At 44.5% G+C, this 144179-nt stretch overlaps 1 protein-coding gene across 2 annotated transcripts; it reads left to right on the top strand.

Moving 5' to 3' along the window:
- The first annotated feature begins 53772 nt into the window (after positions 1–53772).
- On the top strand, positions 53773–122077 carry LOC147456868 (DUF21 domain-containing protein At2g14520-like). 2 transcript variants are annotated; one of them, XM_086511980.1, is made up of 13 exons: positions 53773–54067; positions 117640–117716; positions 117804–117887; positions 118007–118120; positions 118196–118282; positions 118502–118641; positions 118728–118815; positions 119130–119206; positions 119865–120037; positions 120153–120424; positions 120508–120554; positions 120802–121067; positions 121152–122077. In XM_086511980.1, the coding sequence occupies exons 1-13, from the start codon at positions 53893–53895 to the stop codon at positions 121178–121180; spliced, it is 1629 nt and encodes a 542-aa protein (XP_086368106.1). In that variant the 5' UTR covers positions 53773–53892; the 3' UTR covers positions 121181–122077. The 2 variants fall into 2 exon arrangements, with proteins under 2 accessions (XP_086368106.1, XP_086368107.1); XM_086511981.1 differs by lacking the exon at positions 117640–117716 and having other exon boundaries at positions 53929–54067.
- The last annotated feature ends 22102 nt before the right edge of the window (positions 122078–144179 follow it).

Raw genomic sequence — 144179 nt, 5'->3', positions numbered from 1 at the left:
GGGTGTGAGGGAGAATTATTTCTGTAGAATTTACAAATGGCATGCCGTGGGGATAGAGAGATAGGGAGAAGAGGTGTTGCAAACTACTTGGTGTGTTCTCTAAGACGTCTCAATGATTGTGAAGCTTGCTATCAAGAGTGTGTATACATGTGTGCATCGACCATTGGAGTCAAGAGATGGACGTGGCTCCCTTCGCATGGTGCAATTCCCAAGGCAAACCCAACACACAAGCCCCCTCCCCGTGATGGTGATAGTGTCAACTCGTCCCACTACACTCTACTAAGTGCTGACTTCTCATGAACTCCCCCCCCCCCCCCCCCCCCCCCCGATAGTGGCCTCTCAGTGCCAATTTATAGGTGTTGTCTGCTTGGATTATGGTAATCTCTGTGTGATTAGGGTCAGCTTAATCGGGGAGAAAAAGCAAGTAGTGGGCCCGGTGTGGTTGACCCTTGCTTTGTTTTGGGAGGTTATTAAAAGATGAGAATCTCTAGGTGGGCCTTTGTGACCATCACCTAGAGAGAGGAAATTTACAAAAATGGGAATTTTACAATGGCTTGGGTGTAAACTGAAGAAATGATGAAAATAACCTATAAATTATTGAAATTGGCGTTGTGGTTACGTGTTACCGGAAAATGGTGTGTTGTCGGTGCGTCGGTGTAGCGTGTACTTCTTTTCGGGTCAGTCGGGGAATGCCTTCGACGCATTTTCCTCTTTTGTTGTTGGCAGCACGTGATTTGGGTTCCTTCCTTCTTTTGTCGATGACGATGATGTAGAATCCTCTTTTTTGTATATTTTTTTAAAGTGCGTGCGTATACACGTGTCGTGTGTATGTATGGGTGCGTGAAGGTATTTGTACATGTGCATGCAAGCGTGAGTGTGTGTATGTGTGCGCGCGAGCGTGCGTGGGAACGGGGGGAATGTATGTAATATATATATTTTTATTTTTATTTTCTTTTTTTTTGGTTTTTGGCAGTGCAGACAACGCACAGGGGGGGTTGAGGATGGTGAAGGGGGGGTAAGTATGTGTGTGTGCGCGTGCACAGCGGGTGTGTGTGTGTGTATGTGGGTGGTGTGTGTATGTGGGGATAGAGTGCGTGTATGTGTGTGGCAGTGTACAGGCGAGCTCACGGTGGTGTGGAGCCAGCCAATAGCGGGAGAGACAGAGCGTGAGAGAGAGTGAGAGTGGGGGGGGGGGAGATGGTGGGGGCGGGGGGGGGGGGGAAGAGGGGACAGGGGGTTGGGGGGTGTGGATGAGAGTGCACACGAGGGCGGCATTGTACAGCGCGAGGCCCGAGACGACAGGGGTAGCAACAACGCGCACGACAAGGAGGGGAGAGGGGGTGGTTATGCTTAGTCAACGGGCAGAAGAGAGAGGGAGAGAGTGAGGGGGGGGGGTGTGGTTCCCACCAAGGGGGGAGACGGGGAAGAGAGAGAGAGGGGTTGGGAAGAGATAGGGTAGAGAGAGGATATAGTGGGGGAGGATGTGTTGAGGGAGAGAGGAGGGAATGAGAGAGATAGAGGGGAGGAGAGGTGATACTTGCCCTAAGGCCCGCCGTAGCTAATTCTGAGAGAGAGGGAGAGAGATAGGTAGGTAGATAAGGGGGGGGGGGGGGGGGGGGGGGGGGGGGTGTTTTAGGCTAATGGTCCGCCAAAAAGGAGGGGGGGGGACGAAAACAGGGGGGGGTTATGAGGACGAGAGGAGGTGGGAGTACGGCCCATCGGGGTTGGAGTGTGGACAGAGAGAGAGAGAGAGAGAGAGAGAGAGAGAGAGAGAGAGAGAGAGAGAGAGAGAGAGAGAGAATATTTGGGAGAGAGAGGGAGGATACTATCTATGGCGGCCCGCCGGGGCTGGAGTGTGGAAAGAGATAGTATCCTCCCTCTCTCAATGATTGTGAAGCTTGCTATCAGGAGCGTGCATACGTGTGTGCATCGACCATTGGAGTCAAGAGATGGGCGTGGCTCCCTTCGCATGGTGCAATTCCCAAGGCAAACCTAGGACACAAGCCCCCTCACCATGATGGTGATAGTATCAACTCTTCCCACTACACTCTACCAAGTGCTGACTTCTCATGAAATGTCCCCCCCGATAGTGACCTCTCAGTGCCAATTTATAGGTGTTGGCTGCTTGGATTATGGTAATCCCAGTGTGATTAGGATAAGCTTAATCGGGGAGACAAAGCAAGTGGTGGGCCCGGTCTGGTTGACCCTTGCTTTGTTTTGGGAGGTTATTAAAAGATGAGAATCTCTGGGTGGGCCTTTGTGACCATCACCTAGAGAGAGGAAATTTACAAAAATGGCCGGAAAATGGTGTGTTGTCGGTGCGTCGGTGTAGCGTGTACTTGTTTTCGGGTCAGCCAAGGCATGCCTTCGGCGCATTTTCCTCTTTTGTTGTTGGCAGCACGTGATGAGGGTTCCTTCCTTCCCCCAATCAGCAGATTTAAGCATGTTTATCCCTAATCCTAAACCCTCTCAGAAACCTATATAAGGAGGCCTTCTCTCACTCAAAACCAACACTTCACCCCCTTCACCAAGCAATGAAGCTATGACGACATTACTCACAACGAGGAGCTATGGATGGAGCTCTACTCTCTCTCCCTCTCTCTCTCTCCCTCTAGTATGCTACATTACTAGCCCTAAAACCTAAATAAGGAGTCTTCTCTCATGCTCCATGGCCACCATCCTCGCCATCATTCTCTAAGGTATTGATGTGTTGCTAGTAGGATCATACCTACTTGCTGGGTTGATTGTTTTTGACAAGGGATTATGCCATCCTTGGCTTGCTTCTCTATATCCTTGTTATGTATGATCAGATGCCGTTGTATTGTTAAGCTGATGTCTTGTGTATATATATGCTACATAAGGTCCCTAAGCTTCGTTTCTATGTGTTTTGCCATATGTTTTGATACCATCATAATGCCAGCAGTCTCACTTGCCTATGTGCACTATGTGTGAGGTCCCTAAACCTCTTAATTTAGGGTGGTGCCCCCTTTGTTTTGTTCTTTGCTTGTTTGCATGAGGCGTGGTTTGTGGAGTGTACACAAGTACAGAGGCCACCTGATTGCACTGCTCTTTTTCTCGCTATCATTTTGGTGCCCCCACTGAGGAGGGCTACACAGACCTTCAGTCCACAAGCAATGAAGATGTGCAATCTACAATATGGATGAATGGTGTGAGGAGTTTGCAAATTGGAGAACAGAAGAGGAGAAGGCTTTAGAGGCCTTAAAAGCTTTCATCGAGGTCTTGTTACCAGGTTGCAGTATCATTGAAATTCAAGAAGTAAGTTCTTCTACATGCCTTGTTCGTGATCGTCGCCAACGAAGGAGAGTGAGAAGAAGAGCTTGATATACCTCTCCTCTCAACCTATGAGTGCTCCAAAAACCTCCAACCCACACGAGCTTGAAATATTCTACATCAACATACACGAAGGTACTGTGACACGCATTAAGGGAAGAGAAAGCATCACCAGACCTCTCTTTCCTGATGAGCCGACTAAGAGGAGGAAGATCACCTCTACACCTAAGTGGCCCAAGGCCGCAGCGCTTGCTCAAGCGTAAGGTAACATTTGGCTTAATCTCATTAATAAGGGATTACATGACCACTACAGGCAAGAAAAAGGCTAGTGAGCAATCAACTTCAACCTCCAACTTGCAACCACGACTCTCACCCCTAAATCCTCCTGAAGCAAAGAGGCTAAGGCTTGCCTACAAGATTGCCGCCCGTCTGCGAGTGCTCCCAGTGCACTTTGTGAATCCAGACACCACCAATCCCAAGCCAACCTCCTGTCCGCGTGAAGATCACTTTGGATATTGTCCAAAGTGCTTTGGAGACCGGGTGAAAAGCCTCCCTGCCCTACCTTTGCTGCTAATTTTCAAGAAGTTATCTCAATCTAAGGAAACTATCTTAGTTGATGATGTGCTGCACATTAATGGTGTCACTTTCATTCGTTATGCTGATTATGGTAATAGCATCCAATTGTTGCTTGCTAAAAGGCTCAGCATTGTACAAAGTGTTGCCATCACGCCTTACGTCTTCACAGATGCATCAGGAAGAGTCGAAGTGATCCGAGGTGCTGACCTTCTCTGGCTGATCAGGCTCATTGGTCCCAAGGTGGTGCAACTAAGCTAGGCTCTTGTGTGTAAGTATGGATGCCAATAATGAGAATGATGATCCCCGCATGTTTCCTTTCCATTGTGTGCATCATATCCGTGTGAATATTTGTATTGATAGAAAAATCTTTTATCAGCAAAGAATAGCCCTGTTGTTTGGAGCCGAGAGACTTGGGGAAATCTTGCGCTCTCCTCATCCTGTCATTCTACCCTTACTAGACTATTACCATTCCTTTGATGTGTCGATCTTCATCCTATTTTGAGCTAAGTTGTGCTAAAGCTCCAAATTGTAATTACCATACTCTATTTTAAAATAAATTGGAGCTGTTTGTGTAATTGTTTACTCTCTCACTTATGGCCTTCCCTAATTTTTAAGGTAAGCCTGGGGAGGTTGCTCCAGACTTTTTGGATAATTTGGAAATGGCCTTTCTGGTATCCGGAAGGGATGACGAAGCTACTAAGTTAAGGGCCTTTCCTTTGGTCTTGAGGGAAGGTGCAAAATTATGGTATCAAACTTTGGCACCTGAAGAAAAAAGAGACTGGGAGTCCTTAAAGATGGCCTTCATCGAAGAATTCCGCCGCCATGAGCCTCCAGAGGAGATATGGAGACAGCTCTTAGAGCTACGCCAAACATCACCCAATGACTATAGAAGCTATGAAGGAAAGTTTTCCAACTTGTGGGAGAAATGGTGTGCATCACTAGGTGAAGGAGAAAGGGCGCCAGAATGCCTAAAGAAGGACTGTTTCCTGGCAGGGGTTTACCCCATCCTTCTAGAAAAGGTAAAAGGTAAATTCCCAGTTACCTTTGATAAAGCTATGACTTATGCAAGGGAGAAGGATAGGAAGTTAAAATTCCAAGCTCAACTACAAGGGGGAATGGAGCCTCCACCGCTAGCTCAACCTACGGCAAGGGTAGTAGCAGGGACAGGAGCAACAGACCAAGAGTCCTCTCAACAAGAATTACTTCAACAAATCACCAATCAACTAGAGAGCCTGTCCATCAATCTGGTTCAAGGTGTAAGGGCTCCCCAGCCAGGAAATGAACGAAATAGACAAGAAGGACAAAGGCAAGCACGTGAGTACATTTGCTACAACTGTGGAGAGGTAGGTCACGGCATGTATTATTGCCCCCATCCACGACGCTATCAAGGAAATGGTAATCAAAGACGGCCTCCTCGCCAGCAAGTCACTCCTCCTCGAGCTAGGCCACTAAATGGACAAAATGCACACGTGGCTCCACCAATCCAAATATTGAGACCCCCTCCTCCACCACCACAAGCACCAGTAGAGATCCCTCCACTACCATCGGGAGGGGAGGACAGGGCTGTCTCTGTCATAAGTCTTGACAATGGTAAGGATAAAGGGAAAGAAAAAATGGAGGAACCTGTTGCCATGCCAATAAAGAGAGTTAGGAGACAAAGAACTGATGAAATGGAAGCTTCACAGCCGGATAAAGGGAATGAGGGTTCCTCCCAAGTGATAGGAGACAAGAAAAGGAAGAGTAGGTCAAGGAGGCACATAGGAGTTTAAGACTTTCCACTTGGGGTAGGATCCATACCTTACGACCCGGTAGCAGATGTGAGTAAGCAAGGACCAAAGATTTCATGGCAGCAACTCCTCCACCTTTCCCCAAAGATGCATAGAACCTGGTCTAAGATGGTCAGCACCAGGAGGGCTAAGGCAAAGTCAGTTGGGTCTATTAGTGCAAGAGGCATGAAGGATATCGTGCCAGTCATTGATGCAGAGATTAAGAGTCAGCGAGTCTCCAATGTGTACGTAGATGGTGGAGCCGAGATTTGTGTTATGACAGAGAAATTAATGCACAGGTTGGGTTTGGAAGTAAACGAGCAAACTTCCTTACAAGCTAAGATGGCAAATAATGTAAGGGTGGCTTGTGTGGGAAAGGTTAATGGAGTGAAGGTTTCAGCTTTTGGTGTGGCAATCTCAATTGATGCTTATGTGATCCCAACTAAGGGGGAGGGATATCCGCTAATCCTTGGAAGACCTTGGCTTATGGCTATGAAAGCTAGGCAAGATTGGGAGACAGGTTCCCTTGAGCTGCGACCAAATCATAAGGTAGGTGGCAAGCAACAAAAAATTGTGTATGACATGAAGCAGGGTAGACAACAAGACCTAGAGATGGAGACTTCTATGGATGAATGGAGCACAAGCAGCTGCTCTTCATCTGAGGATGAGTCGTCTGAGGAGGATGCTAGCTCTTTGGAAGTCATGGGTATAATACTGCGAAACCCAGAAGGAGAAGGTGGTCAAGACTCTCTAAACAAGGAAGAAGCCACAGGCTTAGAGGAGATGCTAGCTAAGGACCTACTAGAAGAAGAGAGAGAACCCTATTTGCAGGTACTAAAGAAGCATGCTGGCCTCTTTATAACTGATTACGAGCACATTAAAGGAGTGCCGGTAACCCAATACCATATCCAATTAAAGGAAGGTGCCAAACCAGTGGTGCAAAGGCTAAGGAGATTAGGGCTAGTGCAACAAGATGCACTCTTAAAAGAAGTAAAAAGATTACTCAAGGCAGGATTTATGTACCCAGTGGAAGATTCTGAGTAAGTGTCTCCAGTTGTGGTAGCACCAAAGAAAAATGGGAAGTGGAGGGTATGTGTGGATTACAAGCCTCTAAACGCAGCCACAAAAAGGGACCATTTTCCTTTGCCTTTTCAAGATGAAATACTAAATGAAGTGGTTGGTCATGAAAGGTACACAGTGTGTGATGGGTACTCAGGCTACTTCCAAATCAGAATTGCAGATGAAGACCAAAGAAAGACTACCTTCATAACACCTTGGGGGTGTTTTGCTTATAGAGTTTTGCCTTTTGGTTTAACTAATGTCCCAGCTACTTTCCAGAGGTTTATGAACTTGGTGTTTCAACCTTACTTTGGTAAGTCCATTCGAGTCTTCATTGATGATTTTTGCATTTACAGCTCTAGGGAAGTACATCTGTCCAAGGTTGATGAAGGTTTCACCCGTCTGGCCCAATTGGGTGGGCAATTGAATAAAGACAAGTGCCACATAGATGAGAGCAAGGTCACTCTACTAGGCCATGTTGTGTCTCAAGATGGTATTGAGGCTGACCCTGAAAAGGTAAAGACATTGTTAGCTTTACCTACTCCTTCAAACGTGAAGCAACTAGTCTCCTTCATTCAAAAGGTTCGCTACATGGGACGATTCATACATCTCCTTTCTCAGGCAATCTATCCTTTGCAGCAGCTCACTAAACACAGTACATTGACATGGAGTGAGGAGGGTGAAAGGTGCTTTCAAGAAGTTAAAACCATTTTGAGCTCATTGCCTGTCGTCCTACAACCCACATGGGGTGAATTATTCTATGTAAATCCTAGTGTAGGCCCAGAAGCTCTAGGAGCTGTCTTGATGCAAAAAGACCCAAAGACATCTCTCATGAGACCAGTCTACTTCTCTAGTAGAGTGATGACAGCTGCTGAAAAGGGTTTCAGTGCAACTGAGAAATTGGTGCTAGCTCTTAAGTTTGCAGTGGAGAAGTTTCGGGCTTACTTACTTCCGAAACAATTTGTGGTGATCACAACTGAGGAGGTTTTCCATATGCCCTACAACACATGGAATTGTCTCAAAGAATAGCAAAGTGGGTGGTGCAGCTTCAAGAGTTTGACTACACACTACAAGTAGAGGATTCCACCCGTGCTTGTTTGGCAGATGTCCTCACACAAAGGTGTTATGAGAAGGCCAAGAAAGAGGAACCTAGTAAGGTACCGCCTATCCCGGAGCCTGAAGTTCTACTGGGAACACACAGTCTGTATTTTGATGGGGCTTACAAGAGGACCAAAGACAAGGCATCATTAGGCATAGTAATATTAGGTCCAGAGAAGGAGAAGATCTTTGCAAAAGGGTTTCATCTAAAAGAGGTTCATTCTAACAATGAGGCAGAGTACCATGCCCTTGTTTTAGGGTTGCAGTGTTGTCTTCCTCAGGGCATCACAAAGCTAAATGTTTTTGGTGACTCCATGTTGATTGTTAAGCAAATGGTTGGTGTATGGGACTGTAAAAATGACAAATTGTCTGTTAAGATGAGGGAAGCAAAGGCCTTGTTGAAGGGTTTAAAAGAAGTTCGAGTGCACTTTGTACCTAGAGATCAAAATCGAGAAGCAGATGCCTTAGCAGGTGAAGAACTACAAACTCTCATAGTAGGTGCTATCCTTGTGAAAAGTCCTTTATACCAGGGAAAGGAGGAGCTGCATGATTTACTTTACTTTCTTGAGCATTGTGAAGCACCCTCTGGTATGAGTAAAAGTGAACGTAGGTGGTTGGCAAAAAAGGCTACCAGCTATAGCTTAGTGAATGAGGACTTGTATTGTAGAGGGAAAGATGCTGTCTTAAGGAGAGTTCCTGCATCCCAAGAGATAAAGGATATTTTGTTTAGTTGTCATGAAGGTGTGTGTGGTGGCCACTTTGCACAAGAGATTACTAGCAGAAAGATTTTACAAGCACGGTTCACGTGGCCAAGCCTCCATCAAGATGTACAACATTGGTGCTGCACATGTGAGGTTTGCCAAAAAGCTGGACCAAGGCGTCTTACCCATGAAAATCAACATCCAATCAAAACCTATGGGCCATTTGAAAAATGGGGGATAGATGCAATAGGGCCACTACCTTGCACTCAATCAGGGAAGGAATACATCATTATGGGGGTGGAGTACATGACCAGATGGGCAGAAGCTCGTCCCACAAAGCGCATCACAGCCAAGGACGTGAGTGATTTCATTTTTGAATGCCTTTGTTGCCGTTTTGGCACACCTTTGGAGATTCTCTCGGATAGGGGACCGGGATTTCGAGCTTATTTAGTCGGGCAATTGATGAGCAAGTTAAAAATCAAGCGCAGGCACTCTACACCATACTACCCTCAGTGCAATGGTCTTGTGGAAAAGGTAAATGGTCTTATATGTAAATTCATCACTAAGCAAGTGCATTTACATCCTAAGGCATGGGACAAACACCTAGATGGAGCACTTTGGGCCTACAGAACATCCTTTAAAACATCCTTGGGGTATACACCTTTTCACTTGGTTTACGGGCAAGAGGCACTATTGCCTATAGAAGTGGAGCTAGCGAGCCTCCGAGTTCTAAAAGCACATCAAGAGGATAGTCAAGAGAAGCAGGTGGAAGGAAGAATCATCGATTTGGAGAGGTTAGGGCTAGATCGACAGTCAACAGTGAAGTACTATGTAGCCCAGGCAGAGAAGAAACGAAAGAAGTTCAATCGCAACCTTGTCAAGAAAGGTATCAAGGAAGGTTCTTTAGTGCTCAGATACGACAATCGCTTTGATCGCAGGAAGGATGGTAAGTTCTTGCTTAAGTGGGAAGGCCCTTTTGTAGTGATACAGAGGTTCTCAAATGGTAGTTACCAACTAGGTGACCTAGATGGTAAGGTACATCAGACCCAGGTAAATGGTTGGCGATTGAAGGCCTACCAATGTCGTCTTTCACAGCAATATGCTGGTGAAATCAATGCTAAGGATGGTTCAGAGGGGAGCTCATCATATTCGAGCTCCGACTAAGGTAACAATCATGTACATAGTCGTTTCAAAAAAAAAAGAAGAGGAAAAAAAGAGAATGCTACCAGTGAAAGCGGATATTGACAATGGATGGGGTATGGCTTTCAAGGATCTAGGAGACCAGTTGTTAGTCATGGATGGATACAATTATTCATCAGAAAGGACTAAACAGGGTACATCAACCAATAAAGCAGTCACATGGCAAATTCAATTGGTACCAGGTAGGTAAGTATTCAAGAGAACCCTATTGTATCACAACCTACAGCTAGAGGCATCAAATACCTCTAGCTTAAGGGGAGGGCTATATGATGCATGGTTTTTAGGACCCCTTCTGAAGATGCAATAAAGGCACAGTCAGTTGTTGGGGAGATGAGGATACTCTAGTCCAAGGGATCTCGAAAGAGAAGAAAAATCTCCTTCACAAGCACCAAAGAGTAAAAAGTGCCATGGACAGAAGATACGTGAGAACGAGCTCTTATGCATGCCTAAAACCTATATCTTACAGAATAGCCCATTCTAGGTGTGAATTTCTAGTGAAATTTACACGAGGATGTTCGTGTGGACTCACAGCACAGCATACTCCGTTTTCACTTTTTTATCGACAGTAAAAAAAATTTACCACAGTAAATATTTTTTACCTACAGTAAATATTTTTCACCTACATGGTAAATACAAATCACTTTTTACCTACAGTAACTTGTTTTACCCATGGTAAATATTTTTTACTGCACCATAAGTATTTGGTAGGTAACAGTTCACTGTTACTAGAAGCAGTGATTGGGCATCAACAATGCAGTTACAGGAGGAGAAAAGGAGAAAATCTTATGGTAAAGGTGAGTCAACAGGGATAAAGACTTTTGAGTTGAAAAGAGACATGCTGATTTTTTCAAAGAACACATGTCAAAAGAAGCCATGGTTGAGGATTTTTTGAGAATTTAATATTCAGGAGGACCCAGCTGCCACCTCCCCCCCGCAGGTCCCCCCCTGACATGTGCAGAACCTCCAGTTTCAACAGCCACCTTATCTGCTCTTAAATGTTGGTCAAGGCCTTATCCCCATGTGTCACAATCAGAAAAATCAGCATTTACCCTCCCCTCTCACATCACTCTAGAGAATATCTTGATGGTGACATATCAGGTGACCTCAATCTGTTGACCACCCTAAGCAAAAAGTAACCCCAATCAGCTGATTTAAGCATGTTTATCCCTAATCCTAAACCCTCTCAGAAACCTATATAAGGAGGCCTTCTCTCACTCAAAACCAACACTTCACCCCCTTCACCAAGCAATGAAGCTATGAAGACATTGCTCACAACGAGGAGCTATGGATGGAGCTCTACTCTCTCTCCCTCTCTCTCTCTCCCTCTAGTATGCTACATTACTAGCCCTAAAACCTAAATAAGGAGTCTTCTCTCATGCTCCATGGCCACCATCCTCGCCATCATTCTCTAAGGTATTGATGTGTTGCTAGTAGGATCATACCTACTTGCTGGGTTGATTGTTTTTGACAAGGGATTATGCCATCCTTGGCTTGCTTCTCTATATCCTTGTTATGTATGATCAGATGCCGTTGTATTGTTAAGCTGATGTCTTGTGTATATATATGCTACATAAGGTCCCTAAGCTTCGTTTCTATGTGTTTTGCCATATGTTTTGATGCCATCATAATGCCAGAAGTCTCACTTGCCTATGTGCACTATGTGTGAGGTCCCTAAACCTCTTAATTTAGGGTGGTGCCCCCTTTGTTTTGTTCTTTGCTTGTTTGCATAAGGTGTGGTTTGTGGAGTGTGCACGAGTACAGAGGCCACCTGATTGCACTGCTATTTTTCCCGCTATCAAGTGTGTGTGCGATCGAGCATTACGAAGGCACGACGGCGGCGAAGCGATTGAGCGTGGCATGACTGCAGCTTCTTCTTCATCGTGGCGAGGAATCCACCACGAAGGCGAGCGTAGAGCGGTGAGTGACACACCCTTTGCTCTCTTGAGCTTGCTAGATTAGTCTTGTTGTGTGCTTGGAGCCATTTGTGGCTCGCACACGGTGTATCGGTAAGTCCCTTGCTTCGACAGTGCGGCAAGGAGCGCACACCTGCTCACTTTCTCCGATTACAGTGAGGTTTGGCAAGCGTTCGCAGGTCGGCAAATATTTTGGGAAAGGTCATAGAGTTAGATCTGCTCAGATTTTTTATTCGGGCTCATTTCGGCCTCCGTTTCCACTACAAGTAGGTCTGTACAAGCAATTTCATCATTTTGTGTAGAATTTCTGTCAGTGCCGATTTCTGCATAACATGTGCCTTACAGTCTTCTACGGTTTGTGCTATATAGCACGTGTTGTTCCCGCTCCGTTTCTCCTATTTTCGGGCAGTTTTCACATCAGGTGCAGCATTTATCATGGCTGATAACAACACAGATGTGTTCAAGATGTTTGCTGCTGAGGACAGGTTGGATGGGGCAATTCTCCTATGTGGGCCTACATGATGCAACGTGTTCTTGTGTCAAAGGGCGTCTTGAATATTGTGCAGGGCACTGATGTACGTCCTGGTTCTGAGGATGTAGGCGATGTTGAGGATGTTGCAGTTCTTGCTGCAAGGATTGCTTCTATTAGATTTTTTTTGCCTACGGCAGAACAATCTCGTTGGGATGTAAAGCATGCGTAGGCTCATGCATTGATTGCGTTTTTTGTGAAGCACACCATTGTTTCTCACATCCGTTCAACAAAATCTACAAAACAGGCTTGGGATATTTTGGCTGGTCTTTATGCAAGCCGCAATGAGGCTAAAATTGCTTTGTTGTGTAAAGAGCTGGAATCAAAGATTATGCATGAGGAAGATGATATGCACACTTTTCTTGCTGGTGTCAAGGATATCAATGAGCAACTTATTTCTGCAAGTGAAGTCATTTCAGACATTTCCCTTGTGTAGATTGTTCTTGATGCCTAACTAGATTCTTACCAGACTTTTGCTAGTACTTGGAGACTTATGACCCAAGGAAATCCTGAAGTTGTCAAGTTTGATGCATTATGCAGATTGTCGTTGCAAGAGTCACTTTCCAGAACAACCAAGACTAGGCAGCGTGCAGTTGAACAGGCTTTTGTTGCTTCTCAAAGAAAGGGTGGTAACAACAATGCAGCCACTTCTTATGGTTCTGCTGCGAGTGGCAAAAATTATGTTCCTAATGCTTCTGCTGGCAGCAATTCGTCTGAAATTTTGGTGACAAGGGCAAAAAGAAGATGCGTTGCCATTATTGTAAAGGTAATAATCACTTGATCAAGTCATGTCCTAAGTTGAAGGCCAAAGAGGCTAAGAAGAAAGAGGGTGGTTCCACTGCAAATGCTGGTTCCACTACAAATGCAGCCATTGTTGAGTCTTCTGTGAAAGGAGACTGTAATGCTGATGTTGATGCAGAATGGGCTTTTAGCACAGAGTGCACTTACAATCCTGTTGTCCATGATGCATGCTTGTCAGTTGCTGCAGATTCACATGTGTGGTATTTCGACAGTGGTGCTACAAAGCACATTACCTCACATCGTGAATTGTTTACCTCTCTCGAGTCTGTCCCTCATAGGAATTCATTCACTTGTGCCAACAACACCTCTTATCCAGTTCAGGGAGTTGGAAAGATTGTGCTCACTGCTGCTAATGGCAGCTCCTTCACACTTGTTGATGCACTTTATGTACCTGGGATCAAGAAGAATCTCTTGTCTGTATCCGCACTTGCTAGACTTGGACTTGTAGTCAAATTTGTGGATGACACATGTACAGTTCATGATCTCCGTTATGGTGATGAAATTGTTGCATCTGGGCTTTTGTGCCCTGGGCTGTATAAGCTCACTTTGTATGACAAGTGTGGACAAAATTTTGCAACTGCTGTTGCAGATTCAAGGGCTATTTCAGATGCAAAACTTTGGCATGCACATTTTGGTCATCTGAATTTTTCCAGTTTGCTGCGTTTGCAGAAATCTGATATGGTTGCTTCTTTGCCGCCTCTTGAAGCACCTGTCAAACATGTTTGTGAAGGCTGTATTCTAGGTAAAATGCAGCGTTCTAAGTTTCCAAAGGATGGTTCAGTTAGGGCCACATGCAGGTTGCAACTTGTGCATAGTGATGTTTGTGGGCCCATGCAAACTCCGTCCTTGGGCAATTACCTGTACTTCATGACTTTCATTGATGATTACTCCAGGCATGCATGGGTATTTCCGCTTAAAGCAAAGTCCGAAGTTTTTATGTGCTTCAAATAATTTCTGGATATGGCTGAAAATGTCTTGAAATGTACTATGGGAACCCTCCGTTCCGATCGAGGGGGGGAGTATATGTCTCATGAATTTAATGTATTTTTGGCTAGTCGTGGGATAAAACACCAATGTACAGTGCCTTATACACCTCAGCAAAATGGTGTTGCTGAGAGGAAAAAGTGGTCACTGCCGGAAATGGCACGATGTATGGTAAAAAGTCAAGCTTTGCCGCATTCTTTTTGGCTTGAGGCCATCATGTGTGCCACTTATGTACTTAACAGGTGTCCTACGAAAGCTTTGCAGTCTATTACTCCATATGACACATGGCATGATAGAAAGCCTTCTATTGAGCACATGCGTGTTTTTGGCTGTTTGGCATATGCTTTGGTGCCACAAACGCAGCGCAGAAAATTGGATGATAAGGCTGTCAAATGTATTTTTGTTGGTTATAGTGCTGAAAGCAAAGGTTACAAGTTGTATCATCCGCAAAAAAAGCGTATTCTAGTTTCACGGGATGTAGTGTTTGTGGAAGATTCTGTTCAACCCTTGTTGTCATGTACTAGAGACAGTAATGTAAGCTCACAGGACATTTATGACACTTGTTGCCTCTTTTCAGTGGTGGAAATAGGAATGTAAGTTCCAATGAGGCAAACGTACAGCCTATGGGGGTTTCTGAAAATGTTACAGATCAGCCTATTGCTGATGCAGATGTACATGATGTACTTGATGACGAAAGGGCTGAAAATGAGTACGCTAGAGGTATGCCAAAATGGCTAGTGCACACTTTGCGTGACAGTAAATTGGATGCACCTTTGTCTAGTCGTACTCGTTCAGGCTCTCGCCATGCATCGTATGCATCAGATTGTTATGCTTTGGCTGTGTCTAGCTTACATGATGTTGAGGAGCCTCTGTCTTTTGATGAAGCACAAAGTTCAAAAAATTGGATGGCTGCCATGAAATTAGAATATGATGCACTTATAGAAAATGACACATGGACTTTATGTGATTTGCCTCCTAGAAAAAAGGCCACTGGTATGAAGTGGGTTTACAAGTTGAAATACAATCCGAATGGTGAGATCGATCGCCATAAGGCTCGACTTGTTGCAAAGGGTTATGCACAGCAAAAAGGCATAGATTATGAAGAGACTTTTGCTCCCACTTGTCGTATGACTACTGTGCGTTTTCTATGTGCATCGGCAGCTCATTTTTGTTGGGATGTACAGCAATCAGACATTGTTACTGCTTTCTTGAATAGTGACATATTTGAGGAAGTATATGTAACGCAGCCTCACGGTTTTTTCATAAAAGGACAAGAGAACAAAGTGTGGAGATGTAAGAAATCTTTGTATGGGTTGAAGCAATCTCTTGTGCTTGGTATGAGAAAGTTGACACTCATTTGGTCAAACGAGGCTTTCGTAACAGTCCAACAGAAAGCACATTGTATGTAAAGCTTGAAGGTGATGTACTTCTCATTGTGGTTCTTTATGTAGATGATTTGCTGATCACTGGACCAAATGAGAGACATATTGCTGAATTTAAAGCTGATTTGAATTCTACTTTCAAGATGAAATATTTGGGGTTGTTGCATCATTACTTGGGTATATAGTTTAAGCAGCGTAATGGTGGTATTGCCTTGTGTCAGAAAGTTACATAGAGACATTACTATGTAAGTTTGGACTCGAGGATTGCAAACCTATTGCCACTCCCATGGAAACAGGTTTGAAGTTGAGTCTACATGATGCTGGTGATCCAGCTGATGTCACTCTTTACCAAACTGTTGTTGGATGCCTCATTTATGTATGCAACACGAGGCCAAATATTCAATTTGCAGTCTCACAGGTCAACAAATTTATGCATATCCCAGGGTCTAAGCATTGGCAGGCTGTCAAGAGGATTTTCTGCTACCTTAGTGGCACTTTACATCTTGGCTTGTTTTATCCCAAGGGGGGATCATTGCCGCCAGACTTACATGCTTTTTTGGACTCAGATTGGGCTGGTTGTTTTGATACACGAGTGTCCACAAGTGGTTTTTGTTTCATGCTTGGCAGTTCATGTATATCATGGTTGAGCAAGAAGCAACCTATTGTGGCCACTTTGAGTTGTGAGGCACACTACCAACACTATCTACACTGACAGTCCGAGCACATTAGCAGTTGCAAGAAACTGAATTTTTCATGCTCGCACAAAGCACATTGAGGTGCATTACCACTATGTCAGGGAGAGGCTCTCAGCAGGCAAGATCGGCTTGGCTTATGTGCCAACACAGGACAACCTTGCAGATCTTTTCATAAAGGCATTGTCTCATGAGAAGCTTGAAGCTTTCCGCAAATCTTTGGGCTTACTCCCCTTTTTGGACTGATCATGTCCTTAGGGCATGGCACTTCCCTTTACTCATGTGCCAGCTCTCATTCACCACATCACTCCAGGGGGGATTTGTTACCATATACATGTGGTAGTGATGTGTGTGAACACGCTAGGACCACCGGAGCATTTTTTCCCTCTTTAGGAGGTTTTTTCCCCCGAGCATTTTATATACGCCCATCACTCTAGGGCTATCTATCTTTCCATTGCACACTAAGTAACACACTCTCTATTGTGTGCCTTGAGCTTCCTTCGTCTTCTCCAAGTTGTGTGCGTTTCTCTGCAACCCTAATTCCAACAAAGTTTGCATCTAATTTTTAAAAAAGGTAACTAGCAAGATTATCTCTACTTTTGAAACAAATCTTCATAAACAAAGTTTAAATATGTGTTGCATTAAAATGAATTTTGAATGCAAGACATATTTAAACTTGCACAAAAACTAAAGTTTTTCTAAAAGTTAAGAGAAACCATTACAATAAACATGGGCAATCTATTTGCCAATTCTTCACAACAAAAAAATCCAAAACTTGGTCTTAATACTAAACTAAGCCCAAAGATCTATGGATTAGTTGGGAAACTCTTCTTCTTCCTCTCTGTCCTCCTCATCCTCTTCATGATTAGTTGGAGGAGAATCATCTTCACCACCATCACCATGACCGCTCCCATCTCCTGTATCCACCACATTTGGCTCCTCATAAGGTTCTACATCAACAAACTGCATTCCTTCATCTGGTCCAAAGGGAGGTTGTGGTTCGTCGCCTGATGCATCCACAACCCTTGGATGTGTGGCCATGTTTTTCATACCAGCTTCTTGAAATTCATCTGGCAACTCCTTGAGTGCCGTAACATGTTTTTGGATGAATCTTACTTGTAAAGGATCCATCTCAACGGCAACAACATTTCGTCCTTTCTTCAAAGCACTCACTGGAGTTGGTCCTTATATCAACAAATATACAAAATATGACATACCTTTATCAAAACAAATATCATCAATGTATAAATTTTAATATTGAGTAGTACTTGTTCCTGCAAAAAGATCTAAGATCCATTCTCCTTTTGTTGAGAGAAGGTCAATAAAATCCATCATCAACAGTTGTGGCTTTTGATACGGACTCATGATCTCACTTGAATCACCAGAAAGATCTCAAAGTTTTCTGCACACCCCTGGTCTATCAAAAATATTTTTGCGATTTGGTTTCGTAGCAAAATTGAAGCTACCTCTACAACTAAGACGAGAGGGAGAGAAAAATCCCACGGTAACAAACTCTGCAGCAAAGGATAACCTATCCAATTGATAGCCTTTTATGTTAGGTTTTTTCCTGTCAAAAAGACAAAACTACATCATCATCATGCACAAAAAAAAAGAATACTAAAAACATTATGAACCATCTGACTTACCAAATGCATAATTGATGGGTCATGGAGTTATCTGCAAAAACATTTTCAGCAGCAGAAATTTGATCATGAGCATGAAAGAATACTAACACTCAAGATTCAACGATTGCGACTTTTTTGAAAGTTTCTATGACCTTTTTGTAAGCACTAAGACCATATTTAACATCATCATTTACAGAATGAGGTGCTTTGAAGCCATAAGGAGCATCTGCAATTCCAAGAGTGTAGTGGCATTTGGGAACAAAGCTCTCCATGTTCTCAACTTTGCCTTCAAACACAAAGTATTGGACAAACAATGTAGTAACATCATCCGAAATAAATGTACAAATGTTAGGAGTGCTAAATGTTTTGAGCATCCTCAAGTCTTCTTCTCTCAGCTCTAGCTCATCCTAAATGTTGTTCAAATTCTTGAGGAATGCTTTTAATTGGAGATCTTGAACCAGGAGCAGAACTAGGAGCACCAGGACCAAGAAAAGAGGCTCTCCTTCTTCATGTTCAACTATTTCGTGAATCTCTTCAACATCTCTGCCACCATTTGAGTCATTGTCATCACTGTCTTCACTTTCATCTGAACCTTTAAAACTTGAATCACCTTCGGAACCACCTTTCATGTTGTAGATATTGTCTTCAAACTCAATAAAAGCTTGACGAAATGTCTAGCAAAAAGTTAGTCAAGAATAAGAAAAGTGACAAGAAATGCGAAGATAAATGTGTTTTAAAAATTTCCACTCAACTTAAAAATGTCCACTCAACTTCAAACGTCATCTTTGCAACTAGAAAGTAAAGATCAAGTGTAACACTCGTATTCTGGAATACAAGTGTAAAGCACTTGTATTCCAGAATACAAGTGCAAAGCACTTGTCTTATAAAATTCATAAGCTAATTACTTTGTTTCTAAAAGAAATGTGCTTCACACTAGTGTTTTAGAATGAAAGTGTTTGATACTTACATTCTAGTGTGCATTACATTTGTATTCTAGAATACAAGTCCAAAGAACTTGTATTCCAAAATACAAGTACAAAGTACTTGTCTTCCAAAATACAATTTTAGAGCACTTATTTTCTCTAAAACAAGTAGCATGCAACTCTATTTAACATATACATAAAACTAGTACTTGTTTTTCAGAACACAAAATTAAAAAAAGTTTAGTTTCACTTACTCGTTTCCTAGTAAGCATGGCACCTTTGAATTCTTCTTGTCAAGAAGTTGGATACACTTCTTCTATCTTGAAATTCTTGCGTGCAAGTTTGAAAGCATATTTCTTCTCTTTGTCATTCACAAATTGTTTTTCTTTCCCTTCTACAAGGCAATAGACAATGTCTTGCGAGGTATTTTCTCTAACAACAACAAGATGACCTACCACTTTGAAAACACTTTCCTCATTGATGGGACCTTTATCATCAACCACACAAAGAAATGGAGTGAGAGGTTCAACAATTGTTTGATTCTACCCAAAAACACCTACTCAAATTGACCAAGCATGACCTTCACGCTTCTTGTGTCGTGCATGCTCCCAGAGAACTTGAACATCATGAGCTCATGGTTTTTTTTTTTTTGAGAGGTAGTAAGGATACCTCTAGGGGGAACAATGGATCTTTCTAAAGGTATCTTTGGTAAAGTCTCATCAATATCTTGAGCTTGTTTTGGAAATCGATGAGCAGCTAATAATTTTCATATCAAGGAGCACCACTTTCAAAAGTGGGAGGAGGTGGAAGAAGCTGTCTTCTAGAATCTGCTCCGACAATTGACACACGTACTCTAGGTGCTTGAAAGTGAGGGATGATGGGAGCAGGCTTATGACGCGAGGGAGTGAGTGAACCTGTATGACCTGAACCAATTGGGACAGTTGGAACAGATGAAGATTGATTAACAAGAGTAGATTGTTGTCCTCTTCTCTTTCTTGGAAACGCGAGCATCACCAGAAGGAGAAGCCATTACGAAGAAGAAGCTGCAAACATTGACAAAAGAACCATAAATTCTTGTAATCAAGCATAGAAAATCCAAAATATTCACTTAAAAACAACAAGTTAAACATATTCAATTTACAAAAAATTAAACAAAGAAGATAAAAAAACTTAAGATGTGTATTTAAACAAAAAACAACCAAAGCATGTGTTTATGTCTTTATTTATGGCACAATAGATCTTTTATTTGTTAACAAAATGATACCAAAAGTAAGTGCATCATGCTAATCCCATCTCCTTTGCTCTAGGTCCCAACAACAGCAAGTACTATAATAATACTCACACTATCTCTTTGCAGAGTGGCTAGAGCAACACTCGACACTTGAATTTCCAAGCTTTAAGTACAAGGACAACCATAAGCTTTCGTGTGTCCTCTAAAGTATGTTCTCGAAGCACTACATCATCTGCACACAACAAAAGCATTATTACCGCATTGCAAATAGTGACCTCTTCAATGCCTTCTTCTTGCGTAAAGTTAAGTACCATTTGTTTCAATTGATCAATGCATGGACCAAAGAGAGTTGGTGACAACGGAAATCCTTGTTTAATCCCAATAGTGCTTGCAAAAAATTAAAGTATGTTCTCGAAGCACTACATCATCTGGATACAACAAAAGCATTATTACTGCATTGCAAATAGTGACCTCTTCAATGCCTTCTTCTTGCGTAAAGTTAAGTACCATTTGTTTCAATTGATCAATGCATGGACCAAAGAGAGTTGGTGACAACGGAAATCCTTGTTTAATCCCAATAGTGCTTGCAAAAAATTCTGAAATTCCTCTTCCCATGCGCAATTGACACATCACCTTCTCATAGATTTGAGAAACCGCAAGCATAAACTCACTTGGCACTTAGAGTTCTTCCATCCTTCTCCACAATTATCACGTGGAATAATAGAAAAGGCTTTATTAAAGTCCACAAAGCAATAATACAATCGCTTGCCTTTCAACAGACTTTCCTCCATGAGAACACAAAGAGTAAAAAGATTATCAATGGTACTATGAGTCGATAAAAACCCGCTTGTCCTTTTGCACGCTTGCCATTCTCTTCAGCCCAATCACTCTATTTTATCTCCATTGTGCACCCAAACAACTTTTCCATAAGAGAACCAATCCTCAGGCGATTCACCGTGGAAAACTTACCATACCACATAAGTGCAAGGGAGGGGGGTCTTTTAACAAGTTACATAAGCGTATAAGTTAGAGGCAGTCCCCCAATAATTTATCTCCCAAGCTTAAACATAAGGGAGGGGGTATCATATTTATGGGTTTGAGGGGGGGGGGGGGGGGGGGGGAGAAAAGGGAAAAATGAGAGGAAGTTTTTGTGTTTCAAAATCATGGCTTCCCAAAAGAGTCTACCCTCAAAACTTGTGATTCAATAGCTACAAAGATACATGCAAGAACTAACATTGGTTTGTATCAATTGCTTGTTTTGTTGAGGGATGAAAGGTATAAAAAGTTTTTATAGATGCAAATTTTGCACGAAGAACCTAACACAGCGCTATAACCATGTTTTTTGAGTAATTTAGATGGGCCAAAATTGGATGAGTAGCTAAAGTGCAGGCTGAATGGGCACATAGTTTGAAATTCAAATTAAGACACATTGAGGGTACATCTAGTTATCAACATAAGTGGTTCCTTAGTACGTTGCCAATCACTATGCTACACGCTCTTTGACTAGTTTTACTCAGTTAGATCATGTGAGATCTAAATTTTATATGTAAGATAGGGTATGATAGTTTTTTGCATTGATTGTCATATAAGCGTAGAAAGGGGGGTCATATTCCCTAATATGAGTCATATATAGGGGTTTTATCAAACTTGTTCACTCGTAGGTGGCGTCCTGTTTTGTATATAGAGTGAATCCCTTGGGACCCAAACATTATAGTCCGATAGTTATTTACATTCTTTACATCCATCCTTTATGAAAAGGTTTGACCCAATTAGTGTTCCAATCATAAGGCATACCATGTTGAAGTGCAAGGTTAAACATATCACACATCCACTCATGTGTAAAATCTCCAACTCATTTAATCATTTTTGGCTTGATACCTTGAGTGAAAAGTACTATCTAATGAGTTTTGAGAAGGGGAGAGAGGAGACACACACACACATAGCGAGAGAGAGAGAGAAGAAGAAGAAGAAGAATATAAGAAATTCACATGAGACCTAAAAAATGTAGCCGATGAGTTTTGATAGCGGGAAAAAGAGCAGTGCAATCGGGTGGCCTCTGTACTCGTGCACACTCCACAAACCACGCCTCATGCAAACAAGCAAAGAACAAAACAAAGGGGGCACCACCCTAAATTAAGAGGTTTAGGGACCTCACACATAGTGCACATAGGCAAGTGAGACTTCTGGCATTATGATGGCATCAAAACATATGGCAAAACACATAGAAACGAAGCTTAGGGACCTTATGTAGCATATATATACACAAGACATCAGCTTAACAATACAACGGCATCTGATCATACATAACAAGGATATAGAGAAGCAAGCCAAGGATGGCATAATCCCTTGTCAAAAACAATCAACCCAGCAAGTAGATATGATCCTACTAGCAACACATCAATACCTTAGAGAATTATGGCGAGGATGGTGGCCATGGAGCATGAGAGAAGACTCCTTATTTAGGTTTTAGGGCTAGTAATGTAGCATACTAGAGGGAGAGAGAGAGAGAGGGAGAGAGAGTAGAGCTCCATCCATAGCTCCTCGTTGTGAGCAATGTCGTCATAGCTTCGTTGCTTGGTGAAGTGGGTGAAGTGTTGGTTTTGAGTGAAAGAAGGCCTCCTTATATAGGTTTCTCAGAGGGTTTAGGTTTAGGGATAAACATGCTTAAATCCGCTGATTGGGGTTACTTTTTGCTTAGGGTGGTCAACAGATTGAGGTCACCTGATATGTCACCATCAAGATATTCTCTAGAGTGATGTGAGAGGGGAGGGTAAATACTGATTTTTCTGATTGTGACACATGGGCATAAGGCCTTGACCAACATTTAACAGCAGGTAAGGTGGCTGTTGAAACTAGAGGTTCTGCACATGTCAGGGGGGGACCTGCTGGGTCCTCCTGAATATCAAATTCTCAAAAAATCCTCAACCATGGCTTCTTCTGACATGTGTTCTTTGAAAAAATCAGCATGTCTCTCTTCAACTCAAAAGTCTTTATCCCTGTTGACTCACCTTTACCATAAGATTTTCTCCTTTTCTCCTCCTGTAACTGCATTGTTTATGCCCAATCACTGCTTCTAGTAACAGTGAACTGTTACCCACCAAATACTTATGGTGCAGTAAAAAAATATTTACCATGGGTAAAAAAAAGTTACTGTAGGTAAAAAGTGATTTGTATTTACCATGTAGGTGAAAAATATTTACTGTAGGTAAAAAATATTTACTGTTGGTAAAAAAGTGAAAACGGAGTATGCTGTGCTGTGAGTCCACACGAACATCCTCGTGTAAATTTCACTAGAAATTCACACCTAGAATGGGCTATTCTGTAAGATATAGGTTGTAGGCATGCATAAGTGCTCGTTCCCACGTATCTTCTGTCCATGGCACTTTTTACTCTTTGGTACTTGTGAAGTAGATTTTTCTTCTCTTTCGAGATCCCTTGGACTAGAGTATCCTCATCTCCCCAACAACTGACTGTGCCTTTATTGCACCTTCAGAAGGGGTCCTAAAAACCATGCATCATATAGCCCTCCCCTTACGCTAGAGGTATTTGATGCCTCTAGCTGTAGGTTGTGCTACAATAGGGTTCTCTTCAATACTTACCTACCTGGTACCAATTGAATTTGCCATGTTACTGCTTTATTGGCTGATGCACCCTGTTTAGTCCTTTCTGATGAATAATTGTATCCATCCATGACTAACAACTGGTCTCCTAGACCCTTGAAAGCCATACCCCATCCATTGTCAATATCCGCTTTCACTGGTAGCATTCTCTTTATTTCTTTTTTTCTTCTCTTTTTTTTTTCTTTTTTTTGTCCTCTTCGTCTTTTTTTTTTTTTTTGAAACGACTATGTACATGATTGTTACCTTAGTTGGAGCTCGAATATGATGAGCTCCCCTCTGAACCATCCTTAGCATTGATTTCACCAGCATATTGCTGTGAAAGACCACATTGGTAGGCCTTCAATCGCCAACCATTTACCTGGGTCTGATGTACCTTACCATCTAGGTCACCTAGTTGGTAACTACCATTTGAGAACCTCTATATCACTACAAAAGGGCCTTCCCACTTAAGCAAGAACTTACCATCCTTCCTGCGATCAAAGCGATTGTTGTATCTGAGCACTAAAGAACCTTCCTTGATACCTTTCTTGACAAGGTTGCGATTGAACTTCTTTCGTTTCTTCTCTGCCTGGGCTACATAGTACTTCACTGTTGACTGTCGATCTAGCCCTAACCTCTCCAAATTGATGATTCTTCCTTCCACCTACTTCTCTTGACTATCCTCTTGATGTGCTTTTAGAACTCGGAGGCTCGCTAGCTCCACTTCTATAGGCAATAGTGCCTCTTGCCCGTAAACCAAGTGAAAAGGTGTATACCCCAAGGATGTTTTAAAGGATGTTCTGTAGGCCCAAAGTGCTCCATCTAGGTGTTTGTCCCATGCCTTAGGATGTAAATGCACTTGCTTAGTGATGAATTTACATATAAGACCATTTACCTTTTCCACAAGACCATTGCACTGAGGGTAGTATGGTGTAGAGTGCCTGCGCTTGATTTTTAACTTGCTCATCAATTGCCCGACTAAATCAGCTCGAAATCCCGGTCCCCTATCCGAGAGAATCTCCAAAGGTGTGCCAAAACGGCAACAAAGGCATTCAAAAATGAAATCACTCACGTCCTTGGCTGTGATGCGCTTTGTGGGACGAGCTTCTGCCCATCTGGTCATGTACTCCACCCCCATAATGATGTATTCCTTCCCTGATTGAGTGCAAGGTAGTGGCCCTATTGCATCTATCCCCCATTTTTCAAATGGCCCATAGGTTTTGATTGGATGTTGATTTTCATGGGTAAGACGCCTTGGTCCAGCTTTTTGGCAAACCTCACATGTGCAGCACCAATGTTGTACATCTCGATGGAGGCTTGGCCAGGTGAACCCTGCTTGTAAAATCTTTCTGCTAGTAATCTCTTGTGCAAAGTGGCCACCACACACACCTCCATGACAACTAAACAAAATATCCTTTATCTCTTGGGATGCAGGAACTCTCCTTAAGACAGCATCTTTCCCTCTACAATACAAGTCCTCAGTCACTAAGCTATAGCTGGTAGCCTTTTTTGCCAACCACCTACGTTCACTTTTACTCATACCAGAGGGTGCTTCACAATGCTCAAGAAAGTAAAGTAAATCATGCAGCTCCTCCTTTCCCTGGTATAAAGGACTTTTCACAAGGATAGCACCTACTATGAGAGTTTGTAGTTCTTCACCTGCTAAGGCATCTGCTTCTCGATTTTGATCTCTAGGTACAAAGTGCACTCGAACTTCTTTAAAACCCTTCAACAAGGCCTTTGCTTCCCTCATCTTAACAGACAATTTGTCATTTTTACAGTCCCATACACTAACCATTTGCTTAACAATCAACATGGAGTCACCAAAAACATTTAGCTTTGTGATGCCCTGAGAAAGACAACACTGCAACCCTAAAACAAGGGCATGGTACTCTGCCTCATTGTTAGAATGAACCTCTTTTAGATGAAACCCTTTTGCAAAGATCTTCTCCTTCTCTGGACCTAATATTACTATGCCTGCTGATGCCTTGTCTTTGGTCCTCTTGTAATCCCCATCAAAATACAGACTGTGTGCTCCCAGTAGAACTTCAGGCTCCGGGATAGGCGATACCTTACTAGGTTCCTCTTTCTTGGCCTTCTCATAACACCTTTGTGTGAGGACATCTGCCAAACAAGCACGGGTGGAATCCTCTACTTGTAGTGTGTAGTCAAACTCTTGAAGCTGCACCACCCACTTTGCTATTCTTTGAGACAATTCCATGTGTTGTAGGGCATATGGAAAAACCTCCTCAGTTGTGATCACCACAAATTGTTTCGGAAGTAAGTAAGCCCGAAACTTCTCCACTGCAAACTTAAGAGCTAGCACCAATTGCTCAGTTGCATTGAAACCCTTTTCAGCAGCTGTCATCACTCTACTAGAGAAGTAGACTGGTCTCATGAGAGATGTCTTTGGGTCTTTTTGCATCAAGACAGCTCCTAGAGCTTCTGGGCCTACACTAGGATTTACATAGAATAATTCACCCCATGTGGGTTGTAGGACGACAGGCAATGAGCTCAAAATGGTTTTAACTTCTTGAAAGCACCTTTCACCCTCCTCACTCCATGTCAATGTAGTGTGTTTAGTGAGCTGCTGCAAAGGATAGATTGCCTGAGAAAGGAGATGTATGAATCGTCCCATGTAGCGAACTTTTTGAATGAAGGAGACTAGTTGCTTCACGTTTGAAGGAGTAGGTAAAGCTAACAATGTCTTTACCTTTTCAGGGTCAGCCTCAATACCATCTAGAGACACAACATGGCCTAGTAGAGTGACCTTGCTCTCACCTATGTGGCACTTGTCTTTATTCAATTGCCCACCCAATTGGGCCAAACGGGTGAAACCTTCATCAACCTTGGACAGATGTACTTCCCTAGAGTTGTAAATGCAAAAATCATCAATGAAGACTCGTATGGACTTACCAAAGTAAGGTTGAAACACCAAGTTCATAAACCTCTGGAAAGTAGCTGGGGCATTAGTTAAACCATAAGGCAAAACTCTATAAGCAAAACACCCCCAAGGTGTTATGAAGGTAGTCTTTCTTTGGTCTTCATCTGCAATTCTGATTTGGAAGTAGCCTGAGTACCCATCACACACTGTGTACCTTTCATGACCAACCACTTCATTTAGTATTTCATCTTGAAAAGGCAAAGGAAAATGGTCCCTTTTTGTGGCTGCGTTTAGAGGCTTGTAATCCACACATACCCTCCACTTCCCATTTTTCTTTGGTGCTACCACAACTGGAGACACTTACTCAGAATCTTCCACTGGGTACATAAATCCTGCCTTGAGTAATCTTTTTACTTCTTTTAAGAGTGCATCTTGTTGCACTAGCCCTAATCTCCTTAGCCTTTGCACCACTGGTTTGGCACCTTCCTTTAATTGGATATGGTGTTGGGTTATCGTCACTCCTTTAATGTGCTCGTAATCAGTTATAAAGAGGCCAGCATGCTTCTTTAGTACCTGCAAATAGGGTTCTCTCTCTTCTTCTAGTAGGTCCTTAGCTAGCATCTCCTCTAAGCCTGTGGCTTCTTCCTTGTTTAGAGAGTCTTGACCACCTTCTCCTTCTGGTTTTCGCAGTATTATACCCATGACTTCCAAAGAGCTAGCATCCTCCTCAGATGACTCATCCTCAGATGAAGAGCAGCTGCTTGTGCTCCATTCATCCATAGAAGTCTCCATCTCTAGGTCTTGTTGTCTACCCTGCTTCATGTCATACACAATTTTTTGTTACTTGCCACCTACCTTATGATTTGATCGCAACTCAAGGGAACCTGTCTCCCAATCTTGCCTAGCTTTCATAGCCATAAGCCAAGGTCTTCCAAGGATTAGCGGATATCCCTCCCCCTTAGTTGGGATCACATAAGCACCAATTGAGATTGCCACACCAAAAGCTGAAACCTTCTCCATTAACCTTTCCCACACAAGCCACCCTTACATTATTTGCCATCTTAGCTTGTAAGGAAGTTTGCTCGTTTACTTCCAAACCCAACCTGTGCATTAATTTCTCTGTCATAACACAAATCTCGGCTCCACCATCTACGTACACATTGGAGACTCGCTGACTCTTAATCTCTGCATCAATGACTGGCACGATATCCTTCATGCCTCTTGCACTAATAGACCCAACTGACTTTGCCTTAGCCCTCCTCGTGCTGACCATCTTAGACCAGGTTCTACGCATCTTTGGGGAAAGGTGGAGGAGTTGCTGCCATGAAATCTTTGGTCCTTGCTTACTCACATCTGCTACCGGGTCATAAGGTATGGATCCTACCCCAAGTGGAAAGTCTTCTACTCCTATGTGCCTCCTTGACCTACTCTTCCTTTTCTTGTCTCCTATCACTTGGGAGGAACCCTCATTCCCTTTATCCGACTGTGAAGCTTCCATTTCATCAATTCTTTGTCTCCTAACTCTCTTTATCGGCATGGCAACAGCTTCCTCCATTTTTTCTTTCCCTTTATCCTTACCATTGTCAAGACTTATGACAGAGACAGCCCTGTCCTCCCCTCCCGATGGTAGTGGAGGGATCTCTACTGGTGCTTGTGGTGGTGGAGGAGGGGGTCTCAATATTTGGATTGGTGGAGCCACGTGTGCATTTTGTCCATTTAGTGGCCTAGCTCGAGGAGGAGTGACTTGCTGGCGAGGAGGCCGTCTTTGATTACCATTTCCTTGATAGCGTCGTGGATGGGGGCAATAATACATGCCGTGACCTACCTCTCCACAGTTGTAGCAAATGTACTCACGTGCTTGCCTTTGTCCTTCTTGTCTATTTCGTTCGTTTCCTGGCTGGGGAGCCCTTACACCTTGAACCAGATTGATGGACAGGCTCTCTAGTTGATTGGTGATTTGTTGAAGTAATTCTTGTTGAGAGGACTCTTGGTCTGTTGCTCCTGTCCCTACTACTACCCTTGCCGTAGGTTGAGCTAGCGGTGGAGGCTCCATTCCCCCTTGTAGTTGAGCTTGGAATTTTAACTTCCTATCCTTCTCCCTTGCATAAGTCATAGCTTTATCAAAGGTATCTGGGAATTTACCTTTTACCTTTTCTCGAAGGATGGGGTAAAGCCCTGCCAGGAAACAGTCCTTCTTTAGGCATTCTGGCGCCCTTTCTCCTTCACCTAGTGATGCACACCATTTCTCCCACAGGTTGGAGCTTCTATAGTCATTGGGTGATGTTTGGCGTAGCTCTAAGAGCTGTCTCCATATCTCCTCTGGAGGCTCATGGCGGCGGAATTCTTCGATGAAGGCCATCTTTAAGGACTCCCAGTCTCTTCTTTCTTCAGGTGCCAAAGTTTGATACCATAATTTTGCACCTTCCCTCAAGACCAAAGGAAAGGCCCTTAACTTAGTAGCTTCGTCATCCCTTCCCGATACCAGAAAGGCCATTTCCAAATTATCCAAAAACTCTGGAGCAACCTCCCCAGGCTTACCATATAAATTAGGGAAGGCCATAAGTGAGAGAGTAAAAAATTACACAAACAGCTCCAATTTATTTTAAAATAGAGTATGGTAATTACAATTTGGAGCTTTAGCACAACTTAGCTCAAAATAGGATGAAGATCGACACATCAAAGGAATGGTAATAGTCTAGTAAGGGTAGAATGAAAGGATGAGGAGAGCGCAAGATTTCCCAAGTCTTTCGGCTCCAAACAATAGGGCTATTCTTTGCTGATAAAAGATTTTTCTATCAATACAAATATTCACACGGATATGACGCACAAAATGGAAAGGAAACATGCGGGGATCATCATTCTCATTATTGGCACCATACTTACACACAAGAGCCTAGCTTAGTTGCACCACCTTGGGACCAATGAGCCCGATCAGCCACAGAAGGTCAGCACCTCGGATCACTTCGACTCTTCCTGATGCATCTGTGAAGACGTAAGGCGTGATGGCAACACTTTGTACAATGCTGAGCCTTTTAGCAAGCAACAATTGGATGCTATTACCATAATCAGCATGACGAATGAAAGTGACACCATTAATGTGCAGCACATCATCAACTAAGATAGTTTCCTTAGATTGAGATAACTTCTTGAAAATTAGCAGCAAAGGTAGGGCAGGGAGGCTTTTCACCGGGTCTCCAAAGCACTTTGGACAATATCCAAAGTGATCTTCACGCGGACAGGAGGTTGGCTTGGGATTGGTGGTGTCTGGATTCACAAAGTGCACTGGGAGCACTCGCAGACGGGCGGCAATCTTGTAGGCAAGCCTTCGCCTCTTTGCTTCAGGAGGATTTAGGGGTGAGAGTCGTGGTTGCAAGTTGGAGGTTGAAGTTGATTGCTCACTAGCCTTTTTCTTTCCTGTAGTGGTCATGTAATCCCTTAATAATGAGATTAAGCCAAATGTTACCTTACGCTTGAGCACGCGCTGCGGCCTTGGGCCACTTAGGTGTAGAGGTGATCTTCCTCCTCTTAGTCGGCTCCTCAGGAAAGAGAGGTCTGGTGATGCTTTCTCTTCCCTTAATGTGTGTCACAGTACCTTCGTGTATGTTGATGTAGAATATTTCAAGCTCGTGTGCGTTGGAGGTTTTTGGAGCACTCATAGGTTGAGAGGAGAGGTATATCAAGCTCTTCTTCTCACTCTCCTTCGTTGGCGACGATCACGAACAAGGCATGTAGAAGAACTTACCTCTTGAATTTCAATGACACTGCAACCTAGTAACAAGACCTCGATGAAAGCTTTTAAGGCCTCTAAAGCCTCCTCCTCTTCTGTTCTCCAATTTGCAAACTCCTCACGCCATTCGTCCATGTTGTAGATTGCACATCTTCATTGCTTGTGGACTGAAGGTCTGTGTAGCCCTCCTCAGTGGGGGCACCGAGTTTTGATAGCGGAAAAAAGAGCAGTGCAATCGGGTGGCCTCTGTACTCGTGCACACTCCACAAACCACGCCTCATGCAAACAAGCAAAGAACAAAACAAAGGGGGCACCACCCTAAATTAAGAGGTTTAGGGACCTCACACATAGTGCACATAGGCAAGTGAGACTTCTGGCATTATGATGGCATCAAAACATATGGCAAAACACATAGAAACGAAGCTTAGGGACCTTATGTAGCATATATATACACAAGACATCAGCTTAACAATACAACGGCATCTGATCATACATAACAAGGATATAGAGAAGCAAGCCAAGGATGGCATAATCCCTTGTCAAAAACAATCAACCCAGCAAGTAGATATGATCCTACTAGCAACACATCAATACCTTAGAGAATGATGCCGAGGATGGTGGCCATGGAGCATGAGAGAAGACTCCTTATTTAGGGTTTAGGGCTAGTAATGTAGCATACTAGAGGGAGAGAGAGAGAGAGGGAGAGAGACTAGAGCTCCATCCATAGCTCCTCGTTGTGAGCAATGTCGTCATAGCTTCGTTGCTTGGTGAAGTGGGTGAAGTGTTGGTTTTGAGTGAGAGAAGGCCTCCTTATATAGGTTTCTGAGAGGGTTTAGGATTAGGGATAAACATGCTTAAATCAGCTGATTGGGGTTACTTTTTGCTTAGGGTGGTCAACAGATTGAGGTCACCTGATATGTCACCATCAAGATATTCTCTAGAGTGATGTGAGAGGGGAGGGTAAATACTGATTTTTCTGATTGTGACACATGGGGATAAGGCCTTGACCAACATTTAAGAGCAGGTAAGGTGGCTGTTGAAACTGGAGGTTCTGCACATGTCAGGGGGGGGCCTGCTGGGTCCTCTTGAATATCAAATTCTCAAAAAATCCTCAACCATGGCTTCTTTTGACATGTGTTCTTTGAAAAAATCAGCATGTCTCTTTTCAACTCAAAAGTCTTTATCCCTATTGACTCACCTTTACCATAAGATTTTCTCCTTTTCTCCTCCTGTAACTGCATTGTTGATGCCCAATCACTGCTTCTAGTAACAGTGAGCTGTTACCTTCCAAATAGTTATGGTGCAGTAAAAAAATATTTACCATGGGTAAAAAAAAGTTATTGTAGGTAAAAAGTGATTTGTATTTACCATGTAGGTGAAAAATATTTACTGTAGGTAAAAAATATTTACTGTGGTAAAAAATATTTACTATCGGTAAAAAAGTGAAAACGGAGTATGCTGTGCTGTGAGTCCACACGAATATCCTCGTGTAAATTTCACTAGAAATTCACACCTAGAATGGGCTATTCTGTAAGATATAGGTTGTAGGCATGCGTAAGAGCTCGTTCCCACGTATCTTCTGTCCATGGCACTTTTTACTCTTTGGTGCTTGTGAAGTAGATTTTTCTTCTCTTTCGAGATCCCTTGGACTAGAGTATCCTCATCTCCCCAGCAACTGACTGTGCCTTTATTGCATCTTCAGAATGGGTCCTAAAAACCATGCATCAAGTTTTGACTCTTGATACATGCTTGCATATTTTTTCAAGGAGGGAGAGGGGGTAGAAACAATCACAATGGTCTTAGAGAGAGAGAGGGAGGGAGAGAGAGAAATTTATACACTCAAACATGTAAATTATTGAATACAACTTGCTCTCTTAAAGAGGAACATGGTTTTAAATTTGAAGAGAGAGATCAATGACATACATGATTTCAAGTCAAAGCCTGAATTTTGCACTATGTCCTTTAGTTTAACATAATGGCCAAAACTCTTGCAAAAATAAACAATTGAGCGACCTTATTTTACTTTCATTTCTAGCACATTAGATAAAAATGGCATGAAAGTGTGATGAACAAATAGTGTGCACCTTTTCATACTAAGCTATTTATGCATTGTTGTGATTAGTTGATGTTGTACACTATTACCATGCTTGTGCACAAAACATAGATAGAGATGTAAGCAAGTGAGGCATCTACAGAGAAACATAGATAGAAGGGTCAATCACATTCTTTATATTAAAGAAAACTAGATAATCTCTTTCAAACTTGAAGCTCTCTTGGTACATTAGAAATTATGAGACCTAATGTTTTCACAATTCCACTGTTAGACATGAAATGTTTTATGATTACACAGTGTAGTAGCAGTTATGGGCCTTCATCTTCAAAAACTTGCTGACTCACCCAATTTGTTCTAGATTTGGTAGCATTTTTTCCAACCCTAGGTAGAACAAGGGAAAGATGTCCTTCCTACTCTATAGGAGGTTATGATGGACACTACTACCATGACTTGCTCACAAGAAAGATTCAATGTTAGAAGCAAGTGAGAGAGTGGAGCAGATAATTTGAATCCAATTGTGTTCCCATTGTTGAAACCGATTCTGAAACCCACTCCATTTTCAAACAATTTTTTTATGATTACATTGACTTTTCTTATCTTTAATCTCTTCACACCATGCTAACTTATCTATGTTGTATAATCAAGCTTTGTAGAATTGTTAGACCAAGCTGGACCAAAAAGAGAACTCTCTCTCTCTCTCTCTCTCTCTCTCTCTCTCTCTCTCTCTCTCTCACCCGCCCCGCCCCCACCCACCTTAATAAAGGTAGAACACTCCCAAGTTTGTTGAACAAGGGCTAGCACCTCATAAACAAGGTGAAGAGATATGAAAGGCTGCTAAGGGGAGATGAGGGAAAGTAAGTTTAATTAAGTGCCTACAATCACATGGAATTTCATTGTGTTTTAATATAAAATTATATAATCTTTTTTTTTAAGTTCTCAGCTGATCTTGAATTGTATTAAACACAGAAGGTTACAAACTGCCCCGGCATATCCTTTGCATAGGGTTCTCCATAAAGTAATACATCAAAGGGGATCGCATCTCCACGATTATATTTGCATGAAAAACTTGCAGTTTTAGTTTCTTTTACATAGTAGTTTCCACCGACACATTTCTAGAACAACATTGGTGTCTAGAGGATCACACTTCTTTTGAAAAAGTAGCCCAGTTTTGGAGTGCCAAATTGCTCTCAACACAGTAGCTCTTACTATGCAGACGTCCGTTTGGAGATCCATATTGTTGATGTGTCTAGATCCCATAGCTAGGTATCATATAAAGAAAGGAGTTCGCAAATGTGTGTACACCCATTTTCCAATAGAGCCCATGAAAAATATGACTTTCGGACCCCCAGAATAGGTGTGTGAAGCATTCATTTGGGTGCTTGTATCTGACATAGGTACCATCAGCTATACCTCTTGCTTTGTCCTTATCCTCGGTGGGGATGAAACCCCAAAGAGTAATCTCCAAAGAAACACTTTATCTTTCCCTTTTCAATTGGCCTTCCAAATATTCACAATTACTTGGTTACATTTGGTAGCAGCCCTTGGTAGCAGCCCACTTCTTGGACCAGATCTTGTTCAGGTGATCTATCCATACTCTTGAGGAGCAAAGTTTTTCATAAAGTGATTTCCTCTTGGGCAAGCAAAATAGACTTTATCTAGGCCATTTCCAAGCCTTCCAATCAAGCAGTGTGGAGCAAGGAGGAAGGGTAAGGTTTGAGAATTTTTCAAGTAGTTTTTTGATGAGGATTTCCTCCTGGAGCAAGAGATTGCTGCAGAGCTTCATATGCTCAAAGGAATGACAATCTCCTTTTTGAAAATCCCAAAGAGAATCCAAGGTGACAGACCCTTGTTGTTAAGGTTCCTAGCTATTTCAATCCAGTGGTTATTAAGGCCCAAGCCTTCCACAACGGGACCCCACGGGGACCAGTGTCGGACTACCTTATCACTTCCTTCCACTTGAGTGCATCTACGGCTGTACAAAATTTTTCAATAAATTTCCCAGTAAAACCTCCTACTTGAGCCATTACTCCAAAGAGGGGGAGAAGTCTACGTTGTATGTCGAGGTTGGTCCATGAACCTCCTTTAGACCTCATGGGGGCTGCCATTACCATTTCACTTACCATCACTGCCTAGCTCTCTTCTGAAATGGCAAGGGTGTGAACAAATTTGGCACATAAAGCTATATCATGGGTGACAAGGTCAAGGATGCCAAGTCCACCTTGAGCTTTCAGTTTAGCAATATCTGCCCATTTACCCCATTGCCACGGTTTGCCAACAAAAATTTTATTTCTCCACAAAAACTCCTTGATTGGTATCAAGAAGGAGTTCCAAATTTTTTGGGATAATTGTAGAAAATGGTGATGTGAAGGCTATATACGAGATGAAGAAGGTGTTAATTATCATAGCTCTATAGTGGAAGGGAACTGCCAATGCTTAATTTTCTTTCTGATTTTTTCTTAAACCTAGTCAAAGGCAATCTTGTGAGTAATTCCTTCCCAAATGAGCACCCCTACGTGATGAACCATGTTGCCTCTCTTCACAACCTCTCCAATCCACCTTGAAGAATCGAAACTATCTTCTTACGAGAAAGAAATAAGCCTTGATTTTTCTATGTTGCATTGTGAACCTGACGCCATGGCATACATCTAGACAATCTCCAAGGCTTGTCTACCATTATTCCCCTTTGCTTGGAGGAAGAGTAGAGAGTCATCAACAAACATCTTGATAAGCAATTGTTTGCCATTCTGAGCTTGAATCCCTTTAATCTCTCCTCTTATAGCCGCTTGCTCCAACATAGCAATAAGCGGGTGGGTGCAGGCTGCAAACCAAAGTGGTGCCAAGGGGCACCCTTGACAAATGGACCTTTTGACATCAAAGCAACCAACTATTCTTGAATTGAACAGCAGTTTTAAGGAGCTCCCTTCCCCAAGAGTACTTATTGCTTGAGAGATTTGTGGGTTGAACCCCAAATTCTGCAATGTTTCTTGCACAAATGACTAGGTGATCCTATCATACGCCTTATCCAGATCCAGCTATAGAAGGATACATTATTATTTCTTGAACTTGGCATATTCCATCCCTATAATTGCTGCTAGGATATTCTCATAAATTGATATTTCTTTGATAAAACCATGTTGGTGGGGAGAGATGACATCAGCTAACACTGGGTTCATCCTTTCAGTAATGAGTTTAGCCAAAACCTTGTACACCGATGTCATCATTGTAATTGGTCTCTAGTGTTTGAGTTGAGAGCATGCTAGTTTCTTGGGGATGAGTTTAATTATTCCTTTCTTCACCACTGATTCAAGGGTACCTTTAGTACAGGCGTTGTTGACCATATGCAAAAAATATGGACCCAGAACCTCCCAAAACCCTTGACAAAACTTGGTCATTATCCCATCCTATCCTAGTGAATTTTCTTTGCCCAGCTTTTTGAGTGTCCTCTAGCATTCCTCCAAGGTAAAGGGTCTCTCTAAGTAGCTCTCTTGATCAAGGTTTACTAATGTTGGGGTGGTAGAAAGAATCTCAGTCCTGGCTTCTGTGATTATGGGAGAGGGAGAGTCTTTCTTTCCAATGAATTGGCTGAGATGATCTAGCATCACTTTGCCCATTTGATCAAGGTTGTTAATCAGGACCCCTTGGTTGTCGATCAAGGAAGAGATGGTAGCCTGATGTTTTCTTACCTTGATCATTCTGAGTAGTTAACTTTTGTTAGCTTCCTCGGTCTTAATGCACTTCTCCTTGGCTTGAAGCCTAAGGAGGTTAGTCTCCTCCATTTCCCTTTCACGCAAAGTCTACTTGATCTTCAGTCATTTTGTATGTTCTTGGTCGAGGCCTCACCTTGCATTTTCTTATGGCCTAGCTCCTCAAATCTTATGGCCTTGCATTTTTGTATGGTTGTTAGCCTTTTTGAGCATATGCCCTACTATCTTGATTGCAGTTTGGATTTTTTTACTAAATCTTTTCCATGCATCGACCCTTTCCAAGGTGATGTCTTAGCTCAATTCTTTTGTAGCCCTAGACACCAAAGCCTTGAAGTGAGCATCTTTGAATAGATTTGGGTACGTGATAAGTAATTTCTTGGCACCCTGTGGCTCATGTATGTCCTCAACAGAAAACACCACAAGGATCCAAGAAGAGAAAAATGGTATGAGATATTTTCATTCACAAGGACTTGCATACACAATGAAGAAGGCACCCAATCACTATTGTGAGAGAAGTCTAGACGTAGATGGGGAGGATTGGAGACTATGATAAGTGAACCCCGCATCATCCTTCCAAGGGACAGCCTTCCAGGCATCAACCAGATCCCCTTCTAGGAAAACCCATTCTTTACTCTCACTCCCAACAAGAATGCTTGAAGGGCCTTGTCTACCTTGTTTGGAGCAAACCATATCAAAGTCTCCTACCAAGAAAAAATCCCCCTCCAATTGCATTAGAGAGAGTTCATTCCATAGCATCATCCTACCTTTGAAATCATTAGGAGCGTAAATGTTGACAATAGTGAGCAAGTTGTTATGTACCTTAATAGACACCGCAAGCTCCCTTCTGGATGGGTGTTGAAAAACAACTTTAGGATCTAGATCCATGTGGACTCCTATCATCACTCCACTAAATCCATCAAGAGTGGTGCCATAAAAATAAGCATTTCTCCAAGCATTTGTTTTCTTGACACTAAAGCATCAAGGTAGTGTTCTCGCAGACACCAACAATTGACATATTTTCCCCTCTTCATGCACTGCCAAAGGTTTTCTTGCTTTTCTTTTGTTCTTATGCCCTTCATATTCCTGGATAGCATTTGTAATGTGGGATTCATGGGGAGAGGAGGGACAAATTCCTCAATATCTGACCCTTGCCCAATCACCATAGTTATGCTCCCTGGAGAATCCGAAGGCTCTTCATAGTGGAGGGACTTCTTTTCTTGAAGTATTTCAAAGGGATTGTGGATTGGGATGCCACAAGTCCCTTCTTTTAGTAGAACGGGGGATGGAGAGGTGCCTTTCCCTTTCAAGGCGTCAATAGCTTTTAGTGTCATGGATTCTCTTGCCATTGCCTTCACCCTTTTGATTCTCTTCAGCCATGGGACTTGTACAACCAATGTTGTTGTTATTGTCAAAAACTTAAAAACAAAAGTCGGAGAGACAAACACATTTCCATTGGAAGGGCATTCAAGAATTTGCGGTGTGACCTTTTTCATCTCCACAGCCTTCACCTGCACTAAGGTGTCCTCTTTGTTACAAATCATAGCCTCTTTTTCATCCCTTGCACTTGTGACCTTGTTACTCCTTACATGTTTCTCACTCTCTTCCAAATTTTTTTCCTTAGGAGGGGCTAGATTGCCATCCCTTGGGGGAAGAGTTGCACATGAAAACACTTCGAGGCATTTTCTAAGATATAACCCTTGTAGGAACATATGGGGTGGCCTACAAGGATAGGTTTATGAAATTGGGTAAAAGGAAAAAGGGACAAGGTTTGGGAAAAGATTGAGAGGAGGAGAGGATGAACGATCTCTCTTTGGAAGGGAGGAGATGGAAGTGTGTAACAATGGAAAAAAGAGTGGATTGGACAAACAGCAATGGAGGTGTGGAGATAGGAGAGTAGGTGAGAGGGTCCAAGAGATGGCGTAGAGCTTCTTTAGTGTACCAAAATTGGGAGAGAATGAAGGGGCTAAGGTTCTTATTGGCCGGTTTAATTATAATATTATGATCATTTTTTAGGGAAGAAATGGCGTCTAACAAGAAGGGTTTAGCAAGGAAAGGTGGAGAAAGATTAAGGAGGGGTTTTAAACGAGAGAAAGTACAATCAAATGCAAGCCTAATGGTGGTGGAGTGAGAAGGAGGGTTCCAAGAGAGATTGGGGAGAGAAAAGGAAGGAAAGAGATCATTGAAAAAAATCTTGAGTTGTAGGCTCCTCTTGAGATTGGAATACGCCCCAAAGATAGAAGAAGAAGGCAGAGGAGGGGAGGGGGGAATGTAGTTCAGTCCAAGGCCTAATTGTTTACCTTCCAAGGAGGAGAGAGAGCAATTAGCTAAGTTATGAAAGGAGAGGTTGGTTATCTTATGCTCATGAGTAAAAAAAAATTGCTTACCCAAGGCTAAGATTTTGTAGAGATGCGGGTTGGTGAGGGGGAGCCAATACTTCGACCTTTTTCTATTATTGTGGTAAGAGAGGGGAAGAAAAAATGAGTTACATGGAGGAGGGGTCCAAAGGTGAGGAAAGAGAGGGGTTCGGGAGAAGAGCAAGTGGACCCAAGAGGAAGGGTGCTCTAAACCTATTTCTTCCTCCTCCATTGCAAGTTTTTTCACATTCTAAGATTTTTAAGGAGGCTATGCTTTGGATGGGGATGTTGAAGGTGAGGGAAAGGGGTGGAAGTAGAAAAAGGGCTCAAAGGGTAATTAGGTGTTTTCAAAAGGGGAGGAACAAAGGTGAGGTTGGGAGAGGGGGGAGGAAAATGGTGCTCTTGGGGGAGGAAGTATGGGGAGGTTTACAAGGGGAGGAGGAGGAAAAGAGGATCCCCAGGGAAGAGGATTTGGGCTTTTTGAAGGGTTGATGTATGACCTCTTCATAAGAGTCTCTTGCCAAAGGGAGGGGTTTTTTATTGTGGACTACACGATGGGAGGCTTTATGGTTAGGAGGCCTCTTTGGGGTAGGTGAGAGAAGGTTCTTCATTTGAGTGGTGACCTCATGATGCACCAATTTTCCCACCATTTCTTCTTTGGGTAGAGACTCTACTTCCTCCAAAATGGTAGCTTGTGCCCTCTTCCTTGCATTATGAGCCGCCGTGTTCAAGGAAGAGGCCAAATGGGTTTGGAGGATCGAATTTGGAAGTTGAGCATCAAATTCATGAACATCGATTTGGTAGTAATTTTATAGGCCACTGACATCATGGTTATGGTGCACCAATGTTTCAATTGGGAACAACAAAGTTGTATGGGGATAGGTTTGATGAGGCCCCTTTTAATGATTGATTCAAGGACTCCCTTGATCAGGGCTTGGTTAGCCCTAATCAAGGGCTAACCAAGCCCTGATCATGAGATTGGCTTGGTTAGCCAATCTCATGATTGGGGAATTTAGATCGTACCACGATCCTTTGAAAAATTTGGTAGTCAAACCATCCCACCCTGGGGACTTCTCTTTTCCTAGAGCTTTTAGTGCAAAGAGCATTCCTCCTCTATGAAACCCCTCTCCAAAAGGTTGGTGTCTAAGAGGAAAACTACTTTTTAACACTTCCAAGAAGAGTAGCTTTGGCTTCATCAAAATTCGGTGAGTGGAACTCATACTGACCTATGATTTGTAGTAAGTGATCAAGCATTAATTGGGCCATTTCATCCTGGTCATTAATAACCCCTATCATTAGTGAGCGAGTGGACCAGGACCCGATTTCTCTTAAGGGCCCTGAAGAAGTGAGCTTGTTTAGCCTTGCAGGAGGAAGGTTTCTCTAGATAGAATTCTAGCCTTTCTCACCTCTTCAAGTTGTTGTTTGACCAATTCACACTTAGCTTCAAGCCGCTTTTTATGCTCAATTTCAAAAGCCAATCTTGTGAGTTTTTTAGTTGTTAACCACTACACTTCAACAGCCAGCTGCTTCAGGTGCTTCTTGTAGTATTTCTTCCTTCTAGGACCTGTAGTTTTGATAGCCTTTTTAATATCCTTGGCAAAGACATCCCAGGCCCTAGGACTTGCCGAGTCCACATCTTTGTGAAGCTTATTAATAGTTTTCAAGGTGGTCTTTAAAAAGATGAGCCCCTCTTGAGAGAAGCTTCTTAGAGCTTTGGGGATAATGCCCTTCTCCTTTGTTTTGTTTTAATTTCATGCTTAAAGGCGGGTGGTTTGAGAGGCATTGATAAGTTACTACCTTCATTTCAAGCCACGAGGGCAGCCAATCGGCTTGCTGAGAACAGTAGTAGCAATCTAGTCGAGAGGCAATTCCAGCATACTGTAGGCTGGTGTATGTGAATCCTAGCATGCTATTCCAAGGGCCCACCTCCCACAAGTTCGTTAGCGCCAAATTCTCACACATAGGCTCAACCATTTGGTCCTTTTGGAACAAGCTAACATGTTTGAGGATCCATTTTTGTCTTTTCTCTTCTCCACCATATTGAAGTCTCCCACTAGTAGCCATTCCCCTTCAACATGAATATCTTTCAGGTGCTCCCATAGTTTGGCCCTTTCCTTCACCAAGTAGGGTCCATAGATGTTTAACATAGTAATATGTTGATCCACCCACTTGATCTTCACTCCTAGAGCTCTCCTAGAAGGGTGATTGAAGACCACCTTGGGCTCTAATTCCTTGTCCACTATATAGAGATTTCCATTGACTCCACCTCTCCATAGAAGACCAGCTTCTTCCCTATTGCTTGCTTTCTTTTACTTGTAACATCAAGATGATGATCCTAGATCGCCCATAGTTGATATCCTCATATTATTTCTAGAAGAGTGAGCTCTTCTTCTGGGTTTTAAGTCCCTTCACATTCAAGGATTGTAGAACAAACTCTTCCATTACTGAGAGAGGGGTACAAACTCCTCCACCTCAAGGAACTTGTCTTCCATGCCCTCTTTCTTATGTCCTCCTCCATTGGGCCTTTCCTCTTATCCTCAGTGGAATTGGAGCTGATCTCTTGAGACAGCTAATTCCAGTGTTGAAGGATTTCAGCTACTAGTGTGGGAAGATTTCAGACAGTAGATTGGACAGAAATCTGAGACTAGACTGAAATGTGGATACTGAAATAAGAATCAGACTTATAGACTGGAATAAGGTTCAGATTCAGATTCAGATTCAGAAGACTGGACAAGAAGTAAGTATCACTGAAATATATGCCATGATTGAGATTACAGATCAAGATTACAACGAATATGATTACAGAGGGAAAGTACAGCCGACAATACTGCCACTGATGCTCAAGTACAATGATAGCCCAAAGCGCTAATACAAGTGATAACAATTCCCAACCCGATAATAATGTAATGGGCCCTATTTATACACTTCGGGTTTACTGTAGTAATTACTAAGTAATTCGTTGCCCATCTTCTAAGAACACGTTCCCACATGGTGATTATCCAGCCGTCTACATCCTTCCCTTCTTTCTTGAATTTTGGCAAGATTCCAAAATTTCTGAAAATTTCCCCTGTCTGATTCTGATGTTAGACTGAAAAATCCATCGTCTGGTCCTGATGTTGGGATGCCAGCTTGACCACATAGAGAATGGCCATTCAAAGATTACGAGTAGGAGTTCAAGAAGGACCAAGGATTGCAGGAGGCAGCGGAAAAGGCCAAGGTGGAGCTCTCACCAGGCCAAGGTGGAGCTGTCATCAGGCCAAGGTAGAGCTGTCATCGTTCCCTGCCTGCTGAGAAGAAAAGTTGCCACTGAATTCTGAGATGGAACTACCCAGTATCCTTCCATTGGACCGTCTTCCTTTTGCCTTTGCTCTTTGACCGGGATGGTGCCTGAGAAGTCCCAGCACCAGCATTCTCCTTCTGAATCAGTCGGTAAATGGTCTCCTGCTCAAGCTGATCCCGCCGGTCTGTGGTCATCTCTACCTTATAAGGTGTGAGAGAATGATAGGTTTTGGTGTCAAGATCATAGAGTGTTTGCCTGCCCTTGCTCAGTCTGGTTCTGGCCAGCTTATGACAATGCGAAGCAGTATGGATCCATCCTTATGGAAGAGGCTGATTTGTTTTGATGCGAGCTTCGAAAAGAATCTCAACCATCTCCCTGTACTGCGGTGCCAGACCCGGCTTTGCTGCAATGTCTTTTTCAGGCAATTTGGAAGATTCGACTGTGAGTTGTAGCAACTGATTAGTAATCCTGGTCAATCCTATGACTTGAATCTTCCACTGGCCCATAATCCTATGCAGCTCCTCTTTCATTGCCTGAATGTCATTGATTGGAGAGCATCATTGAGCAATGTCTGCCAAGTCTTCCATTTCACAGTTGATCGCTCATACCAATCCTGAAGCTCATCAGTTATTTTGAAATATGTGAGTCGATCAACTGGTTCTTGATGTTGAGGATACAGCGCTAGAAAGAATCTTGGTAGCTCAGTTTCTCTTGCTGGAACAACATACAAGAGAACTGGAGAATCGGGCACAAATTCCAAGAAATTGAGAACAACATGGTTTTCCTGCTGCATCATCTTTCTAGTGATTCTCACTAGCTGGAACAGGGTTCGGAGAGCAGTTGCCTGTGCTCCTACTGACATTCGCTTTTGAGGTCCTCTGCTAGTAGCTGTCTGGTCCTCAAGAATGGCTTTGACTCTCTGATCCAAAACACCTCTTGCAGCTTGCATTTGTACCAGAACTTCCTTGAGTTGTACCTTAACATCCTTCATGCAGCGGTAAGTTGGTTTGTTACCCAGCAGAAGTTCCAGTTCTAGAGCTAAGGACTGACAATCTGCAGTAGACTGCCTTTTCCAGTGCGGGTTTGCCACTTTCTCATCAGCATTGAGTATCCATTCCGGAACTCGTTCCAACAGCTGGACTGTACTGGGATGTGCAGGTAGTCTACAAGCTTCTTTATCATGGAAAGCAGTTGATTTCCAATGTTCTACCATTTCCCTGGCTCCCACATATAGTCTTTGAAATCTTTCCAAGTCAGTCTAGAGAGCATCATCCTCCAGATACTGTCTGGTGATGGAGGCCTGTTGATGTCTCAATTGCTTATTCAAAGTAATGAGCTGCAGTGAATGCTGATGATCAGCCACTGGTCCCTCATCCTGAACTTTCATCTTCCCTTTAGCCTCTTTGCTGTGATGGGACTGATTAGTTGGCTGATTTCCAGTGTTACTGGGCTGCTGCTCTCCAGTCTCGGCTGATTACTCGACTGGTGCTCTTTATCCTATCCTTTCTGCTGACCCTCATTCTGGTCTGGCTGTGACTGGCCTCCTTCATCTGGCCCTGTCCCACCAGTACCAGGTCCTGGAGGTGGAGATGGTGGTGGGGCATCATCATCGTCCTTTGTATGCCCAGTTTCTTGATCATCCTCCTCCTAATCCATCCTTGTAATAATTACCACTGGCGTGCCGTTTGACTGTTGGGCGCTTAAAATTTGGAAAGTGTGTCCATACTGGTACTGAACTGATTCCCAGTCTGGTGCGACCATACTGGTACTGATTCTAAGATCAGACTGATCTGGTCCTTCTAGTACTGGTTTTGAAACTGGAACTGGTTGCACATGAAAAAGTCCAAAAATATCGGATTCCGGTATCTCTTGATCAGCAACCTCTAGTTCCTTAGTTCCTTGTTCTAACCCAGTTTCTATGGTCTCTGAATAATAGAGCTTGATCTTTGCTCCATTATACACTCTCGGCAACATTAGTCCAGATAAATCTTTCAATCTGACTGTGCCATTGGAGAAGACCGAATCGACCTCAAAAGGTCCTGCCCAGGCAATCTTCAAATTCGGCTTCTTTGGACCCAATCGAGACTGATATAGAAGCACTAAGTCTCCTTTCTGGGATTCTCGAACTTTAATTCGGCGATCATGCCAGTGCTTCCTTCGTTGTTGAACAATTTCTTGTTCCAATATAGCCCTTTGCCTGAGTTCGTCTAACTGCATCAGTTCATCCAGCCTTTTCTTAAGATTATGGTTGAAGTCTAATCCATACTTCACAGCCATTCTCAGACTGGGGATTACAAACTCCATAGGAACCACAACTTTAGTACCATACACCATTCTGAATGGTGTCATTCCAGTAGTTACCTTATAAGCTGTCCTATAAGCCCATAGAGCAGTCTGAAGCTTCAAATCCCACTGGTCTGGTTTCTTTTGCACCACCTTAGTGAGAATAGTCTTTATTGTCTTGTTGCTACTTTCAGCCTGTCCATTGCATCTAGGATAGTAAGGAGTAGATTTCCGATGCTTGACTGAAAGCATATCCAATAGGATTTCCATAGTATCATTGATAAAATGTGTTCCTTGATCAAATAGAAACCTTGCAATTGACTTGGCTGTGTTGTCAGGAAGAGCCTTAGCTTCAACCCACTTGGTAACATAACAAGTAGCCATCACGATGTACTTGTTCTTCCTGGGAGTCACCTTCTTGAAAGGTCCCATAAAATCCAGTCCCCATTTCATGAATACTCCCAATGGTTGTATTGGCATTAAGGGAGTCATGTCTGCAGCTGTTGGTCGGCCCATTCTTTGGCATATGTCACAAGTTTTACAAAAAAATCTGACATCAGCAATCAGTGTTTGCCACCACAGACTTGCTTGCAGAATCTTCTTGTAGGTTACTTCGTTGGAAAAGTGTCCACCAGACTCACCATTATGCGCTTTTGAAATCACTTGCATTCTTCCTTCCATAGGGACACATCGTCGAAGTATACCATCCACACCTAGTCGATAAAGTACTCCTCCGATGATGCTAAATTTCAGGCTTTTTATGATCAGAGCTTTCTTCTGATTCTGTTTCCAATCCTCTGGAAAGGCACCTTGGGAAAGAAATTGATAAATATCATACCATTCAAGATCCACTGATTCTTCTGCTTCTAACTGAAATAAATCAGCATCCATTGGCTCATCTCTCAGAGGTGATTCCGAATATCCCTCCGTACTTCTGGAAAGAAAGTCGGCTCCACAGTGGTTTCGGCCAGGCTTATGGAAAGTTCTGAATTCAAATTCCATAAGGAACATCATCCATCTTATCAGTCTTCCTTGAATAATAACTTTGTTAATTAGAAACAGAAGAGCTTGATGATCCACATAAAAATGGAATAACTTCCCCAATAGGTAATGCTTGAACTTCGTAGCGCTAAAAACCATTCCGAGGGCTTCTCTTTCAGTAGTCGTATAGCCTTGTTCAGCCTGACTGAATTTGCGACTAGCAAAATAGACCGGATAGTCTGTTCTGCCATCTGGCTGAGCTAATATTGCCCCCATTGCCAATCCTGAAGCATCTACATGTACATGAAAAATAATATCCCAATTCGGCTGCCTAAGGACTGGTTTACTGGTAATGGCTTTTTTCAAATTCTGGAAACTCTCCTCACACTCAGCAGTCCAGTTGAACTTACTGGTCTTCTTTGTAAGCTCATATAGTGGTACTGCTTGAGAAGCAAACTTGTGTACAAATCTTCTATAGAAATTCACATAACCCAAGAAAGAACTCAACTCTGAAGCAGTTCTGGGTGCTTTAGCTTGCTGGACACACTGTATTTTGTCATTAGCCATCTCTATTCCATTGCGGGAAACCACATGTCCCAGTAGCTGTCCCTTCCAGACTAGAAATACAGATTTGAATGGATTCAAACAAATCCTCTTCTCCTGACAGCGTTTAAAAACCATCTCTAGGAATAGAAGGTGTTGTTCCTCATCTGAATAGACAGTGAAGTCATCCATGAAAATGGCGAGGAACCGATGAAGAAATTCATTAAACATCTCCATCATACACCGCTGAAAAGTAGCTGGTGCATTGCACAGGCCAAAAGGCATCACCAGATACATGAATGCTCCCCACTTAGTGATAAAAGTGGTCTTGGCCCTATCTTTAGGAGCGATCTATAACTGGTTATAGCCGCTATAACCATCCATGAAGTTATACATCTCATATCTTGCGATCTCATCAAGCAACATATCAGTAAAAGGTAAGGGAAATGGATCCTTAATAGTCTGGGCATTTAGTTTCCTATAGTCGACACAAACTCTTAATTTCCCATTCTTCTTAGGAACGAAGACTATGGGAAATAACCAATCACTGCTTGCTACTTCCGTAATGAACCCAGCCTTGAGAAGATTATCAATCTCCTCCTTGACCTTCTTTGCATAGTTGGGGTTCATCCGGTATCTTTGCAATCTTACTGGCCTAGCATCCGGTTTCAGAGGTATTCGATGCTGACAGACTTCAGGATCTACTCCCTTCAAATCTGTATGTTCCCAGGCAAACACATCTTTATAGTTCTGGAACATTTTCCGTGCCTTTTCCTTCATTGCCGGTTTGAGGTGCTTGTTGACTTTGATCATTCTGGGATTTTCCTCTGATCCCAGGTTCCACTCCTCTACTTCCTGATCATCTGGAAGCAACCAGTTTGGTCTGCCTCCTTTTCGTTTGGTCGATTCTTCAGCGTAGTCCCAAGAAGGTCCATTCATTTCTGAATCATTATTCTGATCCAGTGGGTACTCTTCAAAACATACTGGTTCTTCCATTATACCAGTATCAGCTGGTTCCTCCATTCTTCCAGTTGGCTGAACTGTTATTTCCCCTGCATTGACTTCAGTAAATTGATCAGAGAATTGTCTCTTCTGCTTGTCAGCTTGCTCTTTGTTCAGCAGGACTGCATTCAAATCGATTTCTGCCAAAGGAAATATGTTCATAGCTGCTAGCATTCGCTCAATTTTCTTGGCTCTGTATTTCTGATACAACTCCTTCGGCCTCAGTTCCTTTTTCCAGCTCCTGGTGTTGATGGTTCGGATTTTGATTCTGCCACTGGCCCCTTATATGGTCAAAGTTTGGTTTGCAAAGTCATGAACAACATGTGTTGTTCTTAACCATGGGCGGCCTAGTAGCATTCCATATGCTCCCTGCACATCCAAGACTAGGAAACTGGTTTTGAATTTCTCCCTCCCAACTCTTATCTGCATGTTTTCAATCATACCGGTCGCCTGTACGACTCGATGATCTACCATTCTTACTTTGAATGGTGCTGGTTTCATGTCAGTGATACCCATTCTTTGCTGAAGATGGGCTCCCATTATGTTGACTCCTGCTCCTCCATCCAGTATGACTCTTGAGAGAGGTTCCCACTGCTTCCTGACCTTGTAGTCTACCTGAATAAGTGGAACTTCATCATCCCGGACAGCCGTCAGGTCCACTGTTTTGGCCTCTGCCTCAGTCTTCCTACATTGTTTGATAAAGTTGGCCACCTCAGGCAAGGTCTTTCTTATATCCTCCAGCTCTACAATCAGCTTCTGGATTCTATCACAAATTTTCACATGAATTTCCTCTCACTCTTGGTCAGACTGATTGTCAGAGCTTGAAGAACTGGTGTCTTCACACTGCCATTCTTCTTTAGCAGTACTTCTACTCTTTCCATCCACTCCCATTTCATCAGCTAGTCCATGTACTACAGCCAGCATGGTCTCTGTCATGGCCGGTACTGACTGATCTTTATCAATCGATTGGGCTGGTATCTTCTGAATGACTCTAGCTTCAGAACTTTCTGGCTGCTCTGGCAGCTTCTTAGCTAAATCCTCTGTGATTTTAGCTGCTAGTTCCCGCTGCTCTTGCCACTCATCTACCACCTTTTCTTTACCTTTGGGCTTCCAAACTTCCCTTTGTTGAGCCCACTTGCTGCTGTTAGGATTGACTGGTACTTCTGAAATGTCTGGAATTTCTTCAATGATTACTCCCTTGCTCCTGGTAACCACTCTGACTAGGACTTAGTAGCAGTCGTTACCGGTGCATCTGGACATTGGGCTGCAAAATGACCATACTTCCCACAGGTATAGCAATTCATGCTCCTGGTCTGGAAGTTGCCTCTTCCTCTTCCTCTGCCCATTCTTGGTGGGTATCTGCCACGTCCTTGACCAATACCATTGGTACCTGGCAACCACTGATAGATCCTTTCCTTTCTTAAAATGGTGAATTTTGATGCCACAATTATTCCATAGGTGACCAAAGGCCTTGCAGTAGGTACATTGTGGACATTCAGTGGAGATGTGGTCCTTGGATGTACATCTTGAACACCAAGTCTCCATCTTTCGGATCGGCTGTCTTGTGTGGCTAATTTTTGCAATCTGCCTAGCCATTTATTCAATCTTCTTGGTCCATGATCCCTTCTTTGATTTCTCCTTTGTTCGTTCATTGGAGCTGCTCTCGGAGTTGCTAGATGTTGCACTGGAATCAGAAGCTTCAGTAGTCGAGCTACTGCTACTGGTCCTTCGCTTCTTGTGGCTCTTCTCTTTCTTAGCCTGCTGTTCCAGCTTTAATGCTCTTTGGACTAGGTCATTGATTTTTTTTTTAGGGGCTGGTACTTCTTGTTCCCTAAGCTTCTTGCTTCTGAACCCATTCAGAAACCATGCCCTCAATCTCTTCTCAGATGGCGGTTCTTGCAACTGCCTGGTCAGTTCTTTTATCTTTTCTACATAGCTGCGGACTGACAAATTCCTCTGTTTGATCTGATCCAATTCATAGAGAATATCCTCGTCCCCTCGATTGTCGGAATATTCCAACCTGAAGGCCTTAAGTAATTTGTTATATGATCTCAGCTGGCATGCAGGGTAATGGTAATACCATTTCCTCGCTGCCTCCTTCAAGGTTTGTGGAAAATATTCCCCCCAATCATCTTCATCAATGTTTTTTAGGTCAGCATACTGCTCGAAAGCTTGTATGTGAACATCTGGATCATCCTTTTTCCCTCCTTTGAACATGGGAAAGGAAATCTTCAGGGAAGCTGCGTAATCATTTCGATTACTGCTGCTGATCCCACCACTTCTCTTCTTGGCTTCAGAATGACGCTTGGGAGCCTTCTTGCAATTGTTAGTGTCAGCATCCCAATCAATCTCTGTCTCTGTCTCAGTATCAGTATCTTCTCTGTTTTGTCTGCTAGAAGTACTGTGACTTCCCTTTCTGCCCTTGATATGCTCATCTCTCTGGCGAGACTGAGAATTCTTGGAACTCTTTGCCTTTCGTGCTTCCCGTTCTGCCCGTCGGCGTCGAGAATGACTAGAGTCTTGTGAGTCTTGCGCCTCATCAGCCTGACTATGCTCCTCCTGAACCTCAGTGTCAGTCATTTTCTCTTGCTTGGGGTCAGACTCTCTTCCTGAATCCGAGTAATGGGGTCCACACGAATGGTAGATTTCCGGCCACGATTGGATTTTGGTGCCATTGCTGAAAACTTCAACTGGGAGAAGAGTCTTTCAGTCAACGAGCTTCAGCTCGAGCCACCGTGATCGCCAAAATGGAATTGGAGCTGATCTCTTGAGACAGCTAATTCCAGTGTTGAAGGATTTCAACTACTAGTGTGGGAAGATTTCAGACAGTAGATTGGACAGAAATCAAAGACTAGACTGAAATGTGGATACTGAAATAAGAATCAGACTTATAGACTTGAATAAGGTTCAGATTCAGATTCAGATTCAGAAGACTGGACAAGAAGTAAGTATCACTGAAATATATGCCATGATTGAGGTTACAGATCAAGATTACAGCGAATATGATTACAGAGGGAAAGTACAGCCGACAATACTGCCACTGATGCTCAAGTACAATGATAGCCCAAAGCGCTAATACAAGTGATAACAATTGCCAACCCGATAATAATGTAATGGGCCCTATTTATACACTTCGGGTTTACTGTAGTAATTACTCTAGTAATTACTAAGTAATTCGCTGCCCATCTTCTAAGAACACGTTCCCACATGGTGATTATCCAGCCGTCTACACTCAGCTACCTTGAGGTTTTTCAGGTTGGCATCCCACAAAACATCAAAGATCATAGAGGAAGGGGGTTTTGGGGATATTTGATAGGACTTCTTTTATCCACCCAACCTCTAGGGCTTGGGATTCAGACCGCTTGCATGAAATAGTTGAGCTTTGTTGCCAACCTTCATCTTTTTTTAAAAACCAAAAGTGGGAGATAAAACTATCTTCTAAAATAATGGGGATGCGGTTTTTTCTCGGTTTTTTGGATAGCGGATGTAAAGCGGTATATGGGGGGTGGCCATTCTATTGTCATGATGGACTTTGGTGGGATTCTCCAACATCTTTGAGGTTTCCTTACTTGCATTAGCCAACCCATCTTATTGCACCTTCTCATTGTCATTTGGATGAGGATTCATTGATTCAGATTCATTCTGGAGTGTGGCAGGCTTGATCTTTTCACCAACTGAGGCCAAGACGATTGGACGCACCCTTGCAAAGTGCCTGAATTTATTACACTTAAAGCAAGCACCAAAGAAGGTGCCAAATTTCAGAGGAATGACCTTAAGACCAGCCCCCATGTTAGCAACTAGATTCGTAGGCTAGGGCTTTCTGATATCCCACCAAATACATACCTTATTTGCAGTGGTACCAATCACTTTTCTTGATGGAACAAACAACGGGGTACCTAGGGTTGTTGCCAAGTCTTTCTAGTTGCTTCTCAACCATAGAGGTAGGTTGAAAAATTTCACCCATACCGGGCACATATCTTGGAATGACTATAGGAATTCAAATGAGGGATCCCAAGGGAGCACACACAAAAGTGACCAATTGAGAAACAATGGGCTTTTGGCCAATACTTTAGCTACTGATGCTTTGGGCCATTGAATTGCACCAAAAAAAAATCCTTTTGCAAGATATTGAGCATTGGAAACTGAACCCCTGCTTCAGGAAATTGACATAATCTTAGTCTTGGTCCGTACAATGTGTAAGCATACCTATATAATGTTCACATGGTGGAATTGACATCAATCTTAGTCTTGGTCCATACAATCTGTAAGCATACCTATATAATGTTCACATCCTTTTTCTTTGCATGTATCTTTTCTTCTTTTTTGCCAAACTCACAAATTGTGAGCCATAAATGTATTAAAACCAAAAAATTTACGAATAAATCATGCTCACATCGAGTTATGGCATCTACAAACACCACAACATCAACCCAGAACCCAATAAAACAAAAGTTATACCTTGAGGTTGCCACAATAGCCCAGAGGACTTGCACCCCCCACTAGACCACCCCTTTAAGGAATAAAAGTTCACATAAACATCTACATCATAAGAGACTGGTGAACAGGGGAGGCACCCCATTATAATCAACCAATAGACCATAATAGAGCCAAACAATGGAGGCTAAATATACCTTGGGTGCCAGAGAAGAGAAGCCACCTATCATCTACAACCCTTTCTCCAAAGTAAGAAAAGCTTGCCAAAATTTGGGTGGGGTCCAATGCCCCCATCACCAACCCAAGAACACCAAGGAACAAAAAGAAGTGAGCCATGGATGGCCTATAGAAGCAACCCATTGAACACCCTTATCCCACACATCTAGGATTTTTTGCAAAGCCTCGTATTGTCAGAGCATGAAGCAACAGAGCCCAAGACTACCACGAGTGACCCACTGCTAAGACAAAAAAAACAAGCACTTGTGAACGTTGTTCACTCTTCCTCTCTAGTTAATTTTGCCAAACCAACACTTGAGTTTTTAGGGGGCATCTACACAGTGTGACTAAGTTTTTTGGAATGATGTGAGCAATCTTTTTTTTTTGGGCAAATCTCACAAATATGCGAGAGGTTATATTAAAATGAGAGAACCTATCACATCAGCACCATGCTCAATCCAAGCCATGGCCGCATATATTCCATTGAAGACTAACAATCAACCCTCAAGATGTCGTGGAATTGATGCCTAGAGTTATCCACTTCCATTCGTCAGAAGTTCTATTTTTTCGAATCGCATGGATAATAACCTTGCTAGCTTGGATGATCTTTGTATAGCTAGCTTGAGAGAGATCTTGGGCAAACACACGGCCATTCTTGGCCTTCCAAAAATGGCGATAGAAGCACCTAACCACCTGAGTACATAAGAGGACCGGCAAGCTTTCAATTTTGTTTCCCTCCAAAGAGCAGATCATTCTTGGAGAACCGAATCTTCCAAGTCCTTTGGATCATTTTGCATACTTTCCCTCCTAGTCCTCTAACTCTCAGACATTCCAAGAATAAGTGGGGCAGGTCCTCCTGAGCAGTTCTGCAGCTCAAACACCTATCGGGGCTGATACCTCGAGCTAATACCTTGATACATGTTGGCAGGGCCCCCCATAAAACCTTCCAAAAAAAGATCTTCATGGACAAGGGAAGTTGAGGGTTCCATATGTTCTTTGTAGATGCCATCCATCGAGCCTCTAGCCACCGCTTGCCGCCCCATTGTTTATTCAAGGGGGCGAACCAGTCGGCCCTATACATCATGCCTAAGTAAATTCCCTTGGTGTGTGGTTTGAGAAAGTGGATGCTCTGTGGCCATCGCGAGGCTTTCCACTCAAAGTTAGGAATGCGCATTATTAGACTACCCAAGCTATCTAAGACTTTGTTAATCATTAGCCTTTCCGTGCCATTAAGGTCGAACTGGGTAGCCACCAAGTCTACCTCTCTCCAGTTCATGTTGAAGTCCTCCTGTAGAGCCACGTGGGTAAGACGATGCACTCCTTTGTTGTTCACCTTTCTAGCAATATCCCTCCAGTAAGAATTCAAAAGTAGCCCAGTTGCCTGAGAGAGCCAAGGGGACCAAGTGATATAGAGTTCTGGAAGTATCTGTTAATCTCCCCCCATTCCAAGACCTTTGTTGCACTTGCGCACCATCTCTCTCATAGTACCGCTCATTTTCAAGTGAGTCCACTGAGGGGCAAGAAGTTTGTCGTGAACTTCAATCCCTTTCCACCCCCCCCTCTAAGTAGAGCTTCTCTCTGTCCACCAAATCATGGGTCATAATAGCATGGGCTTGGTTTTGTTTCGCAATCGAGACCACAACCTTGGCACACATGGCCTTCGTATGAACAGCCAGGTTGAGGATCCCTACCCCACCTTGCTCAATTGGTCTAGTGACTACATCCCATTTTTCCCATTGCCAATGGGTCGAGGCTTTGGTGTTATTTTTCCACAAAACCTTTTAATGGTTTCAAGAACTCTTTCCACTTACTTTTGGCTATTTTGAGAAGCGGGCTCACAAAGGCAATGTAGGGGATCATGAAGGAGTTGATCACTTTGACACGGCTAGGGAAAGGCCTTTTGTAGCAAACTATTTTATTGAAAATGGTCAGGCTTGTCACTTATGGTGTCAACTTTGTAGCTTCAAGCACTGCTTTGTTTAAACTAGACTTCAAGCAAGGTGCCATGATTAGTGTGCGCGTGGTAATCAAATCTTGGAAACAATTCACGGTTATTGAGTTCTCTATTAGAAGAAAATATTATATCCTTATATGTTAGTAGAGAGAATATTCAACTTCTAGGTAATATTACTCATACTTTTTTATTATGAGATTCAAGTTTTTGCTTACGGTTATTTACTTAAAGCTGTATCTAATCTACAATATCCAACATATTGGGTCAAAAACTCTCAAGGCAATTAATTTGTGCCGAAGATTCCCAAGGAATCTACAAATCCTAAGGCAAAACAAAGGAGCTATCTCCATCATCTCTCCCCTTCCAAATCCGTGATCTCACATGTGCCGCCTCTCTCTCTCTCTCTCTCTCTCTATCCGCCTGCAATCTCCCTCTCATGTGTGTGTGTGTGTGTGTGTGTGTGTGAGAGAGAGAGAGAGAGAGAGAGAGAGAGAGAGAGAGAGAGGTTTAAATATCATAGGAATACACTAAGAGACCTCAAATTTCTAACCTAACTCGTCAATTTAATAGTTGGTTTTTAAGAGGGAATTGTGATAACCAATCCACCACACTCAATGGTTATTATACTTTCCTCTTTTTATTCACTAAGAGAGATCTCAAAGGTATGCTTGACAAGTCTCGACCTCAAAATCGTGTGCCATGTGCGTGTGAGAGAGAGAGAGAGAGAGAGAGAGAGAGAGAGAGAGAGAGAGAGAGAGAGAGGGGGGGGGGTGTGGAGGAAGGGAGAGAGAAGAAGAAGAGATTTTTTATTGATCCGAATAGATATCAAAGATCTACTCGACAAATTTTGATCTCAAGATGTGAGAGAGAGAGAGAGAGAGAGAGAGAGAGAGAGAAAAAGAAAATTGTGTGTGTGTGTGAGAGAGACCCATTGGCGATGCACGTCAGGGTCAAACACTAGTGTGAAAGGCGGTTCTAAATTAAAATTTGAACAGAGATGTAGGGTCACAACGGCTGGGTGGCGGGAGCGCACTGAGAGAGAGAGAGAGAGAGAGAGAGAGAGAGAGCAGAGGTAGAAGGGGGGCGGGGGGGCGTGGGAAGGACAGGATGGTCGAGCACAGTTGCTGCAAGTTCTCGTTCTGGCTCTACCTCCTGATCGTAGCTGCCCTCGTGATTTTCGCAGGCCTTATGTCTGGCCTTACTCTAGGCCTCATGTCCCTGGGCCTTGTCGATCTTGAAGTTCTTCTCAAGTCTGGATCAGAGAAAGACCGAAAATACGCAGGTATGCTTATCTCATTTTCTTCATGCGTCCCAGAATTTCTATGATTGGAGGTCATACCTTTGTTCTTGTCTCAAATAATGAGGAATGTGTATGTGTAGGCGTGCAACCGAAATCTGTTTTCTTAGGAGGCCTTGTGATATCTTTCGTTCTTGCTTGTACATGCATGACCGAGTGAGGATAATGCATGGCATTTGCTCACACCTAGGTTTGCTCTTGAGCATGAGCAGCAACCCACCCAACTTTCACAGCAAACAACTATGATTTTATGGATGAATGTGATTGTATGGCTGAAGTAATTCTACTAGCTTGCTAGGAACATGGCCTCCAAGTGCTATGGCATCCTGACAGAGCTCATCAAGAGCTGTTCTTCTTCTTCTCAAAGCCCCAATTAACTTGTACAGTGAGCGTGCTACTGGACCCATGTGGTGGAACACACATAACTACACTTGCTATGCTGCTTGGCAGTACCATATGTAATGTTGTTGAGACTTCACCAGCCAATGACTCTTCTCAAAAGTCTGCAAAACCCAAAATGTGGTCTAAATATCATGTAGCAGATTCTTTGCTCAAGGTGTTGTCTATGCTAACACTTAATAGCAACTGAAATGGCTTAAGTCTAGCATCTACTTTGGTTTATTCAAGCTGTGCACATCAAGAAAGGAATTTTGGTTTTACAGTTGGGGCAAACAAGTCCCTCCAAAACCACTCTCCTAGTTTTTGATGCCCATGATGGCCGAAAATTACCCAATGCGGAAGCGTACATACGAGATCCTTTTAACCACAGCTTCATGGTTGATGCAGATCGAGAGGTCAAGAGTTATGATGCTCTCATCTATTGTCAGCAACAAACCCTCAATTCCACATGATATTATCATAGCGGAGATGGCTGTGCAACTCATGTTAGTGGAGGCCATATTCCAAACAAAGCTAGTAGAGACAGGGGAGAGCATATTTGGCATGTGCCAATGACGCTGTGGTATAGTGCACATGCCCTGGATATCGATTCTTACAGTATGACATGGCTCATCTTTCATCTCTCACACATTGAGAGCAACCAGATCCTCATACAAGATTCTGGTAGCTTTGACCCATACACTGTACAATATCTTCCACGTGTATCAAACATAACAGCAAGTAGAGAGTCTAATCCTACAGGCGACCCCAAGCATTGGAATAAAAGTGCGTGCAAAATTGAGTTTCAGCAGGTAGTTTCAACATAGTTGACATGCACATTCTGTACAAATCAAGCACTCTCTGTCGTTTCAAGATGAACTTCACAACTTGTTGCATTGTGTCAATTATTTTGGCGAACCATTTGGTTTGTTCTCTAGTATACCAATCCTTTAGCACCAAGTTTAAGCTGTGCGTATTACAACCATTGACAAAAATGTATGGAAAGGACTTTTTTATTAATTTGCTAGCATTTTTACAGTTCTTTGCATTGTCCATGAGTACTTGAACGACATGTTTAGCACCGATTTCTTTAATTACATTAATCAAAAGGGCAATTAGAAAGATCCAGGGCGTGACATCAATAGACCAGACAAGAGAGGGTAGATCAAGCTTTCAGATCTTGCTCCTATCCTTTGGCGATTCTTCATCCCATACTCGCCCATTTCCTAGTCAGAGAATCAGAATGTCTCCAATCTCACTGCTCTAGGTCATCACGTCTTTTCGGCATCCAAACAAATTTGGAATGCAACAAAACTTGAGGAGAAGTATTACAACACCTAGGGACACAATCCTACCAAGTTTTGCAACCATATGGGAAGGTACATAAATCAGGATCCATCACAAAAAATGTGCAAAAGACTGAAACAATTCTACACGGAAAGGTCCCCCTTAAGCATAGAAACACTTATGCATGGTCAAAACATCAAAAAACAACCATTTAAACCTTCAAATAAACGCATTTAGCTCACAAGCAATGCATCACGAACCACATCAAAATTGAGAATGGTTATACTTAATTTGTAGAGCAAGAGATGAGGAACACAATGTGCTATTTGGAAATGAATTCTGATTACCAATCTAGGAGAAAAGTGGATTATAACTTGTAGCAGCAAGAAGCTTCTTACAGTGCACGTTCAAAACTCTCCTTAGCTAATGATATCCTTTAGTCTAAAACTAAGGGTTTTTACTTAAAGCTTTCCTATAGCCATTCGGCCACTTAGAAGGGTGTAGACTCAGAAAGGTTGAGAGGGTATGCCAAATGTTGTCAAACCCTCCTCCAAGGTCCCCTCTCTCTATGGCGAGAGCGGTCTACTATTGATTGCACAAATCTCTACAATGCTTGGACTTGCCGACGATGTCGACGATGTCGACGATGAGAACGATAACGAGACGGGCTGAAATCTGAAAACGCTAATGGCTGAATTTGCAAATCTTTATCTGTTGAATTCTAACTCTATGTCGGTGACGATGTTGATGGCAACCATGCGACGACGATAGGCTGAAAATGCAGATGTTGAAATCTGCGTTTTCCGGGTTAAAACTGCAAACTACGCTGGATCTGACCGTGTGGCGAGGATCTGCTGCGGGAAGGTGAGATCTGCGAGGTTTGGGGGTTCTACTGTGATGTCTGACTGCTGAAAACTGAAAACGCTGGTGCTTAATGAGGTCTTGTCGTGACGGAACTGCAAAATGCTGGTTGTTATGCTGCTCCAAAAATGCTAGGCTTAAAATGGTCCTGCTGTGGAAATCTGCTAACGCTAGGGCTGATCTGCTGTTGCAAGCTGCTAAGGCTAGGCTGATCTGTCTTCTGTTGTTGCCGGGCTGATCTTGTCCAAAAACGCTAGCTTCCTTGCTGTGGTGCAAAAACGATGTCGTGCAGCTCCGCTTCCATGGCAAGAAAATGAGCAAAGGGATGCCAATCAAGTTTATTTGAATCCTATATGATTATTCAGTAACAATAAGGGCTTGATAACAAGCCAATTTTAAGCCAAAAGTATGTCGGATGCGGCTCTAAAGGGCTAAAATATGTCTTGTTAATGCTAACAATGAGTATGCTTGAAGTGGTCATAGTTGGGATTTTATTCATCAGAGTTGTAGTACTTGAAGTGCTTTATAGGCCTGTCTTTACGGCTCGTCAATTGGAGCTGCAGATAGGAAGTTATGTCAGTTTGAAGTTGAGTCAGTAGCAGATCCGTACCGGATTGGGCAGCTGCTGATAAAGGGTCAAAGATGATATGAATGCATGGGTATGAACTGCTCACTTTGAGGAGCGTGTCGGTCATTCTTGTTCGTCAATCAAAGTTCCGGTTGTCAAGATATGGACAGTTTAAGTTTCATCAGGGATCGGGTCCGTACCGGTCTGGTCGGCTCAGTTGGTGTCTCAACTGGGAGTTTTTGTCTTTTGTCCAGGTTTTGGAATGCATGAGCAGTAATTGCTTTGAGGAGTCTGGTGTCCGGAATGTAATCTCTTGGAATGCATTGACTGCGGGATATAACCAACAAGGCAAGGTCAAGAAGAAACTTGCATCTTGATGGTTGTGGTGGCGTTCGACACACAAGGTGGCAACAGAATTCACGGTGATATTACTAGTTAGGGGATGTTGGAAAGTGGTGTCATGCAAGGCATTGCCTTGGCCGATATGTGTGCCAAATGTGATGCCCTTCAAATAGTGCCCATATGTTATGGCAGACCACCAAGGGACTGGCTGCCCAAAATTTGGCAAGGCCGCCCATTGTAAACAAATTAAAGGGCTTAAGTGGGAAAAAGAAGAAAAACAAGGAGGGCATGGCGGATTTGAGCGCCGTAGGCAGTGTGGAGGGAGAGAAAGAGTAGCGCAGACCGTTGGAGTGCTCGGACGAGCTCGCGGCAATAGCGGAAGTTTCTCAGGAGCTCGAGGCGATCCTTTTTGGCATCAGTCGCGTGTGGAACGGTGCAGATCGACGGCCGGGCTGCCACGTCAGCAAGGGACCGTGCCCATTAGCAATATCGCTAATGGGTTGGCCGTAAATAGCAAGAGGAGTTCCCCATGCAAACTCCCAAGCACGCTTGTATAAAAAAAAAGAGGGATGAGGCCTCATTCTTGCTCTCTTCTTCTCACTCGTACAAGTTTGAAACCCCTTAGCCATTATAATCCTAAGCCTCTTGAATCCAAGCTTCCTAGACCGCTTAATCTAAGCCTCCATAACCATGGTAATCCGAAGCATGCAAGTCTAATCCAAGCTTTTCTACACCCATCATAACACTAATCCTAAACTTCTTTCATAATCCTAAGCTACACTCCTAAGTCGCTTTAGTCTAATCCTATGCTAAACCACCATGGCCATTGTAATCGGAATCCAAGCCTATATGGCCATTTTAGCCCTAAGATAAGCCGGCATAAGCCATTCTAATTCGAAGTCTAAGCCAAATTTCCAAAACCCGCTCCTAAGCAAAAACTCCATAGCCTAAGCTAAGCTTCTTCTAGCCAACTTGATTCAAAGCTTGCTAAGCTTACTCAAATCCAAGCTCCCATAGCCATAGCTAAAGAGAAAATCAAACTCTCTCTCGACCTTGAAGCAGCAGAGGGAAAACGAAGAAGATAAAGGCAAGCTTGACAGACCAATTAAGACAAAGGATCATATTCGGTACTGTTATCATTGGACTGGACATTATCATCATTACTGAAGTTTGATTTTCTTTATTGTCACCTGCATTAAGGAAGATTAAACCATGTAAGGAGCTTAAACTCCACAATTAATATTTGATTAAGCAGCGATACTGTTAACTCTCCATTTTGGGTTATCAAGCTTCAGTATTTGGTACAAACTATCTGTTTTAAGCCTTGTCTCCATTAATTGTGTCTGTTGCAACTCTCTTCCTCACACCTCTCTCAGCCAGAGGCCCCGTGCCTTCTTGGCTCACCTTTCGACCACAAATCCCACGGCAACGCTAGAGCATATTGGGGTCCTGTTGAGAAGTTGCCTGTTGAGCACGTGCTCCTGCTGCCTCTTCTGCCAGAATTGCTGGCGCTAGGTTTTTCTTATATAGCCACTTACTGAATTTGCCCTACCTAGTTTCCAACAAAAGTCACTTAAAAATAATAAATGAAAAATGTCAAAAATAGGGAAAACAGGTCTATGCATTGTAAAAATCTCCTGATGGGTTCTGATGGAAATCTGATGATCATGCTGTGTGTAACCAGAGGATATGCATCTACTCTAAGTGTCTGGACATGCACGATCTGCGAACAGACTCACAAAAGTGCCAGATCACTTCCTATTCTAGACTGACTTGATTGAACTGACCCCTGGACGTGCTGTAGCTTGTCTATGTATACATAGGGTTAGATGTGCACGTGACACTAAATGTCGAGAGAGTATGGCTCGAATCCTTTGTTGTAGTCTCCGTCGATGCTATGTAGCCTCTCTCCTCAATCGTGGCCGTCTGGATCTCCGTAGCTCCAGTGCTCGGTCGATGAGAGTGTCGATAGTGGTCGAATGAGTGTGGGCCAAACTCTACAGTGATGGCTGCTCCTGTGGCTGAAAACGCAGATGCTGAAATCTGCGTTTTCCGGGCTGAAACTGCAAACTACGCTGGATCTGACCGTGCGATGAGGATCTGTTGCGGGAAGGTGAGATTTGCGAGGTTTGGGGATTCTATTGTGATGTTTGATTGCTGAAAACTGAAAACGTTGGTGCTTAATGAGATCTTGTCGTGACAGAACTGCAAAACGGTGGCTGTTATGCTGCTCCAAAACGCTAGCTTCCCTGCTGTGGTGCAAAAACACTAGAGCATATTGGGGGTCCTGATGAGAAGTTGCCTGTTGAGCAAGTGCTCCTATCTCTTCTGCCAGAATTGCTAGCGCTAGGTTTTTCTTATATAGTCACTTACTGAATTTGCCCTACCTAGTTTCCAACAAAAGTCACTTAAAAATAATAAGTGAAAAATGTCAAAAATAGGTCTATGCACTGTAAAAATGACTCTGATGGGTTCTGATGGAAATCTGATGATCATGCTGTGTGCAACCAGAGGATATGCATCTACTCTTAAGTGTTTGGACATGCACGATCTGCGAACAGACTCACAAAAGTGCTAGATCACTTTCTATTCTAGATTGATTTGACTGAACTGAACCTTGGTCGTGCTGTAGCTTGTCCACGTACACATAATGTTAGATGTGCAAGTGACATCCCCTCCTTTTCAAAGTGAGGTACTGGTACCGAACTGTATGGCGTCGAGGGAGATCGCCAACAGCGTTTGAAATCTTGGAAAGGACTCTTCGCCGGCCCACTCTGATGCGTGGGTTGTGCGATACTTAAACTTCATAAAGGTCTGCACCGCTTGCTTCTTTGGGCCGCGCCGAAAGTGACACAAAGTCATCTGTGGCTCCTTCAATGCTTGAACTTTGTCTATGGTCATGCGTCTATCGTCTTCAAGAATCTCTGAGGATGAAAATTCCTGAAACCACTTCCAACGCAAAAACATGAACATACCCATTCCATGTAAAGTGACTGGAAAAATTCTAGTCTTCTTTAAAGACTGTGCATGTAATGCAAATGAACAAAGTGACAGAGTGCCAAACCATTCATCAAACACAAGCAAACAATGGGGTTGAATCTTGATTTTTTGATCTAAATCAATCAATTGTTGCAAAACACAATGGAAATGCCTATGCTTGATGCTCAATCCTTGTTGTGCTCTTTCTGATACTGTGTCATGCCAAGGAAGAGACATGGAATGTGAATTCCTTGAATGCAAACATTTCATCTTTCCATGAATCATCCGCATACATCCGTGTTCATTCATGAGTGAATCGTGTTCATCGTGCAATATGTCATGCCTATGAAAAGGGATCACATAAGGACGGTGACTAAAATACAGGAAAGCATCACGAATGGAACACTCTAACAAGGCGTACTGACTAATCATTCGTACACATAATACTTCCTGTGGGGGTTCTTTGGACCTAGGCTTGAGAGCCAAGATCGGTTCTTTTTGAGGGGGTTCTTTGGACCTAGGCTCGAGAACCAAGATCAGTGCTTCGTGATTGATCGTCTCTGCAATGAGGTTTGCTTCACTAGAGAAAGTATCAACTAACACATCATCTTCATTCTTGGGTTTCCAGTCACTCTTCAAAAACACGACTAGGAATCGACACGCCCAAGAGAACTTGGGTTACATGCGACCGCAACAAGCAAAAAAAATTCTGTGGTTCTAATTTTGAGTGATACAGAACACTACCAAAGCTCTGATACCAATGTAAGGTGCAACGGAAGTGAATGTTGAACTTTGCTCTAGATGAGTGCTCCGAATTGTGCTCAAGGTTCCTTTTACTTACAGAAAGGAGAGCCTTCCGTTCCTTTAGTGAGAGAGTGCAATGGACACAAACAAAGTGGTGAACACTGTGATGAAGGTGCTGAAACTGAGAGATAGAGAGAAGAATACGACACCAGAATGTTTTCAAATCCTCCTCCAAGGGCCCCTCTCTCTATGGTGAGAGCGGTCTACTATTGATTGCACAAATCTCTACAATGCTTGGACTTGCCGACGATGAGGACGATGACGGGCTGAAATCTGAAAACGCTAATGGCTGAAATCTGCAAATCTTTATCTGTTGAATTTTGACTCTATATCGGTGATGATGTCTGTCACAAAGTGATGACGTGGCTGCCCGAGAGGAAACCCTGACTGTTGCTGAAAACCCTAAATTTGCAAACCCTAATCCTAAAACCTCCAAACCCTAAAATTTGCCAGAAATCCTAACCCTAAATTCTGTCCATTCGGGATGGCTACTTGATGAGAAAAACCATGTTGTGCGTTACACAGCCGTTGAGGGAAAAGGTTATAACCAAATGCCACTGTCCACCTTTTACAGGTCACCGCGGTTGTCACCAGGAGGTGTATTTTTCCTGTTGCCTTCCGTAAATAAGTACTAGATATTTTTATTTATTTTATTTTTACTTGTTTTCCCCGGAACCCTTGAAAAGGTGCAAGTGGACATTGCATGGCTAGTGTGAAACGGCTGCGGCCGAATAGGTTTCTCACAGCGGGAGTCTGGGTCGGTCAGTCTGGGATTGGTCGGGCCAGTTAGCACTGAATTTTGATGAGTATGGAAGCCTATGTGCGCCAAATGAAGTCTGGGCCACTCGGAAAGTCACTTATAACTTTATAAGTCAGTGGGAACTAGAGAATTAACTCAAAAGGGGCAAACTGGACACATGGCGGCTCCAGGTAGTTTTGCCACTTCCAGCATGAAGAGGGGGCGCCCAATTTGAGAGAGGAGGCTGATTTTTGATCATAAGTGAGCTACAGTGTGTGTGTGAGTAGTGGGTGCAGGTCTACAGCTTTAATGGAAAGCTTGCCTTCTCCTCTGTCTCATGTAGCGCGATGATTTGCTCTCGTGTATCTCTCTCTCCCCTTTTGCACATATGGTAATGCCCCGCTAGATGGGCTACTCAGATGAACATGTACAGTTCTGGGGGTTTATGCGTGTTTGCGAAGGCAAGAGCCTTCTGAACAGGAACCGGACTAGCTAATTGCTAATCCCCCACAGGTATGCACAGTTCCATCGTGAACGATTGCGAGTTCGGAGAGTTTTCTCGCGTGAAAACTCGTCCAATTCACAGGGGAACTGTCCCATTGTGTGCAGGAGTCCTCGGGACACGCGTAGGCGTGTTCGCTCCGCTAAAAACGATCCGAAACAGCGAATTATAGCCTGCTGTGTTTTTTTGCAGGTTTAGGGTTTCACACCTAAACTGCAAGGGAACACCACACAGGTGCTTTTGACCTACAGGGGTTTTTGCGCCGTTACGTTGCCAAATCAGGTCGAAAACCTGCATTTTCAGCCCTCGCCAAGTTTGGACAGCTTTGTGAAAGCTTGTGCTAAGTGGTCGGATCGTCTACCTTAATTTGAATAAAGATATACCGAAAGGGGCGCCGGTCTTTGGGGCCTACAGGGTGTCGGTCTCGTGTGCGCAGTGACATTCTAGTTACGGGACGCAATTGAGTTCTCTTTCCTTCTCAGTGCTCTGTGTAAAGTTAACAGGTAATTGAAATAGTACCGCCCTCTACGTTGTACAGGCCGGCTATATGGTTCCATCGACGGGATAGTCACTTTTTCTTCAAAAAGTGCAGCGTGGATTGTTGTGGGTGAAAGCAACACAGAGCTTGTCGATATGGCAGAGAAGAGAGACCAAGTACCTGAAGAGGGATCTTCCTCACATGGCACGCAGAAAGTTCCTTCAACTCTTTAAGAAGAGGACAGGTTGTTTAGAACTGCGTTGTTGCATGGACATGTTTCAGCAGTTGGCTAACAACCCAAGGATGCAGGAGTTCTTACATGCTCCGACACAGGGTATTCAGCCTCCTACGCAGGGCATGACTGAGCTGTTGCAGGAAAAGGAGATTTCCAATGCGCAGAGGACTCATGATGCTCGAGGGAAAGCCCATGTGGTTGAGCAACTAGCGGTGTCCAATGATCCAAAGCAACTTGCTTTAGCTGGACAGGAACCGTTTGTGAATGGTCAAGGGAGTAATGAACACGCTATGTGTCAGACCCTTCCATTACCTAATACTTATCCTGGTTATTTTGGAGGTGGTTCAGTGTTTCAAGCTATGGTTGGACCTTCCACAGGTTATATGCCAGGGAATGTGTTCGGGACAATGCAAACAGGCATGGGTAACCCTATGTACGCGAACATGGGTGTCCAACCAGGTTTTCAGGGTGCCTATGGCTAGTTTCGAGTGCCTGGAACACAATTTGGTATGGCTGGTTTTTCGTAGCCATACGTACAAAATGCAGATATGATAGGTAAAACAGTTGATGCGAGTGCTGGAATGAACAATCATGGAGCACCACTGTTACAGGTACCTGTTTATGATAATGTGGCTCCTTTGAGTCAGCCTAAGGATTACAAGGAAGGTGGGCAGGGAGTGAAGTTTGAAACTTTCAGAGGAACTGAGGATCAATTGAAGGCTTTGACCTTCATACAGCAGTTCGATGCAGCTTATGTTGGAGGAAACTTCACGGAATCTTCAAAGATACGCAAGGCTGCCACTTTCTTGAAAGGGAATGCGCTTCAATGGTGGACCGCATTGTTGAACCAGGGTCAAGCCCCAACAACGTGGGTCCAATTCAAACAGCTTTTTGTGCCTACATGGTTGACAAACACTTTTGAAGTGGATGTGATGACAGAATGGCACGAGTTGAATGCTAAACAGTGTGCGAATCTGGAAGAGCACAATAAACAGTTTTGGGCCGCACTGTTGCCAGTCACCTCTTACAGGTTTGTGCTATTTTCAGAACAGATTGAGAAGTACTATTGCGGATTGCCCAAGAAAATCAGGGACTATTGCACAAAGACTACTGTCATGAATATGTTTCAATTGATAGAGAATGCAAGAGTGGCCAGCAATCTATCAAAGGGAGATTCCGATGGATTTAATAGCCACAAGAAAGGGTCCCAGGGCAAACAATTTTCAGCCAAGGGCAATGTTGCAACAAAGCCTTCTGAGCCTCCCACAAAGAAGCCCTCCACTGAAGAAGGTGATACGTCCAAGAAGCAATCTAAGTCTTCTTCGGGACGAGGACAAGGACAAAAGAGACATTTTTCTGGCAAAACTTTTGAAGAACGGAAAGCTCTTAGGGAGGCCAAGAAATGCTACATTTGTGAACAGGAAGGACATTTTGCGAATGAATGCCCACAGAAGAAGTCACAGGATAAGGATGACAAGTCAGACCATAAAGGGAAGAAGCCAAAGCCAAGTGCAGGACTTGTTCCAGATTTGGTTGGAGACCAGCCAAACACAGATGCCACGCCAAACACAGATGCCACGGAGCTGTACAGAGCTTGGGGCAAAGTTAGAGACCAGACATTGTTGGTTTTCTTTGATCCAGCAGCCCGTGCAAATTTCATATCACCAGAATTGGCATCAAAGTTGGGCATTCGTGCAGAGGAGATGGGTATGACAGGGGAAGCAGGTTTGGCATGTCCAGGTCATTTAGAGCCTGTTACTCCCATTTTGGGGAAGCTTCGTCTGCACATTCAGAGCTATGTGGATGCGGAAGAATTTCATATTATGCCACTTGAGGGCTGTGATGTGTTACTGGGTATCCCATGGTGTTACTGGTTGCATGCTATGGTGGATACTTACAACAACAAGATTACCCTTGTACATAGAGGAAAGACTCATGTCCTTGATGTAAAGCTTAAAGGCGAGTCTGTTCCAGTTGTTTTTGCTTCTGCTATTTCATCTGTAATAAAGAATCATCTTTCTGCGTACTTGATCTTTGCAAAAGAAGTACCTCAAGTTGTATCTAATTTGTCTACCTTAGATAAAGACAGGTCAACTTTTTTGAGTGGTTTCAGTGATTGTTTTTCAGACTCTTTGCCAGGGGAGTTACCTCCTGAGAGACCTGAGGATCATACTATAGATCTTGTGCCAGGTTCTAGTCCACCGAATAGACCACCATACAGGGTTAGTGCAGCCCAGCAGAAAGAGATTATGAGTCACGTCAACGAGCTTTTAGAGAAGGGGCTGATTCAGCCCAGTTCATCCCCTTTTTGTTCGCCTGTACTCTTAGTGCAGAAGAAGGATGGTTCATGGCGCATGTGCATTGACTATCGCGCCTTGAATAAGAATACCATCAAGAACAGGTTCCCCATACCGAGGATAGATGACATTCTTGATCGGCTTGAGGGAGCGTCATTGATGATTGTTTACAAGAATAGACCTAAAGAGAGGGTATCATCAGATACGCATTAGGCCAGAAGATGTCCATAAGACTGCGTTCAAGACAACATTTGGTCTCTATGAGTTTCTTGTTATGCCATTTGGTCTCACAAATGCTCCTGCCACGTTTAATAGAATGATGGACAAAATTTTTAGACCACATAGAAACTTCGTGGGTACCTTCTTTGATGACATGATTGTCTATTCGAAGTCCGAAGAGGAGCATAGGGATCACTTGACTGCAGTTTTCAATGAGTTACGTAAGAACAGACTACTCATTAATGCGAAGAAGAGTGAATTCTTTTTGCAAGAGATTCACTTCCTTGGGCACATTGTTTCAAAGGATGGGGTACGCATGGATCCCGCTAAAGTGGAAGCAATTAGGTCATGTCCAGACTTGAAGTCCGTACATGACAACCGAAGCTTTCTAGGCTTATGTTCCTACTACATGAGGTTCATCCGAAATTTTGCTGAGATTGCTTCTCCACTCCATGCACTACAAGGAAAAGGAGTTACTTTCAAGTGGACAGCCAAGGAAATTTTAGCGTTCAAACACTTAAAGAGAAGCTGACTTCAGATCTGGTAATCATTTTGCCAGATCTTTCGAAACCTTTTGTGGTTCAATGTGATGTATGTGGCCATAGTCTTGGTGCAGTTCTAATGCAGAATGGTCGAGTAGTCGCATATGAGAGCAGAATTCTTTTGAAGACTGAAAGGAACTTGCAAGTCTATGAGAAAGAATTGTTGGCAGTAATTCATGCTCTCACTAGTTGGAAACACTATCTGCTAGGGGCTGATTTTGTTGTCCAAACGGATCATCAAACCTTGCGATATTTTCTCACACAGACGAAGTTGTCTGAGAAGCACATGCGATGGGCAAACATCTTGTCAATGTTCCATTTTCAGATTGTGCATGTGCAAGGGAAAAAGAACGTGGTGGTTGATGCATTGTCACGAAAGCCCCAAATTTCAGCAGTGTCAATTCCGTACCATTGTGAACTAGACGAAATGAAGACACAATATGCTGAAGATTCAGATTTTGCAAGGATCTATGACCAGCTTGTTGATGGGCAACATCATGAGCACTATATGCTTAAGAATGACTCTCTCATGATGCATGGAAAGTTATGCGTTACCAAACAGTTACGGCCCAAGATTTTGATGGAAAGTCATGCTCCACCTTATGCTGGGCATCGTGGAATTGATGCGACAGTGAAAGGGGTTGAGGCATTCTTCTATTGGCCAGCTTTGCGTCAAGATGTTGACACATTTGTAAGATCATGCTTAGTATGCCAAAAAGTCAAATTTGATAGACAAAAGCAACCAGGATTGTTGCAGCCATTGCCGATCCCAGATAGGCCATGGGAAAGCATAGCAATGGACTTTATCTTTGATCTTCCAAGGACGCAAACAAGCAATGATGGGATTTGGACTATCATTTGTAGGTTCAATAAACAGGCCCATTTCATTCCTGTGAGGAAGAAGATAAAGCCAGAACACATGGTCAAGATATTTATGAGCAATATCTTTAAATATCACGGGATGCCTCAGTCAATTGTCAGTGACAGAGATCCACGTATGACGAGTCTTTTCTAGAAGGCATTGTTTGAGAACATGGGCACTACGCTAAAGTTCTCTTCTTCCTTTCATCTGCAAATTGATGGACAGTCAGAAGAGGCAAATTCTACTGTCCTGGACCTGCTCAAATGTTATGTGTCAGAGCACAAGGCAACTTGGGAACACCATCTTCCATTGGTTGAATATGCTTACAATAACACTGTGCATACGTCAACAGGTAAGGCACCATTTTAGATAGTGGAAGGAGGGAAGAAAGTCTCGCCCATTTTGCAGACTAAGGACAAGATTTTTGAGGCAGACAAGTATGTGCAAGATATGGATGAAACATATAGGAAGATAAAGATTGCTCTTGAGAAGACTCAGGCTAAGCAAAAGAAAGCTGCTGATCGTCACCGTCGTGCACTTGTATTTTCACTTGGTGATTGGGTGCTTTTGCGCTTTGAAAAGGCCAGGTTAAGGAAAAGGAAAAGCAAGGAACACTTGTTTCCTAAGCTCAGTATGCGATATTATGGTCCTTTTCAAATTTCAGAAAAGATCAGCGATGTAGCTTACAGGTTAAAGCTACCAGAAGGCTGGAAAATACATAATGCTTTTCATGTCAGCCTTCTAAGACCCTTTGTTGGTGATGTGCCAGAGAATATGCTTGATGAGGAACAACCCGAAGTGGAAGAATTGGATGAAATCCTTGTTCCTGAACAAATATTGGCACATAAAGAAAGAAAGGTTGCAAGACGCTATTTGGTGAAGTTCAAGAACTATCCATCGTTGGATGCCAAATGGATGGAAGAGTCTGAATTGGTTGATTCACCTCAGCTATTGCAATTGTATCTTGAAGCCTTTCAGATGGAACCCACAGTGACTTGATGTAGCCTTTTCTAGAGCAAGGCAAGAGCATGGTTCATGATGCTCAAGAGAGTAGTTAAGCAATTGTATCCACTCTTTCCATACAGAATTTAGCTAGAGAAGTTTGTGCTTGAGAGTACACTAGAAGACTTCTATGCTTGATATATGTGTCGTAGCCACGTTGGTGGGATTGTTTAATCGTCCAACGCTACATTTCCGGAAGCATGTATATCTTGGATTCCCATCATAGAATATATGTGATATCAGGAGATATTGCATGTATTATTGGCATGCAAGCGAGGTCGCTTGCAGTATTTCAAGGGTGGGGTGTGTCACCAGGAGGTGTATTTTTCTTGTTGCCTTCCGTAAATAAGTACTAGATATTTTTATGTATTTTATTTTTACTTGTTTTCCTCGGAACCCTTGAAAAGGTGCAAGTGGACATTGCATGGCCAGTGTGAAATGGCTGCGGCCGAATAGGTTTCTCACAGCGGGAGTCTGGGTCGGTCAGTCTGGGACTGGTCGGGCCAATTAGCACTGAATTCTGATGAGTATGGAAGCCTGTGTGCGCCAAATGAAGTCTGGGCCACTCGGAAAGTCACTTATAACTTTATAAGTCAGTGGGAACTAGAGAATTCACTCAAAAGGGGCAAACTGGACACATGGCGGCTCCAGGCAGTTTTGCCACTTCCAGCATGAAGAGGGGGTGCCCAATTTGAGAGAGGAGGCTGATTTTTGATCATAAGTGAGCTACAGTGTGTGTGTGAGTAGTGGGTGCAGGTCTACAGCTTTAATGGAAAGCTTGCCTTCTCCTCTGTCTCATGTAGCACGATGATTTGCTCTCGTGCATCTCTCTCTCCCCTTTGGCACATATGGTAATGCCCCGCTAGATGGGCTACTCAGATGAACATGTACAGTTCTGGGGGTTTATGCGCGTTTGCCAAGGCAAGAGCCTTCTGAACAAGAACCGGATTAGCTAATTGCTAATCCCCCACATGTACGCACAGTTCCATCGCGAACGATTGCGAGTTCGGAGAGTTTTCTCGCGTGAAAACTCGTCCAATTCACAGGGGAACTGTCCCATTGCGTGCGGGAGCCCTTGGGACACGCGTAGGCGTGTTCGCTCCGCTAAAAACGATCCGAAACAACGAATTACAGCCTGCTGTGTTTTTCTGCAGGTTAAGGGTTTCGCACCTAAACTGCAAGGGAACACCGGGGGAGCCTCGTGAGAGCCTTGGGATGCGTGTACAGGCTTTTGGGCACCCGGCAGTGAAAAACAGGGAATTACAGCCCGCTGAATTTCTGTGACAGCTCACCAAAAAGCTTCCAGATAGCGAGGGAATCCGTCCTACACAGGTGCTTTTGACCTACAGGGGTTTTTGCTTCGTTACGTTGCCAAAATCAGGTCGAAAACCTGCGTTTTCAGCCCTCGCCAGGTTTGGACAGCTTTGTGAAAGCTTGTGCTAAGTGGTCGGATCGTCTACCTTAATTTGAATAAAGAAATACTGAAAGGGGCGCCGGTCTTTGGGGCCTACAGGGTGTCGGTCTCGTGTGCGCAGTGACATTCTAGTCGCCGCTGGACGCAATTGTGTTCTCTTTCCTTCTCAGTGCTTTGTGTAAAGTTAACAAGTAATTGAAATAGTACCGCCCTCTACGTTGTACAAGCCGGTTATAGCGGCATTGCTACCACCATGAAAGGGGTAGAGAGATACTTCTTTTGGCCGAGACTCAAGAAGGATGTGGAAGAGTTTGTGCGTAGTTGCTTGGTATGCTAGAAGGTCAAGTTTGACATGCATAAAGCACAGGGATTGTTACAGCATTTGCCCATACCCACCCGCCCCTGGGAAAGTATTGCAATGGATTTCATTTTTGATCTCTTGAGAACACAGAGTGGTCACGATGGTATCTGGACTGTTATTGACTGATTTAGCAAACATGCTCATTTTATTCCAATGAAGAAAACAGTCAAGCCGGATCACTTAGCGAGACTGTTTGTGGCCCAGATCTTCGGATTACATGCATGCTTGAGACGATTGTCTCCGATAGGGACCCCAAATTTACGAGTTTGTTTTGGAAGGCAGTTTGGGAGAACATTGGCACGCGGTTGCAATTCTCGTCATCGTTCCACCCACAGACTGACGGGGCAATTTGAGATTGCCAATTCAGTGGTTTTAGATTTATCGAAGTCTTATATCTCGGATCAGAAGACTCAATGGAGAAAAGTACCTACCTTTGGTGGAATTTGCCTACAATAACACGATACACTCTTCGACGGGGAAGGCGCCATTTGAGATTGTTGAAGGTGTTGCGAAGGTTCCATCCTTCCTAAGCACGAAAGATAAGATTTTTGAAGCGGATGAATATACGCGAGACTTAGATACAGCTTTTGCCAAGGTTCGCGAGACTTTGCAGAAATCTCAAGAACGACAGAAAGAGGCAGCGGATAGCCATCGTCGTGACTTGAAATTGAAGGAGGATGATTGGGTGCTCTTACGTTTTGAGAAGGCACGCCTGAGAAAGAAAAAGGGAAAGAAGAGGCTTTTTCCAAAGCTTAGTATGCGATACTACGGACCTTTCCAGATCTCTGAAAAGATTAATGACGTCTCCTTCCGATTGAAACTGCCTGACACTTGGAGGATTCACAATGCATTTCATGTGAGTCTCTTGAAACCTTTTAAAGGTGATGTGCTTGATGATGGGAGCCTGATGAGCAACCCGAAGTGGAAGAAAACGAGGAGATCCTTGTTCCTGAACAGATTTTGGCACATAAGGATACGAAGAATAAAGGTAAAGTCCGAAGGCGGTTCTTGGTTAAGTTCAAGAACTATCTTGCATTGGATGCGAAGTGGATGGAGGAGAAGGACCTAGCAGATACTCCTCAGATTGTGAAACTTTACCTCGAGGCTTTTGGTTTAGCATAGTCTACTCCAAATGGAACCCAGAACTCAGCTTGGCCGGAGATCTGGTGTAGTGGGATGCACAAGAGGGGAGTTACTCCGCTCCTTTGTCAACAGATGCCTTGATTTTGATACTAGAGTCACTGATGTCTCTTTGAGCTTCAAGGATACTGAAAGCTGATAGTATTCTGTGGTATGACTTTATGAAATGGAATTCCTGATTATGTTACTGATTTGTTCTTGACTTCTTTTAAGTGCAGGAACTGATAGACAAAATGATTGCAGCATTTTGGTCTGATTGATCTCGAATAGACATGGTTGCAATAGGGGTTAGTCAATCGGACATATATGATGTCTCGATTGGATCTAGATGCGATTGCTAGCTACCATTGCCGATAAATCATGATCTAAGATCCGAATGAATGTTGAATGTCATGTGATGTCGTGTGATGTGACTGTCGATTGGTACATGTGCTAGATGTGTGTTCCTAGTACGTAGGTACTAACAATCGGTGTCTGCTAAGATGGTTTATGGCCTCTGTCTGTTTTGCAGGCGTAATCAAGGGTGATTACAATGCTTTCAAGAGGGGGGTATGTCACAAAGTGATGACGTGGCTGCTCGAGAGGAAACCTTGATTGCTACTGAAAACCCTAAATCTGCAAACCCTAACCCTGAAACGTGCAAATCCTAAAATTTGCCAAAAACCCTAACCCTAAATTCTGCCCTGACCTAACCCTAACCCTAACCATCAAAGGCAGCAGGGGCAGAACCCGTGAGATGCGCAACATGTTGACGTTGCACTGTACGGCAGTCCCGTAATTTGCGACAGCTTGCTTTTCTCTACGCAAGTATGAGAAAGAGAGAGAGAAAGAGAAGTCTTTTGCTTTAGTTTAAAACCAAGAGAGAGCTTGAGAGAGGAAAGAGCCTTTGCTTTTATTTAGGCTTTTTGATTTGAAGCTTTTCGAGGCTTTGCTTTTGGCATCCCTTGTAAACATTAGATAAGTGGTTTGGGCTCCCACTCTGCAGAGCATCTGGACGCAGAGTCTGAGAGTGAGACCCAAACCACTCTTGTACTTTGAACATTGATTAATACATAAAGAAATACCGAAAGGGGTGCTAGTCTTTGGGGCCAATATCTTTAGGCACGGAACTTCGCCGGGCCAGTGCAAATCTATTGTGACCTGTGAACTGTTTTGAAGTGGTTATTTAGTGCTGTCGTGATTGATTCTTGACTTGGAGTGTCCAAGTCTGTTACAATGTCAATGGCAACGATGCGACAACGATGCGCTGAAAACGCAGATGTTGAAATCTGCGTTTTCCGGGCTGAAACTGCAAACTACGCTGGATCTGATCGTGCGGCGAGGATCTGTTGTGGGAAGGGTGAGATCTGCGAGGTTTGGGGATTCTATTGCGATGTCTGACTGCTGAAAACTGAAAACGCTGGTGCTTAATGAGATCTTGTAGTGACAGAACTGCGCAACGGTGGCTGTTATGCTGCTCCAAAAACGCTAGCTTCCCTGCTGTGGTGCAAAAACACTAGAGCATATTGGGGGTCCTGTTGAGAAGTTGCCTGTTGAGCAAGTGCTCCTGCCTCTTCTGCCAGAATTGCTAGCGCTAGGTTTTTCTTATATAGTCACTTACTGAATTTGCCCTACCTAGTTTCCAACAAAAGTCACTTAAAAATAATAAGTGAAAAATGTCAAAAATAGGTCTATGAATGTAAAAATGCTCCTGATGGGTTCTGATGGAAATCTGATAATCATGCTGTGTGCAACCAGAGGGTATGCATCTACTCTAAGTGTCTGGACATGCACGATCTGCGAACAGACTCACAAAAGTGTCAGATCACGTCCTATTCTAGACTGACTTGACTGAACTGAACCCTGGTCGTGCTGTAGCTTGTCCACGTACACATAGGGTTAGATGTGCACGTGACACTAAATGTGGAGAGAGTATGGCTTGAATCCTTTGTTGTAGTCTCCATCGATGCTGTGTAGCCCCTCTCCTCAATCATGGCCGTCTGGATCTCCGTAGCTCCAGTGCTTGGTCAATGAGAGTGCCGATAGTGGTCGAATGAGTGTGGGCCGAACTCTACAGTGATGGTTGCTCCTGTGGCTGTCCCATATCTAGTGAAAAGAAATTTGTAATCTGTCTATGGGACTGTCTCTCTCTATCTTGATCTTTAAAAAATTTTGGCGGAGGGGGTGCACCTATCAAAAATTTGTTACATCGTCACGAGGGGCAAAGAGAGAGAGAGAGAGAGAGAGAGGGAGAGAGAGAGAGAGAGAGAGAGAGAGAGAGAGAGAGAGAGAGAGAGAGAGAGAGAGAGAGTTGAAACGGCACGGCACGGTGGAGTTCCGAGCCAAGACGCAATGGCCCCAAAGACTGGCGTTCCTCTTGGTATTTCTTTATTATTGCCCTTCACAAAGTGTAACTCGCGAGGATCAATCTCTCTTTGAGACTCTGTGTCTAGATGCTCTCCGACAAGTGGCCCCCTGGACACTTATAAACTTACATGTGATGCCCAAAAGCATCAGATCCAAAAGCATTCACACCCAAAAGAATTTGGTACCAAAAGCTCACGCAAACCCGCTAAAATCTGCCAACACAAAACGCAGAAATCTGCCTTGTCTACCACGTCATTAGTCAATGCAATTTTATGGAAATCAGGCTAGAGTTCAAGCTTTTGATATTTTTGGGTTTAGGCCCACGGCCGATGCTCATAAGTTCCTCTTGGCCAGTTCTTCCCAGTTGGGCATGCCATGTCATCACTTAGTGATATTCCCCTTTTGAAAGAATTGTAATCGCCCTCGATTATGCCTGCAAATCAGCCAAAGAACAAAAACTTTCTTTAGTGGACAGTGACTCTATGCACCGATGCACTAGACTCCACCAATCCACCACTTCAACAAAGACATCAGTCACTGACCAATCACATTTTTGTTGAGGGTCTCATATATAAATCTTGATCATAACCATTTAACAATCACATCTAGACCGCGTTGATCTTTTCACGGATGTCTTGATCTACTAAATCTTGCTACTATCAGATTCATATACTTTCTTTTCACATTTCAATCAAGCAAACCATGCCTATGACCATCCCCACAAGACAATACATCCACATAGCGTGTAGTTCACAAATCACACACTTAGTTCACACTGAACACCGTGTTTCAATCATTCAATCTAGCCATGTAACAAACTTGGACACCCCAAGTCAAGATTCTACCGAGACACAACAAAGATTCACTTCAAAACAGTTCACAAAGTTGACACGTCCCATCATAGTTCCGTGCCATGAGGTATTGGCCCCAAAGACTGGCGCTTTCTTTTTATATTAATCTGTGTTCAAAGTACAAGAGAGTAGGCATGTGCTCACTCTCAGACTCTGCTTCCAGATACTCTGAGAAGTGAGGCCTTGCCCACTTATTTATAAGTACAAGGGATGCCCAAAAGCAGAGCCCCAAAAATCTTTAAACTCAAAAGCAATTCCTTCCAAAATCTCTTATCAAAAAGCTGCTAAAAACGGCCAGTGTAATTTGCGCACTTCTGTACGGCCTGCCACGTCATCATTGTGATATCCACCGCGTTTTTCGGCGATCCATACGGCCTGTTCGGGATCGAGTCAACAGGAGTGTGTGTGTCCAGGGCCTAGCCACGTCACCAATTTGTGACATGCCCCCCTCTTGAAAGAATTGTAATCGCCCTCGATTATGCTTGCAAAAACAAACAAAGGCCATAAACTGTCTTAGTAGACACTGATTGTTAGTACCGACACACTAGGCACAACACATCTAGCACATGTACCAATCGACAGTCACATCACCGGACATCACTTGACATCACAGGACATCACATGACAAACCACATTCAAATTTACTCCAAATCTCAGACCATGATTAATCGGCAACATATTTAGTAATCGCATCTAAATCCAATCGGGACCTCACAGATGCTCGATTAACTAATCCATATTGCAATCATGTCTATAGAGATTTATGGGACCGAAAGGCTGCAGCCATTTCGTTTTTCAATTCCTGCACTCAAACAAGTCAAATACAAACCAATCAGTATCATTTTCATTTTCGGGAATTCCAGTTCATAAAGTCATACAACGGAATACTGTCAGCCCAGCAATATCCTTGCAACCCAACAGGACATCAGTGACTATATCAAAAATCGGGGTAATCTGTTGACAAAGGAGCGGAGCAACTCCCCTCTTGTGCAAGCCCGTTGCACTAGATTCACCCATGCTGAAATCGTGGTTCTATCGGAGTAGACTATGCTAAACTGAATGCTTTAAGGTAAAGTTCCAAATCTGAAGAGTATCTGCTAGGTCCTCCTCCTCCATCCACTTCGCATCCAATGCAGGATAGTTCTTGAATTTAACCAAGAACCTCCTAATCACTCTACCTTTAATCTTTCTATCTTTATGTGCCAATATTTGTTCTGGAACGAGTATCTCCTCGCTTTCCTCCACTTCGGGTTGGTCATCTGGCTCCCCATCATCGGACACATCGCCTTTAAAAGGCTTCAAGATACTCACATGAAAAGCATTGTGAATTCGCCAAGTATTGGGCAACTTCTGTCTAAAGGAGACATCATTTATCTTTTCTTTTATCTGGAAAGGTCCATAGTATCTTATGCTAAGCTTTGGAAAAAGCCGCTCCTTTCCCTTTTTCTTTCTTAGACGTGCCTTCTCAAAACGTAAGAGCACCCATTGTCTTCCTTTAATTTCAAATTGCGACGGTGTCGATCTGCTGCCTTCTTGTGTCTTTCTTGAGCTTTCGCTAAAGCCTCCCGGACCTTGGCAAAAGAAGTGTCCAAGTCCCTCGTGTACTGGTCGGCTTCAAAAAATCTTATCTTTCGTGCTTAGGAAGGGTGGAATCTTTGTAGCACCTTCAATAATCTCAAATCGAAGAGTGGATTGTGTTATTGTAGGAAAATTCTACGAAGGGCAAGTTTTTTTCCCTTTGAGTCTTCTGATTAGAAATGTAAGACTTCAATAAATCCAGTACGATTGAATTTGCAATCTCAGATTGCCTATCTGTCTGCGGGTGGAAAGATGACGAGAACTGCAACCATGTACATGCCAATGTTCTCCCAAATAGTCTTTCAAAACAAACTCGTGAATCGGGGATCTCTGTTAGAGACTATTGTCTCAGGCATGCCATGTAATCGAAATATCTGGGCAATGAACAATCTCGCTAAATGGTTTGGCTTGACTGTTTTCTTCACTGGAATGAAATGAGCTTGCTTGCTAAATATGTCAATAACAGTCCAGATACCATCGTGCCTACTCTGTGTCTTCGGGAGATAAAAAATGAAATCGATTGCAATACTTTCCCAGGGGCGGGTGGAAATGGGTAAAGGCTGTAACAATCCCTGTGCTTTATGCTTGTCAAACTTGACCTTCTAGCATACTTGTCACATGACACATCCAACCCTATGTGTCCGTGGACAAGCTACAGCATGACCAGGGTTCAGTTCAGTCAAGTCAATCTAGAAGAGGAAGTGATCTGGCACTTTTGTGAGTCTGTTTGCAGACCGTGCATGTCTAGACACTTAGATTAGATACATATCCTCTGGTTGCACACAACATGATCATAAGCATTCCCATCAGAATCCTTCAAGGGAATTTTCTAGTGCTTTTAGCCTATTTTCCCTATTTTTGACATTTTTCACTTATTATTTTTAAGTGACTTTTGTTGGAAAGTAGGTAGGGCAAATTGAGTAAGTTTGTATATAAGCAAACCTAGACTAGCACTATTTGGCAGAAGAGGCAACAGGAGTACCTTGCTCAACAGGCAACTTCTCAGCAAGACCAACCCCCGCGACAACTTTGGCGTTTTCTCTCAACAGAAGGCCTAGCGTTTTTGCACCAGATCAGCCAGTGGTTTTGCAATTGCAGATTCCCGGCGACAGTAGACAGCAGATCAGCCCTAGCGTTAGCAGATTTCCACAGCGACACAACAGATTTCCGAGTGTTAGCAGATTTCCCGGCAAGGTCAGTTCTCAGCCCTAGCGTTTTTGGTTTGCAGATCAACTTCATCGCTTTTGCAGATCATCGCGACAGAATCAGCCATAAGACCAGCGTTTTCAGTTTTCAGCCTTTAGACACCACAGATCAAGTCCCGAACCTCGCAGATTTCACCTTCCCGCAGCAGTTCCTCGCCGCATGGTGGGATCCATCGAAGTTTGCAATTTCAGCCCGGAAAACGCAGATTTCAGCATCTGCGTTTTCAGCGCTTCGTCGTTGCATCGTCGTCATCGACATCGTCACCGACATAGTGTCAAAATTCAGCAGATAAAGATTTGCAGATTTCAGCCCTTAGCATTTTCAGATTTGAGCCCGTCTCGTCGTCCTCATCGTCGTCGACATCGTCGGCAAGTCCAAGCATTGTAGAGATTTGTGCAATCATAAGTAGACCACTCTCGCCATAGAGAGTGGGGCCTTCGGAGGAGGGTCTTACAACGTCTCTGGTGTCGTATTCTCTTCTCTATCTCTTAGTCTCATGCACTTCCATTCACGGTGTCCATCCACTTTGTTTGTGTCCATTGCACTCTCTCACTAAAGGAACGGAAGGCTCTCCCTTCCGTAAGTAAAAGGAATCTTGAGCATAGTTTGGAGCACTCATCTTGAGCAAAGTTCAAACATTCATTCTGCTGCACCTAACAATACCAAGCAACTACGTACAAAGTCGTCCACATCCTTCTTGAGTCTCGGCCAAAAGAAGTAACGCTCCATACCTTTCAAGGTGGTGTCAATGCCGCGGTGACCCCTTAAAGGTGGACAATGGCATTCAATTTGAACCTTTTCCCTCAATGGTTGTGTCACGCACAACATCGTTTTCTTCATCAAGTAGCCATCTTGTATGGAATATCTCGCTACTACCTCCCCATTCTGTATTCAAGTGAATACATCAAAAAAATTTGGATCTGTGGCATATTGATCGACCATGTCCTCGAAGCTTCTATGGTGAATCTCGAAAATAGCCAAGACTAACGGCTTCCGGGACAAAGCATCTGCCACCAAGTTCTCTGGTCCCTGTACATGGATAATCTGGAGATTGGAAGTGAAACTGTGACAAGATGTTAGTCCACCGCATCTGATTCTCTGAAAGCTGCTCCTGTGACAAGAAGTAGCATAAACTCTGATGATCAGTGAAGACTGTAAAATTGGCTCCGAGTAAGTAATGTCGCCACTGAGTAAGAGCATGGATAACCGCCAAAAACTCTTTCTCATAAATCTTGCCTTTTTTGCCACGTTCCTCTGTTGCTGTCGAACTCTTTGACCTGGCTTCATTCTGTTCTTGGTGTGCCTTTTTAGGGCACTTCGCGGAGACGTGTCCATGATCCCTGCATCCAAAACACTTCCTCTCTTTGATGAAATTGGCTCTCTCTCGAAGAGTGAGCCGGGGTTGTGTATCCTTGTCTTTCTTTTCTTGGGAACTCTTTCTCTTTCTACTTTCATTGTTAGAAGTCTGTTGGGTTCTCTGAGTCAAGTTCTCATCAGTGGGGTAAGTCAAATTTCCCGAATGTATCACAAAACCCCATTTCGCATGACCCATTAATTCTTGAATAGAATTTGACTTTTGTTCCAAGCAGTATTCTCGGATCTCTGTAGGAAGTCCGCAGCAAAACCGCTCAATCTGTTCCTTAAATGAGACCTTCTTAAATGAAGAGGTTGGTAGAAAAGAGTTCCGAATCTCTCGCAATAAGCGTCCAAAGAATCTCCCTTGGTCATCCTAAGATGATTCCACGCGGTTCGTATATCTCGTTCATACTTCCAAGTCAGCCAAGAAGAGTCCAAGAGCCTTTTGAATTTCAACCATTTAATTGGAGCTTCCTTCCTCAAAAGAAGAGTGGACCACCATGTTTGAGCATTTCCCTTGAAGAAAGAGGTAGCGCTCCTAATCTTGGAGTGCTCTGAGTAATGCCCTCTAGAGAAAGCTATGTCAAACTGTTGAATGAAGGCCAAAGTCCTCGGAGCATCTCGGAATCCAAAAAAAGAGTCAAAATTAATCGACTGTCCACCTTCTTTGAATTCTTTTACTTTCTTTCTTTTATCTTCGAGGAAGTCATATTGGTTGGCTCTGTAAAAATGCTTCTTCTTTGCATAAAACATGTGATCGTCAGAGTCCGAACTGTTTGAGGATGACTCCTCTGTAGGACTGTCAAAAACTGGGCGAAATCTAGGCTTCTTTGCCTTTTTCTTGCCCTTTCCAAAGCTTTGCTTTTTGCTTCTCTTTTTACCTTTTCTGTCTTCTTCGCTCGAGTCAGAAGAGCCAGAAGAACTGTCAGAAGAAGAAGAAGAATTGGGTAGTCCTTCAAATCGTACACGCTTCTTCTGCTTTCTTGCCGATACAAAAGAAGATTGACGACCCAAATAACCGGGAAGGCAGTCCCTTTCTTATGCTTTTTCTCTTGCTTTTTGGATTTGTGGTTTGCGTCCAAAAGCTAATTAATCTCTGCCTGAACCACCTCTTGTAATTTTTGCTGTGTAAACATCCTTGGAGGAGGTTTCTGATTGCTGGTTTGATGGGTGGTTGTGTGGCTTTCTGCCACTGAGTGTGTACTTCTGCGATGGATTGCCGAGACAAAAGTTTGGCAAATTTCGGATCCTTCACAATTTTAATCATTTGCTTTGTTGCCTCGTCAACCATCTCTTCAATCTCGAACTGAGTAGGCCGAGGTGGCCCGTTTTGTTTGTTCATCAAAATCTTCTTCGGGATCTCCTCTCGCATTAGCAGATGCAGAAGAAGTCGACCGATTCTTGTTGGAATCCATAAGTGTCGTGAGAAAAGGATTGGATTTCCCTGTAGAAGAGAAATTGGCCGTGCTCTGATACCACTGTAACAAACTTGGACACCCCAAGTCAATATTCTACCGTGACACAACAGAGATTCACTTCAAAACAGTCCACAAAGATGACACGGCCCGGCGTAGTTCCGTGCCAAGAGGTACTGGCCCCAAAGACTGGCGCCCCTTTCGGTATTTCGTTTTATATTAATCTGTGTTCAAAGTACAAGAGAGTAGGCAAGTGTTCACTCTCAGACTTTGCATCCAGAAGCTCTGAGAAGTGAGGCCTTGTCCACTTATTTATAAGTACAAGGGATGCCCAAAAGCAGAGCCCCAAAAATCTTTAAACTCAAAAGCAATTCCTTCCAAAATCTCTTATCAAAAAGCTGCCAAAAACAGCCAGCATTATTTGCGCACTTTCGTACGGCCTGCCACGTTAGTAGCGTGATTTTCGGCGGAAAATCCGGGCGTCCGTATTGGTTGCCACCAAAGTTACCCGGAACGGGAACGGGGAACAGGAACGGGGGCCTCCGGAACGTTTCCGGAACGCCCCCCCCCAAAAAGGCGGAACGGGAACGGGGCCCTTAACGGTAAGTTTAAAATATGCTTAAATTAGGTTGTATTTGACCTATATGTTAGTAGAGAGCCATACACACCCATTAGTCCAAGTAGAATCCTATTCAGGGCCCAGGTATGCTCTGCAATGATTCTTCAGTCTTAAGGGCCAAGGCTTACACACGATTGCGCAATACACAATACATGAATTGGGATCATCCTTCACAAAAGCATCTTGAATCTTGATCCTTCATAGAAAGAACATTAACTCAGAGTTGAAGAATAGAATCTAGAGTCCATGCTCTACACAAAAGCTTGGAGGAAAAAGATGATAGATCATAGATTATAAAGATGGCTTACAAGGCCAGCCAAGGCGCTACAAAAAGACATGTAGAGGCTAAGAGTGCTAAATAACAACTGTAAGAGTCAATAGGTGACATGTCAAGACTCAATCACTCATATGGTAGTGCAATACAAAAAGGGGGCAAAGCCGGCGGCCACAAAGGAAACAAATATCAAAAACCAATGAGCAATGAGTCATGACTCATGATTGAAGTTCACCTCTAGGTAGGGGCAGAAGAGCATCCCCCCTCCCAATTTGTAGTGGAGTCCTGGACGTCGTGAATATCATCCCAATCCTCCTGCATAGGCTCATCCTCATGCGTAGATCCTCCTACCTCTCCAAGCACCTTTGCCTCTGCCTCCATCTCCCACTGTAGAAAGGAATCTGCCACTTTGGATGCTGACTTGCAAAGCATTTTTAAGTTTGCACTGACAAAAACAAGGTCATTTGCTTTCTCCACTCCAAGTCGGTTCCTCTTTCTAGATGCAATGTGGCTATATACACTCCACAATTGCTCGAAGCAAGAGGAGCTAACCGCTTGGCTAAGAATGTGGACGGCAAGTCGCTGAAGATCAGGACCATCTGAACCATTTTCTTGCCACCACAAGACAGAGGAAATCTTGGTGTGATCAATTTGGGCATCGGCTGTCCCAAATGATCCTCGCATATCCCTGTAAAATGCAAGCTGATCCTTTATCTTGCGTTGCATGTCACGTTCAGGGTGAAGCTTCTTCAAGATGGTGTTTCAATGTGTATTTACCTCCGAATCATGCTCCTGTCCTGCACCTTGGAACTCTGGGTCCAACACAAAAGCTGCACCATGAAGAGGTGAACTATAGGCATTCCACCTGCTATTGCAAAGCTCTTTGATTTCTTCGAGCCTATCTTGGTCCTGCTCATACTCTTCAAGGGCCTCGACCATGCGATCCATTGCTTCATAGACCTTGCCAATGCAAGGTTGCATACCATCCATTACTCTAAGCAAGTGGATCATTGGTTTCACCATTTTGTCAATACTCTTTAGGGACTCCCAGAACTCGGGATCCTCCACCTTCCCTGTACAAATGATCCCTGCGACTGTACTTGCATGGGTAGTCTGAGCAAACTCTGTACTGATGAAGAGCTGCCGCACTGCACTTTGACACTCTACAAAGCGGCTCACCATTAGATAGTTGTAGGCGAAGCGGGTCTCACAATACTTTAGAAGCACTTTGCCCCCCGATCGCTTCAAGAACTCGGCTCGAAGTATGTTGTGGTTGTTGATGAAAGCAACCACCTTGGACGTGGATGCAATGAGAGGCTCTATCCAAGGTAGTTTGCCGAAATCCTTCAAGAGGTTGTTAAGGCAATGTGCCATGCAAAAAGACACCGTGATGTGAGGATAAGTGCCTTCCAAAATAGCTCCGGCTGCCCTGTTTGATGCCTCCCCATCGGTGACCAAACCTATCACAAGGTCCGACCCAATGGTCTCTACGGCGGAGGCCCACTCACCCGCAAGGACATCTGCTGATTTTCCCGTCTCTGTGGCGTCATGGGAGTGGGCAAAATACATCTCCCCTTTGGAATAGGCAACAATGCCATGGATGGACCTCCTCCTAGTGTCGCTCCATCCATCCGCAATGAGGGTCACTCCATACTTCGTCCATTGCCTCTTCATGTTGAGGGTTGCCATCTCCACTACGGCTTTCTCTCTATCGAGTAGAGTAGTGCGGAGGGCCTCGGAAGAGGGTGGCACGTAGCGTGCCCTATACTCTCCAATCCTCGTGCACATGGTCCTGAAGTACTCTGACCTAGACATTGCACACAAGAGGTATTAGTATTTACTATTTAATTGAGAATTTACTATTTGATTGTATTGAAAATGATAGTAAGTCTTACCGAGCCTTTATGAAGGGGATGTGATCGTGATAGAAAAAGCGGGCAACACTTGCATCCACATCCTCCTTCCTTTTTGGATCCCAAGTGGTATGTAGGGTGAGTTGTTGAGAGTTGGGGGTGGAGACCGGAGTAGTATCAGGCATTGAAAATGTCGAGCGAAAAGATGTCGCCGCCGTCTCCGTCGTTGTCGCATTGCTATCACCACCAACCGATGAAGAAGGTGTAGAAGAGGGAAAAACCAAGTTGTTGGGGTCGATTGCGGAATGCTTAGGCCTTGCCGATTCTTTCTCTCCTTTGTTGGCTTTCATGGCGGCATCCTTGGCTTCAAATTCCTTCAACCGTTGCTCGTTGACGGCCTTGCATGTTGCTACTTTTTGTCCCTCAAGCTTAAGGAGATGAGCACGGACTTTGGTTGTACCGGATTGCCGTTCGAAGCCGCATAGTTTGCACTTCCATGCGCGTGCACCACCAGACTTTCCCAACACTTGGGAATGCACTTCATCCCACCATGATGCTTCGTCCTTCTTCTTCTTGGCACCCAAGGGATCACGTTCACTTGATGCGGAAGCTTGCGCCATAAGTGATGAGACTCGATAGAGGAAGGAATCTTGAGAGAGAGAGAGAGAGAGAGAGAGAGAGAGAGAGAGAGAGAGAGAGAGAGAGAGAGAGAGAGAGAGAGAGAGAGAGAGAGAGAGGGATGATGGCGCGGTAGAGAGTGATGGAGAGGTGGAGTCTTGATTCTTGAATCTCAAGCTTGAACCTTGAGGCTTAAAGCCTTGAGGCCCAAGGGAGAGGAGACTCGAGAGAGGTGATGGATGAGAGAGATGGAGAGGTGGAGCTTGATGGAGAGGTGGAGCGTCAAGCTTGAGCCTTGAGGCTTAAAGCCTTGAGGCTTAAAGCCTTGAGGCCCAAGGGAGAGGAGACTCGAGAGAGGTGATGAATGAGAGAGTTGGAGAGGTGGAGCTTGAGGGAGAGATGGAGAGGTGGAGCGTCAAGCTTGAAACCTTGCCCAATGCCTTGAGCCTTGGCTTGCTTCATTGCATTGAGCCTTGCTTATTATATAGGGAAGATCTCCCCCCAAAACCCATGGCGTTCAAAACTTCCCGTTTTTTTAACCAACGGACAATTTTTTTAAAACTGCCGTTCCGCCAGGCCGCCCGTTCCGTCGGCGTTCCACTCGTTCCGCCCGTTCCGGGGTCCGTTCCGGCCGCCATTCCGGTGACCGTTCCGGCAGGCGTTCGAAATGTGTCCGTTTTCGTTCCGGCTGTCCGACCCCCATGGGAACGTGTTTTGGGAACGGGAGGGGCCCGTTCTGCCCGTTCCCTGTTACTCTGGCTGCCACATCATGAGCATGATATCCGCCACGTTTTCCGGCAATCCGTACGGCTTGTCCGGGATCGAGTCAGCAGGAGTGTGTGTGTCCAGGGCCTAGCCATGTCACCAGTTTGTGACAAGCCATCTCATTCCGTCGAGAACTATTGATGCATCTAGATCACTATGCAATCATCTCATCATTTTGGAACTCTTGATTCACTCACAATAGTATCCAATCATCTCATCCAGATGGACATCTTGCTGCACTAGAATCTCATCCAGCTCTTATTCACTTAGCCATCACATCCAAATCTCATTGATCTCTAATAGATGTGTAGATGCACTAAGTTCAAATCATTTATCAGACAAAATGCTACAAAAGTTTTATCTTTCTCTATATGTCTCTCACAATACATACATGAAGAGCATATGTCTTCAGTTCAATTAAGGAAATTTACAATTCAGAGCACATATTTTCATAAAGTAATTCTGCAAAATATTGTTAGCCCCTTAGTATCCCTAAAATATCAAAGGGAAATTAGTGACTTTATTCAATCTAAGCAATCTGTGACAAAGGAGTGGAGTGGCTCCCTCTTGTGCAGTCGCACCGCACCAGATTCAACGTGCTGATTCATCGATAACTCTTGGCATGCACATTGCTAATATTCCGAAAGCATCAACGTACATCTCTCTCTGAAGAGAATTTGCGATGTTCTCCTCCATCCACTTTGCATCGAGGGTCAAAAAGTACCCTTGACCTAATTATCCGGTGGGTCTAGCTTACCTTGCTGTTCTTTTCTTGTGCCCTATGACCTATTGGTAGCCCTGCTGGCCTCCCCTGTCCATTGGTACCGCAATCTAAATCGTTGGAGTTCTCTAATGACCACCCATGAGCTAATTCCCTTTCTTCATCGGAATCCTTGGATGCACGATTGTCTTATTCCCTTACTTCTTCGGAATCCTTTGATGAACTCTCATTGGGTTCCCTTGTTCTGTTGGAACCCTTGGATGCACTTTCATCTGATTCCCTTGCTTTTCCGGAATCCTTTGATGAACTTTCATCCGGTTCCTTTGATTCTTTCCCTTCATTGGTAGACTCTTGTCTTGTTGAGGTGGACATTGGTTTGTCCATAGGATAGGTCAATGAGCTGGCATGCATACCAAAACCTTGCTTGGCATGTCCCATAAGTCTCTGAATAGAGTCAGACAGACTTGTTGTAGACAATACCGTCGAATCTCTTTTGGCAAACCGCAACAAAACCGCTCAATTTGGTCCCTCAAAGGATCCTCCGAAACGAGAACATTGGTAAATACGTGTCCCAAAACCATAGTCATAGGGGACGCCCATTTTTGAGCTTCTCGTCCCCACTTGCCACGCCACCCCCTTTATTACACTAAAAATCCATTTGAGCCGTGTCCCTCGTCCCCCGTCTCCACTCCTCGGGACGCGTCCCTTGTGACTATGCCCAAAACCTCTGGTACTAGTCATCCAACGTGTCTTTCTTAGTCATTCTCAGATGATGCTAGTATGCGATCTTCTTCATATTCTTATGTTATGCAGGTAGAAGTGAAAATTCTCTTGAATTAAACCCACTTCTTAGGTGCTTCTTTGTCATTCTCAGATGATGCCAGCCATGATGAGATCTTCTTCATATTCTTATGTTATCCAGGTAGAAGTGAAAATTCTCTTGAATTTTACCCACTTCTTAGGTGCTTCTCTGCATAACAATAGAGTAGACCACCATGTATGTGCATTTCCTTTCAAGTAAGATGCCGCCCTTTGCACCTTGGAGCGTTCCGAGAATTGCCCTCCCGAGAAGGTGACATCAAACCATTGTAGGAACTCAAGGGCTCGATGGGTGTCGTGGTCACTTGAAAACGTGTCAAATCTGATTGCTCGATCCCCAGCCTTCAACTCCTTGGTCTTCGTGTTCTTTTTCTCATTGTTCTCTGAACTGCTAGATGCCCTCCCACGCCTTCTAAACTTTTGCAAAACTCTTCTTTTCTTGATTTTTTTTGCTTTTTTTTGGGTTTTTCTTTGCTTCTTTCACCTTTTCTCATCCTCTTTGGCACTAGAGGACGATGAATTGTTGAAACTCTTTGAAGCCAAAAAAAAATCTGGGTCATCCTCGAAACAAACACACTTCTTGGATCTGCTTACCACCTCAAAAATCGACTTTCGGCCCAAATGATTGGGGAAATCCGTTGATTTCCTCTTCTTCCAAGAGTGCTTTAAGCATGGTTCATCTTCTTTTCAAGAGCTCTGTCCGACTCTTTTTTCGAGTACAATTTTTGCTTTTCTGCACTCTTTTCTTTCAACTTTCTTACCGCCTAGACCTGTTGGGCTCGCTGCTGCTCCTGCGCGTTCCCCTCCCCCCCCCCCCCTGCTCCTGCTCCTGCTCCCCCGCGCCATAGCCCCCCCTTCGCCCACGCCCTCGCGCTGTCTGTCCTCGCGCGCTGCTGAGCTTACACCCAGCCTGCGCGCAGCCCAGCCAGAGTGCAGCCCCGCCCGCTGCCCCCCCCTGTTGTTCGCTGCCCGCTGCCTCGCCACTCCAGCCCCTTATCCCCATGCCCCCCCCCCCCCCCCCCCCCCCCCCCCCCCCCCCCCCCCCCCTCCGAAGGCCTCGTTTGAATTGCCTGGCAGTGGATTCTCAGTTGGTTTCTCCTTGCCGAGCTCTCAAGCGTTGGCCTTCTCGTCCGCCCTTCTCCTTCAGAGCAGCAGACACTAATGGAGGCTCATGCTCCACCTCAGAGGGACTCCTCCGAAGCCCCCTCGCCCGACACCGCTGAGCCCACCATTCGACTTGCTCTCTCACCGACAGAGCAAGCGAGCCTAGCCGATGAGGTAGAGCGTCTGCAGGCGACCTCGGTCATTTGCAAGATTCTCGGCACCCGACCCAGCAGAGGAGAGTTGCGTGACCTTCTCCAGGCCCGCCTTCTCGCAGAGGTGGGCAAGATTTTGGACGTCCAGATCCTCGGACGGGGGTACTACCAGATCGAGTTCGAGACTTCCGAGATGGCCTCCAAGGTCATAGCTATGACTCCATTGGCTATCCAAGCATCACGCGCCCACTTTCGACAGTGGCGACACGGTTTTGACCCGACATCGGATGTGCTCGTAGAGGAGGCAGACATCCCATCTCGGTCTGCTTTCCGGGTTTACGGAGGGAGTACCTTCCACTGCTCTCCAGGATTGGCTCCGCCATCGGGACTGTTTTGGAGACACCTCGTACGGCAGCATCAGTAGCTGCCAAGGCGGCCGGCATCCCTTCAGTTCGAGTTTTGGTCAGAGATACCCACACGCTCCCGAAGGTCATCCTTTTGCCTCGTGTGAGTGGGGGTTGGTTTAGGCAGAGTGTGGAGTACTCGGGTCTCCCGAACCAGTGCTTCATTTGCAGACAGATGGGCCACCTAGCGAAGGCCTGTCCACGGAGGAGACTACGACCTGCACCTCAGCCTCAGCCCCAGCCTGCCAAGGCTGGGCCGCAGCCTCAGCCAGCGACACAGCGTACAGATTTTGAGCCACCCTCCGAGCCTGGGGCTCCAGCAGAGGAGGGATGGCAGCAGGCCCGTGGCCGTCGACGCCAGGGGCCACAGCGACAGCCTGGCACTCAGAGTGGCCCTCAGGTGCCTACTCAGCAGTAGTGGGTTCCCACGGGGAACTGCTTTGGTCCTCTTGAGCAAGAGGAGCCTCCTACGCCAGCCTTCTCTTCCGTTTCACCCTCGCCAGCCCCTCCACCTTCAGATTTCCCCTCTTCCTCCTCATCCCCTCCCCCGCCCTTTGCTCCCGTCCACTCCCCACCTCGCCCCCCTGTCTCTGTCGTCTCGCCCCGCTTCTCTTCTCCTCCGCCCCCCCCCCAGCTCCTTCTCCCCCTCCTCCTGCTTCAGTACCACAGTCGACTCAGGAGACTGGTCCCTCGCCGGCGGCTAGGAGATCTCTTGGCAACGCTTTTGCCACGAGTCGCCTAGCGAGAGAGGGTCAGCCCTTCTTGCGGCCCCCTTTGCAGATTCAGACATCTTCCCGTGCATCTATCCCTCGTGGTCTGACGAGCATTGACCTCCGACGCCGCTGGGACTTCTTCGATTACGGATTCACTCGCTTTCTCGGCGATTCCGCAGCAGACCACGAGGCAGCCTGCTTCAGGGTCCACGCTCTGTTCCTCGCCGCTAGGAGGACAGAGGCCTTGGACTCAGCAGTTGGTTTCTCCTTTCCTCTCTGCGGTAGGACCGAGACAGAGTGGTCCCTCGACTCAGTGGTGGGATGGTTGCATACACAGGTTCTCGAGTTCTCTCACCACATGGGAGAACTTGGAGTTACAGATTTGCTGCAGACTTTGTGGCCACTGGCCAAGTTTGCGGTGACACCCCCAGACTCAGCAGGATGTAGACACATTGTGGTGTACTTTTTTGCTGATACATAGTGTTTGCCTTGCTATGTATACATACATGAGGACTCCTGGACAGAGGAGGTTGCTTTACGCTCGGCTCGCTCTGCTTGGGCTTGGGCCAGGCACTCACTACAGGCTCGCCTATCTAGAGGACGCTCGGATGCGGATTACTCCCCATCCAAGCCTACCTCGAAGATAGCCCGTCTTGCTGCTGTTGCAGCATCTATTCTCTCTCGCTCCCCATGAGGATCGTCTCATGGAACGTGCAGGGATTAGGTGGGCCCCAGTTTCTGCGACAGCAGGGCCGATTGCGGTAGGAGCTTCAGCGTTGCCTTGTCGGAGGAGAGATTGATCTCCTTATGCTCCAGGAGCACCATTTGTCTGAGAGCCGCATCCGGCGCTGTGGTCAGATTTTGCGTGGACGTTATGATTCCTTTTGGTCAGCTGCTTTTGGACCTGGAGGCATCTAGGGTGGGGTATGTATGACTATTGCGGACTCATTGCAGCAGGCCATTGTGGGCAGAGGGATTATTGTGCCAGGCAGGGCTCAGTGGATTACTTTGCAGGTTCAGGGTGGCCTTGTGGGCTTCCTGAACATCTATGCGCCCAATGTGGGGAGTGCTCGTGCAGAGTTTTGGTCACAGATTGTTGAGTCTTTGCCACAGGTTGACCATTGGTGTGTAGGAGGGGACTTCAACATGTTGGAGGACCCCTCTGACAGGATCGGTGGCAGCCATGCTACTGTGCATGGAGTCGAGTTAGCATCTTGGGAGAGGTTGTGTATGACTTTGAGGGTCTCGGATACATGGCAGCATTCTGGCTTTGTGAGGCCTCCAGAGAGTCTTGCCTTCTCTAGATCAGACCGCAGAGTGGGAGGAGTGAATCTATCGTGGATAGATCGCTTCTACACTAGTGACCACTTCAGTGACTTGGGGGGATTAGTGGGCATCCTGGTAGGGACATCCTTCTCGGACCATGCACTAGTGATCCTCACAGTGGCAGACAGGCAGAGGAGTGGGAGCACGATGCTTCGCATCCTAGAGCGGGTCTTGTTGGACACAGCACTCAGAGAGAGGGTAGAGGCTCTTTGGACAGAGGGCATGGACAGCCAGGCTCTACCGGCAGACAGAGTGGCCTTAGGCCTAGCTCAGCTTAGCCACTTTTTTCTCCAGGAGTCTTTGGCTCGACGGGCCGCAGCGAGAGAGGAGGAGCAGCGTCTCAGACGAGGCATTGCTTCACTACAGAGGATGCAGGAGCAGCATCCAGACAGTCCATGGTTGGAGGAGCAGTTACAGCAGGCTCGACAGGAGCTTGTTCGCACAGAGGAGAGGCGCCATGAGTTTGCCTTTCACCGACAGGCATCTCAATGGACTCAGGTAGGTGACAGAGTGACAGGTGCCTTTTTTGAGACAGTAGGACCTCGACACTCGCATGCCAAGGTCACTCAGCTGAGGAGACCCGATGGGTCAGTTGCTTGTGAGCCTGAGGATATGCGTGCAATTGCTACTGACTTTTACCGTGAGCTACTGACGGCTGAGCCCCAGTCAGAGAGACAGGATGCATGCAGGGAGCAGGTTTGGGCGCAGATGCCTTGTCTTGTGACTGAGGAGATGCGCAAGAGGCTGGAGATACCTCTTCAGCTTGAGGAGCTGCACACGGCTCTTAGGGCCCTTCCTCGTGGTAGTTGTCCAGGTGAGGATGGGCTGACTCCCAGTTTCTTCTTGGAGTACTGGGACTTGCTTGGCCCAGATCTTTGTAGTGCCTTTCAGTACATTCTGCACACAGGAGTGATGCCGGATAGCATGAGTGAGGGCCTGATTTACCTCATTCCAAAGGAGGGTGGCTCCTTGGATGAGATTCGACAGTGGCGCCCCATCACCATCCTCAACTCAGCCTACAAAATTCTTGCCAAGGCTCTGAGTTTGAGGATTCAGCCACTTTTGGAGAGCCTTATACATGGGACTCAGACAGGTTTTGTCAAGGAACGCAGTATCCTTGACAACATCTTCACTTTCTGGGAGGCTTCTGCCCTGGCACGTCTCCGTGGGGAGGACCTTGTGATTCTTCTTCTCGATTTTGAGAAGGCATACGACAGAGTTGACTGGGACTTTCTAGAGGGCACGCTTCGCAGGATGGGCTTTACAGATGCTTGGATTAGAGGGGTGTCGGCTTTGTACAGACAGGCTCACAGTCAGGTGCTTTTGGCAGGAGGTAGAGGAGAGCGCTTCATGCTCACACGATCGGTAAGATAGGGTTGTCCTCTTGCCCCCTTTCTCTTTCTGTTCTATGCGGAGGCGATGAGCAGATTTTTGGTGTCACAGCAGGTTGGTTTGAGGGGCTTAGCACTCCCGATACGGGGAGATGAGCTTCTGGACGTTGAGTTTGCCGACGACTCAGCCTTGTACTTAGAGGGCCAGGAGGCCAATTTACACAGGTGTGGGTAGGCTCTTGAGACCTTCTGCTGTGCATCGGGCGCATTGATCAACTGGAGAAAGACAGTGGCTTTCTCGGTTGGCAGTGCTCATGTGCCAGAGTGGATGCCAGGAGAGGGTTTCAGGTGGATTTTCCCAGGGACTGCAGTTCGATACTTGGGTTGTCAGGTTGGTTTGGATTTGTCCCCCGAGCAGCAGATTGCTCCTCTTCTCCTGTGCATCAGGAGAAAGCTGTTCCACTGGAGCTCAGCACGACTTTCGCTGGCTGGTAGAGTAGTAGTTGCCAACCAGGTGTTGTTGGCAACTATGTGGTACATCACCTCTTGCTGGATCTTCTCGAGTTCTTGTATCAGCCAGATAGAGAGGCTGATCAGGAACTTCCTTTGGTCAGGTCGCGACACTCAGGTTGCCCGAGCCAAGGTGGCTTGGTCGGTCATCACACTTCCTTGTTCTCAGGGAGGGCTTGGGATCATTGATCCAGCACAGCAGAGCAGAGCCCTCCTTGGGAAGTTCGTCGTCAGAGGACTTCTTCCAAGCGAGGAGCCCTGGAAAGAGTTCTTGCTGCAGAGGCTTCGTGCCAGGGTGCCTCAGTCAGGAGGCCCTTGGCAACCTTCGACCAGATGGATCTTTACAGAGTTGCGCCGAGTTGGTTTGAGCAGGAGACTGGAGGACCGATTCGCTGTGAGTTTGCTTCGCTCTTGGGAGCTCTTACGGCGTGGCCTAGAGCAGAGACAACCGACATGCACGGAGGAGCGCCTACGACAGCCCCTCGTCTGGAACCCCATGGTTAGCACTCAGAGAGGCCACCTGGTTGGGAGTAGGCCTCATGTGTCATGGGGTCCCATGGCAGCAGGTCCAGCGCGCTCTCTAGGTGACTGGCTGGAGTTCACAGGTTTGTCAGAGGAGGTGCAGGGTGTCCAGCTACAGGGCATGAGAGGGGTTCAGAGCATGTATCAGGACATCTCAGAGTCAGTTCCAGCTGAGTGGCTCACGCCTCTCGAGCCAGTAGCACCCCGATGGATGGGAGCCTTCACACGATTGGAGGTTCTCATCTCAGTCAGGGCTTGTTCAGAGACTGTCCCAGCCCTGTTCTTTGAGCTTCAGAGTGGGGGACGATTACAGCGAGTTACAGTAGAGGCCCCGTAGGTAGCAGAGTGCTGTTTCTAGAGGATCCGAGTTGTGGGCATCTGTGGGAGGACTTGCGTCATAGACCCTGACCCAGTAGCTCTCGAGACAGGACACTGGAGGCTATGGGCTTGGGAGTGTTGTCCACTGGCACGAGTACAGTGGGACCCTGGTGAGTGGCTATGGAGGGACCCCTTCTCTTCTGCAGACCGCCGAGGAGTCCCTTTCTTTCAGTATACTGTTCGGCTTGGACGTCATATACTTGCAGCGCAGAGAGAGGCCTGCCCCGCTGCAGCACGTCATTGGCAGGAGGAGGGTCTCATAGTTGAGTTCTTGGCAACTTTTTGGCAGAGGCTGTGGGACTCCAGACAGCCGAGGTGCGTCACTTTGTTCTAGTGGTTGGTTGCACACAGAGCCATAGCAGTAGGGAGCTGGCTTGTACATAGTGGTCTCTCGGCCGCATGTACAGCCTGTGACCAGTTGGTGGAGAGTCAGCGACACTGTCTTTGGGACTGTCCTTCGGCCCAACAGGTGTGGCTACGAGTTCTTCGGCTGATGCATGCCCTCTCCGCGGCTCGACAGTACACTTGGGGGGCAGCGGCTTGGTCCACCCTCACGGGCCTGGCACTACAGTTTGAGCTATCTTCCACCAGCAGGATGATAGTGATACAGGGGGGGCGACCTGCACTCCAGCCTGCTACAGACCTTACTCCACAGGAGTGGTGCAGTGAGAGAGAGGAGTGCTGGGAGCTCATCAGCGGCCTAGCTCTTTGGTTCATTTGGCGGGCCCGTTGTTTCCGCATCTTTGAGGCTCGCCCTATGCCACTAGCAGAGACTGTTTGTGACTTTTGGCTAGAGCTGATCCATACTCTCAGAGGACAGCTTGAGGGACTACAGGGCAGCTCCGACCGCATGCGGGAGCGCCGCGAGGCTTTCCTTCGACTCTGGCGCCCTGGGCCTTTCTACACCATGGTCCAAGGGGTGCTCAGATGGCACTACTGTCCACCTGTGTGGCTCTTCCCTCCTCCCATTTCTTGAGCTAGCCCCATTGTATATATGCTGTTTTTTCATTGGGAGAGTCTCCCCATCATGCTTGTTGTAGCCCTCTCTTGCAGAGGTGGATGTAGCCCTAAGGGCAGTTTTCATTAACTAATAGCAGGATCTTTTTCTTGGAAAAAAAAAAACTTTCTTACCGCTTTAAGAGGAGAATCAATGGCCTCTCGCCATCTCGAGTGAATCTTATCAATCGGGTAATTCTTCAGGTGGTTCACATATTTCGAGTCTTGGAGTATTTGCAATCTTGATCAATTTTTTCACACGTGTCAATCTGTAATTGATGTTTGTACTCTGCTCTGTCTTTGTTGGTTATTGTAGTTTCCACGCTACGTTCCATCTTTACTTCATCTTCCCGATGACCAAGAGTCGTAGGGGTGTTGTCTTTGTCAGATTCTCCACGAGAACCCATGTGTGCTGCAGAAGCGATCCGTAGAAGAAGATTCGTTTTGAGCTCTGATACCACTATTACATGCTTGGACACTCCAAGCAAGAAATCAATAGCAACACATGAATAGAAAATGCAAAATCATTGAACTTAAGTAGGAGAGAGTGGGTCCAAGGGAGAAGAGTCGACACGGTGTCGTGCTGTGACAAGTACATAGTGGGAACGCATGCTACAAGAGTTATCTTGTAACTTTTTAGATACATAATTATATTTCCTATAATGTACATATGCATATTTAAGTATAATAATAAGCCTTCTATCTCATCCTATTATTTTTCTCAAGGGTAACCTATTGTTACTTTACCATCACAAAATACTATGGGAAAAGCGTCAATAGCTCCGCCTCTTTAACTTGGGGCAAAAAACATTGATTCTTTATTTCTACTATCTCATTATCATCTCACAATTTAGCTAGATCCTATATCTAGGGTAAACTCCAATATATACATATTCTATGTATTTTTCATATTTTTCTTATATTTCTTTTTAAATAGCTACTAGGAGGGAATCAAATCCTAGTGGGACGCTAGGTGGCATGATTTCAAAGATACATTTATTTTAATGCATTATTGTAAGCACGATTACAAAACTTTGTCAAGGAGCAATGTCATGCTTTCATATGGCATGAGGTGTCCTTTGGAATCAAATGAAAGTCTAGGCTAAGGGAACCACAGGAAGACTTTTACTGCCAGAAATGGACCCTATTTTGATGATTTTTTTACACAACGTTCCAATCCGAATTGGAAAACGATTTTAAAATGAAAATCGTAGCTAATGAGCTGAATTTTTTGCCCATATTTTTACTTTTTTATTTGGAGCCATGTTTGAGGAGATATGATCAAAATATTGGACCCCAGTCTGCCCACATCATGTAGGGACAGCTCATTTTCAACTTTTCCAGTTTTTGTTCACACTGGCTCTTCTCTTCTTGTGTAAACCCTTGGGGGTTCCCTTCACCTATAAAAGGGGACCTCGTCTTCCTTGAAAAGAACTCAAGCATTCAAGCCATTGATGAGAGGAATTCTTGAGGGAGTGAGTAGTAATGCCTAATTGTACTTAGCCATTAACATAAGCCCAAGCCTACACTTTCTCCTAGAGGAAGACTAGCCATTCTTGTACGCTATCCTTGGAAGATCAACTCTAATCAAAGAAGGTCTTGGACTTGGCGTATCAATCAAAGTGGAGTTCTCCCCTCTTCTTCTCTCTCCATTAATAATGGTGCCGAAGGGTTTGTCAAGTAAGATGTGTTCTACATTGATGTTTTCTTGATTTCTTGTTGTTTTCTTTTTCATCTCTAATCCAATATATATATATATATATATATATATATATATAAATATATATATATCTCATTCTTAGTGATTCATCCTCTCTACAAATTCTAGGTTCTCTTTGCTACAGGTACATCTTTCCCCGCAGTATCCTTATTGCCTACGGGCAAGAATAGGGCTTGGGAGGGAAACTTCTCATCTCTTCACTTCTCTCATATCTACATTTCTCACATACTATCCTAGATGAATAACCCACATGATGATAATTTCTATCGCTTTCACTCTGTATGATCTATTAGAATTAACGTATGGATTAGCCGTAAAATACACTTTCAACAACGTATAGTGTTTCTCTTTGGCCCAGAAAGGCTCAATGAAATACTTCTATCACCGGATCCCATCATACTACCTCTCATAGACTATAGCTTTTCTTTTGACGTAAGCGTAGTTATCTTGCTATGAACCAAGAGGATTTGTACACACAATTAATCCCAATCACTAGACAAAATATATATATTATGGTAAGCATAGAACTACAATTCCAAAGAACAATTCGTAGCCTATTTGGTCAGCCAAGATTGAATGCCATTAACTCATCTATTAACCCTTTCATACTACCCATGATACGATATGACCATAGCCTTGATGTTTTCATCTTTGTGTTGTTTTGACATTCTCTTTTGTGTTCTTTCTTTGTGTGTGTGAGTGCAAGAGAGAAAGAGTGGGTTTTCTTTGATTGCACTTCTTTCCAAACCCTAGTCTTCATGGCATCTATGGTTTAACTCCTTCATATAGTTTTTGTTGAGTTCTCTCACAAACTCTCACAGCCATAAGCCCGGTGCTTTCTTGGCAAGACCGCAAATTTCTCGACAACGGCATGGCAGAAATCTGGGCCAAGATGCACTAGCCCCAAATACTGGCACCCCTTTCAGTATTTCTTTATTATTGCTCTTCACAAAGTACAACTCCCGAGGGTCCAAATCTCTTTGAGACTATGCATCCAGATGCTTTGCGAGAAGCGGCTCTCTAGGCACTTATAAACTTACATGGGATGCCCAAAAGTAGAGCCCAAAAGCGTCAGATGCAAAAGCATTCACACCCAAAAGCATCTGGTACCAAAAGCTCACATAAACCCTACTAAAATCTGCCAGCGCAAAAACGTGGAAACCCATACAGCTTGCTACGTTATCAATTAGCACAATTTACGGAAATCAACCCAAAGCTCAAGCTTTTGATATTTTTGGGTTTAGGCCCCACGATTGGTGCTCATAAGTTCTTTCAAGTTGGTAGGGTTAGGTTTTTATGAAAAATCCTAACCTTTTTCTGTTTTTGGCCCTTTGGCCACACTTTTTGAGTTGAGTTCAGTTCTTCTTGTCTTCTTAGCAAGTTCTTCCCGGTTGAGCACACCATGTCATCACTTTGTGACATCCTACACCCTCATTTTGGTATTGGATGGAGCTAGCTAGATACAAACATAGTGTGTTTGTACTTCCTAAGCATACAGCTTCACATCGTTAGACTTAAAGCTCTGCCCTCCATCTCTCACTCTTGTATTACTCCTACCTTCTAGGTTATCTTATAGCACTCAAATGTTGTACATATTGTCCTTATTCTTGGATAGCCATGTGACACTCTTGTACAACGATCTGTCTCATAGGTTGATTTTTGTCTCTAGAAGACACCTATAAAGTTTGTGTGTGTGTGTGTGTGTGTGTATCTCTCTGCTGGTATGGGCAGATGACATCATGGTTTCAGGTACATGGGTTCAACATCGACAGATTGTCCCCCTTCTAGTACTCATTGGATGCACCATCTTTGACTCTTACACAGTCCGAGATCACCAGGCTCATCCGCCAAGACTTTACTCAGCTAGACACTAGGAGGACTTGGATATAGCTGGCACAGGAGTTGGGAACGAAGATGGATTTCTATAGAGAGCATCTTCTCTAGCTTACCGAGGATGGTTTTGTGATGAGGCCCAAATACATGGACACCCACTTATCTCATGGGATACGATGTGCTATTGGCCAGTTATGCACATCTTCACACTAGCTTCGGATCGAGACTGGTAGATACATTAGAGTACCAGCAGAGGCTAGGACATGTCCCCTATGTCACATGGAGCGTGAGACAGAGTTGCACTACACATGCCACTGTCTAGTTTACTATGAGATACAAGGACACTTTCATTGCATGTTCAGAGAGGGCTTTGGACCACACTCTAGAGTCATGGGGTATGAGGACCAAAGATGTCTGGGTCTGTTTTTGCTCGAGCTGCACAGACACAAAGAGAGCATGATGAGAGGCAAGGCCAGCTAGTCTCAGAGACCGGATCACAGACTTCTTTAGAGTGGACACTGGGCAGCCAGAGGAGCAGCTACCACAACAGAGCTCACAGAGGCACGTTGATCGATCGAGCGACCAAGCTAGGGAGATCTAGACGCCCACAACTACGGAGGACTACATAGCATCGATGGAGGCTGCATCAGAGGATTCCGATCAATTTGGCCCGACATGCACGACGCCCTATCAGACTATTGACCATTGGAGGAGATTGATGAGATCCTTCAGCGACCGATGATGGATCTCCTATGATTTAGCTCTTTTGAGGATTGTACATCTTGCTCATCTTATATCAGCCTTTGTATGAGCTCTCACCCATTATATTCCCACACGCACACCCACATTGTGTTGTATTAGCCCCTATTCGCTACTTCCCCCCCCCTACTCATATCCTATACAGTTCCAACTAGCTGCTTAGTTCACATCTAGCAGTTAAGATTTTAGTTTTTCACTTTGAAGACGTTTGATATAATATTTCATTTCATTTTCTCTCTCTCTCTCTCTCTCTCTCTCTCTCTCTCTCTCTCTCTCTTCGACTCTCTCACGTGTACATGACCTCCATATGGATGGTAAACCGAGATCCAATGGAATAGAGGGAATCTAGGTTGGGTACCGTTGTGAGCTTGTTTGCAAAACGTTCATGCTTGGACAGATCCATTCGACTAGCTAGGACCCTTGTATGTCCCCTTTTTATCAATCGCTTTGCTAGCATGCAGGGCATTAGCACTAGTTTGTGTGGTTGCAATGTTGTACAAGCAAGAATGGTAGATGATGTGGTCATTGGTGTGTGAGCATGTCACACCTAACCTAGTGTGGTTCTTGTAGGTACCTTCTTGATGCACAATATTTAGGGATACTGAATAAACATTTCAGTGCACATCTTTAGTGACTTGTGAGAGACCTCATTTTAGCCAAATATATAAGTAATGATTGTAATCTCTCCTAAGGCTACTAAAGGAGAGAGCTATTTGTTTAGCAAGGTGGAACAATACGTGAAATACAATACATATTCGGTACGTAAGGTACACAATCCTATATGGATTGAGGTTGATTAACGTATGTAAATTTACGCACCATTGGTAAATATACCTTAGTAAATAGAGAAAAAATAGGAATTTTGCAATAAAAGTCTACAAACATATAAACTATCACTCTATAGCTGATTAGACAGATATACCTACCCGGAATTTCAATCAAGTGACTTTTCGTTTGTGACTTGTATGCTAACGATTACCATGTACATGTACTTCAAACACAATATCCATGACTTGTATACTCGAGACTAAAGTCAGCTTCAAACTTTATCAAAAGGGTTGAAAAAAACCTCGCCTCAGTGAACAAAACTCATAGGGACAATCAATCTTGAGGAGGAACCCACAAAAAAAAGACGTACGGATCTTGTCCGTCACGTACTGATTTGTACTGTATCAATGTACCATGTGGATGGATCACACACGTACGTACACTGTACGGTCTACCTTGTTGTTTAGGCACCCTTTCTAACAACGATCTGATCAACATATTGGGAGTAATTATGGATCAAGATGAATTCATCTCGGGTGTAATGAAAATTGATATATAACTATTTTACTACAGTTGATAGGTGGAAAAAGCATGATCGAGCTATGGGCTATGCGAAAGATCATTACATTTATGTATATTTCATTATTCAAGTGCTTTTTATGAGCTATGATCATTATTATGTCTGGCCGGGCAGTCTGTACTCATTTGAGCATTCAAGAAATATATAAATAAATATGTGTAAGAGGAAAATGCTCACTCTTGCACGGGGAGAGATTGCACCCATCGTCTGTGTTCCTCTTCTCCCCTCTCCCCTCTCCTCTCTCACGTGCTTGTGCAGGCTGTAGCACTCCACTCTAGAAGGTGCACTCGCACGTACTCTGTTACTCTCTCTCACTCTTTGTTGCTCTCAGATCGTGCATAGTGTTGATTACGTGCTTGTGGAATCCGCCAGGTATGCAGATGTATCGTTTTATGGCTTGTAGTATGTTATTCTTGGTATTTGCAGGGTCCTCTGTGCTCCCGTTCCGCAGAGTGTCCCGCAAAACATTGAAATTAACATAACACATGCCATAAAACGGCAGATCACCTGGGGAGTTGCACAAATGCATAATCGAAGCTATACGCGAGCAGAGAGAGACAGGGAGTGAGAGAAAGAGAGAAAGCGCATGCATGTGCAATCTCCCTCTGTGCAAGAGTGAGCATTTCCTTCTTGCACGTATTTATTTATAAATTTCTTGAATGCTCAAAATGATTACAGACTGCCCGGTCGGACATAGTAATGATCATAGCTCATAAAGAGCACTTGAATAATAAAATATACATAAATGTGATGTCTTTTTGCATAGCCCATAGCTCGGTTATGCTTTTTTCACCTGTTAGCTGTAAAATAATTATATATCAATTTTCATTACATTGGGCACTTCGAGCAAAAGTAATCAGTCCTTTAGAACTCCCAATGCCAGCCATCTGCAGCTGACTCTTCAGCGCACTATGCTGCCAATCCAAAGAAAAAATTCAGCCCTTGTTTGGGTCGCTAGATTGCAACTCTATAACTAGCTTGGATATCCAAGTGGGAATCAACTACAACACATGTATAGAAACTAGAACAAACTGTAGACTGGAATTGAAAAGAGAGAGGAATCAACAAAGTTTCGCTTCTAGATGCACTGGCCCCAAAGTCTGGCACCCTTTTTAGTACTTCTTTCTTTATTGATAATCATAGAGTACAACTGTTAGGAGAGATAGACTCAGCAACTTGCAACCATGCAATGATTTGCAAATTCGTCCCTCAAGGCCTTCTTAAATAGGTACATAGGGACACCAAAGTCAACCTGCTGATTTGACGTGCATGTTTGGAATAGTCGGAGCTAAACCAAAAGCCTCAGAGTATAACTCTAGTAACCGAGGAGTATTTGCTAAGTCCTCCTCCTCCATGCACTTTGCATCAAGAGCCGGATAATTCTTGAGCTCGACCAAATATTAGAGGAACAACATACCTTTCACTTTCCTTGTGCGCTAGGACATGTTCTAGAACGAGAATCTCTTCCATCTCTGCCACTTCTGCTTGTTGCTCTATCTCCCTATCCTCTAGCACCCCAACCTTGAAAGATCGTAAAAGACTCACATGAAAAGCATTGCAAATCCTCCATGTATTTGGCAACTTTAACTCCAAGTATCCTCCAAGGATACATCGTTGAACAAAGACCTGAAAATGGCCATTCTGTGTAACTATGATTTTAAATCAATCCCTTCGATTTTAAGAAACCCATTGGACCTCATTTACAGCCAAGAAGTAGTTGGATATGGAGACTTCAAACTTTCTGGTAAGGGGTTGGTTTGGGTGGGGGCCCTTACGATCCTATCGGGGTGTCAATTTCTCACCTCTCTCTATCTTCCTAAGGTAACCTTCACCTCTTGCTATCTTCTCAATAAGGCTATAGGCGCATCCTCTATTTTCAATAAGGTTGTAGGCGCATCCTCAATTGGATAAGCAAACGAGCAGGACGTGGTGTTTATTTTAGTGTGATAATTTGTTCTTGTCACTTTTATCATTTGGTGTGCTAGACTCTCTCCCTCTCTCTCTTCCATCAACCTTGGCATCTCACAGTTTTCCTGGCCGCTTCGTCCTATCAAGCTGAAGGAAATGAACCATTGTACATAAATGGTTGTGGTGGGATGAAGTGGATTGTGCTATGTATGGCTTTTATGAGTGGTGGGCAAGATCATAGTCTTTCACGCTTTGCCCCTACCTTCCCCTACGAGCAAATTAATGGCACCAATTAAGTATGGGGGACGCACCTATTGCATGAAAATAGGCATGAAATGAAATTTTGTCTGCAGGTCTCGTTTGAGAAAAGACCAGACCTCTTGACAAGCTTGTGGTTTATGAGGCCGCCAAGGTAACGAGAAAGAATTTGCAAGCCGTCTGGATCGCACTGAGACCTTGAGTCCCATAGTGTTGATGGAGTCCGAGGAAGGCACATCCCCTTAACTTTCCAAGTCTTGCCTCAATCATATCGGAATGGTGGAAGGTGGTCCATGTCAATCTTTGTGCTATGATAACGCTATGTTACTTGAGCATACCATGATCCTCTATCTCCTACTTGAGCCAATTATCTGGACGCCTTAAAAGCTCTATATGATAGCCAATCTAGTGGCATATCTATGAATCTATGTAGGAGACATAATATGGTCTCCTGTGTCTTGACTGCATGCGTGCTCTCCACCCTAGCTCATTCTCTCCCCCTCGTTCTTCCTTCCATGTCCCCCGAGCGCCCTCTTTGTGTAAAGCCTCCCATCACCATGCATGCAGCCCCTGCAACGCTTCCCATGCCTCGCCATGACCTGCTGCACTGCCTGTGCGAACCCAGCTACCTGCGCGCAGCCTGTTTCGCGCGTCTAAATACTTGCGCGCAACCTTTTTTAGCTTTCGTTCTGGGCCTGCCTGCGCGCGCTGGAGTCTATTCCCACTGCCCCTGCCCGTCAGGTTTTTCTCCCGTCTGCCCACCTGAACCCGCCAGCAATTAACAGAGATACTCCCCACCCAGCATACCCGCCTGTTCCCACGGCTCACCCTTTTTCAACCTTCAATACAAAGGGACCTCACCACTCCCCTTGAATTGCCCTGAATGGCTATGGAAAAAGGGGCCACAAAGGATGAAATGGCCAAGATGGAGGACAAGCTACACGCCACGATCAAAGAAAACAAGAAATTGACCGACTCCGCCATCACCACTATCATCAACCGCCTCTCCAAACTTGAGAAAGAAGTAGAAGTCTTGAACAAAGGAGAAGGAAGACAAAAAGGAGCTTGAGGGATGGAAGAAAGAGAAGGAAGAGATGCATGAGCAAATGGCCATCCTCAAGGCCTCAATCGCATCCCTTACCCCCGAGGAAGGGGAAATCAACAAGGACACAAAGGAGGCCATCAAAGAAGAACTCACTAAAGCCCTTACCGAGAGCTTGGAAGACAAGCTCGAAGCCACAAAGGAGGGATGGGTAGAATTGGTCAAGAAGAACCTCAAGAAAGAAGCGAAAGAGGACGCCCAGAAGGAAGAAGCTCCCTTGTACACACCACCCTGGTGTAGGCGGGGTGCCCTACGTCCATGTGTGCGTGGGCGTCTGCGAGCTCGGACCTCCTCAGCCTGCTGTAGAGTCACTCCTCTCTGGGTGGTCGAAAGTGATGGTGCTGCTATGGTCCTCTGGAAAAAGTCTGTGAGCTGTGTCTGGCACTCGTCTCTCATCCCTAGTGCTACGTGGAGGAGGGAGTCCCGATGTTGCTGTGCCTCTATGAGGAAGCGGCCGAGCTGTCGCTGGTCTCTGGACTCAAAGATCTGATGTAGAGTGGGCTGATCTGCAAACAAGGTCAGATATCTGCCTCTAATCTCCTCATATGCTCTACATCTGCATACGTAATGCTCCTCGCTCTCAACCTCTGTTGTGCAAAGTCTGCATATCCTCTCTGCTCTGGGGACATGTGCCGCTCTCCCTGCCTCAATCTCTAGTTGGTGTGATGATACTATGAGCTGTCCGATGGCGACCCGTGCTCTATGTGGCATATAGACATCCATGTATCTCGGTCTCTGGATGAAACCATCTGCTACAATAGTGAGGAAGTGGTCTTTGTAGTACTGCCTCTTCGTGGGAAGAGGCTCTCTGGGTGTGATCCATGTCTCCCTGATGTATAGCTGCCAGAGATCCTGTCTGAGAACTCGATTCCTCTCGATGTGTGAGAGGCGTATGTGAGGGGAGTCGGGATCATACTGAAAAGGGGGCAGATCCGTGATGTCCAAGCCATGGGATGTAAACCACTCTATGACCTGTGAGTACCATGCCCTTGTGTTCCCCTCCTGATGCAGCTGTATCGATGCCTCAAAAGCTCTGCGGGTGAGTCTGTGTGGTGGTAGCTCTCGCATGCGCTGTATGGAACAAATTGTCTGAAAGAGAGCCTCTACTAGCATCGGTGGGGTAGCTAGCTCTGCTCTGATGATATCATGTGGTACTGAGGGTTTGCTGTGGAGCAAATGGGAGATCATGATGATTTGTGGGCGCTCTATCTGTGTCCATAGGGATGCGTATAGCCATGGAGCCCATACAGCGGCTGCATACATCATGGCAGGTGTGACTAGAGTGTCAAAAAGCCACCCCTTGGTGCGGGGCTCCTGGAAGTGGGCCTGATGGCATCTGCGCTCCAAGGTGGCCAGCGCTGCATATCCTCGTGTAAGCCTGTCTCGGGCTGCCTGTGCCATGGAAAATCTACCAGTGGTGCCAATGAAAGTCACCCCTAGGTATACATATGAATCAACCACATCGACCTGCCTGCCTACTGCTGCTGCTGTGAGTACTGCTCGGCTCCGCACTGTCCTGGAGGTGTGAAAGATCATGACCTTGGTCTTGCCAAGGTTCACTGTGAGCCCTCGATGTGTGCAGAAATCATCCAAGGCTCGTAGGTGGCTCTGTAGTCCCTCCTGTGTCTCAGAAACTAGGATGATATCATCAGCATAAAGCATAATATGTACTGGTATACCTGCCAAGTCTGATCCCGCCCCTCCTGCGCGTAGAATGTAATCTGATATCTCGTCGATGTAGAGACCAAATAGAGTCGGGGAGAGGGGATATCCTTGCTTCACACCAATAGTGCTAGCAATGGAATCCGATAGTCCACCTGGGCAGCACACTCTACCAGAGACCTGTGCGTATAAAGAATGAATGGCCCATATCATCTCAGATGGTATCTGTAGCTCCTGAAGGCGTTGGAAGAGTCTCTCTCTAGGGATAGTGTCAAAGGCCTTGGGGAAATCCACAAAGCAGCAATAGAGTCTCCTCTTCCGTGCTTTCGCTCCATCGATCAGGCAGCGAAGCACGAAAATGTGGTCGATAGTTGAGAAAGTGCGTCGAAAGCCTGCCTGTCTTGACGCTCGTATCCTTGATGCCTCTACATGCGTGCTAAGCTCTGCCTCAGGAACAGCCTTATATAGTTTGGCCAGTGTGTGGCCAATCATGATAGTCCTGTAGTTCTTTGGATCCAGGGTGTCGCTAGACTTGTGGATAGGCACGATGGTGTGCATAGTCCACTCCTCTGGTAGTCCCTCAACCAAGGCACGGTTGAAGAGACGTGCTATCAAGGGGGAAAGAGTGTCTGCTGCATATATCAAGTGCTCACTCTGTAGTCCAGTGTGATCTGCTGATCGGCCATGCTGAAGGCGTCGGATGGCCCTCTCCACCATGCTAGATGTGAAGAAAGTCAAGGTGGTAGGTCGAGGATCAGATGGCTCTGGGATCAGTGGCTGCCCAGATATCTGGTACAAGCGCTCGGCATAATCATGCCAAATCTGGGGGTCCTCTAGGGGGGTGGTGGGGCGTGGCTCTCTCAGAATCCTCCATGCTGTGGCGCAGTCTGTACTCATAAGAAGGTGGTATAGCTCAAGCTCCTGTGCCTCCTCGAAGGCCCGCCGTTTACGGCGTGTGATGGACTTCATCTGTCGTCTGACCTCGCTCTCAGTAATCTCCTCTAAGGCTCGTCGTGCCCGTAGCTGTCTGTATAGATCTCTGCACTCCTCGTCGTACCAGTGATTCTGGGGCATCGTCCCAGAGGGGGGGGGGTCGGCCACTGTGGGTAGTGTGTGGAAAGCAACTGAGGGGTGAGGTGTGTAGAACTGTTGAGAGCTAGCTAGTGAGTATAGAGAGTGGTGTGTCTGGGTCGAGAGTGTAGATCCCCTCATATACATGTGATGAGTAAACGTGGGCTAGCTCATGTGTGAAGTGTATAGTGGTGTATGGTGTGGATGTAGGTGGTGTATGTGAGATGGGTGAGCCAGTGAGAGAGAGGGAGAGATATGCGTGGTCAGCCCCAATAGGCAATGGTGGGATGGTGAAGGATGTGAGTAGGTGGGTTGTCTCTCTGAAGCCAATGATGTAGTCCACTGTACTACCTCTGCTGGCTACTGATGGCGGTATACAAGTCAGGCCGCCGGATGATGGCCATTGCGCCATCCCGTTATAGATAACGAGACGGTGCTGTGATCCCAAGCGAAGTAGGTGCCTCCCATATGGTGTGGGTGTGGTGGTATCACTAGAGATCCTCTCTGCCCCTGTGTCCTCCATAGTGTAGAGTAGCTCTGGGTCGTCGAAGTCGTAAATATCACACTGTCTACTCTGTGTCCTGGCATTGAAATCCCCCGTGAGGAAGAATTCACCCAGTCTATAGTACTCCATGATCTCGTCCCTAAGACATGCATATGGTGAGTGTGTATCATCCTCCTCCTCTCCTCCGTGTGTGTGTACCTCCTCTGTCTCCCCTCCACCTGTCTGTGCAAACCTGGAGCTGCTAGGTGCAAAGTAGCATACGGCGATGTAGAGGATGTGCTCCTCAGATTGCTCAATCCGTATCCACATGTAGCGTGCCTTTGGATCGCGTGCTACTATCTGTATCCTGCTATGAAGTGAGCGGCGGTAGAGGACTGCTACTCCGCCAGATCCTCTAGAAGTGTTGTGCCGTGTACACTTCCTGTGTGTAGACTCCCATTGGTAATTCTGTACTCGGGGTAGGCCTCTCTCTGAACTCTCGTGTGTCTCTGTGAGGAGAATGATGTCTCTACCATGCATCACCTCTTCCAGTCTCCCTGGATCTATCCACAAAGAGCCATTGCAATTCCAAACTGCCATGTGTATCTCCTCGTATAGTGTCTCATAGCTCGCGAGTCCCTATGCTACGGCTTTGCCATCAATGATGACGCGACCGCCGCGATAGGAGGCCCGTTTTCCTTCTTTGCGCGCTTGTTGTATCCGAGGCATGCATGCTCTTCTATGCTCTACTTGCATCCTTGTGAGGTCATCATCTAGGTAGATGGGGGGGGGGGGGGGGGGGGGGGGGGGCGTGAGACCTCGTAAAATTACCCTCTTTCGAATGAAAAGGGTCCGTGCTTCCTCCGATGAAAATTGGAGGATAAGAGGCCTCTTCTTGATGGGGTCTTTGCCGGCTCGCCAAGCTTTGGTGAAGGGGGTTGATTCCTCTATTTTGTATCCAAGAGTGGTACATAAAGTCTTGCCATCTTTCTCGGGGGTGGAGTCCTTCACTTCTTCAATGCCGGTGACTCGTATGTTGAGGCGACGGGCATGGCGCATTTTTTCCTCTTCGAGGGTGGTGTGTACAAGGAGAGCTTCTTCCTTGTGTGCATCCTCTTCTGCTTCTTTCTTGATGTTCTTCTTGACCACTTCTACCCATCCCTCTTTCGTTGCTTCGAGAGTGTCTTCCAAGCGTTCGGTGAGGGCTTTAGTGAGCTCCTCTTTAATGGCCTCTTTGGTTTCATTATTGATTTCCCCTTCTTTGGGGGTGAGGGAAGCGATGGAGGCCTTGAGGATGGCCATTTGCTCTTGCATTTCCTCCTTCTCCTTTTTCCATTCCTCTTGGGTTCCTTTCCACTTGTCGGTCTCCTTCTTGTGCTCTTGTTCTTTAGTCTCTTTCTCGGTCCATTCTTTTCTTTCCTTATGCAAGGCTTCCGCCTCTTTCTCAAGCTTGGAGAGGCGGTTGATGATAGTGTTGATGGTGGAGTCCACCAACTACTTGTTCTCTTTGATTGCGGTGTGGAGTTTGTCGTCCATCTTGGCCATTTCTTCTTTGGTCACTCCTTTCGCCATGTCGGGCCCGTCTCGGTGTCGGTTTGCACAAAGCACCTGTTCTGTACTTCTGAAAAAGTTGCAAGAATTGCAAAATCTCTGTGAAAAATTGCAGAAATTGTATTTTTGGAAACTTCTTTCTCACAGAATTCCTGTGTGTAATTCCTGTGTGTATGGCTGGACCTGCATTCCTGGAAAAGGGCCTGCGTGTAGGGCTGGACCTGTCCAAGCTTGGTGTGAGCAATCAAAAATGCAGTAGGTACTCAAAAATGAGCCCGTTGCTGACCAGGTAGGGGCCTGGGGAGGGTGGCGCTGGCACGAGCTTGGGGGGGGGGGGGGGGGGGGGAAGTGGCACGAGCCTGTGGGCATCCAATTGGAGTGCGCGAGCCTGTAGGACAAGGGCACAAGCCTGTGGAGGTAGTAGTGGCAAGCCCTCACCATAGTAGCAAGTGCCCGCCATCAGAACAACAAGTGTCCGCCATGAGAGAGAGAGAGAGAGAGAGAGAGAGAGAGAGAGAGAGAGAGAGAGAGAGAGAGAGAGAGAGAGAGAAGAAGAAGAAGAAGAAGAAGAAGAGAATTTTAACATCGTAGGAAACTATCCCAAGTGACCTTAAAGATCTATTTCACGAGGAGAGTTGAACTCAAGACTTGTTATTCAAGAGGGAAATGGCATAACCAATCTACCATACTTGGGTGATAGAAAGGTTATACCATTTTCCTCTTTTTATTAGCATACACCCACACACCCACACACACACACTCGAGAAGAGAATTTTAACGTCATAGGAAACTATCCCAAGAGACCTTAAAGATCTATCCAACGAGGAGAGTTGAACTAATGTCACGTGACACATCCAACCCTATGTGTCCGTGGACAAGCTACATCACGACAAGGGTTCAGTCAGTCCAGTCAGTCTAGATTTAGAAGTGATCTAGCACTTATGTGAGTCTATTCGTAGATCGTGTATGCCCAGTCACTTAGTATAGATGCATATCCTCTGGTTGCACACATCATGATCATCAACATTCCCATCAGAATTCATCAGAATCCATTAGGGGAATTTTCCAATGCATTTAGCCTATTTTACCTATTTTTGACATTTTTCACTTATTATTTTTAAGTGACTTTTGTTGGAAAGTAGGTAGGGCAAATTGAGTAAGTTTGTATATAAGCAAACCTAGGCTAGCACTAAATGGTAGAAGAGGCAACAAGAGCCAAGCTCAACATGCAACTTCTCAAGCAAGAACTTGGTGGACGTTCCCTCCAAGCAGAGATTCCCCCCCATGCTAGCGTTTTCTTCATCGGCATCCTCTAGCGTTTTCACATTCAGTATCATCACCCTAGCCTACCATAGCCTGGCGTTTTTGCATCAGCAATCATCGCCACACAGACACGATCAGCTAGCGTTTTTGGACAAGCTACAACCCTAGCATTTTTGATATCCCAGCGTTTGCAGATTTCAGCCTTTGCAGTCTTCAGCCTGGCGATTTTCAGTAGTAGAAAGAGTAGCAGATTCAGTCGGAAAGACCATCAGATTCAGCCCTTAAGAACCTCAGTTTTCAACCCTAAACCTGCAGATTTTCAGTGAAAAAGACCTTCAGAAACAACCCCCAAAATCAGAGTTTTTGGACTAGCCGTAGATTTCAGCTCATAGCGTTTTTGGACAGCAAATCAAAGATTTCAGATTTCAGCCCTTATGTCGTTGTCGTCATCCCCGTCGTCATCACCGACATAGCCTAGACTTGCATTAGTCACATGCATTCAGTTTGTACCAGTTTGTGCAATCATAAGTAGACCACTCTCGCTGACGAGAGTGGGGCCTTTGGAGGAGGGTTTTACAACGTCTTTGGTGTTGTATCTCTCTTCTCTCTCTATCTCTCAGTCTCATACACTTGCACGCACAGTGTCCATTCACTTCGTTGTGATCATTGCACTCTCTTATTAAGAACGGAAGGCTCTCCCTTCCATAAGAACAAAAGGAACCTTGAGCATAGTGCAGAGCACTCATCTTGAGCAAAGCGCAAACATTCATTCCGCTGCACCTTACATTGGTATCAGAGCTTTGACAGTGTTCTGTATCACTCAAGGAAAGAACCACAAGAATCACAAGAATTCTTTTTGCTTGTTGCGATCGCACGAACCCAAGTTCGCTTGGGCGTGTCGATTCCTAATCGTGTTTTTGAAGAGTGACAGAAATCCCAAGAAAGAAGGGCTTGTCCAGCCTCCCCTTGTGCCTCTTTTCACTCATTGAGAGCGGACCGTGCACTTAGCGGCCGGCCAATCGACGTGAGGTGAGAAAAAGCAACCTTGGTGTGAGCGCAAGGCCGCCAAGGGGTGTGCCCGCGGAAAAGAGTAGAACTCGGGTGAAGAGAAGATCCTTCTCAAACACAGATTGCAAGCGAAAAAAAACCCTCAAGAACCTCAAGAACCTCAAGAGTCAAGACCCTCAAGAACCTAAGTTCCTCGTGAACTTAAGAACCAAAGATCATAGTGCATGGTCATCACCCGAAGCGGAATGGATACTTCGCATACAAGTGATGAGCATGAGAGAGGCGACGAAGAATTTTCCCCACCAAGAGATTTTTCCGACCCTCCCCCTTCGCCATCTACGCCACAAACTGTACCGAATCCTATGGAGGCTTTGGTCAAGACGATGATGGACATGATGACAACGTGGCACGAAGCAAGAATGGCAGCCGTGGAGTGTGAGCGCGAGCAATTACAGTTGGAGGCCAAAGAATTTGATCGCAAGTACACAGAAAGAAAAACAGAATTGGATCGCAAGAACGTTGTTCATTCTTTCTTTCTCATTTCTAATGTGGAGGCGAAGATTGAAGAGATTCGGGAAAAGGAGACTCTCTTAGTCTCTTCTTCTCCAAAGCATGATACACAGGATTTGCATAATGATAAGCATGAAGAATTGCATGACAATGACAACAGCAGATCAAAGATTGCAGATTTCAGCCCTTATGTCGTTGTCATCATCCCCGTCGTCATCGCCGACATAGCCTAGACTTGCATCAGTCACATGCATTCAGTTTGTACCAGCTTGTGCAACCATAAGTAGACCAATCTCGCCAACGAGAGTGGGGCCTTCGGAGGAGGGTTTTACACGTCTCTGGTGTCGTATCTCTCTTCTCTCTCTGACGAGGGCAAGCAGCCTGAGGCGAGCACTCTGTGGTGAACAGGTTGACGAGGGCGAGCAAACTGTGGCGAGCATGCTGACTAGGGCGAGAAGGCTGAGGGGAGGAGACTGAGGCGAAGGCGAGCAGGCTGAGTGAAACCGGCTGCCCACCCCTCGCGCTGCCACTTGTTGGACGAAGGACGAGGGACGAGGGACGAGCTCTCTCTCTGCTAGACGAGGGACGAGGGATGAGCTGCTGGGCAAGGACGAGGGACGAGCTGCGGATCCTGGGCTAGAGACGAGCTGTTGATCCTGGACGAGGGACGAGCTAGACCTAGGCAAGGGGCGAGCTGCTGGTCGAAGGCGAGGGGCGAGTTGCTTGACCTGGTCGAGGGTGAGCTGCTGGACCTGGTCGAGGACGAGCTGCTGGACCTGGTCGAGCTACTGGTCCCGTGTCAAGAGGGCGAGTTGCTTGCCAAGGGCGAGGACGAGGGCCCTAACCTCTGAAGGACGAGGGCAAGCTGCTGCCAAGGGCGAGAGCGAGCTGCCTACCAAGGGCGAGGGCGAGAAGAGCCAAGGGCGACGAGATGAGACCAGCCTGCCAGGGCCAGGGCCAGGGCGAGGATGAGAGCAGTCAGCCAGGATGGGGGCGAGGACTTGGTGATGAGGGCGAGGCCCTCCAGGGTGGAGGCCAGACCTCTGCTGGTGAGGGCCTTGACTCAGTGCTCGCTTTGTTCTTCTCTCTCGGATGGACCAACCGGCCGAGGATGGTGATGCAAGTGGCTTCACCACCCTACAAAAAATGAAAGCGACATTCAAGCGGAGGAACAAAGATAGCATACTCTCGCCAAGCTCATTGCGGGCAGGGAAAACCGTCAGAATCCAAGATGATTTAATGATGAAGAGGGTTCAAGTGATGATTAAATCTGAGCTCAGCTTTATGAGAGATGACATCAGGAAAGAGATGTACGCAAACACAAGGAGTTATAAGAATTCTATGTATGCAGATATGAGGAAAGAATTGGATAAAGCGATGCTTGGTAAGCATGATGAGATGTATCTATCTGTGAAAGGGGAGATGCAGGCTCTAATGCGGGCAGAAGTGAATGTAATGGAATGTATTATGCAAAAAAAGTTGGATGAGGCAATTGCAAGCTTTGAATCTTGGAAAACCAATGTGGAAAAGTGCATGAAGGAAAAAGATGCAGTGATTGAAGAGCTTAAAGGGGAACTTGCAGCTTGCAAAATTATGCCCAAAACGGAAGGGGGAAATCAGCCCTCGATGTAAGGAGCTCGAAGATATTAAGGAGCAGGTCAAAACTCTGCGCGAAGGGGAGAACTAAACTCGAAAGAGGCTTCCTCATGGGCAGAGCGCCTTTTTAAAACATAGGAGAAAGTTGACGAAGCAGAAAAATGGATTGAAGGTGCAAAGAAAGGGAAGGCCCGGATGCCAGAAGCCGCACAGACTTCTACCATCATCAATATGACCATTGAGGAGGAACAGAAAAGGAGGACTAGAGCCCTCCATGTGCGTATTACTAGTATCAAAGACACCAAGAATGTAGAAGACGAAGTGAAGGAACTCTTGCAGTGCATGTGCATCCCGGAACCTATGCACACAGGTGCTTGGAGAGTAGGAAAGAAGGGAGTGGATGAGAAGGGAAACGTTAAAGAAAAAGCACTTATTTTGCGTTTCCCGACTTTGGAAACAAGGAAGGAATTCCCGAAGAAGAGACCATCACTTAAGAAAACTGGAATATTTATGGGGGATGACCTTACTTTAGCACAAATAGCACATATGCAAGAGTTGATGCCAGAGATCAAGGCAGCAAGGGAGAAGGGAAAAATTGCCTTTTATAGAGGAGGGAAAGTAGTGGTTTTGGAAAAACGCACAGCATGACGGTGCGAGACATATGGGACCACACTCCGGATGGCGGTATGGAATTGTAATGGATCATATAGGCTGGATGTGGGTGCCTTTGAGGATAGCTTCAAAGATAGAGCCATTGTCTTTTACTCAGAGACACATCAGAAATCTAGACAGTCGATGCCAAATGTGACTGGTTATTTATGGGAGACAGCTTGTCGGCCAAACGGTAGATCCCAGCATGGGAGTCGAGGTTCAGGAGGGGTAGCAGTCTTATTCAAGGAGGAATTGCAGCCGCTATTACAGATTGTTTGGAGAGATGACCAGGGGAGATACATGTGGGTGAGATTGAGAGCTGAGACAGGCAGATTCTTATACATTGCTATATGTTACTTTCCCCCTAGCACATCAGTCTATACCTCACCTAGAGGGCAATCCCCTTTCTCTATACTTGATGATGACATATGGGAGTTCTCTAGGGATGGAGATATCATTCTCTTGGGAGACTTTAATGCCAGGACGGCCAACTCCCAAACGGTATTTTATGATACCTCGGAGGAGATGCTTAGAGAGATGGATATATTGGAGATGGGACTTGATAGACACTCACAGGATAGAGAGCACACAAAGTATGGGAGATACCTCATGGAGATGACGACTACGCATGGTCTGGCCATACTTAATGGTCTAGAGATTTTTCCTTCGTCTCGGGGATTCACATGCTTTCCACACAGACATGGGGCCAGTACAGTGGACTATGTCATGACTTCACCGAGCTTCATCTCTAATATTCAGGATCTCAGTGTGGGTCTTAGGCCTGTTGGAGTAGCAGTGGACCATGCTCTCTTGACTTTTTCAGTCTCTTTCCAGTATAGTGCCTCTCAGACACCACGGAGGATTGCACACACACGGTATACTTTTACACCAGAGACAGATTCAGTTTATGTGGAAGAGATTTACAGACGGATGTGGGCAGCCGAGCCTGTATATACAGTGGAAGAGATCACCACTTTATTGATTGAGATCTTGCATGGGGCTGCAGCAGCAGAGGCATACCCACACACTCAACGAGATCAGAGAAGACATTCTGGGAACATGCCTCAGAATAGTTGGTATGATGAGGAATGCAGAGAGATGAGAGTTCAGATTTAGAGCGAGCTTATACTTGGAGTCATTACATATAGACAGTCTCGGATTGCCCTTCGGCGCTTAGTGCGACGGAAGAAGCGGGCCTTTTTAGCCCAGATGGAATGTGATTTGTATCAGCTCTTTTTGAGTCGAGATTCAAGTGAGGCCTAGCGTCTCTTCCATGAGCACTCACCTCCTCCAGTGATTACCTCTCCCGAGATTTGGGGTCAGTATGCAACATCATTATATACAGTACCTGGGCAACCACCATTACCAGACCCTCTAGAACCATGTCCAGCCACTAGTACCTTCTTTACCACTGAGATGGTGAAGAACGCCATTGACAGGATGAGGACTAGGAGAGCATATGATCATGATGGTTTGGTGGCAGAGCACTTGATACATGCTAGAGATTTACTGTCAGAGGTTCTTGCGCGGTTGTTTAACCGTGTCATGTGTGAGGGACTACCCGAGTCCTGGAGATTATCTACTATTGTACCTCTCTTCAAGGCAGGGGACCCCACTGTGCCAGGGAACTACCGTACTATTATGATAGGACACACATTGGCACGGTTGTATGCATCCATTCTTGAACAACAACTGAGTAAATGGGCAGAAAATGAGGGCATACGAGCAGCAAGACAAGCTGGATTCAGGAGGGGTTTCTCCACTTTGGACCATATTCTTACACTCAGAGCCATTATTGAGGAGGGTCGGGCACATGGGAGACGGATGTATTGTTGCTTTGTGGACTTCTGCAAAGCATTTGACACAATGCCGAGGGCCAGATTGATGCACAGGCTACTGAAGTTGGGAGTACCCACAGAGATCATATGGGGGATCATGGCTTTATACGCTCAGTGACTGGCCAGGTACGCACTCTTGAGGGGATTTTTGACATTGTTCATTCCACTATTGGAGTGAAGCAGGGGTGTCCTTTGTCCCCTACACTTTTTGGTATGTATGTAGATGAGGTCTCTGACTACATTGACAGAGAGGGTGACAGAGGCACTTAGCTAGCAAGGACATGGATCCCTTTATTATTATATGCTGATGATATTGTGTTGATATCAGAGTCGCCAGAGGGCATGCAGAGACAATTAGATGCATTGCACAACTTTGCAGAGGATAGTGGACTGTCTGTGAACCTTGGTAAAACTAAGGTTATGGTGTTTAACACCACACCACAGTGGGTCAAGAGATCGGCACCTACACTCGTATATGGTCAGGACACTGTGGAGTACACAAATGAATATACATATCTCGGGGTGGTATTCACGGGACCGAGGTTTACTCTGAGGAGAGCAGCAGAGACTAGACTGTCCAGAGCCTATGCGGCATTGGGAGGGCTAGAGAGGATGTTCGCAGGTTCAGTTTCAAGAACCACGAACAAAGCTATGGCTCTTTGATACTTTGGTTGCTTCAGCTATGCTTTATGGGGTCCAAGTTTGGGGACCATCTGCGAATCATGACAGTTGGAGGAACATGGAGAGACCCTTGGTATTTATGATATCCCAGATGATTAGAGCCAAGGCCTCCGTACCACATGCGATTATTCGAGCGGAGGTAGCCACCCCTCCTATTGAGATTGAGGCTCTTACTAGATCAATGTCCTTTATGCACAGTCTATGGGATACACATAGAGGCAGATATACTAGATTGGCTCTTGAGTCTTCTAGACAGTTAGCGATGCAGGGAGATGCATCATGTTGGTATGTGCAGATGACCTCATGGTTTCAGAGGCATGGTCTCAGCATGGATAGATTGCCTCCTTTTCAGTATTCCCTAGATGCACCCTCCCTGCTAGTCACACGGACGGAGATCACTAGACTCATTCGTCAGGATCTAATACAGTTGAACACCAGGAGGACATGGGTAGAGCCGATGCAAGAGCTGGGTACGAAGATGGCTTTCTACAAAGATCACCTTCTCCAACTTTCAGGAGATGGGTTTGTGACTCGTCCGAGCTACATGGACACTCATTTGTCTCATGGTCTGCGATGTGCTATTGATCAGATGCGCACATCCTCACACCAGCTGGAGACTGAGACGGGTAGATTCAGAGGGATACCGCCGGAGTCTAGGATATGTCAACTATGCGGTAGAGAGCCAGAGACAGAGCTACACTACATATTCCATTGTACTGTGTATTATGAGATACGAGGACGCTTCCATTGCTTATTCAGGGAGGGTTTTGGACCCCTAGATAGAGTCATGAGGTATCAGGATCAGAGATGCCTTGGCTTATATCTACTTGAGCTACACCGACATAGAGATAGTCTGTTGAGGAGACATGGAGCACGACAGTTGCAGAGATAGATCACAGACTTCTTTGGATCGAGGGAGCCAAGAGACCAACCACCAGCACAGGGTTGTACCTGCATTCATACGAGAGGCACCCTCATTGACGGGGCGACTGAGCTCGGGAGATCGAGACGACCACGACCGAGACACAGGAGCACACTCCATTGACGGAGACTCCAACAGAGGATTAGAGGCATTCTAACATGACACCCAGATTGTCATTGAGGGCCTATTCTACATTTTCACATTTCACATTTCACACTTCATTTTCAGTTTTCATTTTTACTTTCAGTACTTTTTGTACTTGTACTTCAGACATTGTATTAGATTCACCACTTTGTATCTGATGGTCTCATAGGTCATTTTGGCCTTTTGAAGACGTTAATATATCATTTCATTTCATTTCTATCTCTCAGTCTCATACACTTGCACGCACAGTGTCCATTCACTTTGTTGTGATCATTGCACTCTCTCATTAAGAACGGAAGGCTCTCCCTTCCATAAGAACAAAAGGAACCTTGAGCACAGCTCGGAGCACTCATCTTGAGCAAAGCGCAAACATTCATTCCGCTGCACCTAACAATTATTCAAGAGGGAAATGTCATAATCAATCTACCACACTTGGGTGATAGAAAGGTTATGCCATTTTCCTCTTTTTAGTAGTGCGCGCACACACACCCACACACACACCCGAGAAGAAGAGAATTTTAACGTCGTAGGAAACTATCCCAAGAGACCTTAAAGATCTATCCAACGAGGAGAGTTGAACTAAAGACCTGTTGTTGAAGTGGGAAATGGCATAACCAATCTACCACACTGGGGTGATAGGAAGGTTATGCCATTTTCCTCTTTTTAGTAGCGCGCGCACACCCCCCCACACAGACACACCCGAGAAGAAGAGAATTTTAACGACGTAGGAAACTATCCCAAGAGATCTTAAATATCTATTTGACCAAATTTGAGAACACCAACACTTTGCAATCAACATCAACAACACAAAATGTTCAATGATTTGCAGTAGGCATTCACCTTTGACCTTTGACTTCCAAGGAAGCACCATTTGCATTTGACCTACCACCTAGTTGCTTGCCATTCTCTAGGGGAGGTGTATTTGGCCTATACCCTATTGCTAAATTCTCTGGGGAAAGGCGTTTTGTTCCTACACCCTATTGTTAAATTCTCTAGGGGAGGATACTTTGTATTTGCATGCTACTATGACATACACGGGGAGGCATTTCGGGGTGTATGACACATCCGCACCACCAACTAGTAGAAACCTTCTCTAGTTTGGAAGCTTACAATTTGACATCATCACTTATGCCATTAGATGCTCTCTCCCTACTCTATGAAAGAAGCCTAAGCCACACACTTTGTATCCAATTATTATCCCAAGCATTTGAGCCCACTTTGCCATCATCACCGATTAATCTACTTTATGATTTGCTATTTGCATTAATGTTAATCTCTCCTTAATCACTTGTGGGTAACACACTCACTACACCGTGAACGGCTCACTTTCCTTTCCACCATAATCCAAATTCCCTATCACCATGTTCTTCTTCTCCCTACCTTTTGTTGGCACGGAGACATGGACAGAGGTTTCAGTTGTGGATTTTGTTCTATGCCGTACTTTGCAGGCTATCCAAATGCATTCCATCTTGGATTGCTACAGATATAGCGGCACAAAGCTTAGGAGCTATACAGTGGCTACATACAATGGACTGTTATTGTTTACCACCGCTTCCACACTGGGATGCTCTTCTTACTACTTTGCTTCTTGGTTTACAACAGCTTGCTCCTTTGCCCTAGGACAGTTCCTATGACCACTACCACATGATGAGGATGCGCTTCCATTAGCTCTTGTTTCACAGCTTCGGCCAAGAACCAAGAGGGCTCGGCATTGATCCTCAGCCTTGTAGCCGTTGACATGGTTGATGTAAGCCTTGGAGGTTTCAGATTCTTCATTGGTTGTCACATGGATTCACATATTGTCATATTGTCACTTGGAATGCCAACGGTTTGCATCACATTAGCATCAGTGGTCTTAGACAGAATTTGCTTCACAGAGATTTGTGTTGCCACGTAGATCGAGATGTGGATATACTTCTTGTACAAGAGCACAAGTTATGCATAGACAGTTGTTGTAGATGTGGCAAGCTGTTACTTGCATATCTCTCAACTGATGAAGCCCAAAAATTGAAAACTTAAGAAGCAATAGTTCCCTCAATTTTGTCTTTCTTCTATTCAAATTGGTACGCACATTCGAGAGAAGTAGACATCACTGTAATTGGTGTGGTACATCTTCAGTCTGGCTTTTGTATCAAATGTTGATGATATGTAGGTACATGTGCAATTTGAAACAAGCCATTCCTGATATTAAGATGTCTCTCAGTTTTTATTTACTACCCCAATGTGGTCATGTTACCGTGCTGCATTACTAGCTGTGTTGAATTGCTAGGGGTTTTGTTAGTGAGTTGTGCTTAGCTCGAGAAAAAGACTTGGTTATCTTCTGCACTCCGTGAACTATGTTGCAACGAGGACATCTACTAACACTATTTCAAGTGAATCAGCTAAAATATTGCCTGTGGTGAAAAATCAACATCTATTATTGTGTACACTTCTTCTGGGGAATGCCATGGCTATGGAGGTATCTAAACTTAAAACTTCAAGTTGTGAATTTACATCTTTTATAAAGGGAGATTATTTTGACAGCCGGTTTGCATCTTGTTGGCAGGCCTTGCCAATTTTTCTGGACTCATTGGTTAATGCTTGGGGTGCGATTCTGATATCCGTGACAATGATTTTGTTGTTTGGAGAGGTGAGCATTTCAAGTTTTGATACATATGGCATGATTTTGGTTCATTTGTTTGGAAGTTTCTTGAACAAGCACAGAAACAAAACTCTCTAGCTGTTTGAACAGAGGTTCTTTTTCCTCAGATTTTTCCTCAAGCCATATGCTCCAGGTATGGGCTTGCAGTTGGAGCAACAATGACACCTGTGGTTAGAGTACTGGTCATAATATTTTTCCCAGTAACTTATCCCATAAGCAAGGTGAGCTGATACTAGAGGCTGTTTTATGGTTTCCAATAATTTGAGTACATCAAACCTGACGTGCTCTACTTTCAGCTCTTGGACTATCTCCTTGGAAAGAGTCACTTGGCTTTGTTTCGACGAGTGGAATTGATGACCCTTGTTCATATGCATGGAAATGAGGTAGATTATACTCCTGTGGACTTTCGTTTAGGCCAGCAGAATGAAGATCATAATATCAAAATGTTTGCATCTTATCAAATATCAATGTAGTTAACCATTTGGTGTGGATATTATGGGTCAGAAGTTTTATCATATATCTACTGCCTCAGGTTGCTGTAGCCTGTACTTCCATTTGTGTCAACTCAAGTATTCTGGTTACTTTTTTGTGTGTGATGGAAGGCTGGAAAGGGTGGAGAGCTCACCCATGATGAGACTACAATTATCACAGGTGCACTTGAGCTGACACAGAAGACTGCGAAAGATGCAATGACTCCCATTTCCTCCACGTTTTGTATTGACATAAATACAAATCTAGATATGTATGATCATACTGAGATTTTGAATGTAACTTGCAAGTATTTTAGCGAGATTCTTTGAATGAGTATGTATGTTTTATTTGCTACAGGAAGACAATGCAATCGATCATGTCGAGAAACCACAGTAGAATTCCTGTGTATATGGGATCACCTACAAACATTATTGGACTAATTCTGGTAAAATCATCCTCTTGAATTCTTTTGTCTCAAAAAAGATGATCTTTGTTGACACTTAGATTTTAAGTTACTCCCAACCAAGCATTATCTGAAGCATACTTGACTAGTAACTCCTGGCCAGGTATTGTTTGGAGCTTGTAACTAGGGTCCAGTAAGTAAGATTCAGCATGACAGGTGTAGTGAACCTGCTATTTTGTCTGGTTCTGTGACATATCAGCTTATGTGTGCAATGTACGAATGCAATCCTGAACGCAAGCAGTTAAGTGGGTGGGTATGTAAAGAAGAACGAAAATAGAAAGTGTTTTTCCATGCAGGTAAAGAACCTGCTTGTGGTTCGCCCAGAGGACAACTTACCTTTGAAGCAATATAGTACGATTCGACGAATGCCAAGGTTTTACTTTCTAAGTATATCTGATACTTTATTCTTCGTCACTTCATACTGTATTTAAGAATCCAGAAGCTCTATGCTGAAGCCAGCATGTTGCCTTAGCAAGCTGCTAGGCAGGGTTGATATGCATGTACATTTATATTGCATCTTCTTCTGCAGATTTCGCTTTAAAAGGCCTGGTGTTTTGAAATTTGAGTGTTTATGATCTTATGTTTGTCTCTTGTGCTATTTGCTACTTATTTAAGCTGTATGTTCTCTTATCTATCCACAGGGCAATTTGGAATAATTTTCTCTTTGTATTCAATTGACATGGTAGTGCATGACTTCTGTGCCAAATGGCTATAGATGCTGGCTAGTGCAAGTATTTTGGTGAAGGAGTCATCTCCATGCTGATCAGTGTATCGATAATGTTAGCACTGCATGGTTCGTTGACAATTAAAGTAAATATGAAGGATCAGTCATCATTAAGTTAAGCTGCGTCCTCAAAACAAGAAAACTAGATAAAAGCTGGTGAATTTAATGGTTGCTTAATGCTTAAGTATCAATGCCTTATGGGCCTAGTGGCTATGGTTTAGTATTTATGCATTTATATGCAGCCTTCAGCAGTTGTATGTACTTAGCATTAACTCCAGCAATTCTAAAATGTGGGTTTTCGCCGCAGGGTTGAAGAGAACATGCCACTGTATGACATCTTAAACGAGTTCCAGAAAGGGCATAGCCACATGGCAGCTGTTGTGAGGTGCAGTAAGCAGAAGCTAAAAGATACAAAGAGAAGCAAACAACATGGCACAGAACTTGGAGAAAAAAGTTCAGGAAAAACCAAAGTTGCCCAAGGTGGTTTTGGATTTAAGAGTGCTGCTACACTTCTCCTTTCTGTGTCTATTTTTGTCATTAGATACACTTTTTGGCTTCTTAAGGGTGCATAATTAGAATGCATCGGATATATTAGGCACAACAACCACGGCGGTAGCATTGGATGTTGCTGAAGATGCAAGTTCAGAAGCTGCAGGAAATGTCATTTTTCTTGAAAGGAACTCAGCCCCAATCTTCAAGGAGGAGGACACAGCCACAAGACACCATGGTAGTCACAAGGGTAAAAGACGAGAGCGGATGGGTCAGGATGATGTTTTGGATATAATCGAAGGGACTTTAAGTCTACCTGAGGACGAGGAGGTTGTGGGGATCATAACCATGGAAGATGTTATAGAGGAGCTCTTACAGGTGAGTTGCCAGCTTTTTGAATCTACTTGTTGAGTCTTATGAAAATTATTTTGAATTCCCATTCTAATGTTGTGGTCTGACAGGAAGAGATTTTGGATGAAAAAGACGAGTATGTGGATATTCATGAAAGGTAAATTTCTTGTACAATCATCTCACAATTTATGGGACTTGGGAGGGAAAGAAGAGAGATTTTCTTTTTTGGACCCCACGGGGGGGGCGGGGGGGGGGGGATGGTAAAACACATTACCTAGCAGGATGCATATGCTGTGTCATTACTCTAGAATTGCAGGAAAATAAATTTGTATAGGCTACCATATTAAGAGGCTTTGATATAGACCGATTCAAGGATTTAATTTTCTGGATTTATATTTTTCTAGGATAAAGATAAGCATGTCAGAGAGGTCTCCTACCTTACAGCCTACGAGATCTATGCCGGCCACGAGAGTGTTGTTGCCTAAAGCAGTAGTATCTCCTTTGGCTGCATCCCAACGCACTCCGGTACTACATTCAGCAATATCAACTGGTTGTGGAATCGCCCAACTCAAAGCACAAGTCCAAACATCAAAGTCAGAATATCCGGTTGGTCTCTCAGACAAGCCACAGCCAAAAATCAGACTGCACTCGGTAGAAAGCCATGTACAAGGTACGTGCATGCATTGACATTGTGTAAGATCCTGGTGTTACTTGTATAAGTTGACATGTTTCCAGTATGATGAATTGATTGCAGGAGGGTCGTTTCCTAAGAATGACTTTTAACGTTCTGATTGGAGCTTGGGCATGTGCTCTTGAAGTGCATCTTGGCACTGTGGATTATGGAACCGCGATCAGTGATATCAGCAGTGATGGTCACATAAGACTGGCTGCTGATGAACAGTTCAACCAGTGCTAATTGGGCACATGGAACCTAAACCTTTAGTGATGTTGAAGAGCTCTCATTCTTTAGAGCTTTGGCATTAGGCACCAGCTTATTCATCACTTATCAATGGAATGGACAAAGACTACTCAAGTCAAGTTTCTGGTTGTCATATGTGAAGCATTAACAGCTTGACAGCTCCATTCATTAGCGGCTTGATTTGTCCGTAAGTGAGCTGTTGCTGAAGCTGCCTCATAGGTTGTGAGATGGTGACAGCTTGTTCCCACAATAGCTGGACTTATCCCTAGAGGGATTCACAAAAATGTAAGATAAAGCCAAGGAACTAAGGACTCATTGGGGTTGGCATTGATTAGGGCTACATTCATTTGGCTTGATTTGTTGGGTAATTACTTGCAAACAATTGGTCAATAATAAAGGCGTGCCCATCATAGTGGCACGAAACGCCGTTTCTTGCCCCAAGAAATGGAACGGAGTTTCTTGGAAGTTTTGGACCGGAAGAAAGGGAGTTTCTTGAGTGAAAAAGAAAATTTCCCAACAAAAGTTGAGGGCAGATGCTTAATGTTCCAGGACTCACATTCTTGAGAATCAATAGTTCCATTAGATGACTATGTTGGGATTGGCTCAATGGATGCTTATGTTTATGTTTATGAACCCTATCTTATTGTATTTGGAGACTAGACATGTTATGACTTGACTCTTCACTTATGACTTGGTCACTTTTTTGCTTAGTTTTTTGACATTTAGTATCATGTACGGTTGTTTTTTTATGACATTGAAAACCGTCTTTGAATTGAATGTCTCTTGAGTCTTGGTTTGAACTTTGCAGACTTTCACAGTTCAAAGTGGTCATTGGTAGACCCTAGGTTGAAGGTTCTAAGTTTTTGCCATATAAATTCTGAAGTTTTGTATAATATGATCAATGAATTATCTTTTTTGGCTTCTTTTTTAAAGTATCATATTGATTTTTTAATAAATAAAAAAGGGAAAATTACCAAAATACTCCTCTAATTTGTGGAAATTCCCAAAATACCCCTCAAATTTCAAAAATTCCCAAAATACCCTTGTATCTATTTTGGTTGAATTACTCAAGCTTGTCATTCCTTTATTCTTTTTCGACAATCAAGATCCGTTTTTGAGTGCTTAGCATGTGATTTGTCACAAATTACCTCGCAAAAAAGAGCAATTATATCTAAAAATAATGAAGCAATCCATCTATAAAGCCTACATAGCCTACTCAAATTCTAGTTTTAGTATCTTGTATTGATAGACAATCAGTCTTCTTATGAAAGGTATAATTTTTTTAATCTTTGGAAATTTTTTATCTCACAATCAGGGGTATTTTGGGAATTTTGGAAAATTTGAGGGGTATTTTGGAAAATTATGACAAAATATTGGGGGTGTTTTGGGAATTTTTGAAATTTGAGGGGAATTTCCACTAATTAGAGGGGTATTCTGGTATTTTTTTCCATAAAAAAGCCTCGTTTTTTGACTGTTTCGACCTTGATCGAAACTCTGAAACTCCGGTTTTTGTGTTTTGTGTCGGGTTGTCACTATGGTGCCCATTTTGGTTGCACGGTGTGGTTTGCAAGGATTATGTTAAGATCTTATGTGCATATGCTTTCTTGGCTTTTCATGATTCCTAATGGATACGTGCTCAGTTGGAATTGTAAATTTGTATTGGAAGTTATTCTCATGTTGTGGCAAAATGTGAATGTATGGCAAGTAAGTTCATGAAAAATGCAAGGCACGATTGTCTTACACCTGAATTTCTATAGCAATCTGACGACGGGATTTTAATGGAGACTTGAATTTATATGGCGATCTAGTAGTGGGTTTTTATCTTCTGTCAAATGGAGAGGTAGTTTCATCTAAAAAGTATGCTATGCAACCTTTTGGTTGTTGCCCGTGCATTGGAGACTTCAATTGAGAATTACATGAATAGGTGGGCTTGTTTTCTAGGTGGAGGAGACGGGGGTGGATGTAACTTTGCCTAGAGTTACAAGGAGTTGGGGCCTCCATAGCTCAACCAATATCATCTAGACCTTTGTATAAGGATATACTCTATTTGCTTCATAAGTATGTAAGGTATCATGTTTGGGATAATGATCATACAGACATTGAAATTAGTATTATTTTGAAAGATCGATGACATTGTGAAACATATAACCAAATGACATAATATTGTAAGGGTCTAATGGAAGATTTTTCACAACAAGATCAAGGGGCTTTAGATAGTTGCATGAGCCATCTCACCGTGGAATGCATTCGGAGATGCCAAGAATTTGGAGAGAGCTTATTAAATTGAAGGTAACCAAGTCTCAACATCTTCCAGCATGACAAATGAATGTTGGTATTCAAAATGTGTAGGAAAGACTTTTTGTCCATAATGTTCTAATGCATTCAAGACAATGGAAGAACATGCTTTCAGTAGTCAAAGAGCATCTTGAAACCTTTAAAATTTCGTAGGTGGGATTGCCCTATACCTAGGTTCCTTTTTGAGCATTGGTGCTGCACCCAAATTACTAGCCTTAACACCGATGGTCCAATATAGCAAGCTCCCTTAAAAAGCATGAGTCTTGTAAGAGGGAAGCTCCACAAAGAGAGGCTCAACACTAATAAATTTGACAACTTTTACTTGAGCATTACATGTAGTGGATACGTTATTGATTTCATACAAGTCCTTGAATTGCTTTGCCAAAAGTTTTCAATATTGTGATAAGTGTAGTTGCAAGTTAGTCTATTCCTGATAGTCTTATAAGAAGCTATGAATGCTCCATTCATTGCCTACAAGCTCCACAAGATATCAACTTCATAATACTTAATTTCAAAAAGGTGAAAAAGTTATTTGTCATATTCTAATGAAACTAAATATGAGAAAGACTATCTTTTTTGAATACAAATGACATCCAATGTTTGCTCAATTTGAGCGACCATATTGATGAGCACACATTGTACTCTTGAAAAAAAATAATACACTCGTTAAAAGCAAAAGAGTGCTTCTCACGTATCAAAATGAACATAATTGGGCTCATAATAATCTCAAAGTATGTCACTTGGAAATAGATAAAATCAACACTAGTGTACACATCACGCTTACAATAACTATTGTGTCGTTGCACTTTAGATTATTCTCCACACTTTTTTATATCAAAGACTACATACTTGTTGGACATTACCAATTGAGTTCCAAAGTACAATCTTATCTTGTTATGGCAGCCCTACCACTACCATAAAAGCCTTAATATTGAATCCTATAAACACCACTTGGTAGCGTTCTTACCAAAACATGATCACTAATTTGATTGCAAAAAAACAAACAATTCTGTTCTCGTTGTACCAGGCTATAGTGTCATTTTCACAGGACAGTACAGTTGGGACTTTACAGTTGGTCTTTGGTCTGGCCGGTTCACACTGGACGACCACGCTGGGCAGTGACACGTGGCAGGGATACAGTGGTCTAGTGGACATCCTGGCCAAGTCATCACCACCACTCAGTGGAGATAGACTTAGATGTTGTCATTTATGAGCCGTTGGTGGCTCTTTATGGTTGTATATATGAGGAGTAGCGGTTTGGTCATTGGATCTTCACGCAGTCATCTTGAGCGAGTCTCTACACATAGCACATTTTCACCACCCTTGCACATCTGAGCCTCGACACCCCATTGTACCTGAGAGTCCTGGGCTGGAGCTGAGTGTGTTGCCACGCCAGAGTCTGTATCAGTTCTTTGAGATAGTCGAGTCATTTGTTGTGGTCTACTGTCGCTGTTGTGTCTCTGTGAGCTCAGTTATTGTCTATTGTTTCCTGTTTCAGTCTGTTTTGAGTGAGATTGTCACGCACATTGCAATGAGGAGCACCCACTGTAGAGAGCACGACACACTATCTGCGCTACAGGTGCTCTCATTTTGGCGACCACGATGTGATCTCAACTGAAATCTCACTATGTGAGGTACAAATCTTGAAGTTAGTTGGGTCTATCTAGCTTCGCCTACCTTGCCGAGCTTTGCCTACCGTGCCTGGTCCAACTGGTCTAGTCCTCCCTCGCCCTAGTCATCTCTCGCCCTGGTCCAACCAGTCCTCGTCCCTGGTGTAGTTCTCATCGACCCCGGTCTAGACCTCGTCCGTGGTCCACCCTGGTCTAGACCTCGTCCAGCCTGGTCTCGTCCCTGGTCCAGCCTGGTCTAGTAGAGTCTAGACCAATCTTTAGCCAGTTCAAGGTTTTCTTGCCCAAAGCTTGGTTGGATTGGTGGTCACTGCATAACACATACAAGGCGGTCAGTCGAGCGTCAAAGCGCACTACTGAGCCCTCTGAAGTACTATAACAGAAGACGACCTTTGGTACCTAGTAGAAGTCCATCAACCTCATCACCTATACCTCCACATACATCACCCATTCCTTCATCAGGTTCCACATCTTCCAGATCACCTTCTCCAGTAAATCTCTCTCCTATTCTGCTACAACAGGCTATTGAGCAACAAGCTCAGCAAGGGGCCATGGAGGCTTTGGCAAGTGTTTTGGCCAAGGTGAATATCAAGTTCCCTACCTTCAAAGGACTCTTTTCAGAAGATGCTGATGACCATGCAAGGAGATTTGTATCTCTCTGTAGGGGTCGTGGTCTTAATAGAGAGGATGCTTATTTGGTACTCTTTCCATCTACCTTGGATGGCTCAACAGACAAATGGTACAGCCAGTTTGTAGAGAACCATTTTGCAACTTGGGAGACAACAGTTCTTTTCAGCATTCAGGCTAGGTGACTATCAGGAGAAGGTTTTGGATGAGTTGTCCAACATGGTGCTCTAGCCAGAGGAGACGTTTGCAGAACTTATGATGAAAACCAAGTCTCTGGTTGCCAAGCTTCCCCAGAAAGCCAATGAATTTATGGTTAAGAAGTGGGTAGAGAAGGCGCTTCCCAAAACTTCGCAGCAAAAACTCCGAGAGAGTCTTCGACCCGACGCCACTTTGGAGAAGTTCATCGCAGCTGCTACTAGGATAGAGGGGCCTAGGAAGCTTTTCACCAACCCCCCTCACATAGAGACTCCCTCTGTGTTTTCGGAAAGTCCTGCTGATCCATTGACTTCTTTGCGCAGAGAACTTGAAGCCCTAAAACTACAACACACTCTCCAAGAAGAGAAATCAATCTCTCTTAGACAAGAGAAACCACCACATCTTGAGGCCTTGGATCAAATCAAGAGAGAGCTAGAAGAGCTTCGGTTTCAACGGGAGACTAAAGCTATGGTATGGTGTAGCTCTATCGCTCTCCAAGCATCCTCCACAGGACTGTCCCCTTCGGCCTTATTGCCACTTCTGCGAAAAATCTGGGCACGAAGACAAGGATTGCTACTATATCAAGGGATTGCGGAAAATTCAACAAAGTCTAGGTCCTTCTCTCCAACAAGGGCTAGCACCTGCATCCAACATGGTCTCACACTATGGCCATCAAAACCGGTTGCCACCTCTGCTGACAACACCTCCTATGCAGCAAGGTATTCACAACATCTTTGCATCTCCCAGCTTTTATCATGCTAGTACTCCTTCAGTCCCCCAAAGCTTCTAGACGTCAGCATCCGATCCCATGCAGCAAGGGTAGAGACCACCTCGCCCCTCCAATAGGCCAATTTTGTGCTACAGGTGAAGAGAGTATGGACATTATCAGAGCAAATGTCCGTTGCCAGAAGGGTCTCCTCCTTGCCGACATTGTTCCGAAGCTAAGGATCACTATAGTAAGGACTGCACAAAACAATGAGCATCCACATCTGCAAGCACAAACCAGAACCAACAGGAGTTTACATTCCCAAAGCTTAACCTCATCACAGTCAGCATACATTCCACAGGCCCCGCCTTCCACTCTTGTAGTTGCCTGATGGGTTGAAGCAAGTGGAAGAGCCGGCTGGTGTGCTCACACGGGCACAGAGAGCTGCTCTTGGGCTCAGCCTCCCTGGTCCAATTTTTAAATCTCCTGTCACACAAATGAGTCAAACTCCCTTAGTAGCTGACAAACCAGCAGGCATGTCAAGAGGCAACCTACCTTGCTTCTATCAGATATTGATGGCACTTTCATGGAAGCAGTAGAGGACGTGCAGAAGCTTAAGATACCAGAGCAAGATCTAATCAAAGGAAACAAGCCCACAACAGAGTCTATCTTGAAAAACACCTTTCAGCAAGTGTCACTGTACGATATGCTTCGACTTGATGCAAATTTTAGAAGTGACACCCTTTCCATCATCCAGTCTCTGTACCCTAGTGCAGGGCCTAGTGGTGGCGGGCACCTACCTGTGCAGCCCTTGGGGTCCTACATGATTTCATATCCAGCTGCTCCCCTCACCGACTACAAAAGTCCTGGTCTCACTGTGTCTATTCTTGGGCATCAATTCTCAGGCGTCATAGTGGATGGTGGATCTGGGATCAATCTGATGCCAGAATTTACTATGTTTGCCTTAAGTCTGCAGCCTACCCGCCCTGCTCCATTCACCGTTACATTAGCAGACCAGAGGATAGTCTACCCTGTGGGCATAGTAGAGAAGGTGCCTCTGATGGTACAAGACTTCACATTTAGCTTGGATTTTGTGGTGGTCAGTCTTCCTCAGGTGGAGGGAGGATTTCCTTTGCTGATTGGTAGACCATGGTTGCAGCATACTAAGGCACTTCATGATTGGGGAAACAACGCCATGTGGATACATACTTCTGGCTCCCCCATGCAACCAATTCAGCTCGAAGGAGGTATGGATCCAGTGGTTCATCACAGCTCATTGTCAGTACAGTCCAATCCCGACCCTGAGCAACCCATCCCACCTGACGGGTCTGACGAAGACCTGCTGCAGTGGTTGGAAGCTACCACCTCGATGCCATGCTATGTGGTCGCTATTCAAAACTCACATGTGCCGGTAATACTCTCTCCAGGCGGGCACCAATGTCTCAAGTTCTACAACAGACAGTGTAGCAGTCGAAGAAGTAAGTGTGTTAGTCCCTGATTCTCATGATTCAAAAGTTCCTCTGATAAAAGCTGCCGGCCTCAGGGAACCTATAAAACATCACTGAAGGGGGAAGAAATCTCCTCTACATGAAATTGCCAAGGATTCCTCCCTTCCTAGAACATCTCCCAGGTCGGACGCCTTGTCCCCTCAACAGCACTCTGTTATGTCTGTGTCTGAAAATTTATCCTTCGAGCAGCTTCCACCAGGATAGTTACAAGAAGAGTATGCGGAGTTTCTAATCGATCAGACACCAGCACATGATGTCTTGAAGCTCCAAGAGGCAGCTCAATTCTTAGCGTCTGAAGTACCCTCCATAGTTACACCCCTGAGCCGGTAAAAAAAGTCAACCTGGGCAACCCTGACAACCCTCAACACATCCTCTTAGCAGCTTGGTTATGGGAGCATCCCGCATTACTTGATCAGGTAGTTTCTTTTATTCACTCTTTTAAGATGTTTTCACTTGGTCCTACAAGGATTTGGAAGGGATCCCACCAGAATTGGGTCTCCACACCATCCCTCTGGTTGAAGGGACTAAGCCTATCAGAGGCCGAGCTTATAAGCTCAACCCAAATTATGTAGAGGCTGTCAAGTCAGAGCTCGAAAAAATGCAAGAGGCAGGGATCATTGTACTTATGGAGCACTCTGAGTGGTTATCACCCATGGTGATAGCGCCTAAGAAGCAGTCCAATAAAATTCGGGTGTGCGTAGATTATCGCGCTCTGAATAAGGTAACTATCCTAGATGGTTTCCCCACACCTTTCACTGAGCGTGTGCTCGAAGATGTAGCAGGGCATGTTTTGTACAGTTTCATGGATGGGTTTAGTGGATGCAATCAGTTGGGCATCCATCTAGGTGATCAACTGAAAATGGCCTTTTTGAATCCTTGGGGTATTTTTATCTACACTAGGATGTCGTTTGGGTTGAAAAACACCGATCATCATGCGCTACTATTCTTCTTAATAAACCCCAAGTTGCAGGAAGAGTCTGGAGGTGGCTACTGATATTCCAGGAGTTCGACTTCGAGGTAGTCCTTAGTCTAGGTAAGCGGCACGTCATGGCCGACCATCTCTCGCATACACTCAGGTGAGCCCGATACTGGGGTTGATGATGATTTCCTGATAGTCATCTCTTTAAGGTCGACACGACCCCAGAATGGTATGGAGATGTGTTACATCTGCTTTCTATTGGCCTAGCTCAATTTGGCAATCGTAAGTATCTCCTGGTAGCAACGGATTATGCAACAAAGTGGGCCAAAGTGGTGGCTACCATGGACTGTACAGCCGCTACCATCACAAAATTTTTGTACGAAAATATTTTTTGCAGGTTTGGGTGCCCTTTGGAAGTCACCAGTGATCGAGGTGGTCATTTTGTCAACAACCTAATCTCCACACTCCTCACAAAGTACAAGATTTTTCATCGCAAGTCTTGCTCTTACTATCCTAGAGCAAACGGGCAGGATGAGAGCACTAACAAAGTGGTAATCACGCTTCTCAAGAAAGCTTGTCACCTGCATCCAACATCTTGGGCTTATTGCACCTCCTTCAAGGCAACCACTAACTACACCCCATTTTAGCTAGCTTTTGGCCTAGAAGCAATTGCACCATATGAGTTCAACTCAGGTTCAGCAAGAGTGGGAAGTGTTTGTGTCACAGCGGGGATTGCTTCAGCAAACCTCTCTCGTCTCACAATGTTAGAAGAAAGCAGGAGGTTACCTTCACATGCTCTCCAAGCCGAGCAACTTCGTCGCAAAGCGTGTCATGATTGAAATCTCCGAAAGCCGAAAATAATGCAGGGTTCCCTAGTGCTACTCTATCAAGCTAAGTATCTGAAGAAAGCTAAGAAGCTGGTCCCAGCGTGGCCATTCATGGTACAAGAGATTTTTCCAGAGGGGGCTATTCAATTAGTCACTCTGGCAGGCGTTCCTTTGCCATTGGTAAACGGATCAAGGATTAAGTGCTATCACTCGCCCTAATTATATAAAAATCTAATGATGATAGCCATCCCACCACCATATGATTATCCCCTCCACTAGTAAATGGATCAAGGATTAAGTGCTATCACTCGCTCTAATTACATACAAATCTAATGATGATAGCCATCCCACCACCATATGATTATCCCCTCCTTAGCTTTGTATTTCTCTCTGGCTGACCATTTTTCCCTCTTCTCCAATCTTCCTCATGACAGTTCTTATCTTGAAAAACTCCCCTTGTTTCATTGTGTGCATCATTTATTGCTGTTCCGTCTCTACTGCCTCTCTGCTCTTGTAATTTTTGAGGTTCAAGTCTCATTGGATAGATCTTTTGATTATTGGATATTGTTCAACGATTAAACCAGCTCAACTGCTTCTCCCTTTTCCGTCTCTAACTTTTAAATGCACTCTCTCACGATTACATCTCTCTTTGCCTTTCTGGTGCTATCTCTTTTGTAATACTCCTCAAATTGCTTCAATCCTAATGTCTTCCTCCTTTCAATTAATTCTCTGTTCCCTCTCTCTCACACGTGCAAGGTAAGTTTCTTGAGGGCGTGAATTTCCTCTAATTAGCACCCATCTGGTCAATAGCCCCCGTTCTGGTTAATGAGACTCCATAGCCTAATAAAGATAAGTGCTAAAATTGTTATTCTCTATCTCTGACATCATTTATATCTCACTCTCTATCTTTGCCTTGTTCTTTCTTTTTCTCCTGCACTGTCCCCTTGCTTAATGTGTCCCATATCATCTCTTACCCTCGCCCCACCTCCCCTCCATATATCATCTCTTACCCTCCCCCCACCTTCCCTCCCCCTGCTGTAAGGCTGTAAGGGTCACCCCCCTAATTCCTAATTCCCTTGGTCCTTTCCCCCTCCCTCTCTACACCTCACCCTAGCCACTAATTTCCCTCGCCCTCTTTCCCCCTATCAACCACCCCCCCCTCCCCACATATAGAGCCCTCGTTCCCCCTCCTATTGAGCCCTTGCCCTCGCCCCCCCCCTGTCGAGCCCTCGCCCCCCTCTCGAGCCCTCGCCCTCGTCCCCCTATCGAGCCCTCGCCCCCCCCTCTCCAGCCCTCGACCTCGCCCCCCCCCTGTCGAGCCCTCACCCCCCTCTCCAGCCCTCGCCCTCACCCCCCGTATCGAGCCCTCGCCCCCACCTAACCTATCGACCCCTCGCCTTCTCTCTAGCCCTTGCCTTCGCCCCCCTATCGAGCCCTCGTCGTCGCCCCCTATCGACCCCGCACCTCTGCCATATCTTATCCAGCCCTCGCCCCCCCCTTCCCCTTTTTTTATCTAGCCTTCGCCCACCTATCGCTTGCTCTCACCGACCTCTCGCACAAATCCTTGATTAAGGCTGGCCGTCATCTCTATCTCTCGCCCTCGCACGGAACAACCTATTTTCTCCCTCCACCTATTAAAGAAACATCAACCGGTTTGCACCAAACTACCAAAGGCGTTAATCAACCGTTTTCACCTCCTACAGGTTTCTCAGAAGAACAGATAGGAAAAAGAAGTTAGCAGATTTGCAATTTTAGTTGGGATTAAATTGCAATTGTGTGAGAGACACAATGATGTATGTGCTGAGAAATGCATTCGCTGGGGATATTGTCTATGTATGATCTTGGGGACCCTACAAAAATACTCTGCAGGAAGTTTGCTATAAACTGTTGAGCTCTATAAAGGACACTACTACAGTGCGTACAGTCAGCAACCAGTTGCTATGGCAGGAGGTAAAAAATTGTTGCCAAGGAAAAAGGCTCAACCTCACAGGGAGGAAATTTATGCAACTAAAGAAGAATCAGAACATAGCAGCCATGGGGTCACGAACATGATGTCTAGTGCTCCATCCGACGAAAGTTAGAGGGTAGTAGAGGCAGAGTCTAGCTCAGACGTGGACAATGATAGCGCCTCCGACAACGGAAGCTCAAATGATCAAGAAAAAGATCCAAAAGGAAAACAAAAAATTATGAGTCATATGATCAGTCATGAGGTTGCTAGGCCTGAAAAACAAAACACAAAACAAAGTTTTCACTAAATTTTCACATGCAGCAACCCAAACCATCTCTGATAGATATTCTCTCACAGGACCAATTTGGATAACTTGCGTATCAAATCTTTAGCTGAAGCTATCCTTCCCGATGACATACCAGTCGGCATGGTTCATCAGATGTTAAAAAATTTTCCAAAAGTTAGAGGTCACACTTTGACAACTGCAGGTCTAGGACATGCAATGGGGATGACCAACTTTTCCTCATTGCAGCCTAATACCAGGTCTTACTCAAAGCTCTCCAAAGCTGATACCATAAAGGCATGTAAGGCATTATACTAATCCGATCATCCTGAACTGCAGCATCACAAAGCTCTCTTAGCAGTTTTCAGATATTACTTTTTGGTGAGAGATGCGCAAGGAACAAAGGGGAAAGTAGAAGTACCTACCATGTTCCCACTATGTGATGGTCTTTACTGCTTAATCAAGAACATCCCTTGTGGGCTTCATCAGATCCTCTTTAAATCATTGCAGACAAGGGCGAAAAGGTTTAGAGCACAAGTACAATCAGCTCAATCCAGCTTCCAATGTTTTTTCGCGCCACTGTTGGCCTGGGTGATCAACATCCGTATCAAACCTTTGGAAGTGGATGAGGATACAACAGTGCCACTGCTAGTAAAAAGGAAGTCTCTCGGCACAGATGATCAGAAGAAGAAACAGAAGAAAAGAGTCAAAGTGGTCAAAGATACGGCAGAGACACTATGACCTCTGCCATTTTTAGAGAGTGAGACTAGGGTGACAGTTCCTCCAAGACGTTCTTCTTCTAACCCTGTTCCCGTCTCTACAGTGTCGGAGGCCGTTGTGAGCTCCGATGTTCTTAGTACGCCCACTCCTGCTACTGAGGAGGTCTCTCTTCCACATGTATCTCTTCCCACTACTACCATCTACACTCCTGCCACACTGTTACCACACCATTCGCTGCAGCACATGTGGTACCCTCGTCATTCTCTCCCATATCCAGCTCACCCACTGATCCTGCTACCATTGTCACCCTGATCACACCTATCACCCTGACCACTGCAGTGCCTTCGGGTAACCCTGCTACTCGTACGCCTCCAGGTGCTACTACTTATTCCTCTAGTGGAGACGACTCTTCTTTGTTGTTCAAAATCTCTGAAGAAAACCTACAGGAGTCAAGAAATTCCATAGCAATGATTGAACTTGGTGCAAAGAAATTAGCAGCCACCCACCAGAAGCACTCGGCCATATATGCGTCCATGGAAGGCTGCTTGCGTGTTGCACAGAGTGCCATAGCTGATAGAGACGCTACAATTTTTGCCTTGCGTCAGGCTCTGCATGTAAAGTCACAGATTATTGATGATCTTAGAGCTCAAATGCAAGGATTTCGGGACATGCTAGTTTAAGGGGACATGCAGTTTCAACAGTAGCCTCAGCCTACCATGGGGCACGGGTGGGTTCAGCCAGCTAGATCAGTACAGCTGTCTATGGGATATGCTGAGTGCAATCATCCATAGTTTGGGGGAGGTGCAGCTTCACAACAGCAGTTTGACTACTACCCTCAGGGATTTCAATAGCTTGACACCTTTGGCTCCTTACCGCACATGTCATCCTCCCTGATGGTTCCTTGTGATGGCTTCGCAGGCGCACATCGACATGGGTGTGCGAGTCGGCAGCCTCAGTACACTTCAGGCCAGGTACTCCCATCCGCTAAGCAGCAGGTGAATTCTCCTTTCGCTGAGAGACGGTTTGTGGATAGTCCTCATAGAGTACAAAGTTTTCCCATCGATCTAATGGCTCCACCTCTAGAGGCTGATACTTCGGGTGCAGCAGTGGCCACCACTCTATCTCTTGGATGATAGGTTCAGGAGCTCACCATTGTAAATATGCAGTAGCTAGTGGTTTTCTTTCACAGCTTTTCAGTCTTCCTCTCACCGAGACGGTGAGCGGTCTTGTGGTGGGCAACCTGTAGAGCAGGCTACAGTGTCACTTTCATAGGACAATTAGTCCAGTTGGGACTTTACAATTGGTATTTGGTCTGGCCGGTTCACACTGGACGGCCACACTGGGCAGTGACACATGGCAGGGATACTGTGGTCTAGTGGACATCGTGGCCAGGTCATCACCACCACTCAGTGGAGATAGACTTAGATGTTGTCATTTATGAGCCGTTGGTGGCTCTTTATGGCTGTATATATGAGGAGTAGCGGTTTGGTCATGGGATCTTCACGTAAGCGTCTTGAGTGACTCTATACACAGAGCACATTTTCACCACCCTTGCACATCTGAGCCTCGACACCCCATTGTACCTGAGAGTCCTGGGCTGGAGCTGAGTGTGCTACCATGCCAGAGTCTGTATCAGTTCTTTGAGATAGTCGAGTCATTTGTTGTGGTCTACTGTCGGCTGTTGTGTCTCTATGAGCTCAGTTTTTGTCTATTGTTTCCTCTTTCAGTCTGTTTTGAGTGATATTGTCATGCACATTGCACTGAGGAGCACCCACTGTAGAGAGCACGACACACTATCTACGCTACACTCGTCCTGGTTTTTTTGGAACAAGATGTTTAGAGAGACCATATATAAAGAATAACATCCATAAAAGATTCACCCTTTTTTCACAAAAACAAGGTACACCTCTATTTGTGAACACTCAAAGATCATGAGTATTAAAACACTCTATCTCAAGATTATATCCTATAAATTGTCCTCAGGGGGGTTACTTTATAGAGATCTTGTATAGCATGTACGTTCAAGAGGTATTTATTGTTGAGATGTTGAGCTCTACATCTTGAGCTGGCATTCACTACGGGTCTTGGCCACTTACGGCATTTACTCATTGGCGCATTAGGTGACTGACACGGAGGATCTCTGCCAGTGATTCTACAGCTGGACTACACTTATAGTGCCAGCCTAGTACGCTTCTAGCGAGTTCACACTTAGTGACCGCATGTACATATGTGCTACTTTTCAGTTTTAGCACTTAGTCATTTTGTACTCTCTTTTCTGTGAGAAGAAGAAGAAGCTTTCCATCTCTGTGTGGTGTGTGCTTGTATTGTGTAGCTCTCTTGCATCCTCTTTATTTACATGGTATCAGAGCCTGGTGTAGGCAAGAGAGGCTAAGAGAGCAAGAGCATCACAATCCCTTCGTTCGCAATCCACGACCAGATTTTGGGGGTTTTTCGTACAAAGTTCTGAACAGGTCTCCAAAGTGCAGTACACAGAGATTTACTGTACAAGTACAGTGGTTGTATGTACGCTTGATTGTGGACACTCGTTGAGTGTAGAAAGCGTTACAGGTACCACGATAGCACGTTCGATAGATTTGCAGGTTTTTACAGATTGCAGCTATTTTGTCTTAGTGCTTCAAGATGTCTGACGGTTTCAGTCAGATTGTTATTGAGAAGCTTGAGAAAAATAACTACCTTGCATGGAAGTTCAGAATAACAAATTTCCTAAAAGGAAAAGGTTATTGGGACTATGTAGAAGGAGACAATGAAAAGGAACCAGAGATTCCCGGGGGAAATGCTACAGCAGAACAAAGGAAAGCTTTGAGGGACTGGCAACAAGGCTAGAGCAAAGTAATGTATTGGCTTTCTATGAGCATCACATATGGCATGATGGGCTATCTACAGGATGCTAAAACCCCTGTCATTGCATGGAAAAACTTAGGCAGAGTGTTCGAGGTGAACACCAAGGCCAGGAAGCTTCAACTAAAATCGGAGCTAAATTAGGTTAAGAGGAACAACCTCTCCATCAATGATTATGCTTTGAAGATCAAGAGTATCATTGAGGCTCTTGGATCTATTAAAGTCTCAGTGGAAGACGATGACATTGTCCGTGCATGCTTGGATGGTCTAGGAGATGAGTATGTACATTTCAAGTCTTCCATGAATACAAGAGACGACATCCCCGTGTTCCAAGATTTGATTTCTATGCTTATTCTTGAGGAGAAGAACCTTGACACATCTTCTACTCATGGCAGAAATAATTCTGAACAGGCCTTCTATTCTAACTCCAACAGAGGTAGAGGTAGAGGTCGTGGTCGAGGCCCAAGGGGTTGCAGGGGCCAATTTCAAGAAGGTCAATCAAATCAAAACAATACAGGTGGCAGGGGAAACCAGTCTCAAGGCAGGGGGAGTCAAAGAGGTCGTGGTGCAGGATCAAGCAGGCAGCAACATACTGCAGATAGCAGAGAATGTTGGACTTGTGGTGAAAGAGTTCACATGTCACGTGACTGTCCAAAGGGAAAAGCAAGTGGAACGAGAGAACAAGGCAAATATGCATCTACTAGCACAGATGCAGATGACAACAAAAACGAGCGCATGTTTGTTATGCAGCATGTAATGAATACAATGATTGTAGAGAATTCCACCCAAGATGATGTTTGGTATGTGGATTCAGGTGCCTCTAATCACATGACGTCTCGTGGAGAGCGGTTTAGAGATATGCGCAAACCAGATGTGTCAGGCTATGTGCAGACAGGAGATGACACAGCTCACCCCATTGCTCATGTAGGAGACATACCTCTAAATACAAAGAGTGGGAAATCAAAGTACTTAGCAGATGTACTTCATGTCCCAAACATTACAAAGAATCTTTTTTCTATTGGACAAATGGTTGAGCAGGGTTTGCAGGTTTGCTTCAATCCAAATGGTTGTTATGTAGAAGATTTCCAGAATGGTTGTAAGCTGATCACAGAGGGCAAATGTGTGGGCAGAATGTTTACGCTGAATGTAGACATGCCTGAGGTAAAAGATGCATTATTTGCACAGGGCACACGTGTTGTGGATGATGTTGACATTTGGCACAAACGGATTGGCCATGTCAATGAGCAGAGGTTGCGCAGCATGCAATCAAAAGAGATTGTAAAAGGTTTGCCCAAATTCAAGGTGGATGGTATGCATAAAGTGTGTGCAGCATGCCAGTTTGGAAAACAGTCAAAGGGCTCATTTCCACATGAGCGCAATGTATGTAAAAAGCCACTTGAGGTGGTGCACACAGATGTTTGGGGTCCAACCGATACTGCAAGTATACATGGTTGCAGGTATTATGTTTCTTTCATTGATGACCATACAAGGAAAGTATGGGTCTACTTCATGCGTAACAAAAGTGAAGTCTTTGGTCACTTTTAGGACTTCAAAGTCATGATTGAGAAGGGGACAGATATGCAAATCAAGACATTGAGGTCAGATGAGGGGGAGAGTACTTCTCCAACGATTTTTCAAATTTTCTGCGAATGCATGGTATACGCAGGCAGTTTACATGCAGATATACTCCACAGCAGAATGGGGTCGTAGAAAGGAAAAGGCACATTGCAGAGGTTGCACATGCATTGATGAATGAGAAGAACATGCCTCATCATTTCTGGGCTGAAGCTGTAAATACAGCTGTGTACATTATGAACAGGACACCTACAGCTGCGGTGCATGATGTAACACCTGAGGAAAAGTTTACAGGTACAAAGCCTGATTTGGCACACTTGAAAGTGTTTGGTTGCATAGCTTACGTGCATGTACCAGATGAGTTGCATAGGAAATTGGATCCTAAAGTAGAGAAATGTATTCCTTGTGGGATATTCCCTTGAACAAAAGGGGTACAAGTGCTACAATCCTACTACACGAGAATTACGAGTGAGCAGAGATGTAGTCTTTGATGAGATGAGCAGCTGGTACAGTAATGCACATGGCACTATTGGGGCTGATGTAAAAGATGATGTGGTTGTACAAAATGTGAGGCCACAGTCACAAGTTTTGAGTGGACCACAAGAGTCGTCTTCTCGTGGCTCTGTTGAGAAGCCATGGAATGGTAGACTATGTACGCAGGTTACTCCACCAACAGGTACAGGGAATGTATCACAAAAAGGAAAGGAAAAAATAGATGAACCTCTCTTTATGGCTGATGCATCATCAGGTTTTTCACATGTAGACATGGATTCAGATGGTTCTGAACAAAGTCTTGATGAGGAGTTTGGAATTCCGGCTGTCAGGACACCTGGTGTAAGGAAAGTACAAGAAGATGCTAGAGGGCAAAGGAGTGACCCAGGACCGCGCATATCTAATAGAGTCAGAAATCCAGTTCAGAAATTGACTTATGATGGGTATCTAGCACATCACCAAGCCTACATGGCTAAGGTGATACAGGATGTGGAGCCCACATGTTTTGAGGATGCAGTTGGAAATGTGCATTGGGATGATGCAATGAATGAAGAGATGGCTGCATTGGAAGCAAACGACACATGGGAGTTGGTGCTATTGCCAAGTGGCAAGAAAGCTATTGGCTGTAAATGGGTGTATAAAACCAAGCATAAGGCTGATGGTAACATTGAGCGTCACAAGGCAAGGCTGGTCGCAAAGGGTTATGCACAGACGTATGGCATAGACTATGAGGAGACCTTTGCTCCAGTGGCAAAGATGACGACTGTGAGAGCTGTCATAGCAGTGGCTGCATCTAGAGGATGGATTATGCATCAAATGGATGTAAAGAATGCCTTCTTGAATGGTGAGTTGCAAGAGGAAGTGTATATGGATCAGCCACCTAGTTATGTCGATCCAGGTTACCCAGATTATGTATGCAGACTTCTCAAAGCTTTGTATGGTTTGAAGCAGGGATCTAGAGCATGGTATGACAGGATTGCCAAGTATCTTGTCAGTATTGGTTTTAGGAGAGCTCATGCTGATCATTCACTCTATGTATGTGAGAGTGATGTGGGGATTGTGGTCATTACCATATATGTAGATGACCTTATTATTGTGGGTGACAATGCTATGGAGATTGACCATGTGAAGAGTCTTTTCAAACAGGAGTTTGAAATGAAAGATTTGGGCGAGTTGCGCTACTTTCTTGGCATTGAGGTGATCAGGACTCCAGAGGGTGTATGGCTGTCATAGAGACAATATGCTTTGGACATGTTGTCAAAGTATGGTATGGATGATTGTAAGCCAATTTCTATTCCCTAATTGGATGTGAATGCAAAGCTGAGTGTAGAGAAGGGTGATGTTGTTGAGGATGTCAATATGTACAGGAAGATTGTGGGTAGTCTAATCTACTTGACTATCACGAGGCCAGACTTGAGCTACACAGTAGGCTTGGAGAGTCAGTTCACGCAGCTTCCGAGGAAGCCACATTTGGATGGAGTACGACACACACTTCGGTATGTGCAAGGGACTCTTGACTACGCATTGTTCTATGCAGCAGATGCGCCATTAGCATTGTATGGGTATACAGATGCAAATTGGGCAGGTAGCATTGTTGATAGGAGATCTACGAGTGGCTTCATGTTCTCTTTTGGGAGTGCTGCTGTTACTTGGAGCAACAAAAAGTAGCCTACGGTTGCTTTATCGAGCACAGAGGCCGAGTACAGAGGTGCAGTAGTTGCGGCGTGCGAGGTAGATTGGCTACGCACATTACTTGAGGACTTGGGAGTACAGGTGGACCAGCAGATTGTCATCCATTATGACAACCTCAGCAGCATGCAGTTGGCTAGGGACCCAGTGTTCCATGCCAGGACCAAGCACATAGAGGTCCATTACCACTAGGTTCGAGAGTGAGTGTTGGCGGGCGACATCGACTTGGTCTACGTCAGCACAGAGGAGCAGATAGCGGATATCTTTACCAAGGCCCTCGGAGCTGAGAAGGTTCGATGTTTCCGGACTATGCTTGGACTCTGCGACATGCAGAGCTCGAGGGGGAGTGTTGAGATGTCGAGCTCTACATCTTGAGCAAGCATCCGCTACGGGTCTTGGCTGCTTACGGCATTTACTCATTGGCGCGTTAGGTGACTGACACGGAGGATCTCTGCCAGTGATTCTACAATTGGACTACACTTATAGTGCCAGCCTAGTACGCTTCTAGCGAGTTCAGACTTAGTGACCGCATGTACATATGTTCTACTTTTCAGTTTTAGCACTTAGTCATTTTGTACTCTCTTTTCTGTGAGAAGAAGAAGAAGCTTTCCATCTCTTTGTGGTGTGTGCTTGTCTTGTGTAGCTCTCTTGCATCCTCTTTCTTTACATTTATAAAATCCCTTATTCTACATTTTAAAGGTATACAGAGACCTCTTATATACCACTTTTCTTGATAAAAAGACCTTGTATGGACCAAAATTTTCACTTTTCGATTTAAAACACCCGTCTGTATGTATATTTTTTGTAAGTTCATGAGAAAAATTAACCCCTTCTATTGATTGCACATGCTATTCTACATATTGTTAAGTGACGCCGTGAGAGATTGTCCCTCACATATTCTCAAGTCAATCATAAATACTTGTGTAAATTATACTATTCAAATTTTGCCACTCAAAATCTTTTATCGACTTATCACTCAAGTTGTAAACAACAGCCCCAAATGTAGGGAAGAATATATAATTTTCCATACAAGGTAAAATTGCATCACCCATTTCGTAAAAGTAACTTTATGTCATTAACTAGCTACACTCTACGCACAAGTCAAACTAAATTATGCTCTCTGTTTGGAGTTTCAGTTTCATTCTATTCTTTACCAATATATGGATATGTAGTATGGCTATACAAGAAGATGTGGGGATATTTGCAACATAAAAAAGATAAATTTTGAAAAACTTTATGGACATTTTAGAAAATTTTAGAAAACTATGAGGGGTATTTTGGTTGTTTTCACATCTTTTAGAGACATTTTTATAATTTTCCCTTATGATGATTTGATGCAAACTAAACATGTAGGCACATGTTTTTTTCGACGCACCAGAGGGGGCCGACAGTGGGAGGTGCTTATCCCTTCCAAATATTAGCAATGAGACATAGTCTGGTAGGGGTCACGTACCGTCGGGCAAGAGCCACATGTAGGCATCACCATGGCCACCTACGTGCTCGGAACGACGGAGAAAACTTGTACTAGCTAGGAACTAAATATGTAGGCACATTAGACCTTATTTGCTAATAATAAGGTAAAGTTTGCCACTTTCCATAAATAATAAGAGAAAAACATCAACTACGGATGACATCAAAGAACTGCATATGGTGTTTGCTTTCTATCCCATTACAACACAAGCTAGCATACCTAAATATAAAAGATATATATTAAAAAAAGAACTTGAATGTGCCTACGATTCTAAAAAAATCAAAATGAAATAAAATCACTGATGGGTTGGCGACGATTTAGGGGTCATAATGCATCGCCTTCAAGGTGAAGTGGTGAAAGAGAAAGGATCTGTGGTAGGCAACATGTCATCTCGTAGGTGCTATCATAACTGATGCACCGAGTGGTTTGAAGAGGGGGAAGGTGTAGGGGATGGTCGTGCACTGACCATTTCTGACCGCCAATGGTAGTGGGAGAGGGGCCCGGGCCATCACAACTACTGCAATGGGGTGACAGTCACGACGGCAACAAGCAATTTAGTTTTTTGTGAGTTGATGTGGCAGCCCCTTCGTGATTCCAAACTCGTACATTCCGTGTGCTTAGGTGTCCACAGTAGGAGCATTCCACGTGTTGATCTGGGATGTATCTATTGGTCTACAGAGTTGCATATTCCGAGTGCTGAGCTGGTTGCCATTCGCTGCTAGCTTTTGATGACTTAGGTCATTTGAGTGCAGCTTGTGTTAGATGCAAGTTGTCTACTGTTTTTTGAGAGATTTACACCCTCTTGTAGCCTCTATGCACTAGTCAAGTCAGCTTCGTCCCGTGGATTGGCAATTATGTTCGTGGTTCTCGCTATGTAAGAGTGAGGTTAAAAAACCCATCCACATTCTTGACCGTTACTTGATTCAATCCACGATAATCAATACAAAGACGTATAGTACCATCCTCCTTCTGACTAGAGAACAAGAGTACTCTATGGAGAAATAATAGATCGAATGAAGCATTGTTCAAGAAGTTGAGTTAGTTGCTCCTTGATTTCTACAGATTTAGGTACCAACATTTTGTATGGCCTATGGGCAACTGGTTAAGCTCCTAGAATAAGCTCTATTGTATGATCAATATCATGTTTAGGCAGTAACTGTGAAAGTTCTTCAAGAAATACATCATGAATTTCCGTTAGCCATTCAGGTTCAAGTGAATCTAACTTCTTCTCCTTAGGGTTAAGATGTACTGCATAAATCATTTCATTCTTATTATGACTCTTCATAAGTTTGGTAAAGTTCAATAGTTTGAGTTTAGGTTTTTCCCGTTTCCCAGTAACTGTAACCCTGGAGTTTTTCTTATTTACAAAAGTCCGAATGAAGCGTCTTTACAATGTAGTGAGCATCATTGGCCTTAAGCCAATCCATTCCTAGGATTCCATCATAGACTCCTATGGGTATGACTTTGAAGTTTGCAAAAGTATTGTGACTGTCCAAAAAAAATTCCAAGATACCAATTAAAGTAGAATATTTGGCTTCCTACTCGTAGCTAATTCCACTGTAAGGTTTGTATAAGTGTGTTCAGGAAAAATGAGGTTTCTGATGCACCTAGGAGATATGAAAGAATGTGTACTCTTTGAATCAATCAATAAGGTAAAATGGTTATCTTGATATTCTACCGGGGTTCGAATCACCAAAAAATGTTCATTCACTCCCTGATGTTCATTTGTAGCATGAACATACAAATTTGCTTGATTCCCTTCGCCTCTAGCACCTTGAGTTGTGTTAACTCGAGGTCTTCCTTGAGGCCTTTAATTTTCTCCTCCTTTTGGATGAGGTTGATGATTAATATTCCCGCTGTTGTTGTTATTGGTGGGTGGTCCATTCTGAACAAAAGGTGGATTGCCTGGTCTAAAGCTCGGGGCGTTCACCTTTCAGTACCCCTACATAACGTGCATTCGTGGGGTATTAAAATAAACCCTCTTTTAAATGTAAGGTTCTAGTTAAGGCAGTTTGTTGTAAGTTGCATTCATGCTTGACACATGATTATGAGTAATTACACTTAATTAGAGAGACAAGATATGCGAATGGCAAAATACAAAATAAGGCTTGCTAAAATAGATTGATCGTAGAAATGTACAATGGTGCTCTTATATAGAAGAGCCATACAATGACATACATGGTGACATCATAGGTAAGGTGGTAGAAATATACAAGATATTATTTCTAGCATAGTGCCACACAGGCTTTTAGGCTAGCTATTATGCCACACAGGCTAATAGGGCTAAGAGGTGTTACATATGTCATAGATAAGAATAATAGGATGTGCCCACCCAACAATCCTCCCCTTGGGCATGGACTACAAATAAAGACAAGGTACAATATCCACTCAGGATGACAACATGGTATCCACTCAGGATGACAAAATGGTATCCACTAAGGATGACAAACCTCTCTTAGGTGGAAAAAGTCTTCAAAGTATGTTGTCACAAAGCACAAAGTTGTTATCTCCTTCTTCATAAGGTTCTTCTTCATCATCTTCTTCAACTATGTGTGTTGCTCCTCACACTTTCTTCTTCCCTTTCATGTTGCCTCTTGTTTTGTTGTCGTTGAAGCTGTTGTAGTTGCTGCTATTGCTGTTGCTGTTGTGTTGGAGTTCATTGCACAACATCTAGAAGGGGGGTGCCCCTTTTTTCCACAAACATTACAAGACTTGTTCAAGTAGAAATCTTTAGCAATGTGGCCTAGTTTCTCACCCATTGTTTGGCTAGCTAGAGGGGTCTTAGATTTAGGAGACTCTCCTAATTCTAGTGTCTGCCTCTTTACAACTAAATAATCACCGAAATGATAGCATACAAATCATAAAAAGTCTTGAAAAGACCTTATAAAATTAAGCACTCTATTTACCAAGCTCTGAGCGTAATTGCGGAAAGCTTCGTCTAGATCATTGTCACCGACTTCTTCAATGGGGTTGAATTGTGGTCGAACTTTACGACGTTGATGTTGAGTAGCTAGTTGTTGCGGCCTAAGCTTATTGCACCAATGCTCTTGATATTCCTTCCTTGAAATTCTTGGCTTCCGTGCAGTCGAGGCGGTTGAATCTTCTTGGTTGGCGTTTGAAT

The sequence above is a fragment of the Adiantum capillus-veneris genome, chromosome 5, assembly GCF_014529385.1.
Source record: "Adiantum capillus-veneris isolate H3 chromosome 5, ASM1452938v2, whole genome shotgun sequence".
NCBI classification, from domain to species: Eukaryota; Viridiplantae; Streptophyta; class Polypodiopsida; order Polypodiales; family Pteridaceae; genus Adiantum; species Adiantum capillus-veneris.
The sequence above is the reverse complement of the archived record's forward strand: the minus strand, read 5'-3'. Positions and strand labels throughout refer to the sequence as shown.

Excerpts from the sequence above, each read along its gene's own strand:
- LOC147456868 (XM_086511980.1), top strand. The coding sequence starts at position 53,893 with ATGGTCGAGCACAGTTGCTGCAAGTTCTCGTTCTGGCTCTACCTCCTG. Across the intron at positions 54,068-117,639 it reads GAAAGACCGAAAATACGCAG|CTAAAATATTGCCTGTGGTG; the intron begins GTATGCTTATCT and ends CAAGTGAATCAG. Across the intron at positions 120,555-120,801 it reads TATGTGGATATTCATGAAAG|GATAAAGATAAGCATGTCAG; the intron begins GTAAATTTCTTG and ends ATATTTTTCTAG.